Source organism: Eulemur rufifrons, chromosome 7, assembly GCF_041146395.1.
Source record: "Eulemur rufifrons isolate Redbay chromosome 7, OSU_ERuf_1, whole genome shotgun sequence".
NCBI classification, from domain to species: Eukaryota; Metazoa; Chordata; class Mammalia; order Primates; family Lemuridae; genus Eulemur; species Eulemur rufifrons.
The window spans coordinates 142,089,289-142,233,467 of NC_090989.1; positions in this window are offsets into that span (position 1 = coordinate 142,089,289).

Here is a 144,179-nt window from a genome sequence, read left to right on the forward strand (position 1 = left end):
CACCAAATAGAAAAAAAATTGAAAAGAGAAGCACCAGTTAACTTTCTACTCTGCCCTATCCAATAATCTACCTGTGCTGTTCTCTTAGACCGTCACACTTTTCTGCTCAAAGGGCAAGCAACTTGATTTTAAAAATTATTTATTTCTTTAAAGCAGTAAGTTATAGTTCAACAGGACTTTCTCTTGTAGTATATTTTTAGCAGTTACCCAGGGCTGAGACTCAATCCATTCAGGTCCCTCTCCATCTTGGGCATGGCTATTTCTCATGAATTTTGAATACTGTTTTAGCTTCAGTATCTGCCTTTGCTTCAAATAAAGAAACTCTGTTCAGAAACTTTGAGTTTCAGAAACTCCTGTAATTGACTTCCAATTTATCTAGTGTGAGAAAGGATCTGGATCACATGGCACGGCTGTAAAGCATAGAATGGAAGTGTTTCTATGGGAGACATGAATGTTTGAAATAAACACTGGGAAGCTATCTTCTTGGAACTTCATTTCTTTGTGACATTACAATAGTCAGGATGAGAGAGAGAGAGAGAAGGAATTGAATTCCTATGTATAGATAGTATTAGATAGTAATAGGGTTTTTCCAGAGAAACATACGATAAGGTAAGAAAAGAAAAGAAAATGCATGTAGATCAAAAAAGGTGAAATAAAACTATCCTTTTTAAAGATAATGTGATTGTCTTCATAGAAAGCCCTAAAGAATCTACAGAAAACTCCTAGAGCTATAAGTGAATTCATTAAGTTCACAAGATACGAGACTAATATACAAAAATTTATTGTATTTCTATATGCTAGCAATGAACACATGGAAACTGAAGTAAAAAATATGGTACCATGTACAATTGGTCAAAAAATAAAACTCATAGGTATAAATCTAAGAAAACATATAGAGAAGTTCTGTAATGAAAACTGCAAAATGCTGATTAAAAAAATAAAGAGGATCTAAATACAAAGAGACAATTACTATGTTCATGGATTGAAAAACTGAAAGTAAATACGTCAATTCTTCCCAGGTTGATATACAAATTTGACAAAATTGCTACAAAATCTCAGCACTACTTTATTTAACATAGAGATAAGATTATTCTGAAATTTAAATGTATTGGCAAAGGAAGCAAAATAGTAACAGTTCTAGAAAAGTATAAATTGGAAGGAAAAATGCTAGCTGATTTCAAAACTTATACAGCTACAGTAATAAAGACATTGTGGTGGGAAAGACAGATAACTTGATCCGTGGAAAAGAATAGAATACCCAGAAATGGCTTCATGTCAGTATCTATAACTGATTTTTAACAGCTTTTTTGAGATATAGGGCAATAATTAACAATTCACCTATTAAAATATACAGTACAGTGGTTTTTGAATTTCCACAGACATATGCAACCATCACCACAATCAATTTTAGGACATTTTAATCACCTCAAAAAGAAACGTTGTACCCATTAGCTACAACCCTACATTCCTCTTCCCCCCACCCCCCCACCTTCACCCCTAAGCAATCACTAATCTACTTTCAATTACTGTAGATTTGCCGATTCTGGACTCTCTACCTAAATAGAAAGTGATCTTTTGTGACTGGCTTCTTTTACTTAGCATAATGTTTTCAAATTTCATCCATGCTGTAGCATGTATCAATGTTTCACTTTATGGTAAAATAACATTTTATTGTATTGATATGCCACATTTTGCATATACATTCATCAGTTGATAGAAATTTGGGCCATTCAGCTAATTGATTTTTGACAAGGGTCTAAAAGTGATCCAATGCTGGATAGATAGTCTCTTCAACAAATGGTGCTGAAGCTCTTAGTATGTGTGGGCTGCTATAACAAAACACCTTAGACCGGGTAATGTATAAATTATAGAAATTTACTTCTCACAATTCTGGAGCATAAGGAGTCCAATATCCAGGAGCCAGTAGATTCAGTGTCTGGTGAGGACCATTTTTTATAGATGGTGGCTTCTATGGGTCCTCACACAGTCTAAGGACAAACAGGCTTCATTGGGCCTCTTTTATAAGGACATTAATTCATGATGGTGGAGGCCTCAAGACCTAATCAACTCCCAAAGGCCCTACCTTCTAATATCTTTACCTTGGTGATTAGGTTTCAATATATCAATTTTGGAGGAAACACAAACATTCAGATTATAGCAGATAGCCATAGCCAAAAATAATGAACTTCATTCCAAACCACACAATTGATATAAAAATTAACTCAAATAGATTTAAACATAAAATGTAAAACTATTAAACCTTTAGAAGGAAACATAGAAGAAATATTTTCAGGATATAGAGATTGGTGAAGCATTCTTACACATGACACCAAAAAGCATGATCTATAAAATAAAAACTTGTTAAATTGGACTTCATCAAAATTAAATCTTTTTTCTCTGCAAAATACCCTTTAAGATGGACTAGGAGAAATACTTATAAACCACACAACTGAAAAAGGACTCATATCTAAAATATATATAAAGGATTCTCAAAAGTTATCGTTAAAAAACAAACAATGTAATTAGAGTATGAGCAACATATATGGACATATAACTGAATAAAATATATTCAAATAAACACATGAAAAGATGTTTAACTTCACTAGCCAATTTCTGGTTTAGACAATTGCTTTTTACAGTCTTTATAGGCAATGAAAATTAGATATAAGCTTAATTTATAGCATACACAAACAGTCAAACTTACCAAAAAATTTCTAAAATCACTCATGTTATAATATTTCTCTAAATTATTTTTCTATAGAGAAAATATTCAAAAGCAAAATTTCATGGAGACCACAATGCAATATAAGCTATTAAAGTTCAGTGAGTCCCTGGAGCTATGCTTCTCTATTGTATGTTTTCTACCCAGTTATCCTGATTCATTTTCTCAAATGTAGTGGGAAATGTTAATTAACAAACCTAAAATTTCTTAGAGTGATATAATATTTAGGTAGGAGAATTAGTGTCTACCTGGAAGTTTTGTAACGCTTTTAGTACTGTTTCTTTTTTTCTTGGTTTTTTTTTTTTTTTTTCCTATCATGCCAGAAATATTCCTATGGCCAATAACAGCTCTTTCATTCTGAGGTCAGGATCAAGAACCATTCAAATCACAGTCATTAGGGTTCACTTGCAGCACCTGAAACTGAGATTACCAAAATTTACCAATGTTTCTGGGCTTCCAGGGAGTGACATTCTTTAGCTTTGTAAAGATGAGACATCATAAATCAGGTCCCAATTTACTTTATTGAATGGACTTTGTCAGTATAATTTCCAACATATAAAATACAGTTCTTTAGACAAAATTTACCTGAAAAATGTTTCATTTTTGACATGGCCATGGTTACAAATAAGATTGCTATCTTAGATATAAAATGAAATAATGCCCTACATAACTTATGTACAATAAAAAAGCATAACTTTTAGGATTATTTTTTCTACCAGACAGAAAAAATAATCATGATTATAATTTTTTGCTTTGTTTTTATAAATTAACATCTAAATGAACAGATTTGTAAAACATTTGGGCTCAAATCAGTTGTGCCTAGTAAAATGAGCAAACATAAGATTCCTAAGAGACTGAAGACTTTTGCTAGGCTTATTGGAAGCTCTGACACAATATTAAATGGTCTTATAATTGTCACTTTGCCTTACTTGCAATTTGTCCTGAACACAGTCCCTAAGCAGCATAAGTTTGCATGCTTTTGAAATTTATGGAAATGGCCCCCTTTGCATATATCCTTGTGTCTTGTTCTTCTGCTTAATATTGTGTTTGTGTCATCCACATTGTTGCTTAAGCACCAACATTTTTTTATTTCATTTGATTGCTGTATTGTATTTCATTGTAGAGATATAACACATTTCCCATTGTACTGATAAGTGTAGAGTCTTTTTTCAATTTAAATTTTTATATGCATATGTATTAGTTACTTATTACCATATGAAAAATTAATGCTTTTGCCATATTCTATTGGTTAGAAACAAGCAACTGGTCTTGCCTAGTCAACACTCAAGGGGAGGGAGTGATGCAAACAGATGAATAGCAAGAGGTGGGTCTTTTTAGAGGTTGCCCAGCACGACATGTTATACCTATTTTTTTAATAAATGGAATCTCACTTTACAAATTGTCTCTGCAAGATTTAAGCCTGAATAATAGAAATTCTGCAATAGGAATTTTACTTAGCACTGAAAACAATCTCTAATCCTCTTAAATATACTGCAAGTATTCTATCCTCTTTTGACAATTTAAGAAAGTGTGGCTCAGCAGGGTTAAGTAATTTGCCTATGGAAATTCTAATGTGTAGGAGAGAATATGCAGCATGCCTCAAAACCCAGTTGTCAGCATGCTGTTTAAATACAAGAATGGTAAGCATTGATGATAATAGAAAATATATATTGCTATTGCACATCTTAATTATGATGGTCACCTCCTATATCCATCAAATACAAGATACAATCAAATGACTTTCCTCTAGGCTTTATACTAGACGTATTCACAAGAGTAAAATGTGACAGTGTAACTAACTGTACTTAATATTGCCATGTATGAGTAATTTTATAACTTTTTGAAATATCAGCCTAGAACCTACAATTAAATAATATGTAGGTACTCCTGGGCAAGGTTACTATTATGATGTTATTTACTATAAAGAGAAATGCTGCTAGTTTTGTGTATCATTGAGCCAATTTAAGTGCAGATAATAATGGTAATAAATCCTATCAAATATTTGGACCGAAAGGTGACCTATATTTCATTGTGTTTTTAAAGTTAGGATAGAGAGAAAATCATTTTTTTTCTTTATTTTATTTAATTAATTTATTTATTTATTAGTGGTTCTTCACATCTTTATTAGTCATATGAAAGAAAATGATTAGATTTGCTTTGATTTCTTTTAGGCACTGGGAACATGGACTCATGTTTCTTTTCATGGATGCCAACATTTAAACTCTTTGTTTTTATTTTCTGTTTGAAGTCCTAGGTTCTCTTCTCATACAGGTATTCTTTAAAAGATTGCATGGAAGAATCTAGAGTTGACAACCATGGCTGGCATTTCCCATCTTATTTCATTCTTGATTGAAGGCCACAAAAGATTGGATTTAGACTTCATGATGTATAAATATATATTCTGGAGAATGTTTTTCTAGGTCTCAATGTCTCTTCCTTGAGCAATTTTAATAACCTCCTAGGTGTACTCTTTGTTTTCACTCTTATTCTTCCAATAATTTACTCATTCAATGAATATTTATTAAACTCCCTGGTGCTTGCTTCCAGACATCTTTTTAAAATGTGTATCTGATCATGTCACTTCTCTGCATCATTCTTTATCATCGTCAGGACATTGTCCAGAGACTAGAATAGAAGGCTTCAGACTTACCTGTCCATCCCTTGTGCTACTTTAAGCATATAATTGAGGTGTACCAAACAACTTGGCTACCTCAACTACTCTGTCTCATTTTATCTCTCTATGTTTTTTGTTGTCATATGCTTTTCTTATCTTGTCACATGTCAGCACTCTTATTGTATTTTAGAGATCAGATTAAAAACCTTACTTCCTTTCCTTTCTTTTTTGTTCCCATAGCATTTTGTATATCATTCTATTAAGATTTTTTTATTCATTCCATTTTTGATTTTTAATTAACAAATAACCATGAACAGATTACCACACAAAAGATTTAAATAGCAAGTATAAGCCAGGATAATCACCAGGATGATTTATAATTAGTAACATTAAAATTATTAAAGGTCCTCACATAAATCACCTGGGCACCAATACAACCTTTCTTGCATCTATTGTGTAGTGACAATTCCATTCCCTTTGACAAATGGAACCTTTCACTTCAGCCTTCTCCTATGCTTATCAGTTCAATAACACAAGAAGACCAACTTGGCAAAGTAATATTCTCAGATTTTAATTTTTATGGAAGGCTAGGGTATGTTCTCTGATGAAAATGTTCCTCTCTTTGGAACTAGGAGCTCTAAATTAACCAAGTTCACGGTTTTAGGAACAAAGAAGAAAAAATTCTACAGGTTACTTATGTGAGTGGGACTACTCCTATATCTACCATAAATTCCTGAACTCATGTATTCTTACTATAGGGAAACACCATCATATATTTGTCACTCTTTTAAAGAATATTCCACATCCTTTAAATAGAGCTTCAACCTTACATGGTAATATCTCCCAGTTGGTACTAGAACTCTTCCTTCAGTAGGCCATGTCACCATTGTAGAGAGCCAATTGCCTTTGAGTGATGGGACAGATGGCAGGACAGTAGTGAATAACAAAGGTGTTAAGAATTGCCTACTTTCATTATAAAATGACATTTTCCACCATTGTGAAGTGATGGCACATACTATTGAATGTCATTCCATGGCAGAGAATAAGTCATTCTGTCAGTCTAAGATAGGGCTGATGGAAGAACTATGTACAAGGAAGACAAACTTGCATTCAGAGTACATATCTGTTTCTAATGCTGTCTGCACCATGATGGAAAAGATCCAATGTAATCAACCTGTCACTAGGTGGCTGGATGGTTCTTCCCCTTCCTCCATCAGTACTGGGAATGATGCCATATCAGTGCTTGGATATGACCTATGTTATTGGCAATTTGGATACTCAGCAGGTGCAGCAGTCAGATCAGCTGTGATGAGGGGAATTTCATGTTGTTGAACCTACATGGAGTCTTCATGTCTGCCAAAATGGCCACTTTGCTCATAAGTCCATTAAGCAAACACTGGGATAGCTGAGAAAAGAGGCTTACTGACAACCCCAGGATAAGTCTTCTTGTCCACCTGGTTACTGACAGCCTGGGCCACAGTGAATGCAACCTGTAAACATTTTGATGGGACATGAATATATCCTTAGTCTATTTTCATTCTAAGAGCCACATCCATATACTTCTTCCCTAGACTTCCCAGGCACTGATTTTCCAATCTCACTTAGTAACTATAGAGACTCAAATCAGGTTCATCACTGATCTAGGATTTATCAGATTATATAGATCAAGTAACACCTCAGTAGGCTTCCCATACACATTTGTTCCCATAAACCCTGTGAAAAATTAGTCACTGTCACACATCCCTAAAAGTCAAAACACTTGGATCACATCTCTGTCCCTGTAGATTATTACAGTCATTGCAGCCATCTGGTAAGAAATAATTAAGTGACACTGTGTGGCATCTGTCACTCCAGGATCATATTATTCTCACTACAATATGGAGCCTAAATTCATGATGGTGAATTGAAAGCCTAAATACCCACTTTGTATCCAGACTGAAGAAACTACAGAAAACAACCAACTACCATAGAGGTTTACAAAGGTGCTGGTATTCCTTTCATCAGAGCATTTTTTTAAATACCTTAATAAAGACAGTTTTCTCTAAGCTCCTGAGGGTCTATTCCAACATTCCAATCTTCCTGAGTCTTCAAACTTCTTTCTCTATTGTATGCCAGAGTAGTTGTGGAATCTCAATCTTTTTCTTTTTTTAAAATTTTAAGGGGGTACAAATGTTTTTGTTACATGGCTTGACTCAGGGCTATAAATGTGCCCATCACCCAAATAGTGTTAATTGTACCTGGTAGGTGGGTTTTTGCCCCTCCCCCCTGCTCAATTTCCAATGACTTTTACTTCCCTCTGTGCACTTGTGTGCCCATCATTTAGTTACAATTTATTAGAGAGTATATGTAGTGTTTGTTTATCCATTCTTGAGATATTTTGCTTAGGATAATGGTCTCTAATTCCTTCCAAATTGCTGCAAAAAGCATTAATTAATCCTTTTTATGGCTGAGTAGTACCCCATGTTATACATCTACCACATTTTGTTAATCCACTCATGAATTGATGGGCACTTGGCTTGATTCCAGATCTTTGCAATTGTGAATTGTGTTGCAATAAACATTCCAGAGAAGTTCTGGAATCTCAATCATTTTGAATTTAGTGAACTAGTGAACTCAAGCTTCAACATACCAAGAGAACTTTTAGGTCCACTCCTAGGTCTTGAATCCCTGTCCCAACACACTTAAAATATAATTTCCACAAATGTTCCTCAAATTCTTCACAAAGCAGACTGTAATTATTTTTCTGGTTGTCCTACAATCACTTTTTATCTTTGGGCTGGCTTGAGACCCTGTTCCTCAGTGGTCAAAAATATTATGAAACTTCAGACATACCATAGGACCAGGAAGAAGAAAAGAAATAGGAGGAGGAGGAGAAGGAAAAAGAAGAGTCATCTCTGAAGGAGAAGATCCCTGCCAAACACACTGAAAGGCAGGAGCTCCCAAAGCAGACAAACATTGCTAAGATGAAAAAAACTAGATAAAGAAGAGGCAGTGACATCCAGTCTTAAAGACAAGAGCCCTCTGAGAAAGGCCAAATCCACACTCAGATCTAAGAAGCCATTCAAGAAATGAGGATTCAGGAACCACCTGATTATGGTGATCAAAGTAGGGGCTGTGAGACCACCATGCAGAATGGGCCCTCCTTGGGATATGCTGCAGTCAAAGGGTGTCCCCCCTTCCTCCCTCTACCTGAGTCTGAATGTGACAGAAGTGTTTTGGGAGGCTACACAGGAGCCCCTCATCCCCAACTCTACAGTTCTAGGAGAGCCTGGGAAGAAGAGCCTGACCTCAGGACAACAATAAAATTTACTTTGTCAGGACTTTCCTCATCCTCTTCCCTGCAGCTGTCCTCCTTGCCAGCTGTGCCAGCCCACGTGCAGAGAGAAGCCACAAAACAGCACACCTGGTTCCTAAGGTCCCATCTGCTTCCCCATACTCAGCCCTCTCCAGCCCGTAGCTGCTCTGTCCCACCAGACCCTGGCTAGGTTTTGCTCTGCTCTTCTACCTTTCTCTCTTCTCCTGGCACTCCTAACCCCCAGTTTTCAGGGAAAAACTGAGCATCTCAGCCCTTAGCCTAGCCTCAACTTCTGCACTCTGCAGAATGACAAAAAATAGACAATTAAGTCACTTGTGTTACAGGAAGCAATGGAGGGTGGCACATTTGGGCCCGGAGGTGAAACAGCATTGCCTTGTAAAGTACCTGCCCTGGATAAGGTCACTGAGTTGTCTTCATGCAATACAGTAGGAGGCTAGTTTCCTCCTATGATGTGCAGGGACTGCTTCTGTTGGCAAAGGAGATTCAGGAGAATTTACAGTTCAAGACTCTCAATTTCATTTGTATCTACTGAAATGTTCTCATCCTAAATATCAAGGTCCTTGTTTATTCCTAACAAATACCTTAACTTAATCTTACCTTAACTAGCATAATATCCTTGGCAAAGGCAGTAGAGATATACATATACATAGTATGTATACACATACATATGTATGTATATAGTGTATGCAAAACAGAGAGCAAGAGAGATCCTGAACATCAATTAATGATAATCCACAACATATTGCTGTCAATTTAATCATTCTATAGGGAAAGGAGTAGAATGGTGTTTTGAATGTTAATAAAAAAACTGAGAAAAAAATCTTTTTTGAAAAGTAGTACATGGAGGATGAAGTGGTTTGTGTTATTAGGGTGATGTTCTTTTCATACATTAATGATTAATTGCACATATTCTGTATCCTCTTTGTATTTTTAATACCAATGGAGATATTTTTTGCTGGTTATGAATATGAATTTGTATTTTGTATCTACCTTACAAACAAGTCTCCACATCTGTCACATGTCAAACTTGTGTGGTAATTTCTACAATTCCTATGAAATGTGTGAAGTCAATTCTATGACCATTTTACTTTTATACTTTTAGATTTGCATCTTGAAATACTTTTCTATCATTAAGTTACATGTATATTATTCCCCCAAATATTTTCATACTACCAAATATATTCATATGGTGTTACTTTCATTTGTACTGGCTCCTTATACTACATCTATGGCTCTACCCATCTATCTGTCACCTGTCTACCTCTCTTTTTGAGTTAAATGAAGTCATAGTCAGTCTATCTTCACATCAACACAATATTTTCAATAGTAATTTAAAATTTCACTTATATAATAAATTAAATTTCTATAAATAACTAATGGGTTAAATTCTAAAGTCAAGTTTGTTATATTGATTTTTTTTTTATCAGTACTAGAGTGTTTTCATTACTATACTGTTATAGTATGTTTTAAAACCTGAAAGGTCAACTCTATTTTTTCCCATTTTATCATGATGGAAATATGGTTTTTGACATTATCCCCTGTGTATCGTAACCCAGGATTTTATTGATTGTTAAACATTTTGTTGGGACTTTGAATGAAATTGAATTGAATATTTAAATTCATTTGGACAATAATCGATATATCTACAATAGTGACTATTTGGACCCAGAAATATGTTACGTCTTTCTTTTTATGTAGGTATTTGCTAATCTCCTTCATTAAAGTGCTCTTGCTTTTTTTTTTTTTTTTTTGATAAAATATTTATTTCAATAATCATTCATAGCTCAGCAAATTATTATCATTTGATGCTTTTACACCACGGATATGTAATAAGTATTTTAAGGGATTCAAGAAAGTTGTCATCATATGATTGGAATTACTGATTTCTTTTTTTTTTTTTTTTATTGTATTTCATCTTGTTATGGGGGATACAGAATTTCAGGTCACATACGTTGCTCCTGTTCCGCCTTTCTCCCCAAGCCAGAGCTCCACACGTGTCTGTTCCCCAGGTCGTGCGCATTGCACCCATCATGTAGGTATATATCCCTCCCTTCCCCACCCCCCCCTTCCCGAGTCAGCACCTTCAAGTGTTACCACTCCCCAAACGGTGCACAATGCACTCATTGTGTAGGCATACCCCCATCCCCTCCCCCACCCCCCACCTCAGTCTGACATCCAATTGGTGTTGTTCCCAGATGTGTATTTAGGTGATGATCAGGGGAACCAATTTTCTGGTAAGTACATGTGATGCTTGTTTTTCCATTCTTGGGATACTTCACTTAATATAATGGGTTCCAACTCTCTCCAGGAGAACCATAGAGATGTCGTATCTTCATCATTCCTTATAGCTGAGTAATATTCCATGGTATACATATACCACAGCTTACTAATCCAATCATGTATTGATGGGCATTTGGGTTGCTTCCACATCTTTGCTATTGTGAATTGTGCTGCTATAAACATTCGGGTACATGTGTCTTTGTTAAAGAATGACCTTTTTTCCTTTGGGTATATGCCCAGTAATGGGATTGCTGGGTCAAATGGCAGGTCTACTTGAATCTGTTTAAGACACCTCCATAATGCTTTCCACAGGGGTTGCACTAGTTTGCAGTCCCACCAGCAGTGTATGAGTGTTCCTGTCTCTCCGCACCCACGCCAACATGTGTTGTTTTGGGTTTTTTTGATAAAGGCCATTCTCACTGGGGTTAAGTGATATCTCATTGTGGTTTTGATTTGCATTTCTCTGATGATTAGGGATGTTGAGCATTTTTTCATATGTTTGTTAGCCATTCTTATATCTTCTTTCGAGAAGTTTCTATTCGTGTCATTTGCCCACTTTTTGATAGGGTTACTTGATTTTTTCTTGCTGATTTTCCTGAGTTCTAAATAGATTCTTGTTATCAGTCCTTTATCTGATGTGTAATATGCAAAATTTTTTTCCCATTCTGTAGGTGGTCTGTTTATTCTCGTGACTGTTTCTTTGGCTGTGCAGAAGCTTTTTAATTTAATCATGTCCCATTCATTAATTTTTGTTGCTGCTGTGATTGCCTTGGAGGTCTTCTTCATAAATTCTTTGCCTAGGCCAATGTCTGTAAGAGTCTTTCCTACATTTTCTTCTAGAATTCTGATTGTATCACGCCTAAGGTTTAAGTCTGTTATCCACCGTGATTTGATTTTTGTGAGAGGTGAAAGCTGTGGGTCCTGTTTCAGTCTTCTACAAGTGGCTAACCAATTCTCCCAGCACCATTTATTGAATAGGGATTCTTGTCCCCAGAGTATATTCTTTCCTGCTTTGTCGAAAATTAGGTGACTATATGAGGATGGTTATATATTTGGATTTTCTGTTGTGTTCCACTGGTCTGTGTCCCTGTACTTGTGCCAGTACCAGGCTGGTTTAAGAACCACAGCCTTGTAGTATAGTTTGATAGTATAGTTTGAGGTCTGGCAAATTAATACCTCCCATTTTGTTTTTGTTGCTTAAAATTGCTTTTGCTATACGGGGTCTTCTCTGGTTCCATACAAAGTGTATAATTATTTTCTCTACATCTGTGAAGAATGATGTTGGTAATTTAATAGGGATTGCATTGAATCTGTAGATCACTTTGGGTAGTATAGACATTTTAACAATGTTGATTCTTCCGATCCATGAGCATGGTATATTTTTCCATCTATTTGCAAGTTCTGCTATTTCTTTTCTCAGTGTTTCATAGTTTTCCTTATAGAGGTCCTTTACCTCTTTAGTTAGGTATATACCTAGATATTTTATTTTCTTTGTTGCTATTTTGAAGGGTATTGAGTCTTTAATTTGGTTTTCTGATTGACTGTTGTTGGCATATATAAATGCCTCTGATTTGTGTATATTAATTTTGTAGCCTGAGACTTTGCTATATTCGTTAATCAATTCCAGGAGTCTCTTGGTTGAATCCTGGGGGTTTTCCAGATATAGCATCATATCATCAGCAAAAAGTGAGAGTTTGATCTCTTCCTTCCCTATTTGGACTCCCTTGATTTTGCTCTCTTGCCTGATAGCTCTCGCAAGGACTTCCAATACTATGTTGAAAAGTAATGGGGACAGTGGGCAGCCCTGTCTGGTTCCAGTTCTAAGTGGGAGTGCTTTCAATTTTTCCCCATTCAGAATGATGTTGGCTGTGGGTTTGTCATATATGGCTCGTATCATTTTTAGGTAGGTTCCATCTACGCCTATTTTTTTTTTTTTTTTTTGAGACAGAGTCTCACTCTGTTGCCCGGGCTAGAGTGAGTGCCGTGGCGTCAGCCTAGCTCACAGCAACCTCAAACTCCTGGGCTTAAGCGATCCTACTGCCTCAGCCTCCCGAGTAGCTGGGACTACAGGCATGAGCCACCATGCCCGGCTAATTTTTTTGTATATATATATATATTTTAGTTGTCCATATAATTTCTTTCTATTTTTAGTAGAGACGGGGTCTCACTCTTGCTCAGGCTGGTCTCGAACTCCTGACCTCGAGCGATCCACCCGCCTCGGCCTCCCAGAGTGCTAGGATTACAGGCGTGAGCCACCGCGCCCGGCCTCCGCCTATTTTGTTAAGCGTTTTTATCATAAAAGAGTGTTGAATTTTGTCAAATGCTTTTTCTGCATCTAATGAGAGTTTCATATGGTTTTTGATTTTGCTTCTATTTATGTGGTGAATTACATTTATAGATTTACGTATGTTGAACCACCCCTGCATCTCTGGGATGAAGCCCACTTGGTCGTGGCGGATTACTTTTTTGATAAGTACTTGGATTCGATTTGCTAGTATTTTATTGAAAATTTGTTGCATCTATATTCATGAGAGAAATTGGTCTGTAGTTCTCTATTTTTGTTGCGTCCTTTCCTGGTTTTGGTATCAATGTTATATTGGCTTGGTAGAACGTGTTGGGGAGAATTCCATCCTTTTCAATATTGGAGAATAGTTTATGTGGGATGGCCACCAGTTCTTCTTTGTATGTATGGTAAAATTCAGGTGTGAACCCATCTGGACCAGGGCTTTTCTTTTTGGGAAGGTTTTTTATTGCTGTTTCGATTTCAGTTCTTGATATTGGTCTGTTCAGGTACTCTATTTCTTCCTGGTTGAGCCTGGGAAGACTATGTGTTTCTAAAAATTTGTCCATTTCCTCCGCATTCTCCAGTTTGTGTGCATAAAGATTTTTGTAGAATTCATAGATGATATCTTGTATCTCTGTAGCATCGGTTGTGATTTCTCCTTTCATGTTCCTAATGGAGGTTATTAGAGATTTTACTTTTGTGCTCTTGGTTAGTTTAGCCAGAGGTGTGTCTATTTTGTTTATCTTTTCAAAGAACCAACTTTTTGTTTTATTAATTTCCCTTATAGTTTCTTTGTTGTCCTTTTCATTTAATTCTGATTTGATCTTAGTAATTTCTTGCCTTCTGCTGGGTTTGGGGTCGTTCTGTTCTTCTTTCTCCAGCTCTTTGAGTCTATTCGTTAGGTTGTCTATTTGCATGTTTTCTGTCTTTTGGATATAGGCATTTATGGATATGAATTTCCCTCTCAGGACTGCTTTAGCTGCGTCCCATAGATTTTGATAAGTTGTATCTCCATTGTCATTTAATTCAAAGAAACTTTTGATTTCCATCTTGATTTCTTCCTTTATAGAATAATTATTCAGGAGAAAGTTATTTAGCTTCCATGACTTTGAGTAAGAGTGAGGGTTTCTGTTTGTGATCATTGTTACTTTTATTCTGCTGTGATCTGAGAAGATGCATGGTATAATTTCTATTTTTTTGAATTTTTTAAGACATGCTTTATGTCCTAGGACATGGTCAATCTTAGAGAATGTCCCATGAGCTGATGAGAAAAATGTATATTCTGTGGACTTTGGGTGGAATGTCCTATAGATGTCAGCCATGCCCATTTGTTCTAGCATTCTATTTAGGTCTATTATGTCTTTGTTTATTTTCTGTTTAGAGGATCTGTCCTGTACTGTCAGTGGGGTGTTAAAGTCTCCAGCTATTACAGTATTATTATCTATCATCTGGTTCAGATCTAGTAGGGTTTGCTTTATGAATCTAGGTGCACCTAGGTTGGGTGCATATATATTGAGTATAGTCATGGCTTCTTGTTGAATTATGCCCTTGACCAGTATGTAGTAGCCATCTTTGTCTTTTATTATTTTTGTTGGTTTGAAAGCTAAGTTATTGGAAATTAAGATTGCCACACCAGCTTTCTTTTCATTACCGTTTGCTTGAAATACCGATTTCCATCCTTTTACTTTCAGTCTAAATGCATCTTTGCTCATTAGGTGGGTTTCTTGAAGACAGCACATACTTGGCTTGTGCTTTTTTATCCATTGGGACAGTCTATGTCTCTTGAGCGGGGAATTCAAGCCATTCACATTTATTGAGAAAACTGATAAGTGAGACGGTTTTTTGTTCAGCTTGTTGGGTAGAACTTCATTGCGATGTTTTCTCTCCTGAGCCATTGTGGTATCTGGAATTTGATCTTTAGCTCTTGAGTAGTTTTACATTCGTGGATCTTTCTTGTGCTGATCCGTGTGTAACTCTCTTTTGAGTACTTCTTGTAGGGCTGGTCTTGTCTTGGTGAATTCCCTCAACCTTTGTTTATCTGAGAATGTCTTGATTTCTCCTTCGTATAGAAAACATAGCTTAGCTGGGTACAAGATTCTAGGCTGGGCATTATTCTGTTTCAGAAGCGTGAAAATGGGGCCCCAACCTCTTCTTGCTTGTAAGGTTTCAACTGAGAAATCTGGCGTAATTCTGATGGGTTTTCCTTTGTAAGTTACCTGTTTCTTTCTCCTTACAGCTCGGAGAAGGGACTCTTTAGTGGATATTTTGGTCAGCCTGATGACTACGTGGCGTGGTGTTTTCCTATTTGCTACGAATCTCCCAGGGGTCCTTTGAGCTTCTTGAATCTGTATGTCTAGAGTATTGGCAAGGCCTGGAAAATTTTCCTCGATTATGTCTTCAAATAGCTTGTCCAACCCTTGCTTGTTATCTTCTTCACCCTCAGGAATGCCAATAACTCTCAAGTTAGGTTTCTTCACATAATCCCACATTTCTTGAAGACTCAGATCATTTCTCTTACTTTTTCGATCTATCTCTGTGACTGACTTATTTAGTTGGAAGGAGTTATCTTCAATTTCTGAGATTCTTTCCTCTGTTTGATCTACCCTGCTCTTGAGACTTTCCACAGTGTTTTGTAGCTCTCTGAGTGAATTCTTCATTTCTAGGAGTTCAGTTTGGTTTTTCTTCAATATTTCAATTTTTTTAGTGAATTTATCCTCCAAATCCTGTATTTTTTTTGCATTTTCCTTGTGTTGTTTTTCCATTGATTCTTGTATATTATTCAGCTTGTTTATGATCCATAATTGGAATTCTTCCTGTGACATGTTGGTGTTTTGAGTCTGGTTTGTGTCAAATGGTTGAGAGCTGGTATTTCTCTTTGGGGGTGAGCTTTCTGTTTGATTCTTTGTGCTTCCTGTGTTTTTTCGCTGGGCCCTTCCCATCTAGATTAATCGTTGGATCTTTTATTATAGATTTATTCTGGTTAACAGCACTCTCTGTGCTCTATTCTTAGGCTGTGGAGCAGTCTAGGTATATTGCTTCCTTTGGTAAGAGGGGAAGACTGTTGTGAATTGTTTAGAAATTTTTCTATTTCAGTTGGGGGACTGCTTCTGATGGGTCCAATCCTAGAAGATTGGAGTGATCCAAGACTGCTTTGGCGAGTTAGGACACTGTGTTGTAGTCTTTCAGAAGGCAGGCAAGGTCCACACTAGTAGTGGACCAAAATTCCCTTTGTTTGTTTGTTTCCCTTTGGTTCTTCCTCTATAGGGGTGGTTTCTGTCTCTTTCTGCAGGAAAGATACGAGCTGTGGGGAGTGGATGGTGCCCTTGCTCGCTCAGCGCCCCAGTTGCTGCAACTCCCACGGGCAAAAGTCTGCCTTGGCCCAATGTCCCCAGGGACCAGGCTCCACACTCTTACTTCTGGAGAAGTAGTCAATGTTTAGACATGGGTGGGGTCCCTATATAAGGTCTGTGGACCAGGGGAGGGGGCCGTCCAGGGAGCCTCTTGGCACCCTATTGCTCCGCAGTGACTTGGCTGTGGGCCCCAAGATGGCGATTGCGCGCCCGCAGATCGCCGGCGTTGGGAGTGACTACTCAGGTTCCGGTATGTACCAGAGCCAGGGGCCTGGCCCGTTCCCGAGCTCACCGTGGGTTCCCAGTTAGAAGGCAAAAAGAGAGAAGAAATAAAGAAAAAGAAAAAAGAAAAGAAAAGAAAAAAAAAGGAAGAGAAAAGAAAGAACAGAAGGAGAAGAAAAAGAAAGAGAAAAGAAAAGGAGAAGAGAAGAGGAAAAAAAAAAAAGGAAAGAGAAAAGAAAAAACAAAACCAAAAAAAAAAAAACAAAAGAAGCAAAATAAAACAAAACAAAACAAAGAAAAAACAAAAACCAAACTAACAAATAACACAAAGAGACCTAACCCAGAAACAGCGAAAACACAAACACAAAAGAACAAAAACAGAGCTACACAGCACCACAGCACATCGCTAAACGAAGGGATACACAATTCTGAAGTATACAGTTCAGCGGCTCAATGATTGTGTTTTTGCGCCTTAGCGCAACTCCGCCCCTTCACGCCCACTCCGTTGGGTCCCGATTGGCAACTCAATGTTTATTTTACATCTTAGCGCAGCTCCGCCCCTTCACGCCCGCTCCATTGGGTCCCCAGCGGCAACTCAATGTTTATTTTACGTCTTAGCGCAGCTCCACCCCTTCACGCCGAGTGCGGCCCGGCGGAGATGGCGCGGGCCCAGAGACCAGCGGAGGGCGCCGGGGAGAGAGAGCCGCTCGGCACCTTATGGCTCCCGAGTGGTTCCGCCTTTGCTTTCAAGATGGCGCCCGCAGCGCTCTCGGGTCGGAGGGGGACCGGCTCCCCGGCAGGCAGAGACCAGAGACCGCCGCTGCCGGGGAGGGGGGTTGGCGGGCAAAGCCACCGGGGGCCACCGGCTGAAGAACCACCGACAAAAGTAGCGCAGAGGTACAGCGCAATTCGCTGATCGGGGATCGTTCGTGCCCCTCCCCCCTGGCACAGGTCCGTCCCTTCTCGCCGAGGACTGTCTCAGCCGAGACTTCCCAGGTTCCAAGCTATTCTCCCGAAAAAGTCTCCTGTCTGCAATGCCCTACGTCTCCCTCGGTGATTCTGCTCTGGCTTGCGAGGGGGTCTCCAAGCAATTGGGGGTGGAGGTCAGTGAGGAGCGCAAGCCACTTTTCCCAAAGACTGCCCCCGCCCCACCTGGGGGCGGGCGCAGCCGCCTGTGCTCCGCTGGCTACTGTCTGTTCCGCGCCTTCCGCAGAGTTCCACGATCTTAATTTCTGTTCACCTCAGACCTCACTTGCTCTGTTTGTGCCATGCTGATTCTCCGTGGATTCACACCACTGTTCCTGTGTGGGAGCGGTCCTCTAGCGTTGTGGCAGGTCCGGATCCACTGTTCCTCACCGGAGCGCAGATCCAAGCAGTCACCGCCACTCCGCCATCTTCACTTCTCCCCTGCTCTTGCTTTTATGAAAGACACTTCATATTTATAGTTAGGTCATTTCTAAATTGGCCAAGGTTTTAGTAATACTGTAAATGGCTATTTTTCCAGTTAATTTTCCAATTTAGCTGGTATCTAGAAAAGGTTTTTTTTTCTTTTGGATTTTATTGTTTATTTTTAATTTTTGTTGCATTTATTTATTTATTTATTTCAGCATATTAGCATATTACAGGGGTATAAATGCTTAAGTTACATATATTGTCTTTGCCCTACTCAAGTCAGAGCTTCATGCTTTTGATTTATTGTAGTCTTTTTGTTTCCACCTACTTCCCTGAACTTTTATGTTTTTTTAAGTAGATAATCATATTTATTGGAGTGACGTCTTATTTCTTCCCCTCCAATATTCAATACTATTTATTTATCTTGCTATTTTCTATTTACTATACACTCCATTACAATGATAAAAAGTAATTGTGATAGGAGTCTTTCTTATCTTTCTCCTCATTTAATTTTGGTCGGGATGTATAAAACATTTTAGCATTAAAATTTTTATTTTATTAAATTTTTAGTAGGAAATATTTTGAATATTAAGAAAGATAAAATTTTTTTATTTTTAGCTAGTTAAAATAAATTTTGGCAATAGATGTCAAATGTTTTACTACTTTTGGCATCTAATTGAGATCATTGTATGCTTTAATCTCTGTGAATCTTTTGAATTGTTAGAATAGCTTAATATTTACTAAAATTAAAGTACTTTTGCATTCCTAGAATAAAACCTGCTTGGTATAGTAATCCTTTAATAATGTATAGATTTGTCAGTTAGAAGTCTGTTTAGATTTTTTTTATCCTGTTTATGTCTGTGTTTTGCTTATACATTTGATTTTTTATGTTATTACTATAATAATCTGGCATCAGGTTAGTATAGATTTATAAAAAAAAAATTGGAAGGGGTTTTCATCATGTTCTATGACTTGTAACACTTTATAAAGTGGAGATATTATATGTCCAGCTGTAGATTTACAAGACAATACATAACAAGTGTGTGCTCTATGCCAGGCATCATGTTAGGCTTTCACATGGACAGATTTAATCATCTGAAAAAAAAACATTAATACTATTACTGTATCCAATATTAAAGATAAGGAAATTGAGGAATACAGAGGATCTGTTATTTGTTCATAACATTCTTGGTGGCATATGGATTAGAAATCAGATATCTAAACTAACATTTCTGCCTCAAAGTTTCCTAATTCCCATTTATAATTATCCAAAAAAGTTATTTTTCAGAAATATAAAATATTTACCTATAATCTATAATGTAAATGGCACAGTGTAAAGAATCATAGATTATTGCCCATGTGCACGTTACTTGTTTAAGAAATGGGATATTAATCCTAACTCTGAAAGTCTCTGTGTGCTCCTCTTTTATGTCCTCCCATCTCTCCTCTAGAGAGAATCGTTCTCCTGAATTTTGAGTTAATTAATCTTATACTTTTCTTCACAGTTTTAGCCTCTATTTATTTATTCTTAAATATTTATCCACTTGCTTGTTTATTTTGGCTTTTATATTAATGAAGTAAAAGAATAGATTTCTTGCCTCCTACTTTATTTTTAATGCTGCTCAGTAATTGCTTACACCATAGTTTATTGATCTAATCAATATTCTACTGATAATCACTTGGGCGTTAACAGCTATGTGCCTTCACAAACAATATTATTTTGAATATTTTTGTACATGTCTCCCAGTACTCATATATAAACCTTGTGTAGGATGTATACCTAGGAATTTTGTGGCTAGGTTATTTGATATGAACCTTGTCGTATTTGCCAGGTTATACAAAACTATTTTCCAAAGTTGTATCCATTGACCTTACAGCCACTCATAAAGGATTGGACTGCTTCATGTCCTTGCAAATATTTGAATTTTTTCAGAAGTTTTCAAGTTTTTTCTTTTTTTATTTCAGAATATTATGGGGGTATAAATGCTTTGGTCACATAAATTGCCTTTGGACCGCCAGTGTCAAAGCTGCAAGCTTGCCCATCCCCCAGACTGTGCACAATGCACCCATTAGGTGTGAATTTACCCATCCCCTCCTCTTTCCTCCCACCTCCTCAATCCCCAATGAATATTACTTCCATATGTGCACATAAGTGTTGATCAGTTAATACCAGCTTAATGGTGACTACATATGGTGTTTGTTTTTCCATTCTTGTGATGCTTCACTTAGAAGAATGGTCTCCAGTTTCATCCAGGTTAATACAAGAGGTATTAGTTCATCATTTTTTTAATGGCTGAGTAGTACTCCATGGTATACATATACCACATTTTATTAATCCACTCATATATTGATGAACACTTGGGTTGTTTCTACATCTTTGCAATTGTGAATTGTGCTGCTATAAACATTCAAGTGCAGATATCATTTTTATAGAATTTAAAAATTTAAGTTATAATCTGCAACCAATATTGGCTATAAAACTGCTTTAATTTGCAGTTTCCTGATGTTTATTGGGCATTTTTCCACATGTATGTTGGCCATTCCTTTCTTCATGATTATCTATTTTTCTCTTCAGATAATTTGTCTATTTTATTGATATATAGGCATTATTTATGTATTTCAAACATCATTTTTTGTGTTTTTTTTTATTTGAAGCTATTTGTCTTGATTACAGTCATTTCATTGGTCCTCCATATGTTGTTATTTTATTATAATTATTATTGGTATTGTTATTATATGTTGGATATTATTAATATATCTATAAAAAAGCCATCAAATCTGGGGTCCATTTCATTTCTCCATAAAGACTACACACCCTTTGCACTATCAAACACAGGGTAGAGGCTGATCATCTCCGTCTAACAAAATATTGAGCTTTGTTGAGCAGGGTGACAGCTTTATTTATTCTACTCACCTTTAGTTACCTATGTTTTGAGAGCAAGATGTGCCCTGTGTTTATTACAGACTCTTGCCTCTAGCTGTTAAGATTGATGAGATTGTAGGAAATTTCTCTCCCTTTCCAGTTAAACACCTCAGCTTCACTTAAAATCTTAGTACTCAGCCAAAGTCCCATGTAGAAAATACAAGAGAAATTGCTTGTGCTTTGGGATTCCCTGGATTCAAATCTATCTTGATTCACATGGCAATCAAAAGCTCTGTTTGTCTCCCCTGAAAAGTCTCTGTGCCCACCTGAGCTCCTAGGGTCATGTTTAAGGCTCCACTCACCATTCCATTTACCTATCCCAGATTAGGGATTGATGTCTTTACACAGATTAGGAACTCAACACTTCAACATATGTTTGGACTAATGAATTAAGACAAAAAATGCTATGTTGGAACCACATTGCATTATGTTCCCATTTCTAATCTGTATGGTTGAATTATAAAATTCCATCAATCATGATTCTCTTCATATCTATAGTTGAAAATTCATTTTTATTTAACAAATACAAAATCTTCTCGCTTCGAGTCCCTGCAGCTTCCTGACTGTTCTTAAATGCTACTGACAAAATTTCTGTAACTGAGTAAAAGGGGAAAAAGAAGAGAAGAAACTAGGTGCTTGAGCTACCTGTTCTGGGCCAATTCTCATGGCAGGGGTGGGCTTTAAGCTTCTCAAATCTTCCTAACAAGAAGAGCCTATGTCTTTCCTTCCACTTCTTTTCACTCCCTAATAACACCCTAAACAAAATAGGACTCTCCATGAGTCCACGTTGGGAGACTCTGTAGTTCCACACGTTAGAAGTCTGTTACCTAATAAAACAGTTTTATGTGGGGATGATTGTACTGGGAGAGAGCATATGAGAATATGTGTGTTTGCCAAAACATGGTGGAAGTTTGCAACATTATATTGTATTTGGTTGTTCTAGTTGTACAATGCCACCCTTTTATAAAAAAGCCTCTGGGTTATATGCAATAAAAATTGCATTAATTGGAATATGTAAAGAATTTGAAGAACCACATGAAAGCAGCAGGAAAAAATGTCATATATGTTTACTGTAACCCCAAGGGACAGCTGGATTTTAAAATGCTTTATGCACACTTGGAAAAAATAATGTACTGTCCCCCCCAAGTTCCCTTCCTCCCCAAGCGTGCGCACAAGCATGCACCACACAAACGTGGGTTATTTTGAGACTGAGAGAATGAAGATCTTTATTGAACTCACACAATTACAAAGCTAGAAGTGTGCTTATAGTAAAACTCTTCTAAGAAGTCTAAACTGGGGTCCTCATTAGGCTTTCCTGAGGAGGTTGAAAACACATACCCATATACGTATTATTAATAATTCAGTAGATCTGAGAATACTGAAGGTGGGAGCTGAGGTTGGTTATTTGTTATAAATGAATATAAATTTAATATATGTGTAAGGTTGGAAATGTCAGCTCATATATGAAAACATTAACTATAACTCAAATCTTAATTTTTCTGTTGAGACAGTGGACTCCCACATCACTAACTTGAATTTTCCCAGGTCATATGGTAGTTAAGAGTTATGCTGGAAGTCTATGGGAAATGCTTATCTTCTATGTTGCAGAAATAATAGTGTGCTTTCCCACATGTGCTTATTACTTCTCCAGAAAATATAATTAAATATATGTGTATGGCATACATTGAAAAAATAATACTATGTTAAGTGTTTCAAACAGCCGGAACTTAATATATGAAATCCATTACCCAGCTTTGGAGAGCTGAAGGAAAAAAACACATACACACTGAAATAACTCAGAGTAATAATTGGTTGGGGAACAGGAGTGGAAGAAGTGGGTTACCAAAACTAGGAGTTCATGGATGGAACTCTTTGGAATTGATGCTCACAACTTTCAAGCAATGGCTTCATCTGATTCCTGATAGTAAAACAAGACCACGAACAGGCTCGATAGCTTATGCTCAGATCTCTTCTTGTTACTGTCAGCACCTCTAGGAGATTGTGATGAGGCTAGTTTTAAATGTTCTAGAAGAGGACAGGAGCCAACCAGCCCTTCTGGGGCCACCATCTTCTTTTTCTTCCACTTCTACTTTTCCTGTAGTAGTTGCTACAGACCTTACCTCACTACTGATGAGTCTTTGGGAGCTTTGGCCTCATGATACCAAGATTCAGGTTCATCTGTAGTTCAAACTAGAGTACTTCAATAGCTCTAGACTCCAGCCAGACCACCTCAAGGAAATGACTACACCATTTAACCAACTGCTTCTTGATGGTTTATCTTATGTATAGTATAACAGCATATAACTTATTACATACATGGATGAAAATACACATCTATGCCTTACTTATTCTGTATCTATGCCTTACTTATTCTGTATCTATGCTGTGGTCATTCGGTCTACACAAAATACTATAAACATACAATAAAAAGTTACAACCATAATTTTCAGCTCATCACAGATTTAATGACTCTCTTATTCTTTCAAAACTGTTTATATTGAGACTAGTGATTAAAACAAAATTATGTTATATTGTGAAATAGTATTTAAATATATTTTACAGAAAAACAAATATTTTAGTCATATAGTTAAATAAAAAATACAGCAGCAGTACTTTTATTTTTCTTGGTACAGTGTTTTTAATATTTTTACTTTCAAATTCAAAGAACTACTTAGGTCAATTGCATATTTTTTTAACAAAAATTAGTTATATTGGATGTATTTTTTCTTACTTTATACAAATTATTTGTAGTCATATTTATAAATATTAACAGTGAATGAAAAATATTAGGCAGGAAGTGATCTCCAAAAATTCCATTCTCCTGATATAACCACTGTTAATATTTTCATGACTATCCTCTCATATATCTCCTTACAAAAATCAGTTTATACATATTTATGAATATTAGGTCTTTTTTTAATGAATTTGTGTGTGTGTGTGTATATGGCTAATGTTCCTCCTCCATCCATTATGACCTTTCCTGTAACTAATGGCAACAACCTGATGTATATCCTTACACAATTTTTTGACGCTTATGTAATCACATGCCAACATATGCAGGGACGTCCTCATTGTTTAGTTAGGATCATAGTATTATTACCTCTATAAATCTACAGCTAGTTTAGAACCATACCACAATGTATTACACCATTTACCTAGCAACAGAAAATCATATTATTAATATATCTTATATTTTATCCTTCTTTATATGCTAAACATATTCTATACAGATTCTTATATTGTATTTCTTTATTTTTGAGGGATAGATTTTGATGGAAAACATTCCTAGGTTTTAACGATAGATGCATTCTTAATTTTAATAGATATTGACAGAAAGCTTTTTCAAGTGTCTGTTTCAATTGTTTTTACCCAACAGTGTATAAAAAAGCCCATTTTTCTAATCACTTTCAATAGTAAATGCTATCAGTCTTAATTTGTGTGGATCAGAGGGATTTCACTGATACCACATTATTGCTTTAATTTTCATATCCCTTTCTACTAGTGAGATTGAAAATTCCATAAACATTTACAGGCCATTGGGATTTTCTCTGTCTCCTTTTTTTTTTTTTTTTTGTTGTTGAATTGAATATTCATATCTTTTCTTCAATTTATTATTTTTGTCAATTTATCACCAATTTGTTATACTACTATAGATATTCATTTCATGTTGTTTCCAGCATCTTTTTCCATTTTAAAATTTCAATAGATTTAGAGGCTACAAGTGTTTTTCTTTACATGGATAAATTGTATAATGCCAAAGTCAGGGCATTTACTGCACCCATTACCAGAATAGTGCACATTGTACCCAATAGCTAATTTTTAACCCCTCCCTCCACATCCGCCCTCTCAACTTCTTAGTTTCCAATGTTGATTATACCACATTATGACCATATATACCCATTGTTTAGCTTCCACTTATAGGTAAGAACATGTATTATTTATTTTTCCATCCCCAAGATACTTTATTTAGGATCTTAGGATAATGGTCTCCAGTTCCATTCAAGTTGCTGCAAAAGACATTATTTCATTTCTTTTTGTGACTACATAGTACTCCACTATGTGCATATGTGTGTGTGTGCATATATATGTGCGCACACACACACATGCACACACACCCCCCATATTTTATCCATTCACCAGTTTACAGACACTTAAGTCGGTTCCATATCTCTGCAATTGTAAATTGTGCTGTGGTAAACATTTGGGTGTGGGTGTCTCTTTCACAAAATGACTTCTTGTCCTTTGGGTAGATATCCAGTAGTGGGATGGCTGTATCCAATGGTAGGTTTACTTTTAGTTCTTTGAGAAATCTCCAAACCGTTTTCCATAGAAGTTTTATTAGTTTACATTCCCACCAACAGTGTATAAGCATTCCCTTTTCACTGCATTCATGTCAACATCTATTGTTTTTTCACTTTATAATAATGGTTATTTGGACAGGGGTAAGGTGGTATTTCATTGTGATTTTAATTTGCATTTCCTTGATGATTAGTGATGTTGAGCATTTTTTCATGTTTGCCAATTGAAGATCATATTTTGAAAAAGTCTGTTCATACCTTTTATTCACTTTTTGATGGGGTTATTTGTTTTTTCTTGCTAATTTATTTGAGTTCTTTGTAGATTCTAGATATTAGGCCTCTGTCAGACTAATCCTTTGTCAGTTGGTTGTAGCTATATGGTTTTATTTCTTGTTGCTCTCTTCTGTTCCATTGATCTATGTGTCTACCTTTATATAATACCAGCACCATGCTGTTTTGGTTACTATAGCCTTGTAGTATAATTTGAAGTCCTGTAATATGTAGTCTCCAGATGTGTTCTTTTTGCTTAGGATTGCTTTAGCTATTTGGGCACTTTTTTGAATCTGTATGAAGTTTAGAATTTTTTTTTCTTGTTTTGTGAAGAATGACTTTGGTATTTTGATGAGAAATGCATTGAATCTGTAAATCAGTCTGAGAAATATGGACATTTTAACAATATTGAGTCTTCCTATCCATGAGCATCAGATATTTTTCCATTTCTTTGTGTCATCTATGATTTCTTTATCAGTGTTTTGTAGTTCTCCTCATAGAGATCATTTACCTCATTGTATATTCCTAGGTATTATATTTTCTTTGCAGCTATTGTAAATGATACTGAGTTCTTGATTTGATTCTCAGTTTGTCTATTAGTAGTGTATAGAAATGCTACTGATATGTGTACATTAATTTTGTAAGCTGAGAATTTACTGAATTTGTTTATCAATTCTAGGAGTCTTTTAGAGTTGTCTTAAGGATTTTCCAGATATATGATCATATCATTGGCAAATAAGGATAGTTTGACCTCCTCTCTTCCAATGTGGATGCCCTTTATTTTTTTCTCTTGCCTGCTTTCTCTGGCTAGGAGTTCCAGTGCTATGTTTAATAGAAGTGGTGGCAGTAGGCACCTTGTCTTGTTCCAGGTCTTAGGGGGAATGCTTTCAACTTTTCCCCATTCAGAATGATGTTGTCTGTGGGTTTGACATATCCAGTCTTCCTTATTTTGAGGTATGTTCATTCTATGCCTAGTTTGTGGAGAGTTTTTTCATGAAAGGGTACTGGATTTTGTCAAATGCTTTTTCTGCATCTATTTGAGATGATCATATAAATTTTTGTTTATGTGGCAAATCACATTGAGTTATACATGTTGAACCATGCCTGCATCCCTGAGGTAAAACCCACTTGATCAGGGAGGATTATCTTTCTGATGGGTTGTTGGATTGAGTTTGATATTATTTTGTTGAGGATTTTTGCATCTATGTTCACGAGCGATATTGGTCAGTAATTTTCTTTTTTTGTTGTGTCCTTTCTTGGCTTTGATATAAGGGTGATTCTGCCTTTGTGGAATAATTTAGGGAGGATTTGAGGATTCCTTCCTTCTCGATGTTATGGAACAGTTTCAGTAAAATAGATGCCAGTTCTTTGTAGGTCTGGTAGAATTCAGCTGTGACTCTTTGGTTCCTGGACTTTTTTCACTGGAAGATTTTTTATTACTGTTTTAATGTCACTACTTATTATCGGTCTGTTAAGGAAGTCTAACTCTTTCTGATTCAAGCCTGGGAGGTTGTGTGTTTCCAAAACTTTATCCATTTCCTCCAGATTTTCTAGTTTATGCACATAGAAGTCTTCATAATAGTCTCAGATAAACATTTGCATTTCTGTGGAATTGGTTGTGATCTTTCCTTTTCATTTCTGATTAAGCTTATTTGAATCCTTTCTCTTCTATTCCTAGTTAATCTAGCTAGTGGTCTGTTGATTTTGTTTATCTTTTCATAGAGCTAACTTTTCCTTCCATTGATCCTCGGTATTGATGTTTGGTTTCAATTTCCTTTAGTTTTGCTCTTATCTTTGCTCTTTTTTTTCTTCTGCTAGCTTTGGGTTTTGTTTGTTCCACTTTTCTAGTTCCTTGAGGTATATCATCAGGTGTTAATTGTAACCTTTCTGTCTTTTTGATGTAGGCACTTAGTGCTATGAACTTCTTGCTTAGAACTGCTTTTTTTGTATACCAGACATTTTGGTAGCTTGTGTCAGTTTGTTCAACTGGAAAAATTTTTTATTTCCATCTTGATTTCCTCATTGGTACAAGAATTGTTCAACATCATGTTGTTTAATTTCCATGTTTTTGTGTCGTTTTGAGAGTTCCTCTTGCAATTGATTTCTAGTTTTATTCAACTGTAGTCAGAGATGGTACATGGTATAGTTTTGATTTCTTTATAGTTGCTGAGACGTGTTTTGTGGCTGAACAATGGTCTATCATTGAATGTGTTCCATGTGCTACTGAGAAGAACATATTCTCTTTAGTTTATGGATAGAATGTTCTATAAATGTCTATTAGGTCCATTTGTTCTAGAGTCCTGTTTAGTCCATGTTTCTATGTTGATTTTCTGTCTCAGAGATGTGTCTAGTTCTGCCAGTGGAGTGTTAATGCCACTGGCCATTATGATGTTACTGTTTCTTTCTTTCCTTTCTGTCTAGCAGTATTTGTTGTATGAATCTGGGAGCTCCTATGTTAGGGGTACATGTGTAGATGGATAGATAGATAGACAGATAGATAGGTAGATAATTGTTATATCTTCTTGTTGAATCAGTCACCATATCATTATATAATGACTTTTTAAATTTTTTACTATTGTTGATTTAAAATCTATTTGATCTGATATAAGAATAGCTACTCCTGCTCACTTTTGGTTTCCATTTGTATGGAATATTTTTTCACCCCTTTACCTTGAGTCTATGAGAATCTTTACAAGTTAAATGGATTTCTTGGAGACAGCATATATTGGAATTGTATATTTTTATCCATTCTGTAAATGTATATTTTTAAAGTGGAGCATTAAGACTGTTTATATTCAATGCTAGTAAAATACTGTACCAGTCTTCATGTTGTTTGCTACCTAGTTACTTCCTCCCACTTGTGTTAATGTTTTCTAAGAGCTGTGAGTTTTAACTTTTGGATGTTTTTACACTGGTGGGTATCAACTGTTTTGTTCAATGTATAGAGCATTCTTAAGGATTTTTTGTAGGGAGCATCTAGTAAGGAAAAATTCCCTTAGTGTTTGCTTATCTAGAAAAGACTATTTCCCCTTCATTTATGAAATGTAGTTTTGCAGAACACAAAATCTTGGCTGACAGTTATTCAACCTAAGGAAACTAAAGGTAGGACATCATTCTCTTCTGGCTTGTAAGTTTCCCTCTGAGATGTTTTCTGCTAGTCTAATGGTTTTCCTTTGTAAGTTACTTGATGTTTTCCTCTTGCAGCTTATAGGATTTTCTCCTTCACTTTAACTTTGGCCAATCTGATGATTATGTGTCTTGAAGATGTTCCGTGTGCAATGAATCTTCCAGAAATTTGATGACCCCTTGTATCTGGATTCCTAATTCTCTATCAAGATCAGGGAAGTTTTCCTCCATTATTCCTTCAAATACATTTTCTATTCTTTTTCCTTTTTCTTCTTCTCCCTCAGAGATACCTATAATTCTTATGTTTGGCTGTCTTATATAGTCCTATAATTCTCCAAGCCTTTGTTTATTCTTCTTGTTTCATTTTTCTTCAATTTTAACTGGGTTAATTCAAAAGCCTTGCCTTCAAGCCCTTAAAATCTTTGTTCTGCTTGGTCTATTCTGTTGTTAAAATTTTGTACTTCCCTAAATGATGCTTTCATGTTTGTCTATTAAAATTATCTATGGTGCCTATCTGTCTACCTACCTATCTAGGTATCTACCTTCATATATATATGTCTATATAACTGCATACACACATATACACATATATTTTTATTTAAATGGATGCTTTATTTTACATCAGTTTTAGGTTTACAGAAAAATTGTGCAAAAAAACCAGAGAGCTCCTATATACTCCTTCTCCCACCTTTTTAGTTTCACCTATTATTAACATGTGTCATTGATGTGGCATATTTGTTACAGTTGGTAAACTATTACTTATACATTAACTAAAGTCCATAACTTACATTAGGGTTCACTCTTGTGTTGTACATTCTATGGGTTTTGACAAATACACAATATCAAGTATCCACCATTACATTCACATAGAGAATAATCTCACTGCCCTAAAAATCCCCTGTGCTTCACCTATTTATGCCCTCTTTAACCCTCTTAGCCCTATTCATGCCGCCAATCCATGACAACCATTGGTCTTTTCACTGTCTCATTATTTTGTCTTTTCCAGTATGTCATATAGTTGCAATCATATAGTACAGAGCCTTTTCAAACTGGCTTTTTTACCCTTAGATTCATTCATACACTAAACACATTTACTCACTTTTTGATATGTATTTAATTTTCCTCCATGACTTTTTGTGTCTTGATAGCTTATATCTTTTTATTACTGAGCAATATTACATACATGTACCATAGTTCATTTATCCATTCACCTATTGAAAAATATGTTGGATGCTTCCAATATTTTGCTAATTATGAATAAACCTGCTTTAAATATTCATGTGCAGGGTTTTGAAACAAAGTGTAAAATACCCCTGGACAAAGAAGTGTAAGAATATCCACACCACATCTGTTCTCTCTGCTTCCACTTTATATTGCCTAAACTGTATATTCCTTTTAGTAGCCAGAATGGTCTTTCAAAACTATAAGTCAGCTTATATTTTCCCCATGATTAAAATTTTCCATCATAATTGTAATATAATACTAAGAAGTTACTATGATCTTTAAGACTCTATTTGATCTGAATCTCAAACTTCTATTTCATCATCTACAACTGAGGCAGAGACAATATCTGTAGCACATGTTACCAAGTAAAAGCTCACATTCCAACATATAGAAGATTCCTACTAATAAATGGAATAAATGAGAAAGACTAACTACCCAATAGAAATATGTGTAAGAGATTTTAATAGGCTCTTCAGAAAAACAGAATAAAAATTTATCCAAATAGTCATAGGGGAAAAAGGGTTCTTAACTTCATTTTTAAAAAGGATAAATTTAAATGAAAATGAGCTACCAGAAAGGCTAAAATAAAAATGTTGACAAACCCTTATATACTGCTGGCAGGATTGTACATCAGTACAACTACTTTGTTAAATGTTTTTGGCACTGTCTATTAAATTTGGCCACATCAATACCCAATGAGCCAATATTTCCATATATTCATAAGAAATTTTATATATGTATTAATATATTTATATAGACATTTATATGTACAAGTATATGCACATATATATGTATGTATATGCACCAAAATATTTGTGAAAATTTTTATAGCAGTATAGAATGAATAAATACATTGTAGTATACTCATTCAGTCTATGAAATACTGTACCACAATGAAAATAAATAAATTAAAGCTTGATATTACAATATAAATACATATCTCCAATACAATGTCAAGCAAATTATAAACAAAAGAACACATATAGTCTATTTCTATTATTGTAAAGTTCAAGAACAAGCAAAGCTTATTTATGAAATAGTAGTACAATGCAGACAGATAAGGATTGGAAAGGACACAAAATAGCCTTTGCAATGCTGATAACATTCTATTTCTTGGCCTAGGCGATACTTTATTGGTGTGTTCATTTTGTGATATTTATCAAGCTTTACAATTATAATTTTGCACATTTTATGTGCATGTAAGTAGTTAAAAGTTAAAAAACAAAGTAAGTTAAAAGAAAATCAATGTACTCCCTTTAAATCTAACGTATGAACAAAGAACATGCCAAAAAGTATTCCAGAGATGATAATTTCAAATATATGAACCCTAAATAAGTTGTATATATACATGTCTCTTATTTTTTTGGTACTTGCTGATTTATATATAATAGTTATGTATTATATTTTACATTGTTTGAATAGACTGCTAACCACAGAAATACTTTTTTACAATATTACTTCTTTTGAATACTAAAAGATGGAGTCATTAATGAATATTCACTTTCTAACGCTTTAGTGAAATCTATTGAAGGATATTGTCCTAGAATTAAGGTATTTATAGTAACCAGATATTTGTATTTATTTTTAAATCTGTAGTATCACTCAAGTTATTTTTTAAATCTCTGATGTTTCTTGTCTTGATTATTTCTGATTATACATTTTTTTCACCAAATTATTGAAAGGATTAAGAAAGGACATATTCTAAAGTGCCTGACACATAGTATTCAATAGAATGTAAATGCCTTTTCATATTTGCCCATCTCCTTCTTGACAGGAAGGAAAGCTATTAGATCTTAAAAACCACATGACCAAGATATTGGGCTATATTTTAATTTTAATCAAAATTCAGTAACCTGCAGCTTGAATTATTTCACACAACCACATATATCTGCAAGGGAGAACTGAAATCAGAATAGAAAGAGAATGGGCTTGTAGAACATTTATTATCACAAGAAACACAAAATACAAGTAGGCTGAAAATAACCCTCCTCTGTAATCATCAAAAACCAACATACCAAATCAATATGCCATTTTAAGCCTCCTGTAAAAGAAAAATTGATAAATGAAGTTCAGGAATTCCAAATTTATGACAACATCAACAACAGCAATTGGTCACTAAATCTCAAACAGCCAAATGGTTAGTTGGATACTTATTTCAAACAGACACATTTTGGACTCCACAATGTATTTAAAGCCACAGGGAAATCTCTCTTGTATCAAGTTTGTGTTGCAGAACTCCTTTATTTCTACCCTTGTTTAGGCTTTGGGATTCAGGTCTCATTTTAAAATCCAAATCAGCAACTCAGTAAAATGCAAGATGTCAGCATTTTGTGATATACCTGGAGAGGAGTGAAGCAAGTGGGGGAAACTCTCTGAGGGTTTCATTTTCCAGTTTCCTTAGATAATCCTTAAAAAGTTCAGATGCTTACTTGAGACTTATCTGAGAGACCTCTGGGGACTCCAAGATTTCTCTGGAAACTGTTTTCTGCAAGATGTTTAATATTTTCTTCTTTCTCAACACAAATCATGCCAGAACATTTTTTTTCTTCTCAAGCAAGTTCTGTTGCACTTTCTTTACAGATAGGTTCTGATGGGGTGAGAAAACATTTTAACAGAGTGAAACTGGAGACAGTGTGTGAATTTTTAAATAATTTAATTAATGAGCTTTGCAAAACAAACTATGGGTTAAAAGGGAATGTTTCTAATTGCATTCTGATTACTACCTTCTTATTTATAACTCTGGAACCTTTTATTAGAGATAAAACATTAGCTAGACATAAAAAATGGAACTAAGCAATATTCTGTATCATGTTATGAAAATATTTTATACTTAGACTTTTTAATATACTTTCTATTATTTATTTTCGGATATGAGCACATTTTGAGTAGAGCATTATGACCCAATGAAGAGATTATTAGGCACAAAATATCATGAATTATGATTATTAGTTTGTAATCAATATTACTTTTTCCAGAAATAAAAATCTCCAAAGTGTTTTTACTTATCTTATCCCCATGATATGTCCAGGCTAGAATAAACTAAGGTCAGGCACCTGGACAGCCAACCATGTCTATGTGATCAAGCCCCAATAAAAACTCTGCCCATTGTGTCTAGGGTGACCTTCCCTGGTCGGCAATACTCCATGTATACTGCCACATGATTGCCAGGAAGAGTTAATGCTGTCCAAGACTTCATGGGGAAATAAAAAACTGGAAGCTCCATGTTTAGAATTGTCCTGGACTCTGCCCTGGTACCTTTTCTTTCAGCTGATTTTAATCTGTATCATTTCACTATATCAAATCATGAATGTGACCATAACCACTTTCAATGATTTCTGTTTTTTAGAAAATTATTCAATATGAGGGTGGTCTTGGGGACCCCTGAACTCTGCAGGTAGTGTCAGGAATCTGCATAGTCTTATGGAATCTCCCCTACCTTTGTAGCTACAAATGTTAAGTCAGAACACTAGCTTACCCTCAAGTATGGGAATATGTGTCTGAAGACAGCTGGGATCCAACCATGCCAGTATGCAGGACAAGAGACTTCAGGAGGAAGATGTGATTGACAAAAGGTCCCTGTGGCTATCCTGGTGGCAGGGGGCAGAGTTCAAGAGACCAGGTAGGAGATATAAGGAGAGACCTAATAATATAGGAAAGTGGTTTTCAAATTGTGTTTCCCGGGCCAACATCAGCAGCATCACCTGAGAGATTATCAGAAATGCAAATATCAGACTATCCTTGACCCACTGAGCCAAAAATTTATCAGTGAGGTCCAACAATCTGTGTTTTAATAAGCCTCCAAGTGATTCTGATGCATGGCTCAGATGTGAAGACTACTGTTGTAGATTCTTGAAGACCTGGTAAAAATATCATTTTATCTGAAATACAAGAAAAAGTGATTAAATCATTAAATGGTTTTAAGCAAGAAAATGATATGATTTATATTTTAAAATGTTGGCTTTGTTGTGTATAGTTGGAGAGCTGAATAAAAGTGGGAGATCAGTGCTGGTGTCATCATCCCCAGGTGAGAAGGTAACAGATGAAAGTGATCAGAGTGCAGAGGGGAGGGAGCTGAGATACACTTGGGGGTTAAATAAAATTAATTTGTCTTTATATGAAGGACTTGTCAGAGCTTCTGCAACCCTAAAGTACATTGAGAATCTGTAAAAGAATAATGTAACATGAAAATGTTCTTCACTTTTATTTGATCATGGCAACCTTTATTTTATTCCATTACAAAGTTATAGAAAATCTCCCAGGATGCTAGTTTCCATGGAAAAGAAACACATTTGGAAAGTACTGCATTATAGATAAGAGAAAAATATTAAATGCTTTCTAATTAATTAAGTCATGACTATATAATTTACTTGGAAAAATACATTTTTCTAGAATATTCAGCAGCAAGAACCAAGCTAACCAAGAGGTAAAAAAAGTTGTAAAAAAAGTTGCACTTCAGTGACTAGGTAAGAGTAATATGCTTTTCAAAGAACTTCTCCAGGAGAGCTGTCCTCTCTACAAGTCATAATTACAGTTATTCACTGCCCAAGTGGTCACTCTAAAACATGGGAGAACATTACAATCAGATTAGAAAGAACTGTATTTTCCTACAAATCTATTTTAATAATTTATTTAGCAAATCTTTAAAAAAAAAAAGGAAAAGATAGTTTTGGCCCAGTATAATTTTTAATTTAGCTCAATATGGTTATGAAATCCTTTATTTTGTGAATGTTCAATACCTACTACATTTCTTAGCAAAGTCCAGGTTAACTTTATGTTTTCCTTTTAGGATAACTATAACTAACATTCAGGATCTTTACTTTCATACTAAAATATCCAACAAAATACATTAGAATTCTTCATTCTGGACATGCAAAGCATTTATAATTCATGACTTTTCTTATTGTTTTATTTAGGTCATGTGTATCTTGTATCTATCCTGAAAATATTCAGAAGGGACAACTAAAATAAAATTTAGACCAAGGCCCTATTTTTTACTAAACAGATCACTCACTGCCTGTGCTAGACCTCACAGACGACATTTACAAGATGGAGGCATGAGCTGAATGTTTTCTTAGGTCTCTTCCAGATCCAATGTGTTTATACTTATAGGAATATGTATATTTCCCAAAAGTCCAGTGATCCCTTGCAAATGGGATCAAAGAAAATTTAATACAGCAAAGGAAGTACTTCTCGAACCCTCTGTAGACTATTTTAATCTTCTCTATTTCCATTTACTTGTTCCAAGGTTAGATAATAAAATATTCTCTTAAAAGTTATATGCATCTGGATGACCAAAAATGTTCACATGCATCCTGAAACTGCCAACTTGGCCCACTCTGCCAACCTGAGACTATATAAGTCCCAGGTTTTCTGTGTCCAATCCTCTGACAACAACTTTATGAGATACCCAAGAAGTTTGGAGTGCATTAGGCTCTTTAGAGATTAATGTGTTGTTTATGACTCTCCAGAATCACTGACAATACTTACATCTTTTAAATGGAGCAACATTCAAATGATCCCATAGCTCTTGAGAGAAGTTGACCAATTTTCAATAAACAGCAGATAACTGTTTACCATGCAGGATCTAGTTCTTCATTATCTAAGAAGATATTATATTGTAGTTATCCCAGAATTCAGGAAGACTTTCAGGTTTATCTGCTATGAAGCAGGTAATATATACACTTGATCATATATTTGGAGAGATTAAATTATATAACATTTATAAGTGCCAGGTACAATGTCTAGCATGTTGTGAAGACTTGCTATAATTTAGATGAGGAGATTAATCAATCCATCCATCAATCAATCACCAAGACCTAAGTAATACATTATTTTAATTTAAATATGTTGGAATATGACAGAATATTTGATTATTATGTCACTCATAGTATGAAACAAGGCTTGGCAACCCTGGGTCCATAGATCAGGGGATGTATGAGATCTTCCTGTGGAATGTGAAACCTCTCAGATTCTGCCAAGCAGTGAGGCACTTAAGGGATACGAAAAAAGTCCTAGATCATATCTACACATGCCTACAATATGCCAGATGAACCATGAAATTTTCTTTCTTGAGTAAAGGAATTTTACTCCTTTTTTTACCTCCCCTCAAGAAAAAAAAAAATTTTCTGGAAAAGGCCAGAGTACTCTCCTTACATGGTTATCTGAGAATAACAATACAATATGTGAATGGCTACTATAATCATTTTCAGATATTGAAATGGTAGCCTGATATTTTGAGTAATAAGCTCATGTACTTAGTGGTAAACCTAGAATTTGTTCCTATATATTTCCTTTCTCATCTCTCTATCTTTTCCCTACTATATACTACTTGTCCATTTAAATATACTGAATCTCCATTTCTTCATGTATAAAATGGGTTAATAACACCTGTCACACAGTATCATTATGAAGATCAAATTTCATAGCAAATAGGAAAGCATCCTGAGAATAATGAAGTGCTAGACAAATGTGAAGTGTTACTTTTTGGGCATGTTTCCGTCTGGTTGTTGGTAGGTCCTCACATCACTGCAGTTCCTTGGTGTCTCCAATAGGGAAGGCTCATTTTTGAAACTGGTGATGTCTAACGTATGGTTCATTTCCTCTCTCATGCCCTGTATGTCTATTCTGGAGATAGGAAACTCATTTGTCAGTAGCTATCCTCCTGAAAATGGCCTTTGGCAATATTTAGAGATGTTATATTTTCTAGTCCCAAAGAGTCACAAAGCACACTTGGTCAAGACCCCATCATTTCCTGTGCCTCATTGTTATCATTCATAATTGGAAATATTTAAATAAATATCTTTAGCCTCTCAAATTAAAGTTTGGAGACTTCACTAGAAGGTTGTTTCAAAGATTTTAACCTTTATAAATGAAAAAGGAAACCCATGTTTTCTGTTTGTTTTGTTTCCATTTTGAAGTGGGTGGATATAAGATAATCTTAAAAGTGTATCCATGGAATATAGTATTCCCTTGATCCAATCTGATTTCTAGGACTATGTTTAAGAAGTGAGGGTGTTCAGTTGCCATTTTGTGACCTTGGGATGCCTTGAAGTATCCCGTTTTGGATACCTACACAGATTACAGAAGACTGATGATGTCTGGCATTTTGAGTTTCTAGTCTGGTAGAACTACCTGAAGATTCTGATGAATACATTAACAGAGCAATACTCCATATGCTTCAAAATTGGCTGAGATTTACTTTTAAATGACACTGAATGCAATTTGGAAGTGTGAGACACATAAAGTTCATGTTCTCATGAAAGTTCACTATGTAAAAAAGATTCGTCCACTCAGGATTCCTATGGCAGAATGCCTAAGGCATAATCATTTTACTTTAACTTGTATGAAGGCATTTTTAAAAATCTGTGAACAACTTCAATATTGAGGTCTTTTATGATTCTTATACTTTTATGTTGACAACAATTTCATCTTTTCTCCATTCAGCAGATTTTTTTCCCTCTTTTTGAGTGTTCTTTTGAAAATGCTGAGCTATTATCAAGGTACAGTAAACAGAACTCTTCTATAAAGAATGCCTGTTTCAAGCAGGCCCTTAGGCCTTCAGACAGGACAATGGAACAAAATCCATTAATTATCATTTTCCAGAATGAATAGGATGAACTTTGACAATGCACACTTGCGGTAAAACTATTAGCACCAAGCTTTCCTCTCCCTGTTTAGGGTATTTGACCCCAGGGAGGCACACAAACACTAAAGGTATTTTTCCCCCTTTGCTTATATTTAGACAGTAATTTAAAAATAGATTAGAGATAGATTTAATACTCCAGAGTGGTTTGCTTTCCTAGCAGGGCTCTTAAAAGCACTCCAGATTGTTAACGATTATAATTGTACTGTCACTACTGGATACCGGAAATAATAGCACTGTTACTACAATATTCTTTTAGTTCAGATTGACACTTGCACAAAAACCTATAAGGTTAAACTGGGACTTGAAAATGAGCACTGTTGACGGTTGTGTTGAAACCAACATAGAAAATATCAAACATTTTTATAGTGAGAACATGTTGTCTTAACAGCACAGAAAAATTTAATTGGCAAACAGAGTTGAGTACTCAGGAACAATTGTCTGAAGATGCAGTTAACAATAAAAAGAAAAACTGAAATTTTAGGGGAATTTTCAATTAATTCAAGCATAAATAGTGCTTCTGGTTACTTGAGTGTCTGAAATAGGTGTTTCTATTCATTTTCACAAATTTTTGTGTACTCAAGACTTAAATGTTAAAAGAAAGAAAAAATCATCAATATTTAATTTTTATTAATTCAAAATCTATTCTTGTCTTGGTGTAAATAATTTGGGACTTAAGGAAACAAGTGTGAAATTAGTCTGTTCCTTTGGCTTTGATTTAAAGTTTAGAAATGATTACACAGTGAAGGTCTACAGTTCGATCTTTAACCCCTCCCGTCTTCCATGCCACACTCACACACACTCACATACACACATACTCACACTCCACACACACAGGCTCATTTTGGATTAACTCATATTTTCACTGCAATCATTGTATCTGTCTTCTTGACTACAGTTGTTAGGTTTGGAAGTAGTTAAGGGACCAAAAGTAGTCAGAAATTGTCCCCCAAATTTCCCAGATTTGAACTGGGGAGAGAGATGTTATCATTTTCTGGTGATAAAGCCTGAAGCATGAGCTTAATAATTGTCTTATTTATCATTTTCATTTCCATTTGAAAGACAGAATTCTCAAATCGTTAAACGGGTCTGAAGAGAAAAGCAGAGATGAGAGACAGGAATAAGAACTTTCTCATCATTCATGCCAGAGGCCCAGCTTGTTACTTTACTGCCCTGGGTATAAAATACATAAAGTATTTTTCTAATAATTCTCTCTATTTGCTTAACGGAGCCAAGTTAGCTTTCCGTTGATTACAACCCAAAGTGTCCTGGCTAATCCAGTAAGAAGTGGTGCATATATCTGAATACAGGGAAATTTGATTTTGATTTCTGAAGGATCTGAATTTATAATAAATACCAGATCAATAACTTAATTGGTCAAGTGTCCTTGAGCATGTAATTTGATCCCTCTGAATTTCATATTTGTCTTTGATTAAAGAAAAAATAGAAATAATAATACCTAGTGCACTGTAAAGATTATATCACTCAATGCATGGAAAATCGAAATGTTGGCTTCCCTGTCTTATTTAAGTATTTCTAAAACAAATCAGAACAAAACAAAACCAAAAAAAAAACATTTATGGTAGAGGAAAAATGGAGACAATAATTTTGCATCTCTTTTTCATTGATTTTAATGATAGAGAATTTTTCTTATAAGTTGACAAACACCTATTATTATGTTCCCAATGATAATATTGTTTACTCAAAATTAAATGCCACTGGGTGCAAGTTCCGATAAAAGATTGAAAATATCATATTTAGATAAAATTAAATGTCGCCGGGTGCAAGTTCCAATAAAAGACTGAAAATATCATGTTTAGATACAAACAGAAGACAACAGAGTATTTGCTAAATGAACCAGCAATGAGCAATGAAAGAAAATATCCTAGGGAAAAAGGGATCTCTATAATATTTCAGAAACAGAAAATTCCAAAGTTATAGTGGGTGGATGGTCTTGAGTTCCAACTTTCAGGATTGTGAAGTAGTCTCTCAGATTAGCATTTTCTGCTAATGATGACTTGTAGAGAGACTTGGTGAATTTCATTTACTCTCTCCCTTGCCTTGCCCTTTATCCACAGAAAAGAGATAGAAGAATAGACTACCACCCTGCTTCACAGGGGATGGTAAGATTAATGAGCTGGTGTGGCAATTCTGTGCCAGACAAGACCTTGTGAAGGATGGGAAAGAAAGCTCCAACAAGCCCTGGCTTGGAAGCAGGAAAGGCAAGAAAATTTATTACAATGGGCAGTGAAATGTTAGAACTGGATGAAAAGCCTTTGTTTCATCATAGAAAAACTTTTTTTTTTCTTTTTTGAGGTAGCAGAACACCCATCTGTGGGCATGACAGAGAACAGGGACCTTAACAGTGGTTACTGTAAACTGTAATATAATGTCAATTACAGATTACAGGTAATATCAACTCACTTCAGCACTTCATTTTACAGTATGTCAAATCCTTTCTCATACATGAACTCAGTTCAGCCTCCAGCAGTCCTGGTAATAAGTAAGTCAGGAAGTAAAGCTTCATTATCTTACAGGGCTTATATGCTTTCCCCAGAGTCCTAGGTGGTGAGTACTAAAACAAGTCTCAAAGCCAGGCCTACCAGATCCAGCCCAATTTTGTTATCACCTCCCCATGTCGCTTCCACTGGTGAGTGAGGCAGCCCCAGGAACTCCCCTAAGATGGAGTGTGGGTAGCATTCTTTCTATCAAACTATCACCATGATAGTTTATTTTCTGTCTTAATGTCCTTTCTTTGCTATTCTCTTTTAATTCATATTTCTTCCCCTGCTTATTTCTCTTACTTTATTATATGTTTCTCTACTTTAAAGGAATATTTTCAAAGTATTTTAACAAACACAACATTGCGGATTTTCACAACAATCCTGTAATGGAAAAGCACACTTAATCTTCAGCCCCATTTACCTGTGAGAGAGCTGATCTGCAGAGGTGTCCCAGGATCACGCAGGGGACAAACAGCAGTATTAGGACCAGGAACCAGCCTCCCGGGCACATGTGGGTAACTATAGCCTCAGTACCTTGATTTAAAAAAAAAAAAAGGCACTTTCACAGCCAGATAGGAGGTTGAGGAACGCATTGAAATCCATCTATTGATCCATCTATCAATCCTCATTATCTTACTATCCAACAAAAAGTGTCATTTCTGACCCTGAAATGATAGAGGTATAAAGTTTCAATAATCCCTCCTGTTAAAGAGCTCACGTTATGTGAGAGACACTTTGGTGAATAGTATAGGGAAAACAATTAAGAATGATCGGTCCCCTGTTTTAAGGTAGTGTACCTATGAAAAAAATACACAGATGCATTTATAAACAGGGGACATTAAAGTCAAAAAAGCAATACTTGAGCTCTGGCATCATCTAGCTGTGTGACGTTAGGCAAGTTATCCTCCCTGAGAGGTTAGGCAGAGAAAATAGCACATTGGGTGGTGGTGCTGGGCAGGGAGTGGTATTTTGAGCAACTACCAAATTAAATACTGTGAGAGTTTAGTTCTTCCATTCTTTTCAAAAGAATCATACCAGCTTGCTCATCTTTGTTTGGTAGTCTCTGTTTTCCTATAACTTCTCCTGAAACTTGTGGTTCTGAAAACTAGTTTGTTAACATTTTTTAAATGGTAATTCTCCTTTTGATGTACATTATATAGCTGCCCTTTGTTTATTTTCTCTTTCTCTCAAAGTCTAATTTATGATTATTTCATAAAAATGAAAGGAAGTTAGATCGTTTGCAGAAGGCTTAGAAATAACTTCTATTTGATTCTTTGAAATAATTTGGACATGTGAATTTAATGCAGTCTTAGTTCACATTCCTTAAAAACAGAGCTGGATACAGGAATTTAGATTCATACCTTTGCTTGAAGGTGTCTCCTGCTGGGAAAACCTATAGGGTTGGAGGAAGTGAGCACCTAATGATAGCAAAAGGGAAGTGCACAGTGAGGTTGTTGGGTCAGGTATAGTCTAGTGGGTCTCAAAGTGTGGTTCTCAGACCAGCATTATTAACATCAATCAGGAACTTGATAAAAATGCAAACTTTCAGATCTAAACTGGGTCTGATCCACAGGGCCTTTGAAAGCATAAATTATCCTGAAACATCGTCCTTCCTTGAGACAAGAACCCTGGCCTATTTTATTCACGTTAGTCAGTCGCTAGTGATAACCTATCGGTAGCTACCGCTCATGGATGCAATTCTCCAGAGAAGGGGAGCAGGTGTGAGCTGTAAGAAGATAAACTTCTGAGCAGTTGGGAGATGGTGCACTGATCTGAGAAAGGGGATCTGGGTACAGAACAGAACATATTTGATTTGTAATCACGAAGCCTTGACCTTGATCCTAACCAAATTTTTTATATGTCTGTTTTTAGTTTGTAAGTTTTTCCAAGGATCTTCTAAAGCAACCTCAACTATAAGACGGCATTTGCTTACCAGTCCCTTAGTAATACTAGATAAATACATATATGATTGAGATGTAATTCACGAATCATAAAATTGTCCATTTTGAAGTGTATAATTTGTCAATTTTAGTATATTCATAGGGTTGTAAAACTACTACCTATATCCAGGACATCTTTTATTATCCCCCAAATAAATCAAATACACTTCAGTAGTCTCTCCACATTTTGTCCCACTGAGACTTGGGAAAACACTAATTTATTTTCCGTGTTTATGGACTTGTCTATTCTGGAATTTTTGCAAGAATGAAATCAAAATGTGTAGCATTTTGTGACTGATTTCTTTCACTTAGCATGTTCAAAGTTTATCCATGTTTTAACATGATCAGTATATTGATCCTATGGATGAATAATATTTTATTACATATGGATAAACCACATTTTGTTTGTCCATTCATCTATTGGTAGACATTTGGGTTCTTTTCACTTTTTGATCATCATGAATCATTATGCTATAAACATTATTTTTTGTGTGAACCTATGTTTTCAAATCTTGAGTCTATAACTAGGAGAGAAATAACTGGGTCATATGAAAGCTTTATGTTCAACATTTTGAGGAAGTGATTGCTAAACTATTTCCTAAAGAGGCTGAAGCAATTTACATTTCTATCAGAAACATATGAGGGTTCCAGTTTCTTCACAACCTCACCAAAATTTGTTTTTGCTCAAGTTTTTTATTATACCTATCCCAATGGATACACTACAGTGTTTTGTTTTGATTTACATTTTCCTGATGAAGAGTAATGTCCTATGTGTTTATTGGCCATTTGTATATCTTTTGTGAAATGTCTATTAAAATACTTTGTCCAATTTTAGTTGGATTATTTTTTATTATTGAGTTGTAATTGTTCTTTGTGTTTTCTAGATCCAAATCTCTTAACATATATAAATTAGTAAAACTTTTCTCCCATTCCATGGATTGCTTTTTCACTTTTTTATGGTGTCCCTTGAAACACAAGACTTTATAATTATGATGAAGTCTAATTTATCTTTTATTGCTTGTGCTTTTGATTTTATATCTAAGAAATCATTGCTTAATCTAAATCATGAAGATTAACACTGATTTTTCTTTTAAGAATTTTGTAATTGTTGATCCTACATTTATGTCTTTGATCTATTTTTAGTTAATTTTTGTATGTGATTTGAAGTAGGAATACAAATTCATTCTTTTTCATATGGTTGTCCAGTTGTCTCAGAATCATTTGTTGAAAACAAATATAATTTCCCCTTTGAAGTGCCTGAAAACTTTGTTGAAAATTAATTGATTAGGGTTGACTTCCAGCTTAACAGTATTAGGAGCTCTAGTAAACTTCTTCCTAGAGAAACCAATAAAACATGTATGATATTCTGAAACTAGATGTTAATAGCAGGGAGAATTTGAGAAGCTCACAATTATGTAGACGCTAAACAACGCACTCTTAAATAACTACCAGGTTAAAGAAGTCAAAAGGGACATAAGAAAATATTTTAAAATGAAAACACAGCATACCAAAATTTTCAAAATGCAGCTAAAGCAGTGCTTGGGGGGGAATTATAGATTGTATGCCTATGCTAAGAAAAACCCTCAAATCAATAACATAACCTTCCACCTTAAGACAACAAAAAAAGAAGAGCAAACCAAACCTCAGGCAAGCAGAAGGATGGAAACAATGAAAATTAGAGTAGATATTAATGAACTATAAAATAGAAAACAATAGAGAAAAATAAATGAAAACAAAAGGTGGCTATTTGAAAATATAAACAAAATTGACAAACCTTTAACTAGATTAACCAAGAAAAAAAAAGAATACCTAAATTGCTAGAATTGAAAATGAAAGATGGTACATTGTTACCATCCTTACAGAAATAAAATGATTATAAATAAATACTGTGGACATTATATGCCAAGAAATCAGGTAATTTATATAAAATGTACAAATTTGTAGAAAGACACAAATTACTAAACTGACACAAGAAGAAATAGACAATCTGAACAGACCCATAACAAGTGAAGAGATTGAGTTAGAAATCATAAAACAACCAACAAATAAATAACCAGGCCTAGATGTCTTTAATGATGAATTCTACCAAATATTTAAGGAAGAAATAATAACATTATTCCCACAATCTCTTCCAAAAGATACTAAAAAAGGGAACATTATCAACTCACTTAATGAGGTGAGTATTACTTTGATACCAAGGCCAAAGACATCACAAGAAAAGAAAACTAAGGACAAATATCTTTTATGAATATGAATATAAAAACCTTTAAAAAAAGCTAACAAAACAAATACAGCAACATATAAATATAATTATACACCATAACCAAGAAGGATATACCCAGGAATTCTAGATTCTAGATCGATTCAACATCTGTAAATAAATTAATATAATACATCACATGAATAGAATAAAAACAAAAATCATATGATCACCTCAATTTGATAATAACCTACATCCTTTCATGATAAAAAAAAAAACCACTCAACAAAGTAGGAATAAAAGGGAACTTCCTTAACCTTATAAAGGACATCTACCAAAAAACCTACAGTTAACATCATAATAAGCAAAGACTGGATGTTTTTACTCCAAGATCAGGGAAAAAAAACAAGAATGTATACTCCTACCACTTTTATTCAATGTAATGATGAAAGTTCTAGCCAGGGAAATTAGGCAAGAAAATTAAATAAAAGACATCTAGATTGTAAATGAGGAAGAAAAACTATCTCTATTTGCAGATGACATGATTTTAAATATAGAAAATCCTGAAGAATCTATTAAAAACTGTTAGAATTAATAAATGAGTTCAGCAAGGTTGCAGGGCACAAGATCAATATACAAAAATCAACTTTACTGTTACACACTTGTAATGAACAATATGAAAATGATGTTAAGAAAACAATTCTATTTGTACAATAGTATCAAAAAGAACAATATATAAGAATAATTTTAACAAAGGAAGTACAAATATTATATTCTGAAAACCATAAAACATTGTTGAAATTACATCTAAATAAATAGGAAAATGATCTATGTTCAAGGATCAGAAGACTTGAAAAATAGTTCTCAGACATCTATGGATTAAATGCAATTCCTGTCAGAACTCCAACTTACGTTTTTGTAAAAATTGCCAAGCTTATTCTACAATTTATACGGAATTCCAAGGGACTCAGAATTGCCAAAACAATTCTGAAAAAGGTGAGCAAAGTAATAGGACTCACACTTCTTGATTTCAAAACTTACGACAAGATATGGTAATTAAGACACTGTAGGCATTGTGGTACTGGCCCAATGATATACATATAAACATATAGATCAATGGGATATAATTGAGAGTCCAGAAATAAACCCACATATCTATAGCCAGATGATTTTTGATAAAAGTTCCAATACCATACAATGGGAAAAATTGTCTTTTCAACAAATAGTGCTGAGACAACTAGATAGCCACACACAAAAGAATGAAGTTAGACCCTTATTTCACAAAAATCAACTCACAATGGATCAGATACTAAATATAAGAACTAAAACAATAGAACTTTTAGGAGAAATATGGGATTAAAGATTCATAACTTTGGATTTGTCATGGGATTCTTACATATGAAATCAAAAGCTTAAGCAAAACAATTTTTTTAAAAAATAGATAACTTGTACATCATCACAATTAAAAACTGTATATTTCAAATAACACCTTAGAGAAAGTGAAAAGACAACAAGCAGAATGGGAAAAAATATTTGACAAGACATATGTCTGATAAGGGACTTGAATATATTTCAATGCTTTCTCATGATAAATACACAACAAGGTAGGAATAGAAGTAAACTTGTGTGTGTATGTGTGTGTGTGTGTGTGTGTATGTATAGAGAATGGTTATAACTCAATAATGAAAAGACAAATAACCCAAATAAAAATGAGTAAAGGATATGAATAGACATTTCTTCAAAAAAGATATACAAATATTCAATAAGCACCCTAAAATATTGTCACCAGGGAAACACGAATCGAAACCACAATGATATACCAATGCACACCCCCTGGTATGGCTAGAATCAAAAAGTTAGACAATAGCAAGAGTTGATGAAGATGTGAAGAAATCAGAACCCTTATACACTTTTGGAGAGAATGTAAAATGTTCCAGATTCTTTGGAAAACAGTCTGGCTGTTCATCAAATTGTTAAATGTAGAATTACCATTTGACTCAGCAATTCCACTCATACCTATGTACCTAAGAGAAATAAAAGCATATTTACACAAACACTATTACATGAATTATTATGGCATAATTATTCATTATAATCATAAAGTGAGTGGAATTGATATGTTCCTAACACAAAGAAATGATAAATGCCTGAGGTGATGGATACCCCAATTACTCTGATTTGATTAATTCACATTGTATGCCTCTATCAAAACATCACATGTTCCCTTTAAATACATACAACTATTATGTACTCACAATAATTAAAAATAAATTTTAAAAAATCATAAGGTAGACACAACCCCAATGTCTGTCAGTGAACAAATGGCTAATATATTTCCATACAATTTACTAGTATTCCATTATACAAGGGAATGAAGGCCTGATAAATTCTACAACTTTAACAAATCTTGAACTGTTATGCTAAGTGAAAAAAGCCAGTCACAAAAGTCCACATATTATATAATCCCATTCATATGAAAGTCCAGAATTAAAAATATATACAGAGAGAAAGATAGGTTAGTGACTGCTTAGGGCTGCTTGCCATGAGGGATAAGGGACTGATTGCTAAAGGGTTTGGGGTTACTTTCTGAGGTGATGAAAATGTTCTAAAATTTACTGTGGTGATGGTTGCACATATCTGTAAATGTATTCACAACTATTGAACTGTGTACTTTAAAAGTTTGAATTGCATGGTATCTGAATCTTATCTTAATAAAGCTGTTAAAATGAAATTCAATTTAAAAATCAATTTACCATAAATACATGAATTTATCTCTATACTCTCAATTCTATTCCATTGATCTATATGTCTATCTACATCAATACCACTTTGTCTTGATTACTGAAAGCTTTGTAGTTTTACAGAAAGTTTTGAAATGATGAAATGTAAATCCTCCAACTTTGTTATTTTTCAAGATTGTTTTGACTATGATAGGTCCTTTGAAATTCCACATCAATTTTAGAATCAGTCTGGCAATTTCTGTAAAACAAACAAATAAACAAAAAAACCCAGTTGGAATGTTTATAGGTATTGCACTGAATCCGTGTATCATTTTGATATTATTACTATCTAAAAATATGAAATCTTCCAATCTATAAACACAAGATATTTTCCTTAAACCTTCTTTAATTTCAATTTTTTTGTAGTTTTCAATGTACAAGTCTTGTACTTCTTTTACTAAATTCCTTCATATTTTATTTTTTGTGCCACTGTAAATGATTTTTGTCTAAATTTTATTTTCAGGTTGTTCATTGCTCTGCTAGTAATATTCTAACATCTACCATGCTGGTTACTGTAAATACCCCTCTTTGTGCCCATACAAACTCTTCACAGTTAATCTCTTGTAAAAGAGGTTTAGAAGGACTTTAATCCCTTTCCCCAACTTTAACTCTGCCATTCTTTCTGATCACACCATCTTTTGTGTTTTATATCTGAAATCTTCCTTTTCTCAACCTCTTCTGGTTGCTGATTCATAGGATGATCTGACTTGCTTTCCATTTTGTTTCTTCTTAAATTAGCTTTTCAGAAGATTCTGTCTGATGCATTCATCACAGCTTGAAGACCAGTCCTACCCTATTCTGGCATGGAACTCCATTTTCAACAATGAAACCCCAAATTACTTTTGATCTCCCCTTGTTTTTAGAAGGAACAACTGGGAACTTTACATTTAGTTTTTTCTTAAATGCATGCTCAAATTTACAATGTATCGCATAGGCCAGGAGCAGTGGCTCACATCTGTAATCCTAGCACTCTGGGAGGCCGAGGCAGGAGGATTGCTTGAGCTCAACCTGAGCAAGAGTGAGACCCTGTCTCTAAGAAAAAAAAAAAATACAATATATGACAATGACATAAAATTGAAAAATTGGAAAACAACCTCACTATCAACAATCAGGGATTTACAAAATTAATCAGGCTTTGAAAAAATGTAATACTATACAATAAAATATTATTCTGTTAAACTATAAAAGACTTTCACAAATGTTCCTGAAGTATTCAACAAAATATTCAGTATTTTCTCTGATCCCAATCAAATGTATCAACTAAAAAAACCTTGAAAATTTATAGATCAGAATTTTTTGTTTTTTTTTAATTTCAGCTCATTATGGGTACAAAAGTTCAGGTTAGATATATTGCCCATGCCCCCCCATCCCCCGAGTCTGAGCTTCAAGCGTGTCCATTCTCTAGACAGTGCACATCGCACTCATCATGTAGGTATGCACCCATCCCCTCCCCTCACCCCCATCCCCCCCAGTCAGAACTTCAAGCGTGTCCATTCCCCAGGCAGTGCGCATCGCACTCATCAAGCAGGTATACACCCATCCCTTCCACCCAGCCCCGAGCTCTGTCCGATACCCAATTGGTGTTATTCCCAAATGTGCACTCAGGGAAACCAGTTTGCTGGTGAGTACATGTGGTGCTTATTTTTCCATTCTTGGGATACTTCACTTAATAGAATGGGTTCCAATTCTCTCCAGGAGAACCAAAGAGATGCCATATCACCATTATTTCTAATAGCTGAGTAATATTCCATGGGATATATATACCACATTTTGCTAATCCATTCATGAATTGATGGGCATTTGGGTTGTTTCCACATCTTTGCAATTGTGAATTGTGCTGCTATAAACATTCGGATGCAGGTGTCTTTTTTATAGAATGACTTTTGTTCTTCTGGGTAGATGCCCAATAATGGGATTGCTGGATCGAATGGTAGGTCTACTTGAATCGGTTTAAGGTATCTCCACACTGCTTTCCATAGGGGTTGCACTAGTTTACAGTCCCACCAGCAGTGTATGAGTGTTCCTGTCTCTCTGCATCCACGCCAACATGTATTGTTTCGGGAGTTTTTGATAAAGGCCATTCTCACTGGAGTTAAGTGATATCTCATTGTGGTTTTGATTTGCATTTCCCTGATGATTAGAGATGTTGAACATTTTTTCATATGTTTGTTAGCCATTTTTATATCTTCTTTTGAAAAATTTCTATTCATGTCCTTTGCCCACTTTTTGATAGGGTTGTTCAATTTTTTCTTACTGATTTTCCTGAGTTCTAAATAGATTCTAGTTATCAGTCCTTTATCTGATGTGTAGTATGTGAAAATTTTTTCCCATTCTGTAGGTTGTCTGTTTACTCTCAGACTGTTTCTTTGGCTGTGCAGAAGCTTTTTAATTTGATCAGGTCCCAAACTCTCACTCTTTGCTGATGATATGATGTTATATCTAGAAAACCCCAAGGATTCAACCAAGAGACTCCTGGAATTGATCAATGAATTCAGTAAAGTCTCAGGATAGAAAATCAATACACACAAATCAGAGGTATTAATATATGCCAATAACAGTCAAACAGAGAACCAAATTAGGGACTCAATACCCTTCAAAATAGCAACAAAGAAAATAAAATACCTAGGAATATATTTAACTAAGGAGGTAAAGGACCTTTATAGGGCAAACTATGAAACACTGAGGAAAGAAATCGCAGAGCATGTAAATAGGTGGAAAACCATATCATGCTCGTGGATCGGAAGAATCAACATTGTTAAAATGTCTATGCTGCCCGAAGTTATCTACAGATTCAATGCAATCCCTATTAAATTACCAACATCATTTTTCACAGATATAGAAAAAATAATTTTACACTTTGTATGGAACCAGAGAAGACCCCGTTTAGCAAAAGCAATTTTAAACAACAAAAACAAAATGGGAGGTATTAACTTGCCAGACTTCAAACTATATTACAAGGCTGTGATTATAAAAACTGCTTGGTATTGGCACAAGTGCAGGGACACAGACCAGTGGAACAAAACAGAAAATCCAAATATAAAACCATCCTCATATAGCCATCTAATCTTTGACAAAGCAGACAAAAACATACTCTGGGGAAAAGATTCCTTATTTAATAAATGGTGCTGGGAAAACTGGATAGCCACATGTAGAAGACTAAAACAGGACACACAGCTTTCACCTCTCACAAAAATCAAATCACAGTGGATAACAGACTTAAACCTTAGGTCAGAAACTATTAGAATTCTAGAAGAAAACTTAGGAAAGACTCTTACAGACATTGGCCTAGGCAAAGAATTTATGAAGAAGACCCCTAAGGCAATTATAGATCAGAATGTTAAACATACTTGTCACTGAATGATGAATTTGGAATTTCTTATTTTTTTCTGTTTCCATCATAAAATATATAAGTGATGTTGCCATTTAAATTCTCTAACCTAACTCTTGACACTACCTCAAGCAGAATATGGGAAAAAAACACATTTTTATACTAAGTTTACATGAATAATCTTCGCAAGGAAAGCTATTAAGTACACTGGCTTCAGCATTCCCAGGTCATTTTTATATTGCCCTCCTACTAGTTGATACTCAAGGACATGTATGTGGCACAGGATTTGGGATCGATCACAGAAAACCAAACAAAACTGCAGCATAAAATTTATTATAAATAAAAATTAATTATCTTGGAGACTCTTATTCACATCTACTATATATTACACATGTCAAATGAGGTCAAGCTGAACAAGGGAAATACTGATTAAGAGAACATAACTGAATGTGAAATTCCAGTTTTTAAAAAAGCTAGTAAGAGTCAATGGTGTTGAAGGAATCAATATGGACTAGTAATCTATTTTTAAGTAGTGCAAAGTGATATGATCTAAAATTAAAATCCTAGAAATAAGCAATATTTCTGATTCCTAATACATAGGAAATAAAATTTTATATTTTCTAGGAAACTAGAAATCTTGACAGTGAGTTTCAAAGAATGCTTCTTTGGCCAAAATTTCTACATTTTATATCGACATGGCACATTGTTGCCCCCCTGCATCCCAGCACACACAGCTCTAACCTTTGCCACTTTGGCTTGGGTCAAAATTACCATCTGGAAGATTTCATCTTCTAGTCCATAAGAATGCAGGGCATTTTCTCCAACGCATCTTACAAGTGTAAGTACGTTAGGGCAAGTAGACTGGAGCTGGGGATGTTTAGCTTGTAAAAAATTGGGGTAATATAGTAGCTTTGTTCAAAAAGTGAAGGGTTGACCTATGGAAGAAAGATGAGTTTTGCTATCTGGAATATCAGAAAACAGAGTCAGCACCAACAGATAAAGGTAAAGGGAGAGTTGGTTCATAGTAAGGAAGAACAATTTAATATAATAATTAAGCATGATTGAAGTGGAATGGCAAGGAGGTGGCCAAGCTCCTGTCCTTTGAGGTGTTTGCTCTTGCAAATGCTTAGCTGGAGTATGGAAAAGGGATTAAGTAACAGATGGAAGGTTAAAACACAGGAGTGTTTTGAAATATGTGGGTCACAATACATTAGTATAACATGAAATAAAATTAATGGATCTTGACCAGAACTTTTTAAATGAATATAAATTTTTTACACAAGTAGTCATTCATGCTTATGGCAGAAAATGTACAAATACAAATAAAAGAAGAAAAAATCCAGAGACAGTATCATAGAGATAATCATCTTAATGTGTTGTATTTTTTCTATACATTTTTGTCTGCCGATAGATATTTAAACACATTTATTATCTGTCTATATATGTATGTGTTCATATTAAATTCACATTTAAATATATGCATATATTTGCATAAATAATTTAAATATATATTTCATCAGATGTTTTTTTCTCACTCATTTGAAGGGCTTAAATTGGTCTAAGAGACATTTTATTTTATTTTTTTAAATTTAAAATATATAATAGTTGTACATATTATGGGGTATATGTGATATTTTGGTATGAGCATACAATGTGTAATAAATTAATGCCATGCTGCTAAAACAGTGATAGGCCCTGTGCTTTGTAACCTAGGTAAATTATTGTGTTCAGTCCTTGTAGCCATGATGAAGTAGGTATTATTATGCCCACTTTACAGATGAGGACTCAGAATTACAAAGATTAAAGAAGTTATCAGGGCCAAAAAACTGGTGTCTGATCTGGAATTAGAATCCACAGTGCTTTGAACTGGATACAGTGCTAGAGATTTCCATGTACTATAAAAATAATTTATTGTTTTCATAGTATTTATAAAAATATATTCATAAGAATATTGTGTACAGATCAGTTATCACAGATCACAAACTGTATTCAACTTGTTTTCAATAATTTTATACTAAAGTTAAATTTGTTTGCTGAGGTTTCCACCACCTGGAAATCAAAATATTTGAATAATTATTCTACCCTTGCCTCTAACCAGGTATAGGATCTCAGATATTCTATTTCTATGGATGTCTCCTATTAGCATTTTAAAGGTATAATTTCTAATACAAAAATAAAATATCCTTTGCAGTGTACAGTTCCCTGAGTTTGACAAATGTAAACAGATGTGCGACCACCACCACAATCAAGAGACAGAAAAGTTCCATTACCCACCCCCCAAATTCCTACATGTCTCTTTGTAGTCAACCCTTTCCCCATCTCCAGTCTGGCAACCACTGAACTGTTTTCTGTCCCTGTAGTTCTACCTTTGCAAGAACGCGACATAAATTATATTACACAACCATACTCTCAGTAATCTTTAGTCTCTGGCTTCTTTCACTTAGCATGATGCATTTGGGAATCATCCATGTTGTCTCAAGTATCAGTGGTTTGTTCCATTTGTTGCTGAGCAGTATTCCCTTACATGGATATACTGATGCTTGTTTATCCATTCACTGCCTGGGGAACACGTGGGTCCAGTTGTTTGCACTACAGCCATTGCATTTGCATTCAAACCAGTAATACATGAGAGGCCTGGTTGTTCTTCATTCTCACCAGTAATTGGAATTGTCAGGTTATGTGTTTTTCTTTTCATTTTAGCCATTGTAATAGATATATAGGAGTGGATTATTCCGGTTTTAATTTACATTTCTCTAATGAATAATGATAGATATATTTTCTTTTCCTTAGCTGTCATCCATGTATCTTCTTTGGTGAAGATTTTTTTTATATATTTTATCCATTTTTAAATTAGATTTTGTTTTCTCATTGAAGTTTTGGAGTTCTTTGTTTATACTAGACACAAATCCTCACAAAACAGATATGTAATTGGTGAACTTTTTTCCAAGTCTGTAGCCTGTTTTTTTCTTTCGTAACAGTGTCTTTTGAAGGACAGAAGTTCTTAATTTTACTGAAGTTCAGTGTATCAGTTTTTCTTTTATGTAACTTGCCTTTGGGTTATAGCTAAGAAATCTTTGCTGAACTCAAAGTTGATGAATTACTTCCTCTTGTTTCTTCTAAAAGTTATATAGTTTTGCTTAGGTTTGTAATTCATTTTGAATTAATTTTTGCATAAAGTATAAAATATAGGTGAAGATTCATTTATTCAGCATATGTATATCCACTTTTTCCTGCACCATTTTTTAGTAAGACTCATTTTGCCATTGAATTGCCTTTATAACTTTATAGAAAATTAATTGGTCATATATTGGCTCTATCTCTGAACTCTGTTCTGTTCTATTGATTGATATGTTCAGCATTTTAATGGAATAAATATATTAAAAAAGTAATAAAAAGGGAAGGGAAGGAAAGAAAAAGAGAAGAAGAAAAAGAAAGGAAAGGGGAAGGCAAGGGAAGAAAAACAAAAATATAAGCACGCCTCACTCCTGATTAGAGCAAATAGTTTCATGAAGCTTCTTGTTCTATTTAATGTCTCTATGTGTTTAACGGGTCATTATGTGTAATACCTGTGAGGTTTCTGTCACAAACATGTGAAAATATTGAATTAGTTGCCTCTTTCTGTGCTTCTCTCTAAGATCCTACTTACCAGAGTGGTAAGTGGACTCATTCTGGCTCTTCCTTCTTACATGCAAATAAATTGCATATAGTTTAAAGGAGCATCAAAATGACTGAAATGATAGAATTTATAAGACTTTAAGAATATTTTAAATAAGGGAAATGTGTTTTGTGTTCATCTAAGATCATATCTTGATTTATCTTCATGCCCTTAGGGAATTGGCCTCCTCACTTTTATTTGCTTTCTGCTATATGTGTGTGTGTGTGTGTGTGTGTGTGTGTGTGTATTTTGTTTTCTCTCTCTCTCCCAATTTTAATTTTGTTCTCTACAATGGTTGATGATGGTGGCAATGGCTACAGCTTTTCTGCCAACATAAGCTCTCCCTTTCTTCTATAATAACTGAGTTCATGGCTAGGCATATGCTCACTCAGAAAAAAAAGTGCATTTTTCTTGAAACTCTTGCAGCTGTGTGTGCCAATGCGATTATGTTATTACCAATAGGATTTAAACAGAGTATCATATGGCAGATTCAGGGAGCTTTATAATTTAATTTAACTATTACTGTTTTTTATTTTTTGCCAGAAGGAAGTGCTTCATGTACTCTATACCCTAATTCTTTCTTTCTCTTTTAATCTTTTCTGGTGATTGGCATAAGGATATAAGCTTGCAAATTTGAAGACGAACACCCCCTCCCTCTCAGCTACTGGTATTGAAAGGAGCCTAGGTTATTGAGAATTTCATAGAGTAAAGCTTTTATTCCAACTGTAGACAGCATAACACTGGTCATTTAGGTAAGGAAAACTCAACTTAATTCTTGTTCAATCTTTTGCTAATTAAAATGTTTCTGTTACTTACAATGTCATAGTCATCATTCTTTTGACAGTACTTCTGATTTCCCCTCACTGTCTTCCCTGTCTTTATAAATCACACCACCACTGTACTATTGGTTTAGAAACCAACAAAATACTTGGGATTCTCTTTGCCTCGTCTATTTCTTTCTTAGTCCTAATTCAATGCATCAGCAAATCATCTTTGTTTTGCATTCGTAGTGTTTGCAGAAGTTGTTTTCTTCTCATATTCGAACATGGTCCAAGCCATCATCAGCTCTCCCTGAGGATTGCTACAATTGACCCACAGCTGGTCTCCCTGCCTCCACACCAGCCCTCTTCATTCAATTCTCAACAGGACAACCAGGGTAAAACTATTGAAATAAGTTGTATCACTTCACCCTCTACTCAAACCCTGCCGATAGCTCCTATATCACTCAGAATAAAATCCAACTTCCTTATTGTCCTTCGAAGCCCCACATTCTGACCTCTGTACCTCTCTTTGATCTTCTCTTTTCTCCCTTATTTTCTTTTTTTTTTTTATTTCAGGAAATTATGTGGGCACAAACATTTTGGTTACATGTTATGACTTTGCCACATCCAAGCCATGATTTCAGATGTGCCCTTTCCCCCCCCTCTACAACACTCACCACTTCCATTGGTTGTGAGTTTACCCACTCCCTTATTTTCTGATTTTCACCCCCTCTGGCCTACATACTGTTTTTCTCTGCCAGACATCCTCTTACTTCAGATGCCCCCATAGTTTACTCTTTCTCTTCTTCATTGAGTTCTTTGCTCCAGTGTAAACTGATGTGAGAGGAGATTTCTTCCACTTATATAAAATATTACCGCTTCTAATAATTTATGTCTCCCATAATTTGTTTTATATTCTTTATATCACTTAACCTCACAGACATCAATTTCTAAAATTTTTGTATTGATTCTCTTCCCTCACAGAGATTGTGGCTTTGTTGCTTTGTTTTGTTCACTGATGTATCTGCAGTACTTAGAGCAGTGCTTGGCATATGCTGCCCACTAAAGAAACGTCTGTTGAATGGATGAATAAATGGACGAGAAGAGGAGGATTGGAAGTACACTTTCAAATCATCAGTATGAGTCTTGCTATGAATAAGGTAATAATTAATTTATCCCTGGTCCTCTCTTTCCTCCTCTCTCCAATGGGCATAATAATATACACCTGAGGGTGTGGGTGTGAAAATTAAATAAAATTATCCTATAAAATATCTTGTATCGCCCTTCACAAAAATGGATTCAAAGTGTTTGATAAATCACCAAATTCTGAAAAAACAAAAACAAAAACAAAAACAAAAACATGCAAGCAAAGGCCTCTAATGATCTTGAGGGAAAATATCTTGCAAGATTTTCCAGGCTAATGACATGAGTAAATTCAGATAATCTTCAAGCATTAAGTGGAATTTACAATGCCTTAATTCAATTCTCTAAAGCATTAAACATCCATGATCAAGAAATATCTGTGTGGGTATTGGACAGAGGTCGGGGCTGGGTGGAAGGGATGGGTGTATACCTACTTGATGAGTGCGATGCGCACTGCCTGGGGAATGGACACGTTTGAAGTTCTCTCTGGGGGGGATGGGGTGGGGGGAGGGGAGGAGTGCACACCTACATGATGAGAGTGATGTGCACTGTCTAGGAAATGGACACAACTAAAGCTCAGACTCGGGGGGATGGGGAGGCATGGGCAATGTATATAGCCTGATCTTTTGTACCCCCTTGATGAGCTGAAAAACAAACAAAAAATAAAAATAAAAATAAAAAAAAAAAAAAAGAAATATCTGTGTGTTTTATTACTTGTAAAATAAATGCTATTTATTAGAAAAGTGAAGCATTTGGCTGGAGGCTTGGAAGCCTTTGTGGCTTTTGACTAACCCACTGAGAGCAATCTTGAGAGAGAGAGAGAGAGATTGACACTTTCCAATGAGTACCTTGGCCCCCAGGAAAGGCTGCTGTCATTTACAAAATTCAGAGAGGACCATTTTGTTGCTCTGCTCACATGGAACATGCCTTGCTTGAGAATCCAGTCAGCCTAGGCCTGACTTCTCTTTTCACCAGAATTACCCTGAGACAAATTCATCTGGACACCTTCCTGTCATTCCTGATGCACCTGCCAGTCTTCAGCTCCTATGGTGGACTCTTTTGTTCCTCACCTCTTTGCCCAAGCTCTTCTTGTCTTCCTGTTGTGTCCCTAGCTTGCACTCTTTTCCTCCTTCCCAAGATTTTTCACTGTTCATGAAGGAACCTACTTTTCCCCCTTCACTTCTTGAAATTCCCCTTCTCTTTCTGGCAGTAATATGTAATTTTTTCTCTAATGAAGACATTTGTACCCTGAAGTTAACTCAAGTTTGTGCTGCTCATGTTTTCATACTTCATATACTTCAGCCTCTAGAGGTAGAGGTAGGTTGGTATTCCTTATCAATTGTATCCAACAGTACTTTGGATATTTATTATATTAATTAAGTAAATACTCATGCATGGCTAATGGCTACTGTTATGATTCTAGAAATACCACTCTCTAGCCTTCACTTTCTGACTAATTCAATTAATCAACTGAACATATCAATTCAATTTTTTGTCTCTTGGTTTGTTGTCTTGCATTCCAATTCAAGCCCCATCATTACACTGGATAACTACAGCTTGCACACACATGACATATGTTCAAACCCTGATGCTCCAATCTTTAACATTTTTATATTTAATATATTTTACTCTACCTCATAGACTCCCATATCTGAAATATTAAATTCAAACTATGTTACATTTTGACCACCATATTTGAGAGGACACGTGTTAGATAATGTCCTTTTGTAGAGTCATTACTACAAAAGTAATGTCTCCTATACTAGAAATTCTCCCCTGGTGCTTCAGTTTAGATTTTAGAGCTTTTCCGTGCTATGTGTCACTACCCACCTGGTCCATAACATTAAGGCACTTTATATAGTTCCGACATAACACACTAACCCTTTGTAGCACTTATTATTACTATCTCTTGAGTTCTCTATATTCCCACTATAACAGGTAGGGAAAAATCTTTCTCATTCATATATTACTACCCAGCACTTTAGATGGTACCAGACTCACAGAAGGCCCTCAGTAAATGAGTGAATGCAGAAATGAATGAATGAATGAATGGACTCATTTTATTGGCTGATGGAATGAGTCACAATACTTTATAAGCAGATCTCTGACAACTATGCTAGACACAAACGAATTATGGACAGTGATCGCAATAGAGAAATAGGGCTGTGTTTCGTTTCCTGGTAATCACACAGAGCCCGGACAGATCACAAATGCATTAGGATAGTCTCTTCATGATGAGGATTTGCATTTCTAACTAGAATTTAATCCAGCTAGCCCGTGAGTTTTGTACATGATAATTAGTAACTTCATCACAGATTTGGAGCTATCATAGAGTTCTTAACTCAGGTTTCACAGCTTTTTTAGATGGAGCTAACATTTTTGGATTTTATTTGTTGAATTTTTGTTTGATTGGCTGCTCATTTTTGAATTAAAAATTATTTTTGTTCTAATATTTTGTCTTTGCTTAATCAAACATAGTAAAAAAAAAAAAAAAGGCTCATTGCTACCAGGAACTTGATATACTTTCTGTGAATAAATGCAAAACTCAATTTCTGGTGATAGTTATAACATCTGCCATTCAGTCTTTTCACATTTACAATATTAACATATTAATATATTCATATATTTTCTTTTTTTCCTGAAAAGGGAAATATATGTATCAGTGTAACTATTGTGTACTGTGGGACCAAGGCAAAAACTTGCAGGTTTTTCAAATGTCAACTCTCCCTCATTGTACTTTATGGACCATGTGTGTTGAAACTCACACACTGAGTGAGAATGCTATGACTGAAAATATTTAACACGGAATGTTAAGAAGGGACATCCATAGAAATGTAACAATGTAAGTCCCTTACACTGGCAAGGTATTTCCTCACTTCAGGGACAAAGTATGTGTTCCTGAACGGAACCAATCCAGAAAAATTGTTCTCATTGTCCAAGCTTCTTCTTGTTCAGCCAGAAGACTGACAGCTGGTGTCCATCTTTTTATTTCAAGGATTGGGGGTCAGCAGCTTTATAGTTAAGGGATGTCCTAATCATAAGCTGACTGTATTTGCATAAAACAGTAGCATTAGCCAATCCCTTCCTGTCTTAAATCCTGGTGCTCGCTTCTCTTTCTTACTAATAATTGTTCTCTGTCTCATTTTTTTCCAGAATATGGCACTTTTGAAATCTGTTCAGACATCTCCATACTGTTTTCCATAAAGGTTGCACTAATTTGCAGTCCCACCAACAGTGTATAAGCAATCTTTCTTTCTGCATCCATGCCAATATTTATTGTGTTTTCACTTTTTAATAATGGGCATTCTGACAGAGGTAAGATGATATTTCATTTGGTTTTAATTTGCATTTCTCTGATGACTAGTGATGTTGAGAAAAGTCCTGACTTAGGCTTTATGAAAGGTATTCATATACTAAAACCATTTGTATCCCCTTAATAATTTGAAATTAAAAAAAAAAATGTTCAGGTAAATATCCTTTTTCCCAACGATTTTTTTAATGGCATCTGGGAACTTGTCTTCAGGCTTTTTGTTGGCAGAAGCACTTTTTGTTATCCTGATATTTTAAAGCCAAACCTCTTTCTAAAATTATTATTTTTTTTTTATTTAATTTTACAGAATCAAAGAGTCTAACAGTATATCTTGTTAGATACAGTATGTCCTCATAATGTATACATTATTTCTTGTACAATGATATGAAATAATATGGGAAATATTCATGATAAATTATTAAGTGAACAGTGTAAGTTAAAAACAATAGTTTCATATTTTTTTCCCCACCCCCCCTTTCCCGAGTCAGCACCTTCAAGTGTTACCACTCCCCAAACGGTGCGCAATGCACTCATTGTGTAGGCATACCCCCATCCCCTCCCCCACCCCCCACCTCAGTCTGATGTCCAATTGGTGTCGTTTCCAGATTTGTATTTAGGTGATGATCAAGGAAACCAATTTTCTGGTGAGTACATGTGATGCTTGTTTTTCCATTCTTGGGATACTTCACTTAATATAATGGGTTCCAACTCTCTCCAGGAGAACCATAGAGATGTTGTATCTTCATCATTCCTTATAGCTGAGTAGTATTCCATGGTATACATATACCACAGTTTACTAATCCAATCATGTATTGATGGGCATTTGGGTTGTTTCCACATCTTTGCTATTGTGAATTGTGCTGCTATAAACATTTGGGTACACGTGCCTTTGTTACAGAATGACCTTTTTTCCTTTGGGTATATGCCCAGTAATGGGATTGCTGGGTCAAATGGCAGGTCTACTTGAATCTGTTTAAGATACCTCCATAATGCTTTCCACAGAGGTTGCACTAGTTTGCAGTCCCACCAGCAGTGTATTAGTGTTCCTGTCTCTCCACACCCACGCCAACATGTGTTGTTTTGGGTTTTTTTGATAAAGGCCATTCTCACTGGGGTTAAGTGATACCTCATTGTGGTTTTGATTTGCATTTCCCTGATGATTAGAGATGTTGAACACTTTTTCATATGTTTGTTAGCCATTTTTATATCTTCTTTTGAAAAATTTCTATTCATGTCCTTTGCCCACTTTTTGATAGGGTTACTTGATTTTTTCTTGCTGATTTTCCTGAGTTCTAAATAGATTCTTGTTATCAGTCCTTTATCTGATGTGTAGTATGCAAAAATTTTTTCCCATTCTGTAGGTGGTCTGTTTATTCTCTGGACTATTTCTTTGGCTGTGCAGAAGCTTTTTAATTTAATCATGTCCCATTCATTTATTTTTGTTGCTGCTGTGATTGCCTTGGGGGTCTTCTTCATAAATTCTTTGCCTAGGCCAATGTCTGTAAGAGTCTTTCCTACATTTTCTTCTAGAATTCTGATTGTATCACGCCTAAGGTTTAAGTCTGTTATCCACCGTGATTTGATTTTTGTGAGAGGTGAAAGCTGTGGGTCCTGTTTCAGTCTTCTACAAGTGGCTAACCAATTCTCCCAGCACCAGTTGTTGAATAGGGATTCTTGTCCCCAGAGTATATTCTTTCCCGCTTTGTCGAAAATTAGGTGACTATATGAGGATGGTTCTATATTTGGATTTTCTGTTGTGTTCCACTGGTCTGTGTCCCTGCACTTGTGCCAATACCAGGCTGTTTTAAGAACCACGGCCTTGTAGTATAGTTTGAGGTCTGGCAAATTAATACCTCCCATTTTGTTTTTGTTGCTTAAAATTGCTTTTGCTATACGGGGTCTTCTTTGATTCCATACAAAGTGTATAATTATTTTCTCTATGTCTGTAAAGAATGATGTTGGTAATTTAATAGGGATTGCATTGAATCTGTAGATCACTTTGGGTAGTATAGACATTTTAACAATGTTGATTCTTCCGATCCACGAGCATGGTATATTTTTCCATCTATTTGCAAGTTCTGCTATTTCTTTTCTCAGTGTTTCATAGTTTTCCTTATAGAGGTCCTTTACCTCTTTAGTTAGATATATACCTAGATATTTTATTTTCTTTGTTGCTATTTTGAAGGGTATTGAGTCTTTAATTTGGTTTTCCGATTGACTGTTATTGGCATATATAAATGCCTCTGATTTGTGTATATTAATTTTGTAGCCTGAGACTTTGCTATATTCGTTAATCAATTCCAGGAGTCTCTTGGTTGAATCCTGGGGGTTTTCCAGGTATAACATCATATCATCAGTAAAAAGTGAGAGTTTCATCTCTTCCTTCCCTATTTGGACTCCCTTGATTCTGCTCTCTTGCCTGATAGCTCTCGCAAGGACTTCCAATACTATGTTGAAAAGTAATGGAGACAATGGGCAGCCCTGTCTGGTTCCAGTTCTAAGTGGGAGTGCTTTCAGTTTTTCCCCATTCAGTATGATGTTGGCTGTGGGTTTGTCATATATGGCTTGTATCATTTTTAGGTAGGTTCCATCAATGCCTATTTTGTTAAGCGTTTTTATCATAAAAGGGTGTTGAATTTTGTCAAATGCTTTTTCTGCATCTAATGAGAGTATCATATGGTTTTTGTTTTTGCTTCTATTTATGTGGTGAATTACATTGATAGATTTACGTATGTTGAACCACCCCTGCATCTCGGGGATGAAGCCCACTTGGTCGTGGTGGATTACTTTTTTGATAAGTACTTGGATTCGATTTGCTAGTATTTTATTGAAAATTTTTGCATCTATATTCATGAGGGAAATTGGTCTGTAGTTCTCTATTTTTGTTGTGTCCTTTCCAGGTTTTGGTATTAATGTTATATTGGCTTGGTAGAACGTGTTAGGGAGAACTCCATCCTTCTCAATATTGGAGAATAGTTTATGTAGGATGGGCACCAGTTCTTCTTTGTATGTATGGTAAAATTCATGTGTGAACCCATCTGGACCAGGGCTTTTCTTTTTGGGAAGGTTTTTTATTGCTGTTTCGATTTCAGTTCTTGATATTGGTCTGTTCAGGTACTCTATTTCTTCCTGGTTGAGCCTGGGAAGACTATGTGTTTCTAAAAATTTGTCCATTTCCTCCACGTTCTCCAGTTTGTGTGCATAAAGATTTTTGTAGAATTCATAGATGATATCTTGTATCTCTGTAGCATCAGTTGTGATTTCTCCTTTCGTGTTCCTAATGGAGGTTATTAGAGATTTTACTTTTGTGCTCTTGGTTAGTCTAGCCAGAGGTGTGTCTATTTTGTTTATCTTTTCAAAGAACCAACTTTTTGTTTCATTGATTTCCCTTATAGTTTCTTTGTTGTCCTTTTCATTTAGTTCTGATTTGATCTTAGTAATTTCTCGCCTTCTGCTGGGTTTGGGATCGTTCTGTTCTTCTTTCTCCAGTTCTTTGAGTCTATTCGTTAGGTTGTCTATTTGCATGTTTTCTGTCTTTTTGATATAGGCATTTATGGATATGAATTTTCCTCTCAGGACTGCTTTAGCTGCATCCCATAGATTTTGATAAGTTGTATCTCCATTGTCATTTAATTCAAAGAAATTTTTGATTTCCATCTTGATTTCTTCTTTTATAGAATAATTATTCAGGAGAAGGTTATTTAGCTTCCATGACTTTGAGTAAGAGTGAGGGTTTCTGTTTGTGATCATTGTTACTTTTATTCCGCTGTGATCTGAGAAGATGCATGGTATAATTTCTATTTTTTTTAATTTTTGAAGACATGATTTATGTCCTAGGACATGGTCAATCTTAGAGAATGTCCCGTGAGCTGATGAGAAGAATGTATATTCTGTGGACTTTGGGTAGAATGTCCTATAGATGTCAGCCATGCCCATTTGTTCTAGCATTCTATTGAGGTCCATTATGTCTTTGTTTATTTTCTGTTTAGAGGATCTGTCCTGTACTGTCAGTGGGGTGTTAAAGTCTCCAGCTATTACAGTATTGTTATCTATCATTTGGTTGAGATCTAGTAGGGTTTGCTTTATGAATCTAGGTGCACCTAGGTTGGGTGCATATATATTGAGTATAGTCATGGCTTCTTGATGAATTGTGCCTTTAATCAGTATGTAGTAGCCATCTTTGTCTTTTATTATTTTTGTTGGTTTGAAAGCTAAGTTATTGGAAATTAAGATTGCCACACCAGCTTTCTTTTGGTTACCATTTGCTTGAAATATCGATTTCCATCCTTTTATTTTCAGTCTAAATGCATCTTTGCAGGTTAGGTGAGTTTCTTGAAGACAGCAGATACTTGGATTGTATTTTTTTATCCATTGGGCCAGTCTATGTCTCTTGAGTGGGGAGTTCAAGCCATTCACATTTATTGAGAAAACTGATAGGTGAGACAGTTTTTTGTTCAGCTTGTTGGGTAGAACTTCATTGTGATGTTTTCTCTCCTGGGCCATTGTGGTATCTGGAATTTCATCTTTAGCTCTTGAGTAGTTTTACATTCGTGGATCTTTCTTGTGCTGATCCGTGTATAATTCTCTTTTGAGTACTTCTTGGAAGGCTGGTCTTGTCTTGGTGAATTCCCTCAACCTTTGTTTATCTGAGAATGTCTTGATTTCTCCTTCGTATAGAAAACTTAGCTTAGCTGGGTACAAGATTCTAGGCTGGGCATTATTCTGTTTCAGAAGCGTGAAAATGGGGCCCCAACCTCTTCTTGCTTGTAAGGTTTCAGCTGAGAAATCTGGCGTAATTGTGATGGGTTTTCCTTTGTAAGTTACTTGTTTCTTTCTCCTTACAGCTCGGAGAAGGGACTCTTTAGTGGATATTTTGGTCAGCCTGATGACTACGTGGCGTGGTGTTTTCCTATTTGCTATGAATCTCCCAGGGGTCCTTTGAGCTTCTTGAATCTGTATGTCTAGAGTATTGGCAAGGCCTGGAAAATTTTCCTCGATTATGTCTTCAAATAGCTTGTCCAACCCTTGCTTGTTATCTTCTTCACCCTCAGGAATGCCAATAACTCTCAAGTTAGGTTTCTTCACATAATCCCACATTTCTTGAAGACTCAGATCATTTCTCTTACTTTTTCGATCTATCTCTGTGACTGACTTATTTAGTTGGAAGGAGTTATCTTCAATTTCTGAGATTCTTTCCTCTGTTTGATCTACCCTGCTCTTGAGACTTTCCACAGTGTTTTGTAGCTCTCTGAGTGAATTCTTCACTTCTAGGAGTTCAGTTTGGTTTTTCTTCAATATTTCAATTTCTTTAGTGAATTTTTCCTCCAAATCCTGTATTTTTTTTGTGTTTTCCTTGTGTTGTTTATCCATTGATTCTTGTATATTATTCAGCTTGTTTATAATCCATAATTGGAATTCTTCCTGTGACATGTTGGTGTTTTGAGTCTGGTTTGTGTCAAATGGTTGGGAGCTGGTATTTCTCTTTGGGGATGAGCTTTCCATTTGATTCTTTTTGCTCTCCGTGTTTTTTTGCTGGGCCCTTCCCATCTAGATTTGTCGTTGGATCTTTACTTATAGGTTTAGTCTGGTTAACAGGACTCTTTGTGCTCTATTCTTAGGCTGTGAAACAGTCTAGGTATGTTGCTTCTTTTGGCAAGAGGGGGAGACTGTTGTGTATTGTTCAGAGATTTTTCTGTTTCCGTTAGGGGACTGCTTCCGATGGGTCCAATCCTAGAGGATTGGAGTGATCCAGGACCGCTTTGGTGAGTTAGGACACTGTGTTGTCGTCTTTCAGAAGGCAGGTAGGGTCCACACTAATAGTAGACCGAAATTCTCTTTGTTTGTTTGTTTGTTTGTTTCCCTTTGGTTCTTCCTCTATAGGGGAGGTTTCTGACTCTATCTGTCGGCAAGATACTAGCTATGGGGAGAGGACGGTGACTTTGCTTGCTCAGCGCCCCAGTTGCTGTAGCTCCCACGGGCAAAAGTCTGTCTTGGCCCAATGTCCCCAGGGATCAGGTTCCACACTCTCGCTTCTGGAGAAGTATTCAGTATTTACACTTGGGCAGGGATCCTATATAAGGTCCGTGGACCAGGGGAGAGGGCCGTCCAGGGAGCCTCTTGGTACCCTATTGCTCCGCAGTGACTTGGCTGTGGGCCCTAGAGTGGCAATTGCGTGCCCGCAGATCTCCGGCCCTGGGGGTGACTACTCAGGATCCGGTATGTACCAGAGCCAGGGACCTGGCCCGTTCCGAAGCTCACCGTGGGTCCCCAGTTAGAAGGCAAAAAGAGAGGAGAAAGAGAAGAGAAAAGAAAAAAAAAAAAAAAGAAAAAAGAAAAGGAAAGAAAGAAAAGAAAGAGGAGAAAACGAAAGAGAAAAGAAAAAAAAGAAGAAAAAGAAAAAAAGAAAAAGAAAAAAAAAAAAAGAAAAAAGAAAAGAAACACAAAAAGCCAAACCAAAAAACACCAAAAACGCCAACAAAAATGAACAAAAACAAACTACATAGCACTTCACCACACCGCAAGGCAGAAAGATACACAAATCTGAAGTATATAATTCAGCGACTCAATGTTTTTTTGTTTGTTTGTTTGTTTTACGCCTTAGCACAGCTCTGCCCCTTCACTTCCGCTGGGCTGGGTCCGGAGCGGCCATTAGATGTTTTTGTTTTTACGCCTTAGCGCAGCTCCGCCCCTTCACGCCCGCCCGGCTGGGTCCCGGGCGGTTTCGCAGTGGATTTCAAGATGACGTCTGCGCGCCCGCACAGCTCCGAGGGTGGTGGGGATCCAATCTCCGCGCTCAAAAAGGCGTGGCAGCCAGAGGCCCAGAGGGCAAAGGTGCCCGCTGAGGCTGTCCGCCGCCGGAAAAAAAAAAGAAAAAGAAAAGAAAAGGAAAGAAAAAAAAGAAAAAACCCAAAAAAAACAAAAACAAACACAAACACAAACAAACAAAACCCAGAAGAAATTTACCAAGAATAAAATATACAGTTCGGCGAGCCTATTCTTCTTGTTCGTGTTGTTTTTTTTTTTTTTTTTTTTGCCTTAGCGCAGCTCTGCCCCTTCACCCCGAGCGCGGCCCCGGCATATCCCGCACTCCTGGCGTTGGTTCAGAGACCAGCGGAGGGCTCCGGGCAGAGAGAGCCGCTCGGCACTTTATGGCTCCCGAGCAGTTTCGCCCTCGCTTTCAAGATGGCGCCTGCAGAGCTCGGGGCTGGAGGAGACCGGCTCCTCGGCAGGCAGAGACCACCACTGCCCGGGGGCTGGCGAGCAAGAACGCGCACCAGGGGGTCACTGGCTGGAGAACCCCCGAAAAAGGCAGCACGGGCAGAAAGAGCCGCTGGGCACTTTTTGGCTCCCGAGCCGTTTCGCTCTCGCTTTCAAGATGGCGCCTGCCAAGCTCCGGGGCTGGAGGGGACCGGCTCCCCGGCAGGCAGAGACCGCCACTGCCCAGGGGCTGGCCAGCAAGGACACGCACCGGGGGTGACCGGCTGGAGAACTGCCGAAAAAGGCAGCACGGGGTACAACGCTATTTGCTGTCCTGGAGTCTTTTGTGTTTTTCTGCCCTGGGGCAGATCCGTCCCTCCTCGCCAAGCGCTGTCTCAGCTGAGATCCCCCAGGTTCTAAGGTAATTTCTCAAAAAAAGCCTCCTGTCTCCAATGCGCCACGTATCCCTCAGTGATTCTGTGCTGGCCTGGGTCAGGGCTCTGTTCAATTGGGAGCGGAGGGCTAGCCGCTTTCCCGAGAGGCTGCACCCGCCCCGGCTGGGGGCGGGTGTATCCGACCCGCGCTCCGCTGGCTAGTGTCTGTCCCGCCTTCCCAATTTTCGTTCACCTCAGACCTCACTCGCTCTGTTTGTCCCACGCTGATTCTCCGTGGATTCACACCGCTGTTCCTGTGTGGGAGCGTTCTTCTAGCGTTGTGGAGGTCCGGATGGATGCCTTCCTTCCCAGGAGCGCAGATTCAGGCCGTCACCACCACTCCGCCATCTTTGATCAAATCCTCTTTCTAAAATTATTAAACCATCCTTTGCTGGCATTAAATCTCCAGCTTTAGATACTTCACTTTCTTTTTGCTTTAAGTTGTCATATAATGATTTTGCTTTATCTTGAATCATATTAAAATCTGTAGGCATGCCTTTCTTATAGCAATCATGAACCCACATACAAGCTACCTTTTCAATACAAGATAAAAAGGTATTTCTCAAAAAATGCAAAGTTTTCACTCCGCTAGCATAGCGCAGCAATGGCTTCACAAATTTCCTTTTTTTTTTTTTTTTAAACAACTGTCCTTACACTAGATTCATTTGTCTTAAAATAATGGACAACCACAGCTGCAGACCTCAATCTATGCTACAATTCAACTTTCTCTTGTAATATCATGACTTTGATTTTTGAGAATACTTCATGTAGGCCCCATGGTGTTATTCAAGGTTTACAGTATTGCACTAATCATGATGACAAATACAAAAGAACCATGAGAGATCACACTTCATTGGGATACACAATTTACTGAAGAGACAAACTGTTCACATGGAAAAGATTAGAATCACATGGCCTTTTAAGTGGATACTCACAACACTTGAGCTCTCCCCAATAGCAACAGGAATTGGCTACAAAATTATTACATAGTACATTATGCACTACCATTAATTTTATGCAGTTATGATTTAATATTGCATGTTTATGTTTGTTTAAATTTCTCCGGACTGCAGTGGCATCATATATGGTCTGTGTTTGTGTAAGTTGTGATAAATTTTAGCTTTTTCTAATACATTTGTGTATAATTTATGGTAATGAATGATAAAAATAAACTAGTATCTGCACATATTTATGCATTCATGACATATATTTATCTTAATTTTTGATGTTTCTAGGCTATGTGGTTCATCTGTGATTTTTTGAAATTATTTCAAATCTCTAAAAAAATTTCCAATATGTTCATTGAAAAGACATTCATATATAAGTGGACACACACAGTTCAAATCCAAGTTGTTTAAGGGTACGTGTGTGTGTGTGTATAATATATTATACATAGAGAGAGATAGAGATCAAGCATGCCATGCTTACTGATTATTTTCTGAATCTATAATAGTTCATATGTCATGACAAGTGTGACCTTTTTTGCAGTGACAATATTCGATCTTGGATCTATAAAATAATCCAGGATGCAGGTCTTGGTAGGAATTTTACAGAGGTGACTCCAAATAGGAAGAAAATAATCAATTCTATAACTTGTCAAATTGAAAGAAATTTTTAAAAAATTCCAATGTACTACAGCAGCAGCATAAGCTTTGGAGCAGGAAATTTATCACAGATTTTACAAATGACTGAATATTTTTTATCTTTTGTTTCCTCGTCATTAAAATAATTTTGGTAATATCTACTCAAAGGGATAGTCATAAAGATTACTATAGGTCAGATACTGTAGGTAAAGCCATCAGCACACTGTATGGCATGGATGAACTGCTCTGTTAATGGTAAGAGAGTACCTGCTGGTCTTATCATCATTGTCATGAACATCGTTGTCATTACTAACATTAAGATTAAATACAACATCCCATACATGTACCTGTCTCTGTCTGGTATTTTATTCCTTTGTTATAAAACAGGTTTAGCTAATCTGGTGCAGCTACACTCAGATACCCCTGCAAGTGCTTTGCTAATACATGAAGTTGGTATCTATGATACTGACAATGATTGAAGAAAGGGACAAGGACCCACTTCACTCAGCAATGCTTTATAGCAAAGTCTCAGAGAGGAAATTTCCTCTCTCATGACAGCTTTATTATTATGGCTTTCATCTCAACAGGCAGAATAAATACAAGTGCTCCAGATAGGCCAGCAAGTATTACACTGACTTTTGACACAGGAAACACTGCAGATGAATGTAATAGTGTCATGTTTATTTTGTGCCTTAGAAAACCAGCTGGAATACTGAATATGAAGCTGTGTTGTGGAAATGTTAATCAGCTGTTAAACTATACTAATATGAAGCAGTCTCTCTTTTCATTCTCTGGCTTTTGTTTTCTTTCTCTCTGTCACATAAGCATTAAGATTATAGATGAAGTGTTCTCTACATTAATGTGTATGTGACTTCTGGATGGGATTATCATGTCGAGGGCCACTTTAAGATATTCAAATGAAAAAATTCAGAGTAAACTCTTTTATTTTGAAATACTAAGGTAAACTTTGCATTAAAAAGTTAAAACAAAAAATAAATTGAAATCATTTTTATCCCAGTCGAATTTGCTTACACACTTAATTTCATTATTAAGATACACTCCTAGAATTAAAGTTACTAATTTTAGAATTTAAAGGCCATGCACTATTGACCCAACTACATCATATTGATTACATGGTTAATCTTTGAGCTCTGGCTTGAGTCTTCCCGGGTTCATATTGTGCCTTATAATCAATCACATGACTTAGATAAATTATTGCATTTCTCTGTGCTCCATTCCATAGACATTTATTGAGCCTCAGCTATGGGCTGCACACCATTCTAAGTTTTGGCACACAACATTTAACAAGAGAGATAAAAATCTCTACCCAAATAATGCTTATATATTAGTGGAAGGAGATCAATAAATTATAAAGAAATGTGTATCAGGTAGTGTGTCATAGTTAGGATTTTCCAGAAAAACAGAATGCACACACACATATATATGTATGTCTATATCTGTTAATATCTATATCTATTTATATATAGAGAGAGAGTGTTTAAGGAATTGGCTCACATGATTGTGGGGCTGTAAAATCAAAATAAAAAATCTTCAGGGTAGGCTGGCACGCTGAAGACCTAGAGAAGAGCTGATGTTATAGTTCAAGTTCAAGACCATCAGGCTGGCAGAATTCCCTCTTTCTGTGGGGAAGTCAGTCTTTTACTTAAGGTCTGATTGCATGAGGCTTACTCATATTATGGAGAATAATCTGTTTTACTCAGACTACTAATTTGAACATTAATCTCATTTAAAAAATATCTTCACAAGACAACCCATAAAATGGGAGAAAATATTCGTAAACTACCCATTTGACAAGGGATTAATAACTAGAATATATACAGAACTCCAACAATTATTTGAAAAAATAATTTTTTTTAATTATTTGCAAAAAACAAAATAATCCAATTTAAAAATGGTAAAAGGATCTGAATAGAGATTTCTCAAAAGAAGACATACCGATGCCAACAGGTATATGAAAAAATACTCAACATCATTAGTCACCAGAGAAATACAAATCCAAACTATAATGAGATATCATTTCACCCCAGTTAAAATGGCTTTTATCAAAAAGACAAGCAATAATGAATGTTGGTGAGGATGTGAAGAAAGGGGAATCCCTGTATGTTGTTGGTGATAATGTAAATTAGTGCAACCACTATGGAGAAAAGCATGAAGTTTCTTCAAAAAACTAAAAATAAAACTACCACATGACCCAGCAATCCCACTGATAGATATATACATAAAAGCAAGGAATTCAGTATATTGAGAAAATATCTGCACTACCATGTTTCTTGCAGAACTCACTATTCACAATAGCCAAGATTTGGAATCAACCTAAAGTGTCTATCAATTGATGGATAGGTGAGGAAATTGTGGTACATATACACATAAAGGAATATTATATAGCCATAAAAATAATGAAATCCTGTTATTTGCAACACCATAAGTGGAACTGGAGAACATTATGTTAAGTGAAATAAGCTGAACACAGAAAGACAAATCTCATATTTTCTCACTCATATGTGGGAGCTAAATATTGAAAACAATCTCATGGAGACAGAGAGTAGAATGACGGTCACCAGAGGCTGGGAAGGATAGCAGGGAGAGGGTGAGGGTAATTAATTAATTAAAGTGAGGGTAATTAATGGGTGCAAAAATGTAGTCAGATAGAATGAACAACATTTGATAGTACAACAAAGTGATTATAATCAACAATAAGTTAGAGTATACTTTAAAACAAGTAAAAGAGTGGAACTGGAATGTTCCTAACACAAAGGAATAATAAATGCCTGAGGTTATGGATGCCCAATTACTCTGATTTGATTAATTCACATTGTATGCCAGTATCAAAACCTCACATGTACCCTCTAAATATATACTATTATAATAAATATTATGTGTCCATCATAATTAAAAATTAAAAATTAAAAATACCTGCACAAAAATTTTCAAGTATATTTGACCAAATATCTGGCTATCCTGACCTAGCCAAGTTGACAAATGAAATTAACCATCACAAGTCCACGCCTTGTCTACTTGGCACCAGTACACATTTCCTTAACCATATTTAATCTCTGAATAAAGACAATAACAAGGTTATGCTTCCACAAGTATAAAACTGTACTGCATGCAACAGAAAATGAACTAACCCTTTTCCAGAAGATGATGCAAAATATTAATACGTGGGTGATGAGCACTCTTCCTTGATATCTATAGTTCTTTAAATGCTATGATACAAAATCAATACATTTTATGTTACATGATAATGGGATAAGGGAGGCAAAAAACAGAGAGCTATCACACACACATAAGGGAGGCAAAAAACAGAGAGTTGTCACACACACACAAAATAAGGAAGAAACACTCATAAATACTCATCTCAATTATAGTTATCATTTCTGTAACTGGCCACATGGTTATACATAGCTGGTATTTGTAACTACTTAATTCTACTAATTCAATATTACATTTGCTCTCAACAAGCATCTCAACTGGATGTGGCTCTTTGCCTGGTGGGATGACCCAAATTTTCATTCCTGAAAGGTCTGGGCTGAGTAGTCCTCCCTGGATTATGTTATCGTAGTTTTCCATTGACTTTAATCATAGAGAATAGTGTACTAAAAGACACCCTAGACTATCTCATGTATTTCAGACATATTTAATCTTACCACCATTTTAAGTAGTAGTCCAATTTCCCCTTGGTAATTAGGATCAACCACCCTAGCCAATGCTGTGACTCCCTTCTCTACCTGTTGATTAAAGGAATGAGAAGCACAAAGTGGCCAGGTGGATGCCTTAATGTCCAGCTCAATGGAATCATTGTTGTTTCTTCTGGTAGAAGCATTTCTTCCTTTGGAATTAAAACCTCTATGTCAGCAGAACACATGTTTGTGGTGACAGGATGGAAGCTTTTGCTAGTGAATTACCAGAAGTAATAGTGAGTAGCACCACTCCCATTTCCACCCATTGAATACTGGACCTGAGAATCTTGACTATGGGAGAAACAGCACCATATATTTGATGCTGAATCAGACATATAAAGCCCAAGCCCTGCAAAGTATTTCCACCTACTTGGCACTAATTGAGTCTTCAAAAGGCCATTCCAGTGTCCTATCAAGCCAACTGCTTCAGGATGATGGAGAACATGCTATAACACTAGTAAATTTCACGATCATGGGCCTGTTGCTGCATTTTGTTTGCTGTCAAATGAGTTACTTGATCAGACCAAAGCTGCATGGAATACCTTGGTGATGAATAAAACATTCTTTAATTTATGGATGGCAGTTTTGGCAGAAGCATTGCATGCAAGGAAGGCAAATCTGTATTCAGAGTGAGTGTCTATTCCAGTAAGAACAAAATGCTGCCTCTTCTGTGATGGAAGTGGTCCAGCAGAAAACCAGATTTACCAGGTAGCTGGCTGATCAGCCCAGGAAATGGTGCCATATAGGGGACTCAGTGTTGATTTCTGCTGTTAAACGATGGATACTCAGCAGTGGCTGTACACAGGTAAAACCTGAGGAGTAGAAGACTCTGCCGAGTCCATGCGTGATCTTCATCCCCTTTGCACATGCTAAATAGGTGAGTGGGATGGGGATGGGACGGGATTCACTAGTGCATCCTTCTAGGCCTTGATGGTGATACTAACCTCTGCAACCCTTCCAGGAAGGTGGCATTAGTCTTGGTTTACTATTCTAGCAATTCTGGTAGCTTCCATTAGTCTTTTTCTCCATAATAGCCTTTATCCCACAACATGGACAGTAATCTGCTCTAATCAAAGTTTAATGAGTTAAATGTTAATTTCATCTTAAAAATATCTTTATAGAAACACCTAGAATAGTGTGACTGAATATCTTGTACCATGGCCCCACCAAGTTGATATTTAAAATTATCATCACAAAATAAAACTAAATGAGTTCACTTCATAATTTTAAGCTAAGACAAAAACAGTGTCAATATGCCACCCACAAAATGTCAAGCATCTCGTTCTTGGCTAAACAAAGTGACTTCTACTTCTTTACCAGTTACTACTATATCTTCATTCTCCTTCTCTATAGATAAGTTTTATTGAGCTACCAATTCATAATATTGCTCCCACTTTTTGAAAGCATCCAATATAGAACAAACCCCATTTCTTTAAGCTTACATGTAAATCAACCAACCTAAGTCCAAATATCACACAATTCTTCATGGTGAATGTTCTCTCTGTATGCTGGGAGTAATAAAACCAACTTGTTCATTTGTGGGTATGCTCCTGATGGTACTTGGCTGGAAGACATTGATATGAATAACATTATCAATTAAATGCACATATTTGATGGCTTGAAAATCAAAGATACATTAGGATATAGTCTGTGATTTAAAAACAGCACTGTGTAGTCTGTTTAAGAGAATGTAACAACAGAGTGTTTAGATTAGTGTAGTGAAGAGAATGGATCTGGTATTCCTAAGCATGTGTATATATATATTATCCTAAGGAAAAAAGGAGTAAGAAAAATGTTAAGAAGTAACACAATCAGATTTTAGAAATATCATACTAGAAACACTAAAACACGGGATGTTAGTTGCTTTCCATCTTTATTATGTTAGCCACTTCAGGACTGATTACTGTATATTAAACATGGGAGAAATTTATAGACAGCAACTGAGCCCAGACAGAAAGCCAGTGCCCAGGTCAGTTCATATGCATGAAACTGAGAACAGGAAGAAGCAGGTGAGTCAATGTGAATTAATTGTATTGTACCATTTCTTCCAGCAATCCCACCATTGGGTATTTACTTAAACAGAAAAAAGCCATTTTATCAAAAAGACACTTGCACTTGAATGTTTATTGCAGCACAATTCACAATCACAAAGATGTAGAATCAACCCAAGTGCCCATCAATTCATGAGTGGATTAATAAAATGTGATATATGTATAATATGGAGTACTATTCAGCCATAAAAAGATAGTGAACGAGTATCTTTTTTGACAACCTGGATGGAACTGGAGACCATTCTTCTAAATCAAGTATCACAAAAATGGAAAAACAAACACCATATGTATGCACTATTAAATTAGAACCAATCGATCAACACTTGTGTGAACATATGGCAGTAAAACTCAACAGAAATCAAGCAGGTGGGAGAGGGAAGGAATGGATGGGTAAAATCACACTTAACAGGCAAAATGTACACTACCTGGTTACAGGCACATTTATAACTTTGACTCAAACTTTACAAAAGCAATTCATGTAGCCAAAACATTTGTAACCCCATAAAATTCTGAAATTTAAAAAATACCATTTCTTCTTCCAGACAATGAGACTGGATCAATAAAAAAAACTTCCACACATCGTATAATGATGGAATATGAAGTTATTAGGGGAAGGAGAACAATAGGTCTTATTTTAAACATCAAAAAAACTCTTTATGTTCTCCAAATTAAAAGTCTGAGTTTTTTAGGAAAATTTTTAAAATCTCTTTTCAAATCCTGGGATGTACCCTTGATCTCCTCATTCTCTGCAAATGGCCTTGTTATTTCATCAAATTCTCTTTCTTCCAGTTGAGTATAATTGTATTTCTTCACTAGTCGCTGCTGTTTCTGAGATTAAAAACTCTTGATGTGTTTTGTACTTCATCTTTTGTTCCCTCTTTATACTTTGACAAACCATTTATTCCCCATCCTTTTTCTCTTAAATCTCTGCTACGTTCATATCTGAAAACACAGAACCAGATATGTGGTCAGGGAGGAGTGTTACCACTATGACTGAGCATTTTTATGGCCAAGAGAAAGCCGTGGACTGTAAAACTCAGTACTGGAAATCAGCATATCAGTAAGTTTCACAGTAATAACTTACAATTGTTAAATGACAATAGTATGATGAGCTTTGTTTCAAATGCTTTGCATTAAATATTTCTTAAATATAACTACCAATATATTTACTGGAAATAAAATTTTTATTTTATATTTTAGAGCTAAGAAGCTTAGATTCTTAATATTAAAAAATCAGGAGTTATATAAGAACCATAAAACTTTAAACAAATCCTATTTCAGTTAAATTCTAATCTATCAAGACTAGTGAAAAATCAATGACTCAATACTTTAATTTTAAAATACATCATATAGAACCATTATGTACAATTACAGAATTGTCTGTTAAATATAAGAGGTAAAGAAAAGGGTAGGTGAAGTGGGAAGAGAAACAATAGAAACATTAAGTGTTTTGGGCTAATTTAGGGTAAGGATAATATATTTTGGAAAACATAGAAGTTAATCATGTCATTCTGGCTATTTTATATTTCAGAAAGAATTAGGTTTGGAGATAAAAGATTGTTCAGTTTCCCAGATTTACTGCTAAACATGTGGGACCACAGGCAATTCATTTAACACCTCTGTGACTGAATCTCATCATCTGGAAAATAAGGTAGTCATAGTAACTACTTCAAAGAATTGTTGCCACATTTTCAATTAGAAAATATGTAATGTGTGTGACAATCACCCTGTTGACTGGAAAGCACTAAATAATACTTTTTTTTCTAATATTAGTGCAATTAAGTGGATATTGTTGAAAAATTTATAAAGACATTCAACCTCAGTAGTTGTCAAATACTCAAAGTAAATGAGACACTATTTTGTCCAGAAGAAGGTTCAGTCTCTACTCAGTCTCTGCACCACTAATGGATCAAGAAAATGACTCCTTAAAAACATTTAATAAAAAAGATTGTCATACATAAATATTTTGCGAAGTTGGCAAGTGGGACTATATATGTGTATGTGTGTCTGTGTGTGTGTATATATATTCAATTGTATGGCATAAACTTCTTAAAAAGTTGAATCAATAAAAATATATTTTTGAAATGGAAAAGGTGACTTATTTATTCTGTTATTTAAATATACAGGGCTACTAAAAAACATTCCATTTCAAGCCATGAAACTTTTATCAATCTCTAGCAAAGTGTTTGTTATTTTAGAATCCAATGGTTTATTTATCTAACCCCTAAATTTGAAGTCCCAGTGATTGTCTAGCATCTCTTGAAACTTATTTATGGTTGAAGTTGTTTTTACTTTGCAGGTGGGGAAGTTTCAAGTGCTGCTATAGGAATAATTATCTTAATCTACTATTTCCATAAATATGGGCTTCTGGATATTTATTTTGAGTGTTCATTTACTAACAGAGCAGACATATTATATAACCATTAGTCCAGCATATTACTATTATACTGACAAAATGCAATATTTGTAAAAAGCCTGGGTAAAACCACTAGCATATATATAAAAAAAACACTAGCATACATAAGAAAAGCAGTATTTCCAGACAAATACTTCCAAATTAGTATTTGCTTTATAAAAGAATCATTGCTCTTCATAAATAAACAGCAAATCCTAAAGTGTCTAATGAATGTAGACACATCAATTTTTTTGGAATATATCTCATGAATAAACCAAGGTTTAGCTTAACAGAGCAATAAGCAATTTGGTAAACAACACTTAGTTCACTGAAACCCCACAGGCATGACAAAATTTCATTTATGTCAGGTGAAGAAAAATAAGACAAAATTTTTGTGCACTAGATGTGCAGATAGTACAGGTTTCCTCCTAATTTCCTTATTTGATCTTTCCAGAACACGTGTCTAGGGGAGTTATTATTTCCCTTTCACAAATGAAGAATAATTCTTCAATTCTCATTTTGATTGATATCTTCATTGATAACTCTAAACACATAGACCTCTAGCTCCCTAAAATCTCCTCCTAACTAGGTTATGGAAACATTCCTGTTGCCTGGTAATTCTATCTCTCAGGGGCAGGGTTTTTCTTCTCTTGGTCAGGTTCTTCTCAAGTGTGTGGCTGAAAGTTTTTTTCAAGGTATTGAGAACAAAAGCAGAACCAATTATAGTTACTACTACTATTTAATACTATCATGCTACAGGTTCTAGCTAATGCAATATGGCAAGATAAAAATATGAAATTCATAACAGTTATGAAAAATATATGGCTTTATTATATGATGACACTGTGAGCATAAAAAATACAAAAGAATCAACAAACTTACTATTAGAATTAGTAAGTGCAGAAAATTTACTATGTACAATTTATAAGATTAATTATATTTCCATAAGCAACAAAGAACTAAGAAATGAAATTCAGAAAAAATACCATTATAATAACATCAAATGACTCAAATAACAGAATAAATCTAATAGAAGCTTACAGGCATTCTACCCTGAAAACTAAAATCATTATTAAGAAAAATTAAAGAACATTAAAATAAATAGTCATATCATGCCATAGATCGCACAACTCAATATTGTTATGATACAACTCTCCCCAAAATAATCTATAGATTTAACGTAATCTTAGTCAGTATCCTGAGATTTCTTGGAAATTAACAAATGAATTCTTAAATGCAAAATGGAGTGCAAAAGACTATCCAAGGCAAACTTGAAAATGTAGAACCAATTTGGAGCACTTACACCACAGCATATTACAGATTAATTAAAGCAACAGTTTTTGCACTTCTTTTTGCCTATCTAATTCCCGGTCAACTTCTAAACCTGTTCTAGCCTTTTCTTGACCCCCAAGAATTTCAAGTACCATAATCCTATATTTTCCATCATAGCATTGATCACCCTTTTCATACTTTCAGGATTTTTTTTATAATATTTAAATATTTTATAAATATTTCAAAAGTATAGAAAATATTATACATGTCCCAGTCTATTTACCATACTTGGTGCACACTAGCATCCAACACAATGTGTACTGTGCCTAGATACTTAATATGTATATTTTGTCTGTCTGACTAGGTTGATTCCATACCTTTGCTATTGTGAATAGTGCTGCAATAAACATACCAATGCAAATATCTTTTTAGTAAAGTGATTTCTTTTTCTTTGGGTATATACCCAGAGCCCCAGTGTAACTTATGTTTAGATATTCAGATATGTTTCATCTACATACATTGATACCTCCGTTAATTTTTGCTTTAAACTGTCATGCATAAATTAAACAACACAAGAAAAAATATTTTATGTTTACTCAGATATTTGCCATTCCTGTTTATCTTTATTCTTGAAGATTCAGGTTTCCCTTTAGTATTAATGTTTTCCAGCCTGAAGAATTTTAATTAATATTTCTTATACAGCATGTGTGTTGGAAAACAATTCTCTGAGTTTTCCTTCTTTTGTTAAACTCTTTATTCCATCTTCATTCACATGTGCTTCTCTTCTTGAAGATTTGATTCCTATTCACTACAGTGGAATAAAACCCCACAAGAAGATTTTTATAATTCACCAATTATTAATTTACAGATGTCTATTTATGCTGGGATGTAAGAACACTGAGAGGAGAGTTGAATAGAGTCTGTTTTACCTTCATATCTCTCTTGCCTAACACAGTGCCTGATAATTATGTGGAACTCAAAAAACATTTGTTGAATAAGTGAATGAATGAGACTTTAGAAAAGTAAGGTATATCAAGTCCTAGAGTATTTCTACTGAGCTAGTTTATGTTTAAGATTTTAACAAAAACCTATTTAATTTGCTAGAATATAAAACACACAGAGAGACACAAACAGACACAAACACAAAGGGATTCCCCCCAAGTGGTTCTTCTACAGTGTTTCTGCTTGAGAAAATTCTCAATCCACCGTCTGTGCCCTCATTCTCACCCGATAGCCTTATTATCACCTTTACTGAGTCACAGGCCATCGAGCACTCAGTCTCATCTTTTCTTTTTCCTTCCCTACCCCCTCCTTATAATTCTTACTGACAAAAACTCACTTTTCCATATTTTCTTGTATGGAATTGTACAAAAAATTCTCAAATAAGAGATGGAGGAATTGATATTATTTAGATATCTATTTGTTGTCAAATACATTACTTAGTGTTATCTTATTATATTATCACAAATCCTATAAAATTAGAATGCTGATTTCCATTTTATAGATGGGAACATCGAGGCTAAAAGGATTTAGTATCAGAGATCTGCTAAGTATCAGAGTTATTATTTGAGGCTACAAGTGCCTGCCTCCCAGGTTTGCTCTAGTACATGATATTGCAGGATTGCTAAGATCAAAAGGAGCTATGGCCACAAAGATTTACTATAAATTTACTATAAATATTAAAGAAAATTAGGCCAAACTGAGAAATTGGGGACATCAGCTTACATAAAAGGATAGAAGTGTGAGTGAGCTGAGGGCCAGGGATTCCTTGGAAGAGGGTTATGGGAACTGGGACTAAGATGAAATCTGCAAGGGAATCACAGGTAACTCAGCCACTTCTTTTATTGTTCCTCTTCTTTCTACTCTTTTACATCTGCTTTGGAATCTTGTTCTACCTGTTATTGTTTTCCTCTTTCTTCTCTTCTTCTGGATTTTTTCTATCTATCTTATAATAATGGACTTAAGTCTCTCCACTTAAATATACATACATATATATATATATATATCTTCTTGCTAGTGATATATTCTTAGTACCTGTGTACTACCAAATTATTATTTCATTGTCAAACATTTCAGAAGTCTAATTATTCTCACATTGCCCCAAACACTCAAATTTCAGGTTAAAACTCCTTTCCTTTTTCTATAACTTCTTACGAAAGTCATCCATAGCTTGACAATCATTAAATAAAATTTTCTATTCCATCCCTCTAAACAGTTCAATAACACATTATATTAACACTAATGTTTTTCTTAAAAATATTTATTTCTTGGGCTGCTCTATCACAAACTTTCCCTGGATCTGATATTTCTCAGATTTGTACTTTACTAGCTGCTTCTTAGGCACTTTTTCCTCCCTCCCTTGCAATATGGGTGTTTTCTAATCCCCTGTCCCTAGCTTTTCTTTTTTCTTGTCTTACACTATCACCACACATAGGTCCCTTCTATTCCTTTGCTTCCTGTTGTTTCTGCTCTCTATGTGACACTGAGATGAATCCCTAATTCTGATCAACAAAAGAATACATAATGAGCCCTGATTGACTTTCCTCTCTCTCCAGAAGCCATAACTCCAACCCTGACACCAAACCTCAATCTCTATAATAGTTTCACATTTACAATGAACATTGTCCTATATGTCTTTTGAGGTGTTCAAGTTAAACATAATTTAAACAGGACTTATCTTCCTTCCTCCTAAAATTTTCCTCAACATCTCTATCTTTGTTAATGGCCATATAATGATCCTAGTTATCCAAGCTTGAAATCTCAGATTTATCTTTGCTTTCTTTCTCTCTCTTGACATTTCCACCTTCACTTAAGAGTTTTTCTTAGGGACATTTATTTCTGGCCATTTATTTCTGAGATGTTGCATCCCCTACTTCAGATACAGTGGGGTATAACTGTTGGGAGGCAAAAGTTGGGACTTGACTGTATAGTCTCTGATCTCACCTCCATCATTTAGTAGGTGTATGAGCTTGCTTGAGGCACTTCATCAAACAACTGAGATAGTGAAATGTCATAGGATAGCTGCAAAATCAAATAAATTAATATATATGAAGTACTTGGCAGGACTTAATAAATGTTAGCTTTTATTATTGGTCAGGCAATTTTTATTAGTTTTCACTTAGGTTTTTCCACTATCCTTCTAAATGCAGTTTTGGCCTCCAGACTCTTACCTACACCAATTTGTCCTATATATATATTAATATTTTAAGAGGAATAATTATTTCCCACTCCTGAAATTTCCTTCCATGTGCCAGAGTCTCCATTCATTCTTTATCTCACTGTTCCTCAGTGTAGGCTGAGTGACATCTGATCAGTAAATGTGCATCTAAATTCATCTTGCTGGACTCAGGCCAACCACTCCTCTTTTGGAACAAGCTGGTAACTACCCTGCCCAGATTCAGTGTTCTGGGACTGGCTGGGTCTGCTGGGTTAGTTCTGAAGTTCAATTAGCAGGCTCATTAGGCTCTCACATTGAGCTCTCAGTAATAACACATTGAGCTTTCAGTAATAATGAACATATTCCAATCAATATCTACCACTCCTTTATATTGTTTCTCAAAAGCTGAGAAAATGAGTTTCTGTTCTGATACCACTTGGAGAAATTCACATATAGCCAAATCTCATTCTCATCCTGCCATTCAAAAGAAAATAAAGTCTTTATTCAGTCATTTATTTGACAAATATGAGCTAATGAGGAGGACTGAGTGGCTGGTGGGGTGGCATCATCTAAATAATGTTCTGAAGCACGTTAGAAGAGAGATGAAGTGAAACCACCCTGTGGGCCTAATGCTCATCCTCACAGATCCTTCAGTGTAAGGCTTACAGCCTTATAGAGTCTTTGCAATGCTGCACTTTGTCACATTAGACAAATCGAATAGATGCAGCCCCTTAGTCTTTTGTGCTTCTTACTGCCCTGAGGTTGTAAAGCTCCCATCATCATAATTCCCTGTATTACAACTGCACGGATTTTCAATGCAGCTATCCAACAAAAGAGCAGGTTTCTTGATGAGAGGCACTACATTTCAAATAGCTATACTAAGAACAATTACACCAAGAAGAATGTCAATAAATATTTATGAATTAACTAATGCATGGCAGTGGAAACAGCATTATTCTTTTAATCAAATGGAGATGAGTTTAATATCAGATTTATCTCTCACTAAGAAGTTTCTTTCTAATATATAAAATTGAAATGATAATACAGGACTGACGTGAGAGTTAAATAAAATAATGTACGTGAATGCACAAGTTAAAATCCTGGTGGATGGTAAATGGTTATTACATGTTAATGTGTTCACATATTGGATGAATATGGATACTGGATGAATATGCACAACTTGTGAGAATCTTTCATTTCATGAAAAGTACAGGAGTCTATTGATTTCTATTACCAATTCTAAATTGTCCAGAGTAAATACTTGGGGAATCTACTTTGATATTGACACTGTTTTCTCTCTAGTGTCTACTTTGCACCAGTTAATATCTTTACTGCACAATTTGCACACTTGGAACTGTTGGTTTCTCAAATAATTCAGATTGGCTGATAAATGCCCAAAAGATTGCAGTGAAGACTGCATTAGAAGATACGTCACTGTGTAGCTTTTAATGACCTTTAGTGAGGCAATAAGAGATGCTCAGGGTGTTCTTAAATCTCACTAACAAGATGACATTATTTAGATTTTTATTTCAGTTTCTTACTTACCAGTCTCTGTGAATCTTTTTATGTTGCATGTAAGAGTTAAGGAAAAGAAGGAAATGCCCACAGTTTTACATTTAAAAAAAAATAGTGCTCACACATACAGACTGAAAGAAGTCTCTCTTCTTAGGAAAGGCATGGAAAAAGGGGCTTGAAGGTGATTGAAAGGGGTGATAATGTCTAGATAAAATTCTGGGTAAGAGAAGCTGATAGAGACAGATGATTTTGGATGAAAGGTGAGACATCCTCAAAGCAAGTATTAGCCAGCAAGAGAACATGGATTGAAATATCCCAATGTCACTACAAACAAAACTAGTGTCATTTCATTAACAGCAAAAGATTTAAACTTCTAATTGAAGCATTTTATTTTGATAGTGACTACTTATTTGATGTTTGTTTAGTTTTATTATTTTCCTCATTGACTTGTCTGGAAAATGGGTAAGGGAGTTTAGATCTTCTAAGAATCAATTAAGTTTAAGTCATGTTTTGTCCATGGATGTTAGAAAGAGCTTGATTAATACCTCTACTTTTATTTTTTTTACTCTAAAATTGAGATTGAAATGAAAACAAATGTTCTTCCCATTTTGGTTGTGGTAAAATATACATAAGAATTTACCAACTTAACTATTTTTAAGTGTACAGTTAAATGGCATTAAGTACATTCATATTACTTTGTAACTGCCACAACCATCCATCTCCAGAATTCTTTTCTGAAAATCTGGACCTACTAAACAATAATTCGCCATAGCTCTTTCCCTCTACCTTTGGAAATCACCATTTTAATTTCTGTTGTTATAATTTTGACTATTCTAAGTACCTCATAAAAGGAAAATAATACGGTATTTGTCTGTTGTGATTGGCTTATTTCACTTAGCATAATTTCCACAAGATTCACCCATGTTGTAGCATATGGCAGAATTCACTGCCTTTTAAGGCTGAATAATCCTACATTGTATGTATATATTACATTTTGCTTACACATTTTAGCAATTCTGAATAATGCTGCTTTGAACATGGGTGTACAGATATTTCTTCAAGATCCTGCTTTCAATTCTTTTGAGTATATGCCCAGATATGGACATTCTATTTTTAATTTTTTGAGGAACAACCATACTGTCCAGAATGGCTATGCCATTTACATTCCCACCAACTGTACACAGGGTTTCCAATTTCTCCACATTTTGCCAGTACTTGTTACTTTCTGGTCTTTTGTTAATAGTAGACATCCTAATGAGTATGAGGTGCTATCTCATTGTGGTTTTGATTTGTATTTCCCTAATAATTAACTGCATTAAGCACCTTATCATGTGAGATTATTGGTCATCTTCATATCTTCTTTGGAGAAATGTCTATTCAAATAGTTGGCTTAGTCACTCCCTGGTGGTCTAGTGGCTAGGCTTCAGTGCTCTCAAATAGTTAGCTTACTTTTGAACTATTTTAAGAATTTTCTATGTATTCTGGATATTAATCCATTTTTAGATAAGGTTTACAGATATTTTATTCCATTTTGTGAGTTGTCTGATTGTTCTTTTTATAGAGTCTTTTGAGGTACAATTTTTTTTTTTTTTTTTTGAGACAGAGTCTTGCTCTGTTGCCCAGGCTAGAGTGCCATGGCGTCAGCCTAGCTCACAGCAACCTCAAACTCCTGGACTCAAGCAATCCTGCTGCCTCAGCCTCCCGAGTAGCTGGGACTACAGGCATGCGCCACCATGCCCGGCTAATTTTTTCTATATATATTTTTAGTTGTCCAGATAATTTCTTTCTATTTTTAGTAGAGACAGGGTCTCACTCTTGCTCAGGCTGGTCTCGAACTCCTGACCTTGAGAGATCCTCCTGCCTCGGCCTCTCAGAGTGCTAGGATTACAGGTGTGAGCCACTGCGTCCACCCTGAGGTATAATTTTTAAAAATTCATTAAGTTCAACTTGTTTATTTTTGTTGTTGTCGCTTGTGCCTTTGGTGTGATATCTAAGAAATCATTACCAAACTCAATGTTGTGAAGCTTTTGCCCCATGTGTTCTTCTAAGAGTTTTACTGTTTTAGGTCTTTGATCCATTTTGAGCATATGGTGTTAGGTAAGGGTCTAACTTCATCTCTTTGCATGTGTATATTCAGTTTTCCCAGTACCATTTGTTGAAAGAATTCCTTTCCCCATTTAATGGTCTTGGTATCCTTGTTGAAAATAACTTGACCATATATGTGAAAGTTTCTGGGATCACTATTCTATTCCATCGGTTTATATGTCTGTTTTTATTCTAGTGCCAAATTGTTTGGATTGATGAAGATTCATACATAGTACGTTTTGAAATCTGGAAATGTGGGTCCTCCAGCTTTGTTTTTCTTTTTCAAGATTGTTTTTACTACTTGGAGTCCTTTGAGATGCTGTATGAATTTTAGGGTGGATTTTTCTATTTCTGAAAAAAAGCTTCATGGGGATCTTAGTAAGAGATTGCATTGAATCTACAGATTGCTCTAGGTAGTGTTGACATCTTAACAATATTGTCTTCCAATGCATGTGCATGAGATGTTTTTCAATTTACTTTTGCCTTCTTTAATTTCTTTCAGCAATGTTTTGTAGTTTCCATTGTACAAGTCTTCTCCCTCCTTGATTAAGTTAATTCCCAAGTATTTTATTCTTTTTTGATGCTGTCAGAAATGAAGTTGTTTTTTAAATTTCCTTGTCAAATTGTTCATTGATAGTGTATATAAATGGAACTGATTTTTGCATGTTTACTTTTGATCTTGCTATTTTGCTAAATTGGTATATCAGTTTTAACAATTTTTTGTGGAATATTTAGAGTTTCCTACATGTAAGATTATGTTACTTGTGAACAGAGATAATTTTACTTCTTCCTTTCCAATTTACATGAATGGAAGTAGTTAAAGAGGGCACCCTTGCTTTTTTTTCTGATCTTAGAAGAAAAGCATTTAGTCTTTCACTGTTGAGTTTGATGTTCATTCTGGGTTTTTCATATATATGGGCTTTATTATGTTACTTTCTTTCTATTCCTAGTTTTCTATTCCTAGTTTCTTTCTATTCTTAATTTGTTGAGTATTATTTTTTTATCACAAAAATGTGTTGATTTTTTTTCAATTACTTTTTCAGCATCTTTTGAGATGATCATAGTTTTTTCATTATTCTGTTAATGTAGCATATTACATTGATAGATTTTTATATGTTGAAAAATTCTTGCATTCCAGGAATAAATGTCACTTAGTTTTGGTACATAATCCCTTTTATATGCTGCTGAATTAGGTTTGCCAGTGTTTTGTTGAGGATGTTCGCATCAATGTTCATTAGGGATATTGGTCTATTTTCTTTTCTTGATGTTTTCTTGTCTGGCTATTGTATCAAGGTAATACTGGCCTCCTAGAATGAGTTAGGAAATGTCCCCTCCTCTTTAATTTTTTGAAAAAGTTTGAGAAGGATTTGTGTCAGTTTTTTTCTTTAAATGTTTGAAAGAATTCACCAGGTCTAGGACTTTACTTTGTTGGGAGATTTTGATTACTGATAAAACCTCCTTACTAGCTATCTGTCTATTCAGATGGTCTAGTTCTTCATAATTTAGTCTTGATAGGTTTTGTGTGTCTTAGAATTTGGCCATTTTATCTGGGTTACTCAATATGATGGTGTATAATTAATAATAGTACTTTATTTTAATGATTTTTAAAGTAAAATTGGTAGTAATGTTTTCACGTTCATTTCTGATGTTAGCAATTTGAGTCTTCTATCTATTTTCATTAGACAATCTAGCTAAAGGTTTGTCAATTTTATCTTTTCCAAGAGTAAATCTTTGGTTTCATTGGTTTCCTCTATTGTTTTTCTATTCACTAAATTGAAATTTATCTCTGTTCTAATCTTTATTATTTTATCCTTTCTGCTAGCTTTGTGTTTAGTTTGTTTTTCTTTGTCTAGCTCCTTAAGTTGGAAATATGGGTCATTGATTTGAGAACTTTCTTTTTTAATGTAAGCATTTATAGCTATAAACTTTCTTAGCACTGCTTTAGCTGTATACTATAAATTTTGGTATGGTGTAATTTTGTTTTCACTTGTATCTGCATATTTTTAATTTTCCTTGTGATTTATTCGTTGATCTATTACTTATATAAGAATTTGTTGTTTAATATCTGCAAATTTGCATTTTTTACAGTTTTCCTTTTGTTATTAATTTCTAACTTTATCTAATTATGGTTAAGAGATATTTTATGTGATCTATCTTTTTAAATCTATTGAGATTTCATTTGCATGCTAACATATGGTCTATCCTAGAAAATGTCCCATATACAATTTTAAATGTGCATTCTGTTGTTGGGTAGAGTGTTCTGTATATGTTTGTTATATCTTAGCTGCTAAGCTCAGGGCTAAAATTGACTGAAATTAATTGTCAATTTATCAACTACACCTTCCACTGAAAGTTGTAAGCCTTGGATAGACTCCAGAGTTTCAAAATTGTTACATCATACATCTTCTGCCTATGTAATTGTTACCTGAGTGGAGAGACAGATTCCTGGTGCTTCCTACTTTGCCATCCTCCAAGAATCCTCTAGAAATTATAATATTTTAAAGTCAAAAATTAAATGGAGAGGAAAGTGACCAGGAGCAGGAAAAGGAGAGAGCACAAGAAATGAGGTGGGATGTTCTAAAGATAAAACATAAAGTAGAGCATACATAAGCAGTAATTAAGAGTTGGCTCTAGAGAGAGACCTCCTGGTTTTGAAATCTGGCCCACGTACTATCTTTATGTCACTGAACTAGTAACTTTCATCTCTGTTTTTCAATTTTCACATCTATCAAATAGAATGATAATAATATTTATCTCACATGAGTGTTACATAGATTAAATATTCCAATTTTAAAGGTAATTAAAATAGTAACTGGGACATTGCATATCTCAATAACCATTAGCAATTAATAGTTATTCCAAAGAATTCACATTAACTGAGGAATTTGTAATAAAGATTAAAGCACTTACAGTATAGAACATTTATTAGCATTTCAGAAAAGAAGAAGGCTACACAAAACTCCAGTAGACATCCCCTGCAAATATGCTCTTTCAACATGGGAAATGGATAGAACTACAGCAGCCCTGCCTCAAGCTGTAGATGGGAAAGGAAGAGGAACAGAACTTTAACACAAATGGAAAAGTCCTGAGAATCACAAAATCATAGCTTTACATCTGGCTCTATCTCAGAATAGCTTTTGAATTTCGTCATCACATTTAATCACCTTATTGCCCTGTCATCTGTAAAATTTAGGAAAATGGGCAACTTTGTCTCTCTATATTTTGTCATCTTTAGTATTCTTTGAGGAACACATGACTTTTCAGTCATGCATCCTTTGAATAAAGTGAACTTGAAATTCATTCTTCACTATTTATTGCAGATTAATTATCCACTTATTTATGTTCAAGACATTGTTAGCTGTGCTCAGAATTTACCAGTGAACAACGTAAAGTTCCTGATTTTATGAAATTTGCAGTCTAAGAGAATTTTTAAATGTTCTCATTAGCTTCTTAAACCCCCACAATTTTTTATGATTTTGGTGTATAACTATTATTTAATTATTTCCTTTGTTGCATCTTGTGTGTTTTCAGCCATTCTCTGGGCTCTCTGTAAAAGAAGTGAAACTGAGAATGACATAGTTTCATAAATTTGACCCTCACGTCATTGATAGCTAATTATTATTATGATGTGTTAAGAGGAAAATAAACAAAAGAAGCATATAATCTCTCAGTTGTAACAGAGACCACTACCGTAAACCAATAACATTTCCCTTCCATAATAAAGAAGCCATCAAGTTGTAGCTCAGTACATGCATCCAAAGTTATTAGAAGATTTATTTCCGCATCTCTCTTGTGGTTAGTGTTGTCTTATAAATAAGTTCTAGCCAAAGAGAAGCAAAATGAATGATATATACCACTTCTGGGTCATCATATTAAAACAAAGGAACATGAACTACCTTTGCCCATTATTTCTTGTTAATTGGAGATGACAAGAGTCAAATCTGCATTTTAAATTGAAGAGAAAAGCCACATGTCAAACACAGCAAGAAAGACTTCCCTCACATGTTCAAGAAATAAATAAATTTATATCCTGTTTATATCACTGTGTTTGATGTCTGTCTGTTAGAACAGATTTATTTGTATCCTATATAACATACTAGTAAAAGTTACCATGGCAAAAAACCAAAGTGATGTGAAATAATGGTCTTGGAGACTTAAGCTACTGAAAACCCACCTCTTACAGTCACTCCCTTAACCTGGATTATACAGAAAATTACCCATAGTTCTTTGTTCTTCTTTTTGCAATTCCAGTTCAACTTCATATTGAGATTATTTGACCAGTGTTTATCAAGAGCCTACATACCAGGCATGGTTTGGGGTTTATATGTTAGTGGGAAAGACAATCAATGAAAAATGAAGTAAAATATATAGGATATTAATGGTGATAAAGTCATTAGGGAGATAGGGATTATATCAGGCCTCATTGAGAAGGAGGAATAAAAATAATTTGCTTGCCGTAGGACATGAGAAAGAAGAGTCAAGGATAGACTCAAGGTTTTTGATTTGGGTATATAGAAGGATGAACTTCCCATTGGCTAGGATAAGGAAGATTGCAGGAATAGCAGAAATGGGATAGGAGATAAGAAGTGTGGGACTGAAGAGCATATTACACATCAAAGTAGAGATGTCAAGTAGGCAGTTGGATATACGTGTGCATTTCAGAGGATAAGTAGCTGGTTAAAAAAAATTGGCTATTGGTGATGCATAGATAATTTTTAAGCCATATAACTTCATAAAATCATGAAATTAATATATTTAGCTAGAAAAGATAAGATGCCCAAGGACTGAAGTAGAGTGTTCCAACACTAAGGAGTCAAGGAGATGTGAAGGAACTAGCAAAGGGGACTGTGAAGGAGCAGAAGAAAACCAGAGCATGTGAAGGCAAGTGAAGCAAGATGGAAAAACAATGGAACTTTTATCATATCATCAAATCAAATGCTGCTGCTAGGTGGAGCAACACTAGAACTGAACATTCACCATTGAATCTTGCAATATGGTGTTCACTGGTGGCCCTGATAAAAGAAATTTTAATGAAGTTTGGGGAGCAAAGCCTAACTTAAATAGGTTCAAGAGAGAATGGGAGAAAAGAAAAGGAAGGCAGTCATGATAGACAACTCTTTCACGGAATTAGCTTTAAGAGGAAGGACGGAAATGATACTATATCTGGAGGATGAAGTAAGTCAAGAGAGGTTTGTGTTTATATGTTTGCTGTGTGATGGTTTGTTCAAATGTTGAGATAAGAACCTAATTTAACACTGGTAGGAGTCAGACAGTAATGAGGAAAACCACATTGTCAGACCAGGTGCGCACTGGCCGTCACTAGGAGCCAATAGCCCATCCTGATATGAGAAAGAAGGTGAAGCTCTAGTGCTCTGGTGTGGGTGGCTGAGTTTATTGGGTAGAAGCTTGCGTATGTTCCTCTGATTGTTTCTTTTCCTTCAGTGAAATAAAAACAAGCGCATCTGCTGAAAGTAAAGATGGAAAGGAAGTGGTGGTGTTTTAATTTGTCATTTTTTTATTTGCACTGAATTTTTTTTTTTTAAATATTTCGATTTTGGGAAAATATAGCATGTATTAATAGAAGTGAGATGTAACTGATACTTTTCAAGAGAACATCTATATTTTTCTAAAAGTCGTCTTCAGATTCTAGTGTTCTCAGACGGGGAGAATGCGTTTGTGCCAGATTTGGAAAAGCTGGCTCCTAAAACTGCTGACGGCCGGACATGTCAGGCAGAAGACATGGAAGAATACTCAAGCCCAGTCATGTACGTACCAACATACAAACATCTCCTCACCTTCACAGAGAGACAGGAGACAAAAAATAGCCAGCCAGGTAGTGTTTAAAATCAGTGAACAAGTATGAGACTTTTTAGAACATACAATTTCCCAACTAATAACAGCTTCATTCAATTTGTCAGGGATGAACTTTCATCTATCTCAGATGATAAAAGATCACAGAAAGATTTCTACGCAGAGAAAGGTTTCCACTTAAACAATAAACTCTAGACACTCTTTCTAGGTAAATGACCTGAAATCTATTCTTTAATTATGACAAATAGGTGACAGCAGCACCACACGTTGAGCTCATCAGCACCCTGCATCTCCACCGGAGACAAAATTCAAGAGATCATTCATCATTTCAATTGTATTACCCGCCATTTGCCTGCATTATTTTAACATTAACCTTTTTCACCTAATATCTTTCAATGGAATTTACTTTAAATAGCTCAGAGAGGAGGTGACTAACTTCTTTCAATTTATGTATTTGGCAAAAAGGTGGAGGCACATCCAAAGGGACACAAATTACACAAATTATTATTTTAGCTGAAAGGTAAGTAATCACTTAGAGCTGAAAGATTGCTTGTGACTAGTTGGTTAGTTTTAGGAGATGCTAAAGATGAAAACTCTATCATATATTTCATGTAATATTCATTTATGGGTGTGTATGTATGACATGCAAATTCCAATGTGCAGTATAGAGTACTGTATACAAAATCAACATAAATGTGGATGGAAGGGCTAAAACCTAGCTACTGATCATTCTTTTTCCCAATAAAAGGTAAAATAGCTTTTTTTTGCTAAAATAAAGGCATTTTTTAATCCTTTTAATTCCTTTCTTACTTGGGTGAGAAAAGTGTGGCTGTTGATTAACAGAAACATTTCGTGTTCTTTAAGGTATTTTTAGGGAGATAGCAGTGCCCACTTGACGGCTTACTTGAGGATAGAAACCAGGAAAGAGAAATGAAGAATCTAAAAGTTTGCTGAGGTGATATGGTGTCAATCTTCTACCCTAAGGGCCAGGAAACTTTTTCTTTAAGGTGTCATATAGTAAATATTTTAAGTAAACTGTAGGAGATGGACAACAGGTATTGAAACAAAATCCTTGGACTTCATTTATTACAAAGTGAGTGTTTGCATTAAAATCTGGGTTCTTTATCTGTACCAAATGCAACATGTGTCAAGGTGGTGGAGGGGATTATTGGAGATTCTAACACCGAGCATAATCCACCACTATCCTCCACTGGATTCGTGCTTAACTGGATATTTGTGATGGGCCTTAGGAGAGCATGCACAAGACACTAATTTTCCAGTGAACTCAGAATCTCCTGGGGGAAACAAGATCCAAGGGACAAAAAGCATCCAAGTCTTTAGGTTTCTAATGTCATTTGGGTCTTTGTTGTAGCAAAGAATTTCAAAATACAGATGTTTCTAACAGAACACCAAATATGTATGTGCTCTGGAAAAACACAGTACAGTAAAAATTACTGGGTTTATGGGAAAAATAGAGTAGAGGAAAATCAATAAAACCTAAAGAAACTTTATAGCCATAGCACTGATAAATATTAAAAATCAAAACAAAACAAAAACGCTAACAGTGAGTTACGTCTCCACTGTCATCAACATCATTATCACAACATCTCAACCAGCTGCTTTTTTGCAACTTTAAAGTGAGTCTTATGCTTCTTTCTTGAAAATTAAGCCCTTGAGGTCTCTTACTTATAAGGGAGAAGTGTTCTTCAAAACTAAAAATCTAATCTATGGTGTAGACTTCTTCACATTCAATTATTTTAAACCTGGGGAAAATGTTTTTGCAGCTGCTTCATCTGTATTCCCAGGTTCCCATATAATTAAATATGATGGAAAGCATGGCAGTTTTTCAAGCATTAAAACAATTGTATTAGTTTTCTATTGCTGTATAACAAATTATCATAAACTTAAGAACTTAAACCAATGCATATTTATTGTCTCACAATTTCTGTGGGTCAGGAGTCTGCATGGCTTAGCTGACTTCTTTGTTCAGGGTCTCACAAGGCTGCAATCAAGCTGTCAGCCAGATTATGTTCCTTTCTGGAGCTCAGGATCCACTTCCAAGCTCACTCGCCTGTTGGCATAATTCAGTTCCTTGCTATTGCAGGAGTGAGCCTCCCATTTCTAGCTCACTGTCAGTGGGGGCTGCTCTCAGCTCCAAGAAGCCCCACAGATTTTTGCAATGTATTTGTCACAAAGCTCCTCTCACAACATAGCAGTTTACTTCTTCAAGGCCAGCAGGAGAATCTCTCATGGCCATCCCTCAGAGAGGGTCTTATGTAACATAATCACTGGAGCCACTAACCCATCACTTTGCCATATTATATTTGTTTGAAGTAAGTCATAGGTTTCAGCCACATCCAAGAGAAGGGTATTATTTAAAGAAGTAATTCATTGGGGACCACCTTAGGGTATGTCTGCCACACGAATCGACCACTACTTGTACTAAAGAAGGCATTTTTTGGTAGGGCCTCCATTTTTTAAAATTTGTCTTTATATATTGTTAAGGCTTTCTCTTTACATGTGAGGAAACTTACCCCTGAATGTTTCAAACCATTAATGTGTTGGAAAAACACTTGTATAATTCAACATATTTTATATTGTAATGATATCACTCCTCTGTTTACCAATTGGATATAAGTAATTTGGGTTAGAAAAATGAGTTGAAGCAAGGCAATTGTATTTGTCTTACTTGGTACTCCAGATAGCCTCTGGGTCCTAATAGTGTGGGTGAAAAAAAATCTTGAATGATTAGCAGGCAGTGGACAGTGCTGAGTTTGGTGGCAGAGAGTGAGGAGAAGAAGTAGGAAAAAAGTCAAAGAGATGAATACTTTAAAATTTAAAATTCAAAATTTAAAATTTTGTGCTTTCAAAGAAACTATCAAGGAAATGAAAAGACAAATAATCCAGTTTAAAAATAGGTAAAGAATCTGGATAGACATTTCTCCAAGAAGGTATATAAATGGACAATATGCATCAAAAAGATGCTCAGCATCATTAGTCATCAGGGAAATGAAAATTAAAACCACAGTGAGGTACCATTTCATATCCATTAGGAAACCTAGGATTATAAAGTCAGATAATAACAAGTGTTGACAAGGATGTGGAGAAATTAGAACCCTCACACACTGCTGGTGGGAATGTAAAATGGTGCAGACACTTTGTAAAGTAGTCTGGAAGTTCTTCAAAAGAATAGACAGCATTTACCTTATGATCCAGTAATTCCATTCCTAGGTGTATACCCAAGAGAAATGAAAACATATGTCCACATAAAAAATTCCCTACAAATTTTTATAGGAGCATTATTCACAATAGCCAAAAGGTGTAAAGAAGCCAGATGCCCATCAATTGATGAATGGTTAAACAAAAATTTGGTAAATCCATATGATGGAATACTATTCAACCATAAAAATGAATAAAGTCCCGATACAAGCTGCAACTTGGATGAACCTTGAAAACATTATGCTAAGTAAAAGAAGCCTCTCAGAAAAGTCCAATTATATTATAAAATCCTATTCATGTAAATTTACAGAGAAGGAAAATCTGTAAACATAGAAAGTAGATTAGTGGTTACTTAGGGCTGAGAGAAGGCTGATGACTAAAATATGACAGTTAAAGGTTTCTTTTTCGACATGATGAAAATGTTCTAAAACTGTGGTTATTTTTGCACATATCTGTGAATGTCCTAAAAACCTTTGGATTGATCACTTTGATTGGAGAATTTTATGCTATGCAAATTATATATCAATTAAGTTGTTAAAAATGAAATGCCATGGAAAGGAAATCTTGAGAAAAAAAATCCAAGGAGGGTATTTAATATGAAGAAAAAAGAATAAAGCAACACAATGAATGCTATTAATATTTAATGTAAAGAGCATAGACCGTGACATCTGAAATGGATCTTAATGTGAACTTCCTTGATCACTAGCTTCAACTACCAGAGGCTATTTTCTCATTTGGATAATAGACATATCATCACCTACTTTAAAAGTTGTTTATAGAATTAATTAATTAATTAATTTGCACGGTGCCTGGCACACAGCAAATTCTCCAAAAAACGTGTTGATTTCCCATTTCACCTCCCTGTTCTATTATAGTGGCCACGGTGTCTCGTGCACAGGAGTAACAACTTCCGCCAAATGGGGTCTAGGAATGTTTCCAGGAGGAAAGCTCTGAGATAGGTTGAAGAATACCAAGAAGTTTGCCAGGAGGTTTTGGCTGGGGTCAGAGGCAGGTAGAGGAAAGTACGGCAAAGGGGCTTATTTCCCCTGGGGAAAGGGAGTGAAAGTGTGTGTTAGCTATGCAAAGTTGTACATTTCAGTTTTAGAAGCAAGTAAACTGAGGCTTTAGGACAGAATCAAATTGCCACAGTTGGTATGAGACAGAGAGAGGAGTGACAACAGATCTCTGCCTCCACATTTGGAGCATCTGTAAAGTGAACGTGGAACTATAGATTTCTTTCAAAGCTTCCATAGGTAGAAACAGTTGTCATTTCATCACCTAGATCCCCCCCAATATCCGATACCGAAGTTATTCCATTCTAATCAGGATGAATGGTCCTCACTCTGCATTCTCTCATAGACACTGCTGCCATTTCCCCGGTGATACTGTGAGCCTCAGAGCAGGAACTGTGTCTAATTCAATATCCAGCAAGACAAAAATATCCATGATCAGAATAAAATGTGCTATTTAAGTAAAATATATTCCATTGTACAAAATGTAATAATAAATCCTGAGTGTTTTTGAACCACAAATATCATGAAAATGTCTAAAAGAACAAATTATTAAAAAAAAAAAAAACGACTAGTCAAGACTCTTCAGAAAATCAGGGTTATTTCCAAATATTTTGTACAAAAAAATATATAGCTTCTGATGTATTTAGAGAGGGAAAGAATAAAAAATAAGGATTGGTATCAAATATTCATTGGGATATGTAATGAAAAGATTTCTTTTGCAGTGGCATAATATTGTAATTCCCCTCCTGTGACTACTCAAAATACAACATTCTGCAGCAATTCCAAGAGAAGCTCCTTTATAATAAATAGATGATGCCCTGTGCTTGCTTTTGTAAAAGCACCTAATGATCGTACTTCAGTTTTATCCCTCTCTGCTGTCATAAAAACATATTTCAAACATTTTGGGGCTGAAATGTTCAAAGACACCTAACATCTTGATGCAAACATATTTAAAAATCATTCACAGTAATACCCAGTAATAATGAAATCCCAACCACAAGGTCACAAAAGTATCTATACAAGTTTTACGCAAGTTTATTTCACAGCTTCCACATACATCCACAGATGAACTATAGCTATAATTGTACTCAATGGAATATTACAAGAACATTATTCTTTACATATTCCAAACCTGTCACTTCAAAGATGCTGTCTGTATGCATTTTTAAGAAGTTTTTATGTGCGTATTGTGTGCATTTGTGTGTGTGTGGGAGGAGAGGAATATGTTAGCTAGTTCACGTTCTCTGACTGGCTCTATGTTAGTACATTTTTTTCTTGCCATTTCTTTATCCCTTTCTTCCACAGTCTGATATGTATAGCCTACAGCATTTAGAAATAAATTATATTTTAAATGTATATTTGTAGCTTACATTATATTTTAATATTATATTTCAGTGGCATGTTATTTCTTTATATTAGACTTAAATGTTAGATAGGATTTCAAGTGTTGTAGATGCTATTGGTGCCATGCCTAGTCCCTTTTACTGGACCAAGGCACCCATCCCCTGCCTACTGTGTGTAGTGGCTGCTGAAAGCTCAGAGATGGCTCCCTTTTTTCCATTTCAGATGAATGGAAACACCTCCTGCCAGTAGTCACAGCCCTCATTCTCCTGGGAGGCCAATGCCTGACTCGTAAGGGTGTATCAAAGGCTGGCTTCCTTGTCAAATGACAAGGAAAACCTTGCAGTATAATTTATGCTTACAGACTCCTTCATGGGTGAGGCCAAGGCTAGACTTAATCTGAGACGTCCATGCTCAGTCCTTTCACTGTTTCCATCCTCCTGGCTTTCTTTCCTCCCATGTTTTTTTTCTGAAAAGCAGCCCCCTCAATAAATCATTTTGTGTCCAAATTCCTGTGTCAACCTCTGTTTCTGGGGAAACTGACCCTAACTAAACCATTATTAACCATTATTTCTGTCTACATGCATTTTTAAAATGCTTAATGAGACTTTATTCTGGGGCTAAGAACTGCATTAAGGATTTCACTTAACCCTTATTTAACCCTCACAACAGCCACTGAAGCAGGTAATATGTCTCTGTATCTTTCCATTCTCATATCCCTTGAGATGGAGGCAGAAAGTAATCCCCTAAGCAATGTAACAGTCATACATGGAATTTCATGCACCCATTCCCTCAAGAAATATTTATTGAATATATAAAAGACATAAACATAATCTAAAACATACATAGTATTATGTCTCATAAAAGATTCTAAATATTTTCATGTTTCTAAGGATAAAGTCCGGAGTAAGATCCATGCCTTATCCTTATGGAATGACTGATGCCCAGGGATTCGAATTAGAGGGTGATTGATACAAAGAAAATATGCACACAAATTAATTAATTATATTGTACATTTGTGTTTGTGATACTTTCCAAGCAGTAAAAGTACAAAGTCGTATGATAATGTAAAATAGAAACCCTATACCAGCCAGATAGATCAGGGAAATATCCTTGGAGGATGTGACATCACTTAACTCAAGTGAGAATGGCCTTTATCAAAAAGTCCCAAAACAATAAATGTTGGTGTGGATGTGGACACATAGGTACACTCATACACTGCTGGTGGGACTGCAAACTAGTACAACCTCTGTGGAAAGCAACATGGAGATACCTCCAAGAGATACAGGTAGAACTACCATTTGATCCAGCAATCCCATTACTGGGTATCTACCCAAAGGAAAAAAAGACATTCTATAAAAGACACATCTGCACTCGAATGTTTATAGCAGCACAATTCACAATTGCAAAGATGTGAAAACAACCCAAGTGCCCGTCAATACATGAGTGGATTAAATAAAATGTGGTATATGTATACCATGGAGTTCTACTCAGCCACAAAAAACAATGGTGATCTAGCACTTCTTGTATTATACTGGATAGGGCTGGAACCCATTCTACTAAGTGAAATACCCCAAGAATGGAAAAACAAGTGCCACATGTACTCACCATCAAATTGGTATTAACTGATCAACACTTAAGTGCACATGTAGTAATAACATTCACTGGGTGCTGGGCAGGTGGTGGGGGAGGGGCTGGTGTAGTCACACCTAATGGATGCGGTGCGCACCATCTGGGGGATGGACATACTTGAAGCTCTGACTTGGGTGGGGCAAAGGCAACATATGTAACCTAAACATTTGTACCCCTGTAATATTCAGAAATAAAAATTAAAAAAATAAAAAATAAAACAACAAAAACAGAAAAATAAGAAAGCTGATTGAGTAAAAGTTATTCAAGTGAAAAGAGGGGCAAAAGAATTCCAGCAATAGAGATAAGAATTTGTGGAATACTTGAGACAGAAAGAAAAACACAGGTACAATCAACATGAGCAAAAAGAAAAATAGCAAGAACTGACACTACAAAGGTAAGCAGGTGCCACAATCACACAGGGCATATGCAGAATGTTGGACTTTTAGAGTTATCAAAAATTTGTAAACATGAATGTGATGTGTTTAAATTGCCTGTTGCTATATAACTACTCCAAAATGCAGTGGCTTCAATTAACAACATTTTTTGGTCATGATTCTGGGGATCGGGAACTCAGTCTTCTGGGTTTATTCTTATGACTGCATTTATTGGCAGCTGGACCTATTCACAGGCCTTTAGCCTTGAGGTTGTTTGTTGGGAGTCTGATTTGCTTCCATTGCATCTCTTCCTCTCTGACTGGTTACTCAACTTTCAAGGACGTAAATTCACATGACCCATCTCTTGAGAAGGATGCTTGAGCTTATTTTCATGCTGGCCATGTTCTGAGAGAGTGAACACAGAAAGGAGGGGTGGAGATCCAGAATGACAGAGTTGCTTTTGCTGTACTGTGTTGATCAAAGCAAGTTTCAAGGCAGCTCAAATTTAAGGGGTAGTGAAATACCTCTACCTCTCAATGGGAGGTTTGTCATGTATGTGCATGGTTGGAAGGTCTTACTGGCAGCCATCTTTGCAGAATTTTCCATATACATAAAATATATGTTTTTAAATTGTTTTTGGTAGACTGTGAACAAATGAATTAGATGGTCCAAAAGAGATCAGCTATGAAATACCATAATAATTCATCCTTGAGACAATGGTGGCTTTATTTAGCACCATTGGAAGTGGAGACAGAAGTAGAGATGCCATAAGGCAACTGACTGTAAAAATACTTAAGAAGTAGAATAAGTAGCACTTGAAAAAACTTTGAATGCAGTTGTTAAAATATGAAAATGCATTTGAAATATATATATTATGTTTAAACATATTATATGTATCCATTTTTTCTCATGGGCTTCTAATAATATAAGTACGTTTTTGAAGGTTAAAATATTGAATCACTCAATTTCTAGAGGAAGTTCTTAGATCTGGTGGGAATATAAATTAGTATTTCTTTAAAAGAAAAATTTGAGACTATCAGTCAAAAATCAAAATGCACATACATATTGACCCACAAATGTTAATTTCAGTCATATAGAATAGAATGTCCAAAGATTATTTTAGGACACTGTATAATATTAATATAAAACCAAAGGAAATCACCTAAATATCCTTCATAGAATATTGAAAAAATAAATTATACTACACTGATATTATAAATATTTTTCAAGTATTTACAGAAAGATTTATGTGAAATGTCATAAAAGGGAACTATAAAGTATTTTAAGTAAAAAAAAGTTGCAAAAACATATGTAGTATACATTTGTCTTTATGATAAATATTATTTACGTACCCAGTGAATGATACTAGAAACTAAAAGGTGATATGCTAAAAGAAAGTTACAAAGTTAAAACGGCAATTCTACTTTTTACCTTATATATTTTTGATTGTTTTAATTTTTAAAACTTATGAATATATAGTATTTTATAAACTTGAAAGCAATAAATATGGAGAAGGAATTTGTGTCTAAGCATTTTAATTTGAGGTAAAATTATTTTGTAGAATCTCTGAAGCATCCTGATGCATACTCCTTGGCTATATTATCGACCCTTGGTCTAAAATTTATTTTTCTCTGGGCTTTTAATAATGTCCAAATCTTATATTAATCATTACAAAATTATTTCCTGTGTGGATATAGCTGGTAATATAAGAGAAAAGTTGGATGATATATGTGATTTTATGAACAGATTTAGTGAACTAATACTCAGATCTGGAGTTCCCCAGTTCACTTCTATTTCAAGTTAATGAGATATGCACCTGATAATTACTTTCAATCAGGTCTCCCTTCACCATTACTCAAAACTAATCTAAAGGTCTGAATTACTTTTCTTCTCTATGTTGAGGCAGTAAGAAAGGTGGATGCTGCTCTTTAAAAAGCACTTGAAGCCTTCTTTCTAATCACATTTCAATATAACTAGACATGTGTCAGTGGAAACTTAATTGTTCCCACTTGCTCTGTGAAAGTGGAGAGATCACTCGTTTATTTGTTTATTTTGTAGAACGTCTTTCTTGAATGTTATTATGTGAATTGCCTCCTACTTAGTTCTCTTTTTATAGGGGAGGCTGGACTCATTAGTTAAGTGCATTGCAGTTGTAAGTCTTTGGGCAAAAACTAACGAACAAAAACAATCACAAAAAATATGTTGGAATTTTATATTTGGATATATCGCACAATCAGTAACTCTTGCCTTAGGAATATGTTTAGCTATGCCATGAAATTCGATCAGTAATACTGAGTCTAGGTATCAGACTCAACATTCTGAAAGTTTAAAATTTCCAAGTTATTGATTAGATTGTCATTTTGATAGATGTTTTCACTGAATTCTGCTTTAGCTAGGCTGCTTTGACTAATAATTTTTCTATAATTGAGGAATATGTATCACAATAAATCCCTCAGTAGGTTTATTTATTTTGATTGATTGATTGATTGATTAATACTAAAGACTGAGTATATTTACATGACTGCTTTGGTCTATGTCTTGAGACATAAGGAAAAAATGCCAAGCACGGTGTCTCTCCTTCATGGAAGGGTAATTAACAAACAGCAAAAGTAGTTATTAATTAAATGTTAAACTATGATTATAAAAATAAAGATTATATAAAGCAATTCATATGAATTCTTTATGCAAGTATACCCCAAAGTAATGAATTCAGTTTAATAAAAAATTAAAAAGAGAAAGAGAGCTGCAGAAGTCAAATTTCTTTGACAAGAACTTAGATTAATAAAGTTAAACAGGGAATAAAGGATCTTTTAATGAAAGAGTACACAGTATGTCTATATTTTGATGTCTTTGAAATAATTCAAGAAAGGGTTATGCAGATCCTTTCAAACTCTGTAAATGAAAAATCTCTTTCCAGAGAACATTGCTTAAAAACAGAATTTGGGCATCATAGGTAGATAGATAGATACATAAGAGATAAATTGGACTCCTGAATAAGTTTAAATAAAATCACTGTAATAAATATTTTTATTAAGGCTTGATATAAAATAAAGCAAAAAATAAATTAGTAAATAAATAAAATAAAGGCATGGAAAACAGTATCTTCATTTCAAAGCCTTTAACATTGCAATAATCAACGGTCACTTACAAAATTCCATATTATAAAATTACTTTAAAATGTTGTATCAGGAAGATACCTCTCTAACCTGTTACTTCATTTCCTCCTTCAAATAAAAATTAGGTTTCTCTCTTTACACTGGTTTCCAGAAAAGTTAGAATTAGATTTAACATTCAATCACACTAACTATATTTGCTTAGGAGGTGACTGCATTTTACTTGTCCTTCTACAACGTAGATTAGACTTTTTCATGTGGGTGCATGTATAACACACTTGCTAAATACATTTATATTGTAAGCCACTACACCCTTTATTTTCCTAAATGAGGATTAAAACTATAACTTAATCATTCAAGAACAAGGAATTTGAAATTTTGTCTACATAGTCACAATACAATTATTTTAGTCCTAACGTTATTTAATATGTGCCACACATTTTGGCAGCAGAAACAATTTTATTCACAGAGCAATTATGAAGGACCACATATTGGGAATCCCAGCTTTGAGGATATTCAACTCTAGATATTAATAGCAGAATGTGGCCTTCAAGCAGTTGAAGGAAGAAAGTAGACTATTAAACTCTGTTCTCTTGCAGGCCAGTTCATGTTAAATGAAAACATATAAAATGAATAAACTTTCTCCCTACTCATTTCAGGCATTAAGAAGTGAAACAAAAAAGCCATCATATAAGTCCAGTGCTCCGTAAGAGAGCATGGAGAAAGGAGTCCCGGATCAAGGAGAAATGTTCTATCTGGAATGAGAAACAGCATTGCTATACCTCCTCCTTTGCTGCCACCACTTCATTGCCCAGCATCAATGTTTGAGGATAGGTTAAAACTTTAAGCTTTCATATTGAAAGTTGGAACTCCAGAGTAAGGAACTTTATTATTTAGGCATTCAGAAAGAAGGAACTAATTAAATCGAAAACATTCACTTATTTTAAAGTAAATAAAGGAAATACTAAAGATCATACTAAATTTTTTAAATTTCGAATTGGTGATAGGGATCAAGACATGCTATCCCAAAATATGGTACCTTGTCATATTGAATGTTTTAAGCTGAAGGAATTTGAGTCCCTAACAAGTTTCCCCAGCCAGCCCAGGTGTTCTCCTTAAACCTTCTCCAGCCTGGCAGGCAAGTACAGGTCAGATATTGTTCATTCAGAGAGCATCTGGCCCTGCCCAGCCCCAGAGGCTGAGCTGTGACTCAGCAAAGCCTCCAAGTTCTGCTTAAGGCTACACCAGATCTGCAGATAAGCAAAAGTCCACATATATCTGTGAAGCATAGCCTCTAGTACTGCCTGTCAAGAGTGGCTAAGCAGGAAACTCAGAGACCTCATCAAGCTGTAGAGTTCGGCATGTGGCCCTGCCAAAAAGCAGATCCCAAACAGAAGTACCTCCCAACCAGGGAAGATGATCTGCAACCCTGCCTGCTTAGAGGCAATCACAGAAACCAGCCAGAAATTCACCTGACCACAGAGTCCCACCAGTGGTCTCACCAGACCACAGGTAACAAGAAAATTTATAGTAACGAACACACTTACACATACACACACACATATATAAAAAGAAAGATTTCAAATAAACAATCTAATGTTACAACTCGAGGGTCTAGAAAAACAACAAATGAATCCCAAAGTTAGCAGAAGGAAAAAAAATAACAAAGGTCAGAGTAGAAATAAATGAAATAGAGACTAGAAAAGCAATTTTTAAAAAATCAACAAAACTAAGAGTTGGTTTTATGAAAAGATAAACACAATCAAAAAACCCTTAGCTAGACTAACTGGGAATAAAAAGAGAGAAGAGACAAATAAATAAAATCAGAAATGAAAGAGGAAACTTACAACTGATTCCACAGAAATACTAAGGATCGTAAGAATCTATTATGAACAATTATGACAACAAATTGGATAATGTAAAATAAAAGGATACATTCCTAGACACATACAACTTACCAAAACTGATTCATGAAGAAATAGAAAATATTAATAGACCAATAATGAATAAGGAGATTAAATCAGTTATAAAAAGTCTCCTCCAATCAAATAAAGGCCAGGGCCCGACAATTTTACTGCTGAATTCTATCAAACGTTTAGAAAGGAGTCAGTACCAATTCTTCTCAAACTAATCCAAAAAACTGAAGTGGAGGTACTACTTCCAAACTTATTTTCCAAGGCCAGCATTACCCCAATACCAAAGCCAAACAAGAACTTACAAGAAAAGAAAATTACAGACCAATATCACTGATGAATATAGATGCAAAAATTCTCAATAATATATTAGCAAACATAATTCAACAACATATTAAAAGAATCATTCATTATACTCAAGTGGGATCTATTCCTGCAATACAAGAATGGCTCAACATACATATAACAATAAATGTGATATATTACATGAACAAAATGAAGGATAAAAACCATATGATCATCTCAGTAGATGCAGAAAAAGCATTTAAAAATTTCAATTCCATTTCATGATAGATACTCTCAAAAGATTAGATATAGAATTAATGTACCTCAACACAATTAAGGCCATATATGACAAACCCATAGTTAACAATATACTCAACAGCAAAAAGTTTAAAACTTTTTTCCTAAGATCAGGAAGAAGAGAAGGATGTCCACCCTCACCACTTCTTTTCCACATGGTATTGTAAGTCCTAGCCAGAGCAATTAGGAAAGAGAAAAATAAATAAATACATAGCATCCTAACAGGAAAGGAGGAAATAAAATTGTCTCTATTTGCTGATTGCATGATCTTATATATAGAAAATCCTGAAGACTCCAACAAAAGAAACTGTTAGAAGTAATAAACAAATTAGGTGAAGTTACAGTATACAAAAAAAATTGAACTCGTATAAGTAGAGAGTAGAATGATGGTTATCAGAGGATAGTTAGGGCAAAGAGGGAGTGAATGGGAGTTGTTGGTCAAAGTGTGCAAAGTTTTAGAGAAGAGGAATGAACTCTGAAATCTATTGCACAGCATGGTGACTATAATCAGCGATAATGTATTGTATATTGCAAAATAACAAAGAGTATAAATTTCAGATGTCCCACCATAAAAAATAAGTAAGTGAGGTGATGGACATGGTAATTAGCTTTATGTAATCATTCCACATTGTATGCATATATCAAAATGTTACATTGTATCTCATAAACATATACAATTATAATTTTTTAAATAAAAAGAATATTAATAAAGAATAATAAAATAGTGATGATAAATTTAACAAAAGCTTGGCAGATCTCCTTACTGGCAAATATAAAAATAATTGCTGAGAGAAATTTAATAAGACAAATAAATGGAAAAATATACCATGTTTATAGGTTAGATAACTATCAAAATTATAAATAAATGCTAATCAAAAAATGACTCAGAAAAAATATTTGTAATATGTATGTGTATTCTGATTAAGGACTAATAACAAGATATATAAAAAGTTTCTAAAGCTAAATAATAAAAGACATAAAAGTAAATAAATGGGAAAAATCTTAATAGCCACTTCAGGGAAGATAGCTTAAGAAATACAAAAATCTTAAAATACAAGAAGAAAGTTATATTTAAACATACATTATTGGTTGCAATATAAAATAGTTCAATTACTTTGGGAAAAAACTGGATTCTTCTTATAATACTAAACATATATACCTACGCCATGACCCTATAGTTCTATTTCTAGGTACTTCCCTTAAGAGAAATGGGATGTATGTTCACAAAAAGGCTCGCACAAAAATTTTCATAACAGCTTTACTCTTAATAAATAAAAATGGGAAACAGTCAGGGGTCCATCAATACGAAAGTGAAAATAAAACAGTGATATTTTTATGCTGAAATATTCTTCAGTAATAAAAGGAAGCTACCAATACAAGGGACCACATGGGTATCTATTAATAACATTATGCTGAGTTTAAAGAAATCTCACATAGAATAGTGCATACTGTATGATTTCATTTATATAAAGCTCCAGAACATAGAAAATTAATCTATGGTGGATAAACTGAGAACAGTAGGCACCTCTGTGAGGGCAATGGAGGGATTAAGTGGAAATTGAAATGAAGGGACTTTCTATGGTAATAATAGTGTTCTGTATTTTGAATGGAATCTGTGTTACACAAGTCTTTGCATTTGTCAAAATGGAGTGAATATATTCTTAACTTCGTGAATTTCAATGTATGTAAATTTCACCTCAAAAGAAAAAGATAACTGTAAAAAATATTGAACTCTCAAATATTTAGGTGGTAAAGGACTAGTATCTGAAATTTATTATGAAATGAGGCAAAAAATAAGGTGTATTGGTGACTGAATTGAAAGATGAATAGATATGTCATAAAACACATACAGTGTATTAATTTCCTAGGGATGCCACAGCAAAATGGGTGGCTGAAACAACAGAAATTTATCATGTCACATTTCTGGAGGCTAGAAGTTTGAAATCAAGTTTGTCAGCAAGGTTGTTTCTTCTGAGCTCTGTGAGGGACAATCTGCTTTATGCCTCTTGCCTAGATTCTGGTTGTTGGCTGGCAATCTTTGGCATTCCATGGTTTGTAGATGTATCACTCCAATCTCTGCCTTCATATTCACATGGCATTCTTCCACTGTCTCTGTCTCTCCACATACTGTCTTTTTTATAAGGTCACTAGTCCTATTGGTTTAGGAGTCCATCCTACTTAAGTGTGACCTCATCTTAACTAATGACATCTGCAATGAATCTATTTCTAAGAGGCTACATTCTGAGGTATTGAGGGTTAGGACTTCAATTTTTTTTGGGGTGGGGACATAATTCAATGTATAAAATGTTAGTGATAGAATTGAGATGGTGGGTATATGAATGCTCACTATAAAAGTACTTAAATTTTTCTGTAAGATTGAAAAATTACATAATAATTTATTGAAAAATGATAATGTTTGAAAGTAAAAGAGAAGAGTAATGAAATATCAGGTAAATAAAAAGCTCTTATAACAATATTAATATCAGACAAAAGATAATCTAAACCAAACCAATAAAAGATATGAAGAATTTCAAAACCACATGCTTAAAAGTCCATGAAGAAGTTAAAAAAAACATAAGCTTATATATAAATAACACTTATAAAGTAAAATGTGACAGAACATTACAGATTTTTACAACAGCAGAAATTCAAAATCACAGCAAATCCTTTTATGTACTCTTTCAGGAAATAAAATTACATTAAACAGCAAAAATTAATATGAATATAATTTTTAAATAAGAAATTAACAAGATTATAAATAAGAAAAATAATATTTTTAGCACACATGGACAATTAAAGAAATAAGAGCCAGCAACTAGGCCAAAATGAGAAGTGTCAATAAATTTCTAATAATAATATAATTTGGATGACATTATTTGGTAAATTTAATTTGAGTTAGAATGAAATAATAAAAAGTCCATGACCTATTTTTCCCTTCTTCTAAACTACATTTGAAAACTAATAACACTTAGTCAAATAATAATGAGCTATAGCAGAAAATAAAATGAAAATTATAAAATGTTTGAATATGTAATAAATGCTGACAAATATTCTAAATCTCAAAATTGGTGGTTTGATGATAAAGCATTAATTGTTAGAATTTTATCTAAATTTTAACATCAAACTGACAGAGGGCAATATTTCTGGAATGACAGATTGAGAAGCTTGATTAACACTCTACCCAGCAAATTAACAATATAACTCATAAAAATCATAAAAATAACCAATAATTTAGAGAGTCTTGAAATTATCCTAAGGGCATAGAGCATAGAAAAACATTCATTCAAGAAAATTACTAAATGTCAGAAAAATAGCAAAACACTGTGTTATTTGTGCCACAATTTGCTATACTACCTTCACTCCTCCAATAGCTCCATATTACAGAGATTCTAGCACAAGCAAGCCAAGAAGATGGAAAATCGTTATCCCCCTTCTTCCAGTCTTGGGCTATGTCTTCCCCTTGGAGGAGCAAGGACTAGATTTCTCTTCACCAACCCAGCCTCCATTGGCATATAGGGTAGAAGCTGAACCATAGGCACAGCAGTCTAAGAGAAATTGAGTCTCAATTGTCCTTGCCTCAACTTCCTTGTAGAGAAGAGCAGAGGATTAATGCAGAGGGGTAAGCTGATAAACAGATTATCCACTCCATGCTTCACTCAGATCCACCTGGAGGGCATCTGTACTACTTGAGTAAAAGGGAGTTCATCCCCCACCCCACTACCTCTAGTGTAATGTCATGTGGATTATGCTGGGGAAAAAAGGTAAGCCTTTCTCTCCAAAGTTCTGCCTGAAGGGACTAACTTTATTTATAGCAGAGAGAGGGAACTAACTTTATCTGAAACTTTATTTGAAGTTTACAATACCAAAGAGCATTGTCAACAACAATGAAAATTTTAGTGAAGAGCAATTAAGAGAAGGCTTGTAAATCTAATACAAGTAAAATATTAGAGTAACTAGAAGATTAGCAGAAAGAACCAGAGAAAGTTACAGCCAAGAAGAGCCCTGGGATTACAGACAACTCTGGGTATTAGTAAAGGTAAATGCATATATTAGGCTATACCAATTCAGGAGAAATCAGAGAAACATATGTGGCAGAATTGATAACAATTTCAAACCATACACAGACCCATTGACACAGGACCAAATTCTCACTGGCATATCCTCTGATTAAACACTGGCTGCAAAATGAACTGCTCTAACCAAGAGTAAACTCCTAGATAACCAGGCATAAAATTAATATGACAATTGTTACTGTCTAATATACTGCATGCATGCCCAGGCTGTGGCTTCTAAGATTGATGAAGAAGGAAACTTTATTGTAGTCCCTGCCTGAAGATGGGACAAAGAAAAAAAAAAGGCAAACCACCAGGTATGTGATAGCTGTATGAAACCACACGTGTATCCAACAATAAAGCATAAAAATCAAACTGGCAAAGGAGTTGTAAACACAACCATTGACCAATGAATGTCTCAAACCAAACCAACCCAGGCATGACTCCTAGATGGCCAGACTAAAATATAAAAAACAAAGAAAAAAATCTGAGTAGGGACATTAGAGAATATACACTGTGAGATAAATCAACTTCACTTCAGCCAAGTCACTAAACAAATAGACAAAAGACCAAGCAAAGAACAAGAAAGACATCAATGATGGGGAATGCAGGAATCGGTATCCAGAGTTGATGTAATATATTCTCTAAAATGTCCAATTTTGAGCAAAAACTTGCAAGATTTTAAAGAATTGGAAATGTGTGGTCCAAATGGAGGATAAAACCAAAGAAAGAAAAATGATGTTGTTGGGATCTCTATGGTGGACCTAGCAGACAAACATTTCAAAGCAGCTATCATAAATATGTTCAATGAACTAAAGAAAACAATATTTATAAAATTAAAGAAAATTAAGATAGTCTTGTCTCATGAAATAAAGAATATAAATAAATAGAGAGAAATTATTAAAAATAAAAAATCCAATGAAATTCTGAAGTAGAAAAGTACAATAAAAAAATAAAATGTTGACTGGAGGGACTCAACAATAGATTTGAGCTTGCAGAAGAAAGAATAAGTAAATATAAAGATAAACCACTAGAAGTTATATAATTTCACAAAGAGATAAAAAGTAAATGAAAAAAAGGAACAAAGTGTCAGAGATATATGGGGCACCATTAAGTGAACCCAATATGCATTACTGAGAATACCAGAAAGAAAAATTAATGACTGAACATTTACTAAACTAGATGAAAATGTTAACCTATACATCCAAGAAGCTCCACGAATTTCAAGTAGGGTAAACACAAAGAGATTTATGCCCAGAAACATCATAATCAAAATGTTGAAAGACAAAGAGAAAATGTTGAAAGCAGCAAGAGAAAAACAACTCATCAAGCATAAGAAAACAGCAATAAGATTAACAGTTGAGTCTTATAAGAAACAATGAAAGCCAGAAGAGAGTGGAACAACATATTGAATGTGCAAAAAGCAAAAAACCCAAACAAACAAATGAACAAACAAAAAACAACAATAAAAAATACCCTGCCAAGCAGGATCTTATATCCAGCAAAATAATCTTTTAAAAAACAAAGCAACATGAAGATATTCTCATATATATGGAATGAGAGAATTTGTTGCTAGAAGACTTGCTTTACAAGAAATACTAAAGGGCATTTTTCATGATGAAAGCAAGAAACATCAGGCAGTAATTCAAATCCACATGTAAAAACAAACAGTGCTAATAAAGGTAATGATGTAGATAATAATAAAAGGCAGCATGATTGTGTATTTCTTTTCCTTTATTCTTTTGACTGATTTAAAAAGCAATTACATTTGTATACAAAATATTATATATTTTACAATAATAACCTAACAGAGGCTGATGGGAATAATCTGTATTGGTATAAGGAAATAACACAAAATTTAAACCCAGAAAAAGAAATAAAGAGAAGTTTCCATACACTAGAAAGTTTCTATACACTAACAATGAATTACCTGAAAAGGAAACTAAGAAACAATCCCATTAACAATATCATTAAGAAGAATGAAATACTTGTGAATTAACTTAATCAAGGAAGAAAAAGGCTTGAACTCTGAAAGCTGCAAAACATTGAGGAAAAAAATTGAAGAAAACATAAAATAAATGGAAAGACATCTGTGTTCACGAATTGGAAAACTTAATACATTAATGTCCATTCTCTTAGCTTCTTTCAAAGACATAATTTTATATTAACAATAATTACAACAATGTATTACAGGATTTGCAACATATATAAAGGTAATATAATAGCAGTAATAAAACAGAAAAAGGTGAATCAATTAAGCTATATTAAAATTTCTAAGTTTCACTGAAACTAAATTAGTATAAATCTGGGGTAGGTTCTGATAAGTTGTGTAAGTTATATATAAGATGTATATTACAAGTCATAGAGCATCTATTTAGGTCATTAAATATGAAATGCCCAGTTTCAAATTAAAAGCGTAGTTTATTATATCTCAAACAAGAAGGAGCACAATTAATCAACGTATATGCCTAAACTGTCAACACGATTTTGCCATTTTAACAGTAGCTTGTTTATGCCAGCAGTGAAGGAGCCTGAAGAGCAAGTGGCAATGAAATCACAAAAGGCGTTTTCCACAGCTTGTTGGGAATTGAATATTTTTCCTTGCAAGAAGTTGTCCAAAGCCTGGAAGAAGTGGTAAGCAGTTGGTGTAAGGTCTGGTGAATACGGTAGATGACAGAGAATTTCTAAGTCCAGCTTCTGTAGTATGAGTAGTGTTTTTTGTGCGACATGTGGTCGAGCATTGTCTTGGAAGAGGATTGGCCTGTCTCTATTGACGAATCTCGGCTGCTTAATCACAAGCATCCTCATCATTTTGTCCAGTTGGTTGCAGTAGACATCAACTATAATGGATTGACCAGGATATACCAGCACTGGACCACCAAACAGACACCATTAGCTTTTTTGGATGAATATTTGCTTTTGGATTGTGTTTCAGCACTTCATCTGTATTCAATAATTGTGCCAAAAGTTTGTGATTGTCAAAAATAATCCATTTTTCATCACATTTAACAATATGATATAGAAATGTCCTGACAGCAAAGAAAGGCAAGCTTCGAGATGATTTCTCTTCTGACACTCGTTTAATTCATGTGGTACCCATCTATCCGGCATCTTTACCTTGCTGATTTGTTTCAAATGGTTCAATATTGTTGGAATAGTAATGTCAAACCTTGCTGCTAATTCATAGTAGGTTGAGATGGATTCACTTCCACTACAGCTTTCAGCTCATCATTATCCACCTTGGTCTCAGGTTACCCATATGGCTCATTTTCAAGATTAAATAATCACTAGAATGGAACTTCTCAAACCATCGACATACTGTGCATTCATTCGCCACATTCTTCCCAAACAATTCATGGATATTTCCACTTGTCTGCATTACAGTGGTTCCACACAAAAATAACACTAAATTTTGACTTATCCATGGTTTCACAAAAATTGATCTAAAAAAATTTGAAATATAATCACAAGCCAAAACATTCATTTGAAAGACTGAGTATGTACTTTCACAATAAAAAGAAAATAATAAGTGTCAAAGTGAAATGTCAGATATATCAACAGTCAAACTTAGTACTTGAGGAAATTGGACATTTCATACTTAATAACCTACACTAGTAAAGTAACTGAAAATATAATTTAAAATAATTACAAACTTTTATTCAATATAGTGAAAAAGTCATAGCCAGACCAGCTGGGCAATAGAAAGAAATAAAAGCCATCCAAATTGAAAAATAAATCAAATTATTCCTGTTTGTAGACAATATAATCATATATATTTATTTAATAGTAAAGATTTTACCAAAAAAAAAACCTCTTAAAGTTAATAAATGAATTCAGTGAAGTTGCAGGTTATAAAATCAACATATAAAAATTAGTAGTGTTTTTGCATGCTAATAGTGAACTCTCAGAAAAAGAAATCAAGGGAACAATTCTATTTACAGTAGCAACAAGAAAATAAGATCCTGGGAATAAACTTAATAAAGGAGGTGAAACAGATCTACAATGGAAACTATAAAACATTGATGGAAAAAATTGAAGAGAACACAAATAAATAAAAAAATATCCTGTTTCATGGATTAGAAAAATTAATACTGTTAAAATGGCCATACTACTTAAAGCAATCTTACAGATTTAATGCAATCTCTATCAAAATAGCAAGAACATTCTTCACATAAATAGAAAAAAAAAATCCTAAAATTCATATGGAATCATAAAAGACCCCAAATAAAAAAAGCAAGCTGGAGCAAAAAGAATAAAGCTGGAAGCATTGCACTGCCTGGCTTCAAAGTATACTACAAAGCTAGAGTAACCAAAACCAGCATAGCACTGGTGTAAAAACAGACACATAGAACAATGAAACAGAAAAGAGAGGAGAGAAATAAATTCACACACCTACACCCAACTGATTTTTGATAAAGGTCCCAAGAACATACATTGGGGAAAAGACATTCTCTTAAATAAACTATTCTGGGAAAATTGGATATCCTCATGCAGAAGAATGAGACTAGATTCCTACCTCTCACCATATACAATAATGAACTCAGATTAATGACTTAAATGTAAAACCCAAAACTTTGAAACTAGCAGAAGTAAACAGGGGAAATGCTTCACAATTTTGGACTGGGAAAGGATTTTTTAAATAAGACTTTAAAAGCACAGTCAACAAAAGCAAAAACAGGTAAATGTGATTACATAAAACTAAAAAGCTTTCACACAGAAAAAGAAACAAGTAATAGAGGGAAGAGACAACCTAAAGAATGGGAGAAAATACTTGCAAACTGTACGTAAAATAAATAACACAAACCAAAAATGGGCAAAAGACCCGAATAAAAATTTCTCAAAAGAAGACATATTAATTGTAAATTAAAAATCACTCAACGTCACTAATCATCAGGGAAATGCAAATCAAAAACACAATAAGATACCACCTAACTCCAGTTGGAATAACTACTATCAAAAAGATAAAAGAAACCAAGTGTTGGGGAGGATATGGAAAAAGGGGAATACTTGCACATTGTTGGTGGGATTGTAAATTAGTATAGCCATTAAGAAAAACAATACTAAGGTTCCTCAGAAAAGTAAAAATAGAATTTCTATATGATCCAACAATTCTACTACTGGGTATATATCCAAAAGAAATGAAATCAGTGTGTGAAAGAAATACCTGCATTCACCTTTTTATTGCAGCACTATTTACAATAGCCAAGGCAGAGAATCAACCTGTGTCCAACAACAGATTAATAGATAAAGGAAATTTGGAGTGTATACACAATGGAATTCTATTAACCCATAAAAAGAATGAAATCCTGTCATTTGTGACAACATGGATGAACCTGGAGGACATCATGTTAAGTGAAATAAGCCAGACAAAGGAAGGCAAATACTACATTATTCATGATCTCACTCATATGTGGATTCTAAAAATAAATAAATAAATAAATAGTTGATATCTTAGAATCAGAGAGAACAGTGTTTGCCAAAGACTGGGGAAAGAAGGGAGGAGGGGTGTAGGAGAAGAGATTGGTCAATGGATATGTTACAATTAGATAGGGGGAATAATTTTTGTGTTCTAATGCTCAGTAGGGTGACTGTGATCAACAGTAAGGTACTGTGTATTACAAAATTGCTTGAAGAGAGGCTTTTGAATGTTCTCACCACAAAAGAATGATAAATGCATGAGGTTAACAGATATGTTAACTACCTGGGTTTGATCATTATACAACATATGTATGTATCCAAACATCAAATTTTATCCCATAAGTATGTACAATTGTAATGTGTCAATTGAAAATTAATTAATTAAAAAACAAAAAAAGGAACAATTAAAAGAACTAAAATGTTACACCAAAGTCAGGACTTCTGGCATGACAGTATAAGAAGATCTATGGACATGCTGCCCAGCAAAACTGCTCAAAATCATAATAAAACATCCATGTGAAGTCTGTAGAAATGGTCCTAAGGTAATACTGCAAGTGAAAAACATTTATGTATACCATGGAATATTACTCAGCTATTAGAAATAATGGTGATATGACATCTCTTTGGTTCTCCTGGAGAGAGTTGGAACCCATTCTATTAAGTGAAGTATCCCAAGAATGGAAAAATAAGCACCACATGTACTCACCAGCAAACTGGTTTCCCTGATCATCACCTAAGTGCACATTTGGGAATAACACCAATTGGATATCGGACATAGGTGGGGGTTGGGGGGAAGGGATGGGTGTATACCTACTTGATGAGTGCGATGCGCACTGCCTGGGGAATGGACACTCATGAAGTTCTGACTGGGGGGATGGGGGTGAGGGGAGGAGATGGGTGCACACCTACGTGATGAGTGCGATGTGCACTGTCTAGGGAATGGACATGGTTGAAGCTCAGACTCGGAAGGATGGGGGGGCATGGGAAATATATATAACCTGAACTTTTGTACCCCCATAATGAGCTGGAAAAAAAAAAGAAATTAAGAACTCAAAAAAAAAAAAAAAGAAAAACATTTATTTAAATTTTTTGACTATAATTTAATAAGACCAATGAGAGTCTGTGGTATTTGAATCAAGACCCACTTCTTCCTTCTCCCTTCCCAATTCACCAAGGCAGAAATTCCACTCCAGCATGGTGCAGACAAGAACACAGGGATTCTTTATCCTCCCTCTCCCTGTTTATCTTCCTAGGAAGGATAGAACATCAACATTTCTAATCCTACCCAGTAGTTATTGATGGGTTGTGTCAGGTTGCGGAGGCTAAATTGTAGTCAAGTGCAGGTCGAGTTGAGGGCTCCCTTCTATCTAGCCCCACTTACAGAACGAAGGATAGACCTTGGGTGTGGCACCACTGAGAATACTAGGGCCTTGATTGCTTTTGCCTCTGCTTTTAAAGCAGTGGTTCCTTACCAGGAAAAACAAGCAAAGAAGGCTTGAGGCTACTGTCTTTTTTTCTCCACTAAGCCATCAACACCCAAAGCAGAGGTGCCACTCATAGAGTGTATCCAAGCCCAGCTCCACGGTGATGGCTCAGGGATTTTGGCTTGGTACAAAAGCAAAGAACCTTGATAAGGGATGGCTTGATAGGAGACACCCTGAGGACAAGACTAATCATAAACATTTACCTCCTTGGATTAGTCTTTAGAACAAGTTAGGTCCCAGATCATTGTTGACAATATAGAATTCGGTGGACAATTAGTGGAGCTTACTATTCATGGATGTGGTCAGGGAAGAGATAGAGCCCTGGGGCAAAAAAAACCCTATCATTCCTTAGTGACCTGGCATACCCAAGGCTGTGGTCCCCTGCGAGTAGCATCAGAGGCTTAACATTGTGAGGGGCAAATAAACATCACTAAAATAATCCAGCCTGTCAGGGAACAAATAAATAAGCAAATAACAATAATAAGCTCCGGGGCAGGGGGAGAGAGTCAGTACCCAGTATTGTTATATTATTTTAAATTTCCAGTTTCCAACAAATGTAATGAGATGTACACAGATACAGGAAAGTATGATCCATACATCAGTACAAATTCAGGTAAAAGAAATTGGCTGTGGAGTACCAGATGTCATATTTAACAAAGATTTCAAAGTAGCCATCAAAATATTTTCAAAAAAATTTAACCAAAAATTCTATTTTTAATGTCATCAAAAAGAATAAAATACTTTAAATAAATAAATTTAAAAGAAGTAGAAAACTTATACTCTGAATATAAAAAAAATTATTGAAAAATTAAAGAGGATCTAAATAAATGAAAAAACATCTTATGCTCACAAGTTAGTAGACTTAACATTGGTAAAATGGCAGTACTCTTAAGTTGATCTGCAGATTTAGCTGAATTCAACCAGAATCCCATCTAACTTCACTGGAGAAATTGATAAGCTGGTTCTAATTTTCATGTGGAATTACAAGGGATCCAGAATAGCCAAAACAGTCTTGAAAAAGAACCAAGTAGGAGGACTCACACTTTCATATTTCAAAACATACTACAAAGTAACGATAATCAGGACACTCTAGGGCAGACATAGGATAGAGATGCAGACCAGTGAAATAGAATTGAGAGTTCAGAAATAAATCCATACTTCTATGGTCAGCTGATTTTCAATAAGGGCCCAAAGACCATTCATTGGCAAAGAATACTCTTTTTAGCAAATAATGGCCAGAAAACCAGATATCTATTTGCAAAAGAATTATGTTTGACCCTTATCTTATCCCATTAATAAAATAAAATAAAATGTGTCAAAGATTTAAACATAAAAGTTAAAACTTTAAAACTCTTATAAGCAAACATAATGGCAAGTTTTCATGGCTTCAAATTTGGCAATGGAAACTAATACATGACACCAAAACCAACAGCAAAAAAAGAAAAAATATAGATAAATTGGACTTAATCACACACATGTATATTTTAAAAGCACCAGGGAGCTTTGCAAACAACAAAGTTCAAAACAGCAGAGAACATTTTGCCTGTGATCAAAGGATGGACAGCCTATTTCTTTCTGAAGAGATGTGTAGATGTTGGTTGTTGGCTACTGATCACTTTTAACTTTGGCAAGGATCTCTTCTGGAAAAAATAGAAATCTGCAAAAAATTTGGCCATCATGCAGGGATTGAGAAACAATCTAGATACTTGAAGGGCCCCAAACCATGGATACTTTTCCTCAGTGTATATGTGCTGAGTTATGGGACATTGGTGGAGGTTGGGGAACTTGGCTGAAAGCTTCTAGAAGACAGAGTAGAATTTCCTTTATTCTCACAGTATGTAGGAGACAGAGTTTTGACAGGAGTAAGGTTTTGCATCAAGCACACATCAGGTTTCTTATTTACATTAGGACAGTTTTCTCAGAAGCATAGCCTGAAACAGATTTTTGTGAAAGTGATTTATTTGGGGAATGGGTTGCTCTCAGGAAAAGGGAAGTGAGGGAAACAAGACGGAAGACAGGGAGAATGTACCCCTCTACTCCTGCGGAAGTACAAAATAACTAATGCATGATTGACAATAGGGGGCAAAAAAAAAAGACTCCTCTCCTCAAGGTGGGACAACTCTGTAGCACAACTCATTTTCCAGAGCTCCTGCAAGATCAGGCTGCAGCAGACTCTAGCCAAGAACATGTTCTCCTCCACTCCTGCTTCTCCCTGTTTTCTATCCCTAGGGCAGTTCTCTGGGTAAGAGGGCAGCTCTGAGCCTTTAGCAGTCAGCACTCACAGCAGCTGGATATGCACTGGTTTTGTGGAGGGGAACTTCAGACAGCATAGTAGCATCCAGTAGAATGTTACCAACTTTTATATGCGTTCCCTTCTTTGGTGACAATAAGAAGACATTTATGTATAAAAGCAGTATTTCCTTTCTTCTAAGCCACGAGTGACTTGGAAAAGCACTCACATTTTCAATGCACTTTCCAGATATTAAACACTGTAAAGAGATTCAAAGAATTATTATGAAATTAATAGCCCCACAGTAGTGGCAGGGTTGATATTATAACCTAATCATACATGAAAGTACTCCCTCTTTTTTTATGCTTAGGAATAAATCTAAGTTTATCCATGAACTACTTTAAGATAATAAATTAATCATAGTTTTCAGCACATTGCCTGATATTAGCAATAATAATATAAGAAAGCTGATCAGGTGTACATATTTCTGTTAGCAACCAGAAAGAAAATGTTTAGGTATATATACATACCATGGGTACTACTCAGCCATCAAAAAGAATGAAATAATGTCTGTTGTAGCACCTTGGATGGAAAAGTAGAAGAGAAGGACTTCTAAAAGAAGCAATCCAGAAACTAAAAACCAACTATGCCATGTTCTTTCTTATAAGTGGGAGCTAAGCAATGGGTATGCACGGTCATACAGAATGACTTAACGGACAATGGAGACTCAGAAGGGGGAGCTGGGGAGAGCAGGATGAAACATTACCTATTGAGTACAACGTACACTACTGAGGTGATGAGCATATTAAAAGCCTAGATTTCTCCACTATGCAGTTGAGCCATATAAGAAAAAAAAGCACTTGTACCACTAAATCTATTTAAATTTAAAAAATACAAAAAAATTTAAATTGTTTGCATTGATTCATTTCCCTGCTCTTGGTTTTCGGTACTATTGTGATTGTGCTAGCAGAAATTGATATTGGATTGATTGAGGTGTTATGGTCTACACATTTTCATGTACATGTAAAACTGTTTTGCCTCTTTTTCATCCAATAATTCCATTATGAATTAATTGTTAAGTTCCTGCTATATGTATAGAATTATTTTAAATATTCTCCAACCTCTCTTCCCCCAACCTTTCACACCAAGATTCTGGTGACACAATCTCAGAGAATTGGATTTAATAGTTATTTATGAATTTAAAAAGTTGATAAGCATATATGAATCCTCATAATTTGGAAATATATAGGTGCTCATTTTAGGACAGGAGAACTAGTGGTCTTCAAGATGATCCTGAGGAAAAAGGTAGTCTTAGAGCAATTATATTTCTTTAGTTTTGTTTTTTTCCCCCAAAACTGGCCTCAAAACAACAGTAGGATTTTATGTGATTCTTGCATTTACACTTCCTGCTTTAGCTATCTGAAGTTCAACAAATATAATTTTTCCTGTATTCCAATTACTTATTTAATATCTCAGAGCCTCTCAGTTATATTTTCTGCTTAATAACTGTTTAACCCAATTTATTTTACATGATGATTCAAAGGATTTATCACCAGGATTTCCCATATATGGAGTTTGCACTTTACATTTTGATATTGTTTTATTTAGTATAAAATGATGAAATTTATGTCAAAGACAGCTGTTAAATTAATCTTTTGTGCAAATGATTACATTTCAGTTTTGTATTTATTAACAACAGATTTAAAGCTTCCATTCCCATCAAAATTATCTTGAACTGCTAGGAGCATTGAACAATGATTAGGTTGTTCTATGTCACATTTTTCATCTAAAGTGTGCAGTTCTAGCCATGAGACTTTAGGCAAGTTTCTTAAGTGGTCTGACCATCAAAACTCCCTGTAGAAAGGACCGCTTGGCTAAATAAAAGCTCTGTTCTATTTTAATACTTATTCCGCAGTGTTCTTCAGGTAATAGAAATGAATAAAATGGGTACCTCAGTATATAAAGCTGGAAGTTCAGAGGTAATGTATTAACATGGTGACTCCATGTCTCATCCATATCATCAATAATCTGATTTCTTTTGTCTTTCTTCTTTGTCTAAACTTTCAGTCTAAAGTATTTCTAATCGAAGTCTGAGAAGAAATATCCCAACTTCTGGTAGCTCTCCCAGAATAGCAAAAATCTATCTTACCAAAGCTCCCATAATTCTTGCTACAATAATTACTGGCCTAAGTAAACTGGATATATATTCAAAACTATTTTTCCTGAGACAAACTAAATGTCATGTGGTGATTGTCATAGTAGTAAGCTGGAGAAAACTTGTCCTGAGAAGCAAGGAACCTAACAAGGACTACTGGAACTACATCAAAAAAACACAAGAACTGATTTAAAAATTTCTCACTAGCCAAAGACTAGATAATTTGATAGAATGAACAAGTTCTAATATTTGATAGCACAGCAGAGTACAATCAACAGTAGTTATCATATATTTTAAAAGTATGAAAAGAGTCATATTGGAATGTTCCTAACACAAAGAAATGATAAATACCTGAGGTAATAGATACTCCAGTTACCCCAATTTGATTATTGTACATTCTATGCCTGTATCAAAAGTCACATATCTTGATATCACACCTAAATACATACATCACATGTAAATACATACAACTATTATGGGGCTATAATAATTAAAAATTAAAAAAAAAATACTGAGGCTACCTATTCTGGAACAACATAGATTCATTTTTCCCTGCTCATCTCTTCTAAATACAACTAAGAAATCCTAGAAATAATTCAACTCGCAATGACAAATGGATCCTGAAAGCCGGAAAGGACAAGGTGGACTGACTAGAGACCTAAGGATTTGAGAATCAACAACAAAATGAGATGCCTGAGTTTTCTTTTTATTTCCCATATATTGAGTATGGGACTATAGATAGACCTGAACTCTAGAACTGCCAGCAAACACAGAGGGAACGAAAGCTTGCAATCTCTGGTCAAAAGGACCAGGGAAAAGTAAGCCCAACAGAGACCTAGTGAGGAGTCTAACCTCAGCTCCACATCCAGGGTTACCAGGTGGCCTGAATGATCCACCTGCAGAAGCAGCTTCAAAGTCTGGGTGGGCAGTTCAGATCCCTGTATTTCAACTCCCACTCTGTAAGTGGGACAACAGAATGTGGGCTGATCCATCCACAGCACAGGCATTAGCAGCGGAGCCCGGCTTCTCCCTACTCTCTACTCAGTGGCATCTGAAGACCCAGGCTTAGCATCTCCTGACACCCCACCCCACCCCCATTACAGGGCAGCCCAGAGACACAGACATCAGACTTGCTGATATTGGGGGAGGTAAAATCTGCTATAATTGAATTGCTTTTTGCTTCATGTATATTGAGTCTTTATTTTTAGGCACATATTCATTTACATTTAATTCTGCTAAAAATCTCATTTTTATCATTTTGAAATATTCCTCTTTATTTCTAATAATATTCTTTGCCTGGAAGTATATTTTATTTGATATTAATATAGCCAATTCAGCCTTCTTTTTCTACCCAGTTTCTTTTTTTTTTATTTATTTATTATTTCATCTTGTTATGGGGGATACAGAATTGCAGGTTACATACGCCGCTCCTGTACCGCCTTTCCCCCCAAGTCAGAGCTCCAGGAGTGTCTGTTCCCCAGATCATGCGCATTGCACCCATCATGTAGGTATATATCCCTCCCTTCCCCACCCCTCCTTCCCGAGTCAGCACCTTCAAGTGTTACCACTCCCCAAACGGTGCGCAATGCACTCATTGTGTAGGCATACCCCCATCCCCTCCCCCACCCCCCACCTCAGTCTGATATCCGATTGGTGTCGTTCCTAGATGTGTATTTAGGTGATGTTCAGGGAAACCAATTTTCTGGTGAGTACATGTGATGCTTGTTTTTCCATTCTTGGGATACTTCACTTAATATAATGGGTTCCAACTCTCTCCAGGAGAACCATAGAGATGTCGTATCTTCATTATTCCTTATAGCTGAGTAATATTCCATGGTATACATATACCACAGCTTACTAATCCAATCATGTATTGATGGGCATTTGGGTTGTTTCCACATCTTTGCGATTGTGAATTGTGCTGCTATAAACATTCGGGTACATGTGTCTTTGTTAAGGAATGACCTTTTTTCCTTTGGGTATATGCCCAGTAATGGGATTGCTGGGTCAAATGGCAGGTCTACTTGAATCTGTTTAAGATACCTCCATAATGCTTTCCACAGGGGTTGCATTAGTTTGCAGTCCCACCAGCAGTGTATTAGTGTTCCTGTCTCTCCACACCCACGCCAACATGTGTTGTTTTGGGTTTTTATGATAAAGGCCATTCTCACTGGGGTTAAGTGATATCTCATTGTGGTTTTGATTTGCATTTCTCTGATGATTAGGGATGTTGAGCATTTTTTCATATGTTTGTTAGCCATTCTTATATCTTCTTTTGAGAAGTTTCTATTCATGTCATTTGCCCACTTTTTGATAGGGTTGCTTGATTTTTTCTTGCTGATTTTCCTGAGTTCTAAATAGATTCTTGTTATCAGTCCTTTATCTGATGTGTAGTATGCAAAAATTTTTTCCCATTCTGTAGGTGGTCTGTTTATTCTCTGGACTGTTTCTTTGGCTGTGCAGAAGCTTTTTAATTTAATCATGTCCCATTCATTTATTTTTGTTGCTGCTGTGATTGCCTTGAGGGTCTTCTTCATAAATTCTTTGCCTAGGCCAATATCTGTAAGAGTCTTTCCTACATTTTCTACTAGAATTCTGATTGTATCACGCCTAAGGTTTAAGTCTGTTATCTACCATGATTTGATTTTTGTGAGAGGTGAAAGCTGTGGGTCCTGTCTCAGTCTTCTACAAGTGGCTAACCAATTCTCCCAGCACCATTTATTGAATAGGGATTCTTGTCCCCAGAGTATATTCTTTCCCGCTTTGTCAAAAATTAGGTGACTATATGAGGATGGTTCTATATTTGGATTTTCTGTTGTGTTCCACTGGTCTGTGTCCCTGTACTTGTGCCAGTACCAGGCTGTTTTAAGAACCACGGCCTTGTAGTATAGTTTGAGGTCTGGCAAATTAATACTTCCCATTTTGTTTTTGTTGCTTAAAATTGCTTTTGCTATATGGGGTCTTCTTTGATTCCATACAAAGTGTATAATTATTTTCTCTACGTTTGTAAAGAATGATGTTGGTAATTTAATAGGGATTGCATTGAATCTGTAGATCACTTTGGGTAGTATAGACATTTTAACAATGTTGATTCTTCCGATCCACGAGCATGGTATATTTTTCCATCTATTTGCAAGTTCTGCTATTTCTTTTCTCAGTGTTTCCTAGTTTTCCTTATAGAGGTCATTTACCTCTTTAGTTAGGTATATACCTAGATATTTTATTTTCTTTGTTGCTATTTTGAAGGGTATTGAGTTTTTAATTTGGTTTTCCGATTGACTGTTATTGGCATATATAAATGCCTCTGATTTGTGTATATTAATTTTGTAGCCTGAGACTTTGCTATATTCGTTAATCAATTCCAGGAGTCTCATGGTTGAATCCTGGGGGTTTTCCAGATATAACATCATATCATCAGTAAAAAGTGAGAGTTTGATCTCTTCCTTCCCTATTTGGACTCCCTTGATTCTGCTCTCTTGCCTGATAGCTCTCGCAAGAACTTCCAATACTATGTTGAAAAGTAATGGAGACAATGGGCAGCCCTGTCTGGTTCCAGTTCTAAGTGGGAGTGCTTTCAGTTTTTCCCCATTCAGTATGATGTTGGCTGTGGGTTTGTCATATATGGCTTGTATCATTTTTAGGTAGGTTCCATCAATGCCTATTTTGTTAAGCGTTTTTATCATAAAAGGGTGTTGAATTTTGTCAAATGCTTTTTCTGCATCTAATGAGAGTATCATATGGTTTTTGTTTTTGCTTCTATTTATGTGGTGAATTACATTTATAGATTTACGTATGTTGAACCACCCCTGCATCTCTGGGATGAAGCCCACTTGGTCGTGGTGGATTATTTTTTTGATAAGTACTTGGATTCGATTTGCTAGTATTTTATTGAAAATTTTTGCATCTATATTCATGAGGGAAATTGGTCTGTAGTTCTCTATTTTTGTTGCGTCCTTTCCAGGTTTTGGTATCAATATTATATTGGCTTGGTGGAATGTGTTGGGGAGAATTCCATCCTTCTCAATATTGGAGAATAGTTTATGTAGGATGGGCACCAGTTCTTCTTTGTATGTATGGTAAAATTCAGGTGTGAACCCATCTGGACCAGGGCTTTTCTTTTTGGGAAGGTTTTTTATTGCTGTTTCGATTTCAGTTCTTGATATTGGTCTGTTCAGGTACTCTATTTCTTCCTGGTTGAGCCTGGGAAGACTATGTGTTTCTAAAAATTTGTCCATTTCCTCCACATTCTCCAGTTTGTGTGCATAAAGATTTTTGTAGAATTCATAGATGATATCCTGTATCTCTGTAGTGTCGGTTGTGATTTCTCCTTTCATGTTCCTAATGGAGGTTATTAGAGATTTTAGTTTTGTGCTCTTGGTTAGTCTAGCCAGGGGTGTGTCTATTTGGTTTATCTTTTCAAAGAACCAACTTTTTGTTTTATTGATTTCCCTTATAGTTTCTTTGTTGTCCTTTTCATTTAATTCTGATTTGATCTTAGTAATTTCTCGCCTTCTGCTGGGTTTGGGATCATTCTGTTCTTCTTTCTCCAGCTCTTTGAGCCTATTCGTTAGGTTGTCTACTTGCATGTTTTCTGTCTTTTTGATATAGGCATTTATGGATATGAATTTTCCTCTCAGGACTGCTTTAGCTGCATCCCATAGATTTTGATAAGTTGTATCTCCATTGTCATTTAATTCGAAGAAATTTTTGATTTCCATCTTGATTTCTTCTTTTATAGAATAATTATTCAGGAGAAAGTTATTTAGCTTCCATGACTTTGAGTAAGAGTGAGAGTTTCTGTTTGTGATCATTGTTACTTTTATTCCGCTGTGATCTGAGAAGATGCATGGTATAATTTCTATTTTTTTGAATTTTTGAAGACATGATTTATGTCCTAGGACATGGTCAATCTTAGAGAATGTCCCGTGAGCTGATGAGAAGAATGTATATTCTGTGGACTTTGGGTAGAATGTCCTATTGATGTCAGCCATGCCCATTTGTTCTAGCATTCTATTTAGGTCCATTATGTCTTTGTTTATTTTCTGTTTAGAGGATCTGTCCTGTACTGTTATTGGGGTGTTAAAGTCTCCAACTATTACAGTATTGTTATCTATCATTTGGTTGAGATCTAGTAGGGTTTGCTTTATGAATCTAGGTGCACCTAGGTTGGGTGCATATATATTGAGTATAGTCATGGCTTCTTGATGAATTGTGCCTTTAATCAGTATGTAGTAGCCATCTTTGTCTTTTATTATTTTTGTTGGTTTGAAAGCTAAGTTATTGGAAATTAAGATTGCCACACCAGCTTTCTTTTGGTTACCATTTGCTTGAAATATCGATTTCCATCCTTTTATTTTCAGTCTAAATGCATCTTTGCAGGTTAGGTGAGTTTCTTGAAGACAGCAGATACTTGGATTGTGCTTTTTTATCCATTGGGCCAGTCTATGTCTCTTGAGCGGGGAATTCAAGCCATTCACATTTATTGAGAAAACTGATAAGTGAGACAGTTTTTTGTTCAGCTTGTTGGGTAGAACTTCATTGCGGTGTTTTCTCTCCTGAGCCATTGTGGTATCTGGAATTTGATCTTTAGCTCTTGAGTAGTTTTACATTTGTGGATCTTTCTTGTGCTGATCCGTGTATAATTCTCTTTTGAGTACTTCTTGGAGGGCTGGTCTTGTCTTGGTGAATTCCCTCAACCTTTGTTTATCTGAGAATGTCTTGATTTCTCCTTCGTATAGAAAACTTAGCTTAGCTGGGTACAAGATTCTAGGCTGGGCATTATTCTGTTTCAGAAGCGTGAAAATGGGGCCCCAACCTCTTCTTGCTTGTAAGGTTTCAGCTGAGAAATCTGGCGTAATTCTGATGGGTTTTCCTTTGTAAGTTACTTGTTTCTTTCTCCTTACAGCTCGGAGAAGGGACTCTTTAGTGGATATTTTGGTCAGCCTGATGACTACGTGGCGTGGTGTTTTCCTATTTGCTATGAATCTCCCAGGGGTCCTTTGAGCTTCTTGAATCTGTATGTCTAGAGTATTGGCAAGGCCTGGAAAATTTTCCTTGATTATGTCTTCAAATAGCTTGTCCAACCCTTGCTTATTATCTTCTTCACCCTCAGGAATGCCAATAACTCTCAAGTTAGGTTTCTTCACATAATCCCACATTTCTTGAAGACTCAGATCATTTCTCTTACTTTTTTGATCTATCTCTGTGACTGATTTATTTAGTTGGAAGGAGTTATCTTCAATTTCTGAGATTCTTTCCTATGTTTGATCTACCCTGCTTTTGAGACTTTCCACAGTGTTTTGTAGCTCTCTGAGTGAATTCTTCACTTCTAGGAGTTCAGTTTGGTTTTTCTTCAATATTTCAATTTCTTTAGTGAATTTTTCCTCCAAAGCCTTTGTTTTCCTTTTGTTGTTTATCCATTGATTCTTGTATATTATTCAGCTTGTTTATGATCCATAATTGGAATTCTTCCTGTGACATGTTGGTGTTTTGAGTCTGGTTTGTGTCAAATGGTTGGGAGCTGGTATTTCTCTTTGGGGATGAGCTTTCCATTTGATTCTTTGTGCTCTCTGTGTTTTTTCGCTGGGCTCTTCCCATCTAGATTTATCGTTGGATCTTTACTTATAGATTTAGTCTGGTTAACAGCACTCTTTGTGCTCTATTCTTAGGCTGTGAAGCAGTCTAGGTATGTTGCTTCTTTTGTCAAGAGGGGAAGACTGCTGTGTATTGTTTAGAGATTTTTCTGTTTCCATTGGGGGACTGCTTCCGATGGGTCCAATCCTAGAGGATTGGAGTGATCCAAGACCGCTTTGGCGAGTTAGGACACTGTGTTGTGGTCTTTCAGAAGGCAGGCAGGGTGCATACTAATAGTAGACCGAAATTCTCTTTGTTTGTTTGTTTGTTTGTTTCCCTTTGGTTCTTCCTCTATAGGGGAGGTTTTTGTCTCTATCTGCAGGCAAGATACTAGCTATGGGGAGAGGACGGTGACCTCTCTTGCTCAGCGCCCCAGTTGCTGTAGCTCCCACGGGCAAAAATCTGCCTTGGCCCAATGTCCCCAGGGATCAGGTTCCACAGTCTTGCTTCTGGAGAAGTATTCAGTGTTTACACATGGGCGGGGACCCTATAGAAGGTCCGTGGACCAGGGGAGAGGGCCATCCAGGGAGCCTCTTGGCACCCTATTGCTCCGCAGTGACTTGGCTGTGGGCCCTAAAATGGTGATTGCGCGCCCGCAGATCACTGGCACTGGGGGTGACTGCTCAGGATCCGGTATGTACCAGAGCCAGGGACCTGGCCCGTTCCGAAGCTCACTGTGGGTCCCCAGTTAGAAGGCAAAAAGAGAGAAGAAAGAAAAAAAAAGAAAAAAGAAAAGGAAAGAAAGAAAAGAAAGAGGAGAAAACGAAAGAGAAAAGAAAAAAAAGAAGAAAAAGAAAGAAAAAAAGAAAAAAAAAGAAAAAGAAAAGAAACGCAAAAAGCAAAACCAAAAAACACCAAAAACACCAACAAAAATGAACAAAAACAAACTACATAGCACCTCACCACACCGCAAAGCAGAAAGATACACAAATCTGAAGTATATAGTTCAGCGACTCAATGGTTTTTTTTTGTTTGTTTGTTTTACGCATTAGCACAGCTCCGCCCCTTCACACCTGCCCTGCTGCGTCCTGGGCGGTTTCGCAGTGGATTTCAAGATGGCGTCTGCGCGCCTGCACAGCTCCGAGGGTGGTGGGGATCCAACCTCCGCGCTCAAAAAGGCGCGGCAGCCAGAGGCCCGGAGGGCAAAGTTGCCCGCCGAGGCTGTCTGGCTCGTGAGCCACCGGAAAAGAAAAGAAAAACAAACAAACAAACAAACAAAACCCAGAAAAAATTCACCAAGAATAAAATATACAGTTCGGCGAGCCTATTCTTCTTGTTCGGTTTTTTTTTTTTTTTTATGCCTTAGCGCAGCTCTGCCCCTTCACCCCGAGCGCGGCCCCGGCATATCCCGTACTCCTGGCATTGGTTCAGAGACCAGCGGAGGGCACCGGGCAGAGAGAGCCGCTCTGCACTTTATGGCTCCCGAGCAGTTTCGCCCTCGCTTTCAAGATGGCGCCTGCAGAGCTCCGGGGCTGGAGGGGACCGGCTCCCCGGCAGGCAGAGACCGCCACTGCCCGGGGGCTGGCGAGCAAGGATGCACACCGGGGGTCACCGGCTGGAGAACCGCCAAAAAAGGCAGCACGGGCAGAAAAAGCCACGGGGCACTTTATGGCTCCCGAGCGGTTTCGCCTTTGCTTTCAAGATGGCGCTTGCAGAGCTCCGGGGCTGGAGGGGACCGGCTCCCCAGCAGGCAGAGACCGCCACTGCCCAGGGGCTGCCGAGCAAGGACGCGCACCGGGGGTCACCGGCTGGAGAACTGCCGAAAAAGGCAGCACGGGATACAACGCTATTTGCTGTCCAGGAATCTTTTGTGTTTTTCTGCCCTGGGGCAGATCCGTCCCTCCTCGCCAAGCGCTGTCTCAGCTGAGGTCCCCCAGGTTCTAAGGTAATTTCACAAAAAAGCCTCCTTTCTGCAATGCGCCACGTATCCCTCAGTGATTCTGCGCTGGCCTGCGTCAGGGCTCTATTCAATTGGGAGCGGAGGTCAGTGAGGAGGGCAAGCCGCTTTCCCAAGAGGCTGCACCCACCCCGGCTGGGGCCGGTGTATCCGACCCGCGCTCCGCTGGCTAGTGTCTGTCCCACATTCCTAATTTTCGTTCACCTCAGACCTCACTCGCTCTGTTTGTCCCACGCTGATTCTCCGTGGATTCACACCGCTGTTCCTGTGTGGGAGCGGTCCTCTAGCGTTGTGGCAGGTCCGATCGATGCCTTCCTCCCCGGGAGCGCAGATCCAGGTCGTCATCACTGCTCCGTCATCTTTTTTTCTCCTCTACCCAGTTTCTTTTACCTAATATGTGTTCTTATATTTAAAATGTATCTTTTATAGACAATACATTACTGAACATTGTCTTTTCTTTTTTTCCTCTAGCTTTCTTAAGGTATGGTGGAAAAACAAATATTATGAATATTTGTAGTGCACAATATGATGTTTTGATATATGTATACATTTTGAAATGATTGAAACAAGCTAATTAGCATATCTACCATCTCACATAGTGGGTTTTCTTTTTTTTTTTTTTTTGGTGGTAAGATCTACCCTCTTAACAATTTTAAATTATACAATATATTATTATTAATTTTAGTCTGGATCTTGTCTTCTCATACTGAAAGTCTGAAAGTCTCAACCTTTAATTGAAGTGTTTATGCCATTAATGTACAATGTAATTATTCATTTGGTTGGAATTGGGTTCATTTTTTTGTATTTTTCTGTTTGTTCCCTTCCACTTTTGTCCCTGTGTTCCCCTTTTATTTTTAATTATTTGAAATATTTTTTATTACTCTATTTTAGTCTATCTCTTGGCTTTTGGCTATATGTCTTTGTGTTACTTCTTTAGTGGTTTTCTCTAGGAATTAAAATATATATCTCTAAACTTTCACATTCCACGATCAGTTAATGTTGTACAACTTTACAAAAATATATAATAAAACTATAATGATATAAGTCATTTTAGCTATTTCCTGCCATCCTTTATGTTATAGTTGTCATATGTCTTACATTTACATACATTAAACATTCAACAAGATGTTATAGTGTTTGCTTTAGATGGCCATATATATTTTAAAGAACTTAAGATAAAAAAACAGAATTTCATATTTACCAGATATTTACCATTTCTGATGTTCTTAATTTGTCTTCATTTGTTCCTAAAAATCCATATTTTTTTTTGTATAATTTCTCTTCAACCCAAAGAACTTTTTTTAGCATTTTTTTAGTCTGCTGGCCATCGATTTTATTAATTTCTGTGGATTGGGTAATTTCCATTGATTATCTTTCTTTGTTTGCATTCTACTAGTAAGCCCAATGACTATTTTATGGAATATATTGTATTTTTAAGTTTTAAAATTTCCATCTCACTAATTTTCATGTTATTTATTTCTTTGTTGAGATTCTCATGTTTTTATTCATTTTGAGTGCATATATCTTTATTTCACTGAACTTTGTAATTCTTTGTCTACCAATTCCAACATTTAGATTATTTTGTGGTGGCACTCTTCTGATTGTATTTTCTATTAAGAATGGGTCACATACATTTTCCCTATTTCTTGTACTTTGAGTAAATTTTGTGGTGATCTGGGGTATTATGAATCCTCTGATGTGGAGATTCTAAATTCTGTTATATTCTATCAAACAATGTTGACTTCTTTTTGGTTATTATTCTAGTGGGCAATTGATTTGTTTTCATTCAAGCTGCAAACTATGTCTCCTGAGTCACAATTAAATTCTCAATTCAGGTCATTTATTCTATAAAGGATGCTTTGAGTCTGCCTTGCTCATGCATCATTCAGTGGGCATCCAGGTATTTGAACAGAGTTTATGCACAGAATTTAGGGCTCCTCTCCTTTGGCTCTGCTTTCTGAAATAACATATCACTTTCCAATCTTTGTGATAGTTCTTCTAATTTTTCAGGTCAGAGAGAGAGCATGTTTTTCATTAAAGTTCTAGCAGCTTTTTGCTACTAAGTGGATTCTATTCTTTCAATAAAACCTGTAAAAACTGGAAGATCACTTTGTGGCACTCCCTTTTGCCAAGTATCTACTTTTCTAGAATATTTACCTGCTTTTTACACTTTCCAGAGCTTTCTGGGGTTTATTTAAAAAATATTTTATAGAATTTAAGCTTCTTGTTTTAGTTCCAACATATAAAGAGTTTGAACGTTATCATTTTCATTCTTAAAAAAAGAAAAATCTGGGCAAACTGAAAATCAAAAAATTCTCCTAGACTTAGCAAAGAAGTAAAGATGTAGTGACTTGCCTGAAATCTGGAGACACAGGTATATTCAAAGAGACATAGGAACCAAGACTGCTTACCAGGAGGAAACCCTGCTAAAGCCATAAACTGGTGGGAATATATAAATGACGATTTTGTTGAATTTTTGGAGGCTATGAGTTGACTATGAGAAGAGTGAAAGACTCTTGGGAGCTGCAGCGTTGTGGTGGTATCCCCACGCTTTCTTGGATTTTGTCCCAGAACTCTGCTAAGTTCTCATAGTAAGAACTTAAGAAAGATTCCGTTAGGAAATAAAAAAAAAATCTTCTAAAATTCCTCTATATCTCTAGTCCTCTCCAGCCTCTGTTCTCACTTAGGGGAAAAAATATATCAACAGGAGACAAGGCTTCAGGGAAATATATTGGGAAAGCATTGGGCAGGGAAAGGAAAAGAGGGAAAGGGAAATATAATCTATACCACTGGAGTATAAACAGAAATGCTTATGAAGGCCACAGCACTGACACACATGGGAAGACAAAAAGACTAAAACTTAATTAGAATATTATAGAACATTCCCCCTCGGCCATGCCTTACCACCACACCAACAAGTCCATACTATAATGAGAGTGTACTACGGCTGAAAGCAAGACACAGTCTCTCTCCAAAGAGCAGTCCCCTGTGAGTCTCATCAAGCCAAGAGAGGAGGTAAAACCAAGAATACTAGATGAACTTGAAACCTCTAATAACTATACCTACAACAAACATTAAAGATAGCCCAACTCCTATCTAGATTAAAATAAATCATCACACAAAAGTCTTATTTACTTAAGTTCACATTACTCAATGCAAGATGTCTGACTGTCAAGCCAAAAATAACAGTGCATGCAAAAAGGCAAAGAAAAACATGCTCTAAAAAGACCAAAAAAGCACCAGAACCGGACTCAGATATGGTATATATATTAGACTTTTCAACAACAGTATTTTAAATTACTATAATTGTTATATTAAGTGGTCTAATAGAAAAAGTAGAAAACATGTAAACACAGACAAATAATATATATCAGAGAGATGCACACTGTAAAAATAATCAAAAAGAAACACTAGAGAAAAAACCCATAGTAACAGAAATAAAGAATACCTTTGATGTGTTCATTGGAAGACTCAGGAAAGAATCAACAAAGTTGAGGATAAGTCAATAGAAACTTCTCACATTGAAATGCAAAGAGGAAAAAAATTAAAAAACAAAACAAAACAGAGCAGAACATGCAATAACTGAGAGATAATATCAAAAAGTGTAAAATATATGTAATTTGAATACCAAAGGGGAAGAAAGAAAGAAAAGAAATATTTAAAGCATTAGTGTTTGAGACCTTTCCAAAATAAATTACACAAAGCAAACCAAGTATCTAGGAACACAGAGAACACAAAACAGGAAAAATTCAAAACAAAAAAACAAATAAAAACCGACCTAGATATATCATATTCAAACTGTGGAAAACTGAAGAGAAAAAGAACATCTTGAAGAAAATGGAGAAAAAAAGTTACCCTACCTTAAGAGTAACAAAGAATTACAGTGAACTTCTCATGAGAAATTTTGCAAGCAAATAGAAAGTGGAGGAAAATTTTATGTTTTGAAGGAAAAATTTCACCAATCCTAGAATTTTATATCTAGTGACATTATTCTTCAAAAGTAATGAAGAAAATCCTTTCATAAAAACAAAAAACTGATGAAATTCATTGTCAATAAACCTGCCTTAAAAAAATGTTAGGCAGATATAAAATGATACGGAGCAGAAACTGAGATATAATTAAAAAATAAAATGCACTGGAAAAGGAATAAATGAATGTAAAATAAGCTCTATGATTCCTATTCTAATTGATATAAAAGATAATTATATGTTTAAAGCAATAATAGTAATAATTTATCAAATGACTATGACATAAGGGTTAGTGAAATGAAGACCATAATGTTACAAGTGATAGGAGAGAGGAATTGGAAATACTGCACTTTGTCATAAGGTACCTCTACTACAGGTGGAGTAGTATAGTGCTATTTGAATTGGACTTAGACCATTTTTAAAGATGTATATTATAAACTCCAGGGCAACCACTAAATCTTTTTTAAAACAAGTATGATAAGTGGGTCAATTCTCTAAGAAGACATAAAAATCCTTAATGTCCTAAATCCTTAAAATCCTAACAGGTCATCAAGATATGTGAGGCAAAAACTGGTAGAACCAAAAAGAGGAATGGACAAATCCTCTATGATAGTTGGAGACTTCAACACCTCTCTTTCAGTATTTGAAGGATCAAGTAGGCAGAAAATCAGTAAGTATACAGATGACCTGAAGAGCATTATCAATCACCTTGACCTAATTGACATTTATAGGATTGTCTATCTAACAATAGCAGAATAGACATTCTTCTCAGGCTCACATGGAACATTCATAATGATAGAGTACATTTGGCAGCATAAAATACACCTTAACAAATTTAAAATACTCAAAATCATTCAAAGTATATTCTCAAACCACAATGGAGTTAAATGAGAAATCAATACTAAAAATAGAAATCCTCAAAATATTTGGAAATTAACCAACACATTTCTGAATAAACTATGGGTCAAGGAAGAATTCTCAAGAGAGATTTCAAAATATTTTGAACAAAATGAAATAAGAATACAATGTACAAAGTATATGTTTGTTATCCGCCAGAGGGCCAGTCTAGTAAGAGCTGACTTGGCCATGAAATTTTATAACTGCTTCTTAGGAATATTATATAACTTGTTGAGTTTTAATGCAAAATGTTACTTTCTGCCATTTATCTGATAAGTTTACTCTATTTCATGCACATTATGATTACAGATATATTTGGTCTTTTTTCTTTTTAATCACTTTTTTCTCTGCTTATTTTATTTTCCATTTTTAGTTTTCCTGAATTTAATTTATCCTATTTTCATTATTTTTCCCATTTACTATTTTTAGTGGTGCTCCTAATATTAATAGTTAGGTGTGTGTATATATAATATTCAATATAATTCTTAAAATAAAAATTCGTATTACATATCTTAATAACTTATTCAGATCCAGTACTAAATGTCTTTCTGATTCAGCATTTTTTTTTCAGATTTTCAAAAGATAATGCAGGCCAAGCATGGTGGCATGAACCTATAATCTCAGCTACTCAGCAGGCTGAGGCAGGAAGATTGCTGGAACACAGGAGTTTAAGGCCAGCTTGGGCAACATAGAAAAACCCCATTTCATTAAAAACAAGGAGATAATGCAATAATTAGCACTTACTACATAACATATAACACCAGGAGCAGGTTCTGGAATAGCCTCTCATAATCACACATCAAAATGTCTATACTAAATCACGTGGTTATTGATACTAAGCAGAACAAAGAAAGACTTTACATATCCTTACACATTAGTTCTGATTACATTTTGCTGCCAAATTAGTTGTACTTCAAAACAAGGCGAAATATTTTTAAAAATTGCTTTCATAGTTTTTCATATTTCTGAATATTGTATAACAGGCTATAGACCTGAATCTATATATATGCCTGATTTGAGTCGTCCACATTCATCTTCTATGTTATCCTTTACTAATATTTTGTCTCAATTTTGAATTTAAATTGCCCATTAAGTTTACAGTAACAATTTGCTTAGATTTAACAATATGTTGCCTATTGCTTTGCTTATCATTATCTCTTGCATTCTTCTCCCTTCTTCTGCAATCTTGTTTTGTGCTGAGGAAAACATTTCAATATTTTTTAAGATAGTCTATGACAGGTAAGGACTTTCATTTTTATAAATATGAACATGTTTTTTATTTCACCATCATGCTTGAATGACAGTTTAATTGTGTATAGAATCTTGGGTTTATACTTATTTTCTCTAAATGTTTTAAAGATAATATGTATTACATTAGGTTTCATTATTGCCGAAGGATAGATTTTGATTCATGACCTTTCTTCAATAAAAAAAGTTTGTTTTATTTCCCCTAATAAGTTTTAATATCTTCTTCCATCCTTTGAGCTCATTTGTTTGTGTTTTTAATTTGAAACACTATGTTTTTTATCTCTAGAGTTTCTGTTTGATACTCCTTTGGATACGCTTATGCCCTTCAATTCTTGCTTTTGATTGTCTTTCTTTATCTCTTGATTATTTGAAAGTCTCTTTCAGATTGTGTTAATATTTCAAGGGCATGGAATACTAAGCCTTGTGTTTGAAGGGTCTGTAATCTTTCGCAGCTGTCTCTGAGTATTCTTTGAAAGCTACATGAGTCATCACATTGAGCACATCAGTTCAACCTGTGCTCTCCTACTGTTATCCCTGTGCTGATTCTACTACACTGAGGCAGAGTTTGCTGGTATTATCTCAATGATCAATGACATCCAGCATCAGTACCAGTACTCTTCTGCCATGACCATTAACCATCTCTATAGATACAGAGGTGGTGGCAACTCCATCTGATGATGCCAAATATAGAATCAATGATAAGCTGACCCTTTGGGTGATGAATATTTTTCAAATTTACATTATCACTTTGCTTTTGCGAAGTGGGTATGAAAATGCTTTCTCCTTGCTGAGATGTTATCTATTACATGGGAACCATAGCAGAGTGTTTTGGGCCCCATGATGTTTTAAAATTTAATAAACTATATTTTCAAGTTTATAAAGAGACTTTTTTTTTTCTCTCCAGGAAATACACATGGAATTTCTTGAAAGTCCCTAAGCCATAAAGCTTTCACATAACATATACTATACACAGTCTAAGACTATCCTTTGAAACTTTGACTCTGTTAAATTTGGTTCTTTGTGCCTCACATTTAGAGCCGACAAAAAACTCATTGTAATTGGACATTTGCGCCCTTCTTCCCCCTAAAATCATCCCAGGTCAAATATGGGCTTGTCTTAGAACAATTGTTTGCATAATTGAAATACTTATGTCAGAAAGCTCTTCAAATTCCATATGTGTACTGAAATGCAAATAAGGCTACTACAGGTCAGAACCATTCAAATATATCTCTGATATCCCCCTACTCATGGCAAAAGACATTTTTTTTCCATAGATTTGCTCAATATCTAGTAGCGGAGGTAAAGGGAGGTATAGAGCATCGCAATACTATGTGTTAGGTGCTATCTTGAAAATAGATAATACCTCTGGTCAGATGTGCTCAAAGTGCAAAGGACCTGCTCCTTTGTAGGATAGGTTGTGCATACGTCAATGAGTTTAATGTTATATTTGTTTGGTTCCCACCTCAGATAATTGACTCATTAAGTATACTATTAGCTAAAATCTCAAAATAATTCATTTGTGAAAAAATTTTACTGCTGCTCTACTGTGTATTATAGTAGTTTTCAGGGGGAAAAAAGTAAAATAGAAAGTTATAATTGAAAATTCTGACAATATTTCTGCTATTCTGGTTCAACTATTAATTTAATTTGTTATTTTTTATGCTTTTGTTAGAGTTAGTAGTGACATTTATAAAGTGGAATGAGTAACATAACCTTCTCTTAATAGAGGTGTGTTACAGATTGTAGTTTAATTCAGGCCAGGCATCATAACCAAAAGTGAAAGTAAATATGTCTAACATTTTTTGTATAGAAAGAAAATATCCTGCAACTGACAGGAGTGTGAAAAAGGCCAAGTAGTGAGTCTGGATATTCCAAGTACAATCTTAAGAAGAGAAAAAATATGATAGCTAACATTCATTAATTAACTTTTATTCAGGAAACGTTGTCTACTGTGGTCCAGCTTTTGTTCTAGATGCTGGTAAAGCATTGCCTAATATCACTTACAATAATTATAGGATTTATTTTCAGAATATCACCAAGTAGACATTCTTTCTTACACATCCCTTTTGCTCACCTAAGGTAAAATATTAATAATAGCAAACGAATCCAACAGGGCAGCTTTGAATGTCTTTGCTTGGGTGTCTTTGTGCACTCAAGATTTAGTCCTTTCATCAAATACTGATGATGATCAAAAGAACCATTGTAAGAATTATTCATGATCAGCTCAGTCCACTCTACACCACAGACCAAAGATATGGGTGCAAACAGATGTATTCACAAGTCTAAAAATATGTCACATTTCACTCTTAATCCTGGGGCGTCATCAGGTACAAAACTGAATCTCATATTTGGACTTCAAAAGATATCTACCCTAAACTCATCAGAAGGGCTGAAATTAAAATGACTTAAAATAACACATGTTGTTCAGTATACAAATCTAAGAGAATGTTCATATATTGCTAATGGGAATATAAATTTGTAAAAGCACTTTGGAGGAGATGTTTGGCAGTTGCTATTAATACTAATGCTAAATATATAAGTTCCCTTTGACCCAAAAATTCCACTCCTGGGCATGTAACCAAGAGAAATGGAATGCTTATGTATATAAAAAAAAAAATCTATGTGCAAGAATATCCACAGGTGCTTTAATCATAATAAGTAAAGGCAGTAAAAGACCCCACATACTCATCAACAGTAGAACAAATAAATTTTGACATATTGATATAACAAAGCAGTGAGAAGGAACAAATCCTGGTACACTCAACAACATGGATGAATTTCATAGACACAATATTGAGAGAAAGAACTCAGCACAAAATGGTATATGTTATAGGATTGCATTTATACAAAGTTCAACGACAGGCAAAAATAATCTCAGTTGATAAAATTCAGAGTAGCAATTACTCCTGAAATATAATGAGGGAGTGTGATAAAACCTTTGTGAATATCTATAATATATGTTAATTTGGATGGCAGTCACATGGATGTCATCTTATATAAAAAGACATCAATCTATATAGACATAAGATTTATGAATTTATTGTATATAAACTTTATTTAACAAAAATATTTAAAAATAGAATATATCCACAAGCTCTCGTTCTTGTCCCAGTAAGCAAGAGGGAGTTTTGGGGCTCAAAATATGTTGATGTGGTTATTGACTGGGCCTGGCCAGGCCTGTGACCCAGAGGTATGGAATCTAATACAGCCAGGTAAAGGTAAATCAGGAGGAGCCAGAAAGTAAGAAACAGGGTAGGGAGAAAATACAACTGGGCAAGGGAAGAATAGGAACCAAATCCCAAGCTCAGAGCTAGCCATTAGGAACAGACAGAAAAGGGGGTTTCAGAAGTTTACCCTGAACATGGGAAGAGAATGTTTACAGAGCACATTAGGGCAACAAGGGAAGTATGAATAATGTTGAGTCAAATTAAACATGTCTCCTTCTCATCCCATATCTTGGGTAGAGAAGACTGCGACGTTCTCTGGTTCATGCTTACTCTGTGGGCTTTGTAAAGTTCAGAGGAAGTTTCCCCACATACTCCTTCAGGCTATATACCACTGGAAAAATGTGTATTGAGTGCCTATAATTTGCCAGAGTCAGTAATCCTCACACCATCATCAAGAGTTCAACATCTCCTTTAAAGATTTCTCAATTTTTATACCTTAAATTACCCTAATCTGTCGCTAGGGATAGAGGGTAGTGAGTAGGATTCTAAGTCAGCACACACATGGAATCCTCAGCTGTTACTGGAACAATAACTCTAAATCTTTTTTTTTTAATTTCAGCTTATTATGGGGGTACAAAAGTTCAGGTTACATACGTTGCCCGTGTACCGCCCACCCCCTCAAGTCAGAGCTCCAGGCGTGTCCATTCCCCAGACAGTGCGCATTGCACTCATCATGTAGGTATACACCCATCCCCTCCTCACACCCCCCCCTCCCCGAGTCAGCACCTTCAAGCATGACCATTCCCCAGCCGGTGCACAACGCACTCATCATGTAGGCATACACCCATCCCCTCCCCCCACACCCCACCTCAGTCTGATATCCGATTGGTATCATTCCCAAATGTGTATTTAGGTTATGATCAGGGAAACCAATTTTCTGGTGAGTACATGTGATGCTTGTTTTTCCATTCTTAGGATACTTCACTTAATATAATGGGTTCCAACTCTCTCCAGGAGAACCAAAGAGATATCATATCACCGTTATTTCTTATAGCTGAGTAATAACTCTACATCTTAATAAGCTTTGTGTTAAACAAGACAAGATTAACTTGGATATCAAGTTGAAATATTACATCTTAATACAATGCTTTCCCCATCCCTTATTTTTGAGATGACCGTTTATGTGAGGTAGCATGAAAGAGTCCAGGTGTGCAACTGTTCTCCAGGTATAATTATTAATGACATTTGTTTTGCTCTCAAATATGTTCTGCTTTGAATAATAAAATGTACAGTGACCCTACCTACCCCAAAGATCACCTTACCTAGCCTCTTCACATATACATGTACATCACTGTCATGATTCTCGCATGATATTGAAGTGTATTGCATTTCTGTCTGCCCTTATCAATGACAATTTAATCTTTACTTGCCATGTGTTCAATGAGTGTTTGCCAAATGAATATGTGAATCACTGATAAAGAATTGATTATTTTAATAGTTTGGTAAAGTGGAAAGTGACTATGGATGACTAATATGGGATAGGACTGCCTTGACACATCATGACCTCTCAGGGAAGCTAGCTGGTGAGAGTAATAGCTCAAAGGGGGAAAAAACAGGTGAATTTCATGGGCATCCAGAAAAATTTAGCTAAATATATCTTAATTCGGGAAATAAAGCATCTCTTCGATACTTCAAGTTATGCTAGGTAAAATTAATGATCAACCTATAGCCATTCATCTATCTCTTTTACAAAACAGGTAATTACACCATCAAGTTCAGGTTTAGAAGCTTAAGTAGAGTTTATCTGGAAAGGGGGTGTAGAAGAAGGGGAAAACCATCCATCACTTAAAGTTATATTAAGCCAGTTAAGCCCTCACTGCAAGTATGTGCTTCATCAGCGTGATTGCATACTTTTCCTAACATTTTTAGTTTCAAAAACTCTTCTTTTAATTGAAACCCAATATGTGTTTATTGCTGATACATGTTAAAATCTTGCTTATACAGTGCATAGATCTCTCTCCAAAGCCAATAGTTCTACACTGTTTGTTTCCTAATTAGCACAGACACTATATGAAAAATGCAAGAGACATCTGCTAGGTGGAGATGCCTATCAGTTTTAATTGATTTTTTTTTTTGTCCTGGATAATCCATAGGCACTGCTGGTTTGGCTTTTCTTAAAGATTCCTTTAATAAGCACATTTTCAGGTGCACTTAACATTAATCTGGAGTTATTTTTAGTAAATTCTAGATTCTTCTCACATAGTGCTTGGTGACAGAGTTAAACAGCAGTGATTATATATTCTTCTTGCCTGTAATGATACAGAGTTTGAAATAAAACCAAACAGTGTCATAAGTGTCCTGACATAAGAATTCAGAATTGTGGAAACTGTACAGAACTAATTGCAAAATATGCTATTGACTATGAAGCCTTTAAAAAAATCATTAACTAATCTGCAGCAGAGCTTGAAGAATAGACTTCAAATTACTTATAGAACAGTTTAAAAATTATGATTGAGTTATTCTTGTGTTCCACCCACTACCAGATAGCCAATTAATGGCCTATGTACTGTATAGTGGTTCCATGCAATATTCTTCAGATTTCTTCCTACATACTTATATACATCTATATTATACCCATAATTAACTTTGTGGCCCTCTGCTAGCACTGTACACCGACTGTCCATTTATTTTCTGTTTGATCCACTAAAATGTCTACCACCTGAAACCAAGGCCATTTCTGCTTTTGTCTCGGTATTCCTAATGCCTGGAATATTATCTGGCCAATAAATAGGAGCTCACTAAATAATTAGTGAGTGAATAAAATCTCGAGAAAGCTATAAGCTTGTATTCTTATCTGTAGAACAGAGATAATAATAGTACCTAATCCATATTGATTTTGCTAAACAAATACCTCACACACAATACTTAGCTTTATATCTAAAATATATTCATTGCACTAGAGAATTAAGAGCTATATTTTTGAAATAAATTAACATGCCTTTCTTTGTGGCACTTTCTTATGTAGAGTCTCCCTGGATTTAGCCAAAAATATCCATGGCATCAGAAAATATTAGAATTATTGTAATAGGAAAAACAGCTGATTATTTAATTCAAAGGAGTTTTTATTGGGGGGGGTGAAAGTACATCTGCATAGAGGTCAAGACAAAATGTATGAATTAATTCCTTATATATGACCAATGTCACTTAGAGGGTGATGCTTATATGTATTGAGAGTCACTCTATACTAATCATGACACTGTTTGATTTATAAATATCCTTCTAATTAATCATCACAACAGACACTGAGTTGAGAATTATTATCTACATTTAACAGATGAGGACACTAAGGTGAGAGATGAAGTCAAGTGTAGATGTTGGGTTGATATTTGAAACTCAAGTTTTCTCTGAATCCTGTACCTCAAGGATCCAGTAGACTGAGATAGAAGAAACAAGAGTGTTCCACGCAGAACAAAGAACTGAGAGAGTCCACAATGAACCCCAGAATACATCTATGAATTGCTTTTCCTAATTGTGTTCTCTGTAATCTTTAAATCAAACTAAAATAGTTATACAAGACTTTAATAAATTTAATCTAACTCCTTGACCTCATTCATGCCAATGATCAACTTTTCAGTGGAAATTTTCTGCTCTTTTTCCTCTTTTCTTAACACATAATTCTCAGATTTCTCACTCCCGCAGCCCAATCACAGCAATCAAAATTATATCCACCATTTGCTTAGTACTTTTACCTAGTAGAAGCCATTTTTCCAAATGCCAAGGCTGTATGGTAATTATTATCCTTATTTTATAAATGAGTAAACTGAAGCCTAGAGACATAAGTGGCTTATTCAAGGTCAAAATTTATCAGGGAGCAACCTCTTCTTCCTGACTCGAAAATCTCTTTCCATTATGTCAGGCTCCCACTCAAACTCTTAAGTCTTAACTCAAATTCTCCCTTCTCCTTGATATGCTCCTTAATACCCCAGAGGAATTTAAAGGTTTCTCTTCAGAATTCACATAGCATATTTCCAGTACTTTCATTCCAGATATAATTGAACTTTTTATTATCATCCCTTTCTTGGATGCAGATTTACTTGAGAATAGTGATGGTTAATTTTATGTATCAACTTGGCTAGGCTATGGTGCTCAGATATTTTGTCAAACGTTATTCTAGATTTTTCTGTGAAAGTATGTTTTAGATGTGATTAACATTTAAATCAGCACATTTAGAATAAAGCAAGATATTCTCTATAATGTGGGTAGGCTTCATCCAATCACATGCATGTACATACACATACATCCTGTTGGTTCTGTTTCTCTGAAGAACTCTGATGTCTGGAGGCATCTGAATAATTAATATGATGATGTCCATGGTCTTTATAGAACCAGACCTAAACATTGCCTACATCCTGGAGATGGATTTCATGATTTTCTTTTCTCCCTTGTGAAAATAAATAAAAACCACCCAAATGAAAACAAACAAAGGCTATTTATTCAGAGCATGCTACAGCAAAAGAATCAGTCACCAACACTTGCTTTTGGCCAAGACTCAAAGGCAGAAAGAAGAGTTAGAAAGCTTTATAGTGGAAAGAAAGATAGGCTTCGGGTATGCCCTGACTGTTGGCATAGAAACAAGATAGAAACAAGGCATCCTACTGTTTACAGATGCATATTGGTTTTCTCTAGTTGGCTGTAAGATGGAATTAGGGAAGGATTAAAGAAACTGCCATTATTAATCCATTTCTGACCACTTGGAGCCAATTTCTACATGCGTTATTGTTTGGCTTTCAGGACTGGTTGCAACAGATAGTATATGAACTTTGGAGATTGATTCTTATAGACAGTAAACTGACTTCCTGGGCTTATCACTGAAGGTTGTGGGTCAGAATTCTATTTTTACATATAGTCTGACTATCATTGATTTGCAAATTCAGTCTCTCACACTCTTCACTCATCTAGATTTCATGGATTTCAATACTTACTTGGATTTAGATCTAACAAAGCCCATTAGTATACAAAACCCAGAAAATAAAAGTCGAGAAAAAAGGATTATACAAATGAATCCCCAAGAAGGTTATAGGGGAATGTTCTGCTCCCTCTATAAGAGCATTTAAAGCCTACACATAATGTGAACCGATACTAAAGAATGAAACTGGAAGACCAGAAAAAAAAGACATGAGCTTCTTTGGGGATCTTACATGCTCCCATGGCAGCCAGCTGGGTGATTCTCTGCCTTGAACCCAGAAGCAGTAAGTGATCATATAGACAAGCACAAAGAAACATAACTTGGGGTTATGGTATGCATCGCCAGGTATGGAAAGGCAGTCTTCAGTAAAGGTCAGTATGCTCTTAGCCACGCTTGGGTAGGGGGGTTGGTGGGCCAGTTCCCTGTGGCTTTCTTTGTTGTAACTCTTTTGACCTCCCTAGAAGGATTGGGGCCAGGATCTCCAATGACCCCACAGGGATAAAATTTGTAACTATTAATTTGAAATTCTTAAAAAAGAAAGTCATAATATTTTGATAATTCTGTGCTGGTATATTTGTCTGGTTTTTTTTTTTTTCTCCCAACATTGTATACCTTGGTCTTTCCTGCTAGGACTAGATGTTCTCAAACTACATTTTCCTGAGGAAACTTGCAAAGGTGGCCAACTAGAGAAATTGCTTGCTGGACTGTCCCGGAGGGAAGATTGTATTTCAGATAAAGGAGATGGAAGAAGAGATGCAAATTGGGTACAGATCATATAGAGAGGTGCCGGAGCTTGCCAGAAACCTCACGGAGGAAAATTACAAAGCAGAGAAGGGAGAAGATAATAATAATAATAATAATAATAAAAAGACATCAAAAAGGATTGAACCCAGACAGGCTCAGAGTCCAGTGAAAGGATAAAGGGAGATCCCTCTCTCCCTTACATGAGCCTTTGGTCACCAGTGGGCTGTCAAGTTTCCTGGAGGCTTTTCACCCCCATGAGACCAGGCACAGCAGCAGCACAGAATAGTGGGGAGAACATACATGATCCCAGAGCTTGGTCATTTGGTGTGGGGCTCCCCTCCAAGGACAGTGTTGGGAGAGGCTAGAGAGTTGGCTTTCTCTCATTCAAATGATTTCTTCCCTGACCCTTCCCAACCACTGCAACTGGGAGTACAGTTTGAGCTGAGAATTTGGCAAATAGCCACTTCTTCCCACTGGGTATGTGCTGCAGACTGAGGTTCCCACAGAGAATGGGTCCCATGGCTTTACATTTGGGGCCTTGTAGTAGGCCTGGGGGGCCTGATTTGAGAGCTTCCTGCCTACTGACTGGCATTTTGTAGAGTCACACCCCAGTGGGTCAGACAGGTGGGCAGTACCCTGTGCCTCCCAGACTGCAGCAGGTTACTAGGGATACAGAGTGGAGGTCTAGAAGCTGAACTCAGGTGGAAAGGAAGCCCATGTGGACAGAACTGACAGGAGAAAACGGTTGGTTTCCGAGACATGGCAAACTGAGAAAGTATCCATCTCCCCTGCCCCCAACCCCTGCAGGAAAACAGACCTATTGAATTAAGGTAGATCCTCTGGCAAGGAATACTCACCCTGGGGAGCCATAACAACCAGGGGGATGCATTCAGGTACTCGAGCTGACCTGGACTTGTGGCCTCTCTCCCACCCATACCAATCAGGAGAGTAATTAGAGGCAAGATTTAGTGAGCAGCTGCTTCATCCCAGCAGGCACATGATGCAGGATCAAGGCTTCCGCAGAGAGGGAGATCCCATGCCTTTATAGTTGGGGGCCTGTAGCAGACCTGGGGTGCCCAATTTGAGAGCTCCCTCCCTGCTGCCCTTTCAAAGACAGGCAAGTTAGAAGGTCAGACCAGCAGGGTTGGGGGAGGTTTGAGAGTCAGACAGGAACATTGTGGATCTCAGATGGCTCCATCTCCACAAGCAGACTTTCTGGTCAGGTGGGGCTACGTCAGCCACTTCCTGGCCACTTTCCTCAGAAGCTAGGAGCAGATCTTTGAACCCTGTCAAAACATCTACCTTACCAGCTGTTGTGGAGCCTGAGGGCAAGCTCACCCAACCCAGCCCCACCAAGCCTCACTCCCCTCACCCACCTCTGCCATGGCAGAGAGTACGGACTCAGTTGGAAGTTCCAGGTCTCCACCCATCACCTGGGGCATTTGAGTGCTCCACCTGAGGAGCTAGACCTGGTCACAGGTTTCAAAAACAACACTGCAGCTTGTTCCTTCTGGCAAATACCACCTACTGACAGGGAGGTCAATTTACACAGCCCTTTATAGAGCATTTGCTGACTTAATCATACAGGGTGAGACTGATTCTCACCCACAAGTGCTGCATACTGTCTGAGATTAAACTGGGTGTGGCA